The 107079-nt window shown below is 53.9% G+C and overlaps 4 protein-coding genes across 11 annotated transcripts; 3 read left to right on the top strand and 1 right to left on the bottom strand.

Annotated features, from left to right (window-relative positions):
- Window positions 1-2376: 2376 nt before the first annotated feature.
- Window positions 2377-33714, top strand: MYO15B (myosin XVB). Its single transcript, XM_064270304.1, is given in 67 exon segments — window positions 2377-3660; window positions 3662-3797; window positions 3800-4541; window positions 5038-5101; window positions 5340-5449; window positions 5627-5701; window positions 5962-6088; window positions 6343-6446; window positions 6614-6677; window positions 6855-6968; window positions 7055-7216; window positions 7796-7909; window positions 8022-8080; window positions 8168-8300; window positions 9785-9880; window positions 10124-10255; window positions 12524-12649; window positions 13809-13886; window positions 14076-14191; window positions 14278-14323; window positions 14521-14645; window positions 15434-15551; window positions 15714-15877; window positions 18206-18299; window positions 18939-18995; window positions 19327-19384; window positions 19604-19734; window positions 20890-20985; window positions 21100-21335; window positions 21420-21598; window positions 21828-21900; window positions 22359-22541; window positions 22774-22877; window positions 22979-23055; window positions 23165-23249; window positions 23432-23530; window positions 23666-23772; window positions 23855-24043; window positions 24255-24333; window positions 24513-24614; window positions 24696-24878; window positions 24972-25053; window positions 25129-25216; window positions 25363-25582; window positions 26033-26145; window positions 26353-26412; window positions 27106-27181; window positions 27326-27444; window positions 27634-27752; window positions 27827-27968; window positions 28199-28310; window positions 28410-28573; window positions 28972-29117; window positions 29285-29348; window positions 29438-29510; window positions 29895-29971; window positions 31018-31091; window positions 31184-31299; window positions 31389-31483; window positions 31580-31657; window positions 31736-31832; window positions 32145-32290; window positions 32397-32512; window positions 32805-32938; window positions 33101-33234; window positions 33326-33466; window positions 33579-33714. Coding segments are annotated over 67 exon segments (9270 nt in total). The 3' UTR covers window positions 33642-33714.
- A 211-nt stretch (window positions 33715-33925) lies between these two features.
- On the bottom strand, window positions 33926-65953 carry RECQL5 (RecQ like helicase 5). Of its 6 annotated transcripts, XM_010596955.3 has the most exons (20): window positions 65771-65951; window positions 64964-65107; window positions 63965-64086; window positions 62209-62727; window positions 61417-61519; window positions 60218-60329; window positions 58690-58852; window positions 57038-57117; window positions 38155-38373; window positions 37788-37887; window positions 37569-37605; window positions 37395-37453; window positions 37238-37311; window positions 36757-36850; window positions 36361-36498; window positions 35621-36099; window positions 35380-35470; window positions 34942-35166; window positions 34703-34772; window positions 33926-34605 (listed from the first exon to the last, which is right to left on the bottom strand). In XM_010596955.3, the coding sequence occupies exons 2-20, from the start codon at window positions 65091-65093 to the stop codon at window positions 34505-34507; spliced, it is 2916 nt and encodes a 971-aa protein (XP_010595257.1). In that variant the 5' UTR covers window positions 65094-65107; window positions 65771-65951; the 3' UTR covers window positions 33926-34504. The 6 variants fall into 6 exon arrangements, with proteins under 6 accessions (XP_010595257.1, XP_023412653.1, XP_023412655.1 ...); XM_023556885.2 differs by having other exon boundaries at window positions 64964-65951; XM_023556887.2 differs by lacking the exon at window positions 62209-62727 and having other exon boundaries at window positions 64964-65953.
- Window positions 40363-47051, top strand: SMIM5 (small integral membrane protein 5). Its single transcript, XM_003417259.3, has 3 exons — window positions 40363-40706; window positions 45856-46009; window positions 46394-47051. The coding sequence occupies exons 2-3, from the start codon at window positions 45883-45885 to the stop codon at window positions 46501-46503; spliced, it is 237 nt and encodes a 78-aa protein (XP_003417307.1). The 5' UTR covers window positions 40363-40706; window positions 45856-45882; the 3' UTR covers window positions 46504-47051.
- Window positions 65954-66050: 97 nt separating the features above from the next.
- SAP30BP (SAP30 binding protein) lies at window positions 66051-101545 on the top strand. Of its 3 annotated transcripts, XR_010318298.1 has the most exons (12): window positions 66051-66228; window positions 67574-67683; window positions 70234-70281; window positions 88235-88277; window positions 93139-93227; window positions 95536-95627; window positions 96497-96557; window positions 97211-97262; window positions 98189-98247; window positions 99060-99142; window positions 99456-99540; window positions 99800-99935. XR_010318298.1 is itself a non-coding variant. In XM_003417257.4 (11 exons), exons 1-11 carry the CDS (start codon window positions 66123-66125, stop codon window positions 99979-99981), a joined length of 927 nt encoding a protein of 308 aa, XP_003417305.1. In that variant the 5' UTR covers window positions 66052-66122; the 3' UTR covers window positions 99982-101545. The 3 variants fall into 3 exon arrangements, 2 of the variants coding, with proteins under 2 accessions (XP_003417305.1, XP_064126811.1); XM_003417257.4 differs by lacking the exon at window positions 99060-99142 and having other exon boundaries at window positions 66052-66228; window positions 99800-101545; XM_064270741.1 differs by lacking the exons at window positions 66051-66228; window positions 99060-99142 and adding an exon at window positions 66268-66987 and having other exon boundaries at window positions 99800-101545.
- The last annotated feature ends 5534 nt before the right edge of the window (window positions 101546-107079 follow it).

The raw sequence follows: 107079 nt of genomic DNA, 5'->3' as shown, positions 1-107079 counted from the left end.
GGCTTCCTATAAAGGCTACAACCTTGTAAACCCTATGGGGCAGTTCTACTCTGTCCTATACGGTTGCTATAAGTCGGAATCGACAACAGGTTTGGTCTTTTTTTTTTTTCTATTATTTTACAGGTTGATGTTACCCAGGAGCTTATGGTCTTTTGAGACAGCTGCCTCCTCTAGAAGGCTGCCTCCTTGAGAATGCAGATGGAAAGGCTAACTCACTTTCAACTCATTGCTTGAAACTGGCCTCTGGGCTGCAAGTGGACTGCCCAGGACACTTGAGCGCTTGCAGCAGCTCCACCGGGGTCTGAGGCTGAATCCGGAGATATTTAGATGGGTGGTGGTACGGCAAGTGCGTGTGGGCTGGCTGGCATTCTGAAGAAGTGCCGCAGTCTGGAGTGTTCCTTCCCTGCTCAGGTTACTGGGTGGTGCTGCCCGTGAGGACAGGCAGTCAGCGGGGACACAGGGGCCCCTGGTGGGGTCGGGCCCTGGCTTGAAGTCTCATCTGGCTGCCATCTTTTGGTGCCCCCGAGGCTGCCCTGCAACAGCTGCCCCAGGGCTGTTTTACTGGGCTCACCAATCCTGCCTGGGTTCAACAATAACCATCATGACACAAGCCCACATCCAATAGAAAGGTGGGTAAACCTGTTGCTGATAAACTGATTCCGACTCATAGCAACCCTATAGGACAGAGTAGAACTGCCTCATAGGGTTTCGAAGGCTGCAACCTTTATAGAAGCAGACTGTTACGTCTTTCTCTCACAGATCGGCTGATGGGTTGGAACTGCTAACCTTTCAGTTAGCAGCCAAGTGCTTAACCACTGCGCCACCAGGGCTCCTTAAAATGGTTTAGATGGTCGATTTTATGTCTATTTTACCACAATAAAAAAAATTAAGGATTTAAAATGTTAATATTTGCATCTTCTCCTTTTTTGCAGTATCTGTTTTCTACAAGGCTTTTAAAACCAGAAAAGTGAGGACAGCGGCGTTAAATCAGTATGTATCATACAGCATTGTAAACATGCCTGACATTTTCCCAAGGTAATAAAAATAAAGGCATATTCATCTCTAAGGGAAAAAAAACCCTTCCGATAAGCAATTGGTTAAATGATGGTGCAGCCATTTTCTGGAACACTGCATAGCTGTTAAAAAAAAAAAAAAAAAAAAGGAGGGGGACTGTGCATTAAAGAGGAAGGTGAAGAGCAGAGAGCTAGATAAGCTTCCACTTGTGCTAAAAAGGGAAAAATAAAATACTGATCTTTTTCTGCATGGGTATTTCTCCAAGGAAATAAAGGAAATTGATAACTTCACTGGGAAAATTGAGTAGCTAAGAGAGTTGGGAGACTTTTACCTTGTGAATTTTGAACTATATGAACGTATTAAGCCAAACTCATTGCCACTGACTTGATTATGACTCATAGCAACCCTATAGGACAGAGTTAGAACTGCCCGTAGTGTTTCCAAGGCTGTAATCTTCACAGATGCAAACTGCCACATTTCTCCCACGGAACACAGCCCAGGGCTTTAACCACTGTACCACCAAGGCTCAAAAATAAATAAATAAATAAATAAATCACACGTTAGGGCGATTTGGGATTTTAGGGGTACTGGTTTAGGAGCTTGGATGCTAACCAAAAGGTTGGCAGTTCAAATCCACCAGCCACTCTTTGGAAACCCACTTCTACTCTGTCCTACAGGGTTGCTATGAATTGGAATCCACTCCTGGCAAGGGGTTCGCGTTTTTTTTGTTTGTTTTTTTTTTTGGTTAGGCTTCATTAACATGAAGGGGGTGGGGGTACACAGGTATCTGATTTACATCAGTTTAAAGGGTACATTTATGTTTGATGCACTTTTCTGTAAATTATATATCACAATTGAAAAGAAAAAATAACAATACTCATGGAGTGCCTGAAGATCCACATGGTACAGCCTCATGGAGCAACCCAGAAGGTCGAGGAAGGAGGGTGGGTACCCCGGGACCTGGAGGTTGCTCCAGGTTCACTGCCCTCGGCGCTGGGCAAGCCAAGCTGAGGCAGGAGCAGAGCACGGCCCCTCTTAGCCTCCCGTGGTGCTGGTCTGGCTGACAGCGGCTCCAGACGGCATGACTGCCCTGCCCTGTCCCCGGCCTTTGCCCGAAGCATCTCTTCTTTCCTGGGTGGCCTGTACTCCATTGTTGGCTCAGGGGGTCAGAACCAGCCGCCACCTGCATTATTGATGCCCTTGCGTAAGGCAGGAGCCCCGGGGTGGGGGGGTGGAGATTAAGCCTGTGGCCCCGCCAGGGTAGAGCTGTGTGGTGCACTCCCAGAAGGCCAGGTACCCGCGGCAGCCAGATTCCCGGAAAGGAGACAGGACGCTGGGCAGCCCCTCTTCCCTGGGCACGCCATGGGCGGGAGCAAGGGCAAAGTGACCCGGCGCGCAGCGGGATCCCGGAGGCCGGCGGCGGGGGAGCAGGAGTCCGAGTCGGCCAGCACGGACGGCGCGCCGGTCCTTGACCGCCAACTGGGCCGCGAGGCCCGCAGGGCGAGACCCGCTTTGGAGCCCGTAGCAGCCGCTGGAGGTCGGGAAACCCCTGGTAGCTACAGGAAGCCCTCGGCAGATGGGAACAGCGGCTACGGAGGGCAAGGGGCCGGGCAGCGGCCGGAGTCCCGGGGGAGGCGAGGTAGCGGGCGGCGTCGGGGACGCGGCCCCAAGAAGAACCACGAGCCCGGGGACGGCCGAGGGGGGCGCGTGGAGGAAAGCCTCCCGAGACAAGGGCGGCCGGGCGAGCACGCTCTTCGCAGGAGGAAAGGAAGAGGGCAGGGATCCTTGACCCGTCGGGGCCGCTCCAAGTCCCGGAGCCTCGATGGGGACACTTCGGGCGGGGACAGGGGCAGCTCCTGCCTGGACAGCGAAGCCCGCAAGGCCTCGGAGAGCGGCAGCCAGAGCGGCGGGGCCCCGCTGCTGCGGCCCAAGTCGGAGACACCGGACACGGGCTCGGAGGAGACAGGAACTGGGCTGGAGTCAGTGCCGGAGTCGGGGGAGCGCCGGAGCACCGCCGAGCCGCCAGCCGAACCCCCGAGCCGGGAAGGGTCTTCGGAGGTGGGGCCCCGGGGAGCGAGGGAGGATTTGGGGACAGCGACAGACCCAAGTCTGGAGCGGCCCAGGCCCGGACGCGGCCGCCGGGCAGCCCCGGGGACAGCGAGCCGGGGCCCTGAGGACGAAGCGGCCGCGCCCGGCGGCAGGACCCCGAACTCCAACAACCTCGTCAGCAGCCGTGCTCGCGCCCCCCGGAGCTCGGGGGCTCCTCGGGACAGCAGGCCGGCCCGGGGCGCGAGTGACCATGGGGTGCAGCCCGAGGGCGAGTCACCAGGCGCCGAGCCCGGAGAAACCCCCCGAGAGAGGCGCCAGGTGGGGAAGGTGCAGCTGGCGGCTGGCGAGAGCGCGGCGGAGGCTGGACGGGGAGACACGCCCGGGGACCTGACGCCGCTGGCCACCCTCATGGCGCTCCGCAGGCTCGGCGCGAGGCCCCCGCCAGGCCCTGCTCCCCAGGCCGCCGGCCCTCGCCGCGCAGGACTCAAGGAGCGGCTCCTGAGCGTGGTGCACGCCCTGGGCCTGCTGCGGTGGCTGCGGTGGCGGACCCGGCCGCCAGAGAGCGAGGGACGGGGAAGGGGGCCGCGGACAGGAAAGGGGGTGGAGGCGGGCGAGGGGCCGGGGGCGAGCGAGGGGCCCTGGGCGGGGCCGGGGGCGGGCGAGGGGCCCTGGGCGGGGCCGGGGGCGGGCGAGGGGCAGGCGGGGGGCGAGGGGCCGGGCGTGGGGCCGAGGGCGGGCAAGGGGTGGAGCCGCGAGCCTGGCCTGCGGCGCCGTCTAGCACTGCGTCTGGCTGGCTTCTCGGGTCTGGGGGGGCGGCTGAGGGCTCCCCCTGGCGGCAACCAGAGCTTCCCGCAAGCCTCGAAGAGCCCCGCCCCCGACGACCCCTCGGACGAGGAGATCCCGGGTGGTGACCCCAAGTTCGCGGTCGTGTTCCCCAGAATCCACAGGGCAAGGAGGGCGTCGAGCACCCGGAGCTCAAGGGAAGCGGCCGCGGGCGCCCTCAACGCGGAGGGACGCCTTTGGCCTCGTGCAGAGGCTGCGCCGAACAGTGAGGGGCCCAGGGTGAGTGGGCAAGGGGCTGCCGGGCCCCACCGCGGCTCCCTCCTCGCCCCGACTCCCCCCGATGAATCCCCGCTCGACGAGAGCGGCTCCAGCAGCGAGGCGGAGCCCGGGGCCTTGGAAGCCGAGGCCCCGATGCACTGGGCGCAGGGCTCCGACCCCCGCGAGGACCCTGGGCCTGGCCCCGACCCACTGCTGCCTCGGCTCATCCTGGAAACCCGCTTGGGGCGGGAGAGGCGCCTGGGCCCCTGCGGGTCCCCAACGGAGCGGTGGGAGCCAGAGGATGAGGCAGAGGAGGCGCTGGAGCAGGACCTGGAGCTGAGCCTGGGGCCCGGCCTGGATTTGCCTCCTGTCCCGGATGCTGAGCGCGGGAGCCTGGGGGCAGGCCTGGAGGACACCGAGGACCTGGCCCGGCTGCGGTGAGCGTGCGGCTCCAAATCTGCCATCCCAGCAGTCGAGGCCCCGGGCCGCATAGCCTCATATTCCCCGTGTTGCTTTTATGTGTGTTAGAGCCGGTTCCCACTCAAAACGACCCTATGTGCAACAAGGAAACACTGCTCCATATACCCTACCCCCCCACACCCAATATTCATAAACTGCGCACACCCATATTGAGCCCTGAAGAGGGGTTGTGTCCCACAAGGGGTTTTCTGGTGGAAGGGGCAGGTGAAGGATGAAATCCAGGGACCATTGTCTGAGACTTCCCTCTCTAATTGGCGTGAAGTTTTCCTCAGGCTTAGCGGGGTCCTGGTCCTGCTTGTTGCACCCCACGGTAGGTAACTTACTTAACAGACCAGCCCTTATTTTATGGAGGTTGAATGAGTTGCCCCTGAAGTCCTGCAGCTAGCCCCGGAGCTAACCCAGCACCTCCTCCACCCCCCAACTCCCTGCTCCTCCTCCCTGCTATCCCCCCAGGTTGGTGTGTGACAGCTCCGTGCTGCTGTGCCTCAAGAAGAGGTTTCACCTGGATCGAATCTATGTATGGGGGCCTTGGGGAGGGGACGGCCCCAGAGGCAGGCTTTCCCATGGGGACAGAGGGCTCTTTACCACCCCTGGAGCCCCTCCTCTTCCAATGGATGGGTGGTGGACCCTCTCTGGGGACTACGGTGTGGGACGAGGGTAGCCAGGCTGGTGTGTATCAGAGCCCTGCCTCATTTTTGAATTTGCATTCTCCTGATCTGTCCATGCTGTGATGAGGCCTCTGCCTTCTTCCTCAGACCTTTGGAGGGCCCCTCCTACTTGCTCTGAACCCCTGCCGGCCCCTGCCTCTCTTCACGCCTGAGGTCCTGGCCAGCTACCGCTCTGGGAAGGCCTCTAGCAGCACCCCGTATGTGACCTTGCCCCACAGACCCTTGCTCACTGCCAGGGTGTGCTGGGCCCCAGCATGTCCCATTGCCCAATGTCCTGGGGCTCATGGGGCATGTCCTGCCTACACCTAGAGCTGGCAGGAGGGCCCCAGATGCCCAGCTCTGGTACTTTCTTATCTCTCCATCCTCGCGCCCAGACACATCTTTGGTATCGCAGAAGCAGCCCATAGCCTGTCTCACAGGACTGGGCAGGAAGCCTGCATCCTTCTCAGGTAAGTAGAGGCTGCCCCCTTGACTGTACCTACAATGGGCTTGAACATCTGGTGTGGGTGCCCACAGGCCACACTGCAGGCTGGTCAAGAAGTGGGCCTGAGGTCTGCATTTGCAACTACTGGTCTGGTTCCCTGTGGGGTGGCAGCTCTGGGCTGCGTAGGGGCTGAAGTCACCACATGTGCCCCTAGAATGTGGCATCTTGAGCATTTTTTCTGTTGGGCATCCAGGCTCTAAGCCTATCTTTCTGTGTTGCTGGGAGCCTGGATTCCTTAGCCCCTCCCTCCTGCAGTGGGCACAGTGGCTCAGGAAAGACGGAAGCTGCCAGAAAGATCATGCAGTTCCTCAGCAGCCCGGAGCAGGCGCAGATGAGGGATGGAGGCTGCCAGGTGAGGGCAGGCTGGAGGTGCATTGCAGGCGGCGCGGGGCAGAGCCATTTCCCTGGGATCCAGGAGGAGTTGTTCTTTGAGCCAAGACAAGGATGCTTTTTAGGCCTCTTGCTTCTGGGGGGCAGGGTAGGGTGGGGCTGTCCTGATGGGACTGACCTCCTCTGTGGACCCAGCACAGCCCCCTAGCCATAGAGTACTCTTAGCTGGAATGGCCAATTTGGGGTACCACATGAATGACCCCCCCACACACACAGCTGGAGGACGTGCTGCTTATGGTCAGCAGCTTTGGCCATGCCAAGACCATCCTCAATCCCAACGCCAGCCGCTTTGGCCAGGTTTCATGCCTCTACCTGCAGCAGTGAGTGGCAGGGGTCCAGGTGGGCACAGGGCACCTACGGTCAGTTGGCCCAGCTGGGAACCTAATACTGCTGCCCCTGGGGCCAGGCCATGGGGGATCCCCTTCTGAGTGGGGCACCTGGGTGGCATGCAGCCCAGGCACCCCCACCCAGTCTCTTGTGCCCACAGTGGAGTCATCATAGGTGCTTCCGTGTCACATTATCTGCTTGAGACCTCGAGGGTGGTATTTCAGGTAAGACCCTGCTCCCCATCTCCCTCCAGCTCCCAAAGTGAGAAAGAGAGAGAGGACCCACTGTAGGGGGTCCTGGCCCCTTAAGCCCCCAGGCCTGCCGTCGCCAAGACTTGTCCTGGCTCCGCTGGGGTGCAAGGCCAGGCCACTGCTCTCTCTAAGCCAGTCCTTCTCCCCAAGGCCCAGGCTGAGCGAAGCTTCCATGTCTTTTACGAGCTGCTGGCAGGGCTGGACCCACAGGAGCGGGAGCAGCTCTCCCTGCAGGGACCCGAGACCTACTACTACCTCAACCAGGTGGGTTGACAGAGAGGGGCTGGGCTCCCGGCCCAGGAGGAGCCTGAGGAGGGTGGCCCTGGCCTTCACCCTGCCGTGCTCCGCAGGGCCGGGCCTGCAGGCTCCCGGGCAAGGAGGACGCCCAGGACTTCCATGGGCTGGTGAAGGCCCTGCAGGCTCTGGGCTTGTGGCCCGAGGAGCTGGCCACAGTCTGGGCTGTGCTGGCCACCATCCTGCAGCTGGGTAACATCTGCTTCTCCTATTCAGAGGTGGGTGCCCCTGTGGGCAGGGCCAGTGGGATGCTGGCTTGGCGGTGGCTTATTTACGTAGTCAGGGCAGTACAATGATGCCAAACCCTTGTGTATCAGGAGCAGACGAGGGACCGACCCCTGGGCTACTTGGGGCTTCGGGGCTGCCCTGGACAACAGGCAGGTCCCCGTTGTAGAGATGGGAAAACAGAGACCTGGATCTTCTGACTCTATCCCCACACCTGTCCTACTAAGTACCTGGCGCTGTGTAAATAATTTTACGTATATTTTCTACCTTGCTTCTCAATACAGCGCTGTAACATGACTATCGTAGCTTTGCCTGTAACAGTAAAGACATGGGCTCAGGGAGGGAAAAAGACATTCAAAGCCGAACAGCTAGTAAAGAGGTGAAGTCAGGACTCAAACTCAGTGCGTCAGACTCCAGGCCTCACCAGAGAGAAGCTTCCAGGGTTCCCGGGCCCCATCTGGCCAGCCTGGGTACCAGAGAAGGATGTATGAGCTCTGCTTGGAGATAAAGCCCAGGCTCTTACCTGCCTGGATCTCACCTCTTGCTGTTGCCCTTGCCCCTTCTCTAACCAGCGAGAGTCCCAGGAGGTGGCTGCCGTGTCCAGCTGGGCAGAGATCCACACTGCAGCCCGGCTGCTGCGGGTGCCACCCGAGCGCCTAGAGGGTGCTGTCACCCAGAGGGTCCTGGTGAGCCCGCGGGTATGGGTAGGTGGGCCAACCTGGACCATCCACAAGCTTGATGAGCGCCCATGTGTACTATGAGCTGGATGTACCCACATGCACCTGCTCTGCCCTCCAGGAGACACCTTATGGCCGGGTCTCACGATCCCTGCCCGTGGAGAGCGCCATCAATGCCAGGTTGCAGTGGGCCTGGGGACGGGAGGAGTGAGCAGACCCCTGGCGCTGTGCTTCGTGTGACTGTGCACTTACTCACGGTGTCCACAGGGACGGCCTGGCCAAGGCCCTGTACTCGCGGCTCTTTGACTGGCTCCTGAGAAGAGCCAACACGAAGCTGGCATCGCCTAGGGAAGGAGGCAGCGTGGGCACCATCACTGTTGTGGACGTCTACGGCTTTGAGGTCACCCCTGGGCTGGGCCCAGAGACCTGGTTAGGTGGCACAGGACAGGGGTCTTCCTAATCCTAGTGTATTTGGGAGACCTCAAAAGCTGCAGCTCTCCTTGTAGGGACATTTGTGACCACTTGCCTGCCTCACATGTGTCTTCATTGACTTCTACGTCTGTGGGGTGATGGCTGTGCTGAGCTGGCACCAGGGCCTGGGACTAGGGGAGGGTAGTGCAGAGATGGAGAGGAAAGAAGCAGGCCTTCCCGGGGACTGTGCAGTCTAGGTGAGGAGCCAGCCTGGCAGAGAACTTGGGGTTCCATCTCTCACCTTCAGCTGCAGATTGCCGAGGAAGGATGTCCGCGTCCTATGCCTGTGTTTATTTCCAAGCAGGACACCTGCTTCCTTCTCTGGCACCCAGGCTGACCAACCTGGGGCGTGGGAGCCCTCAAGGCTTCCCTGGTGAGGGCGGGAGCCCACCCTTAGCCCCTGTCTCAGCCCGTGCCATCCTCCCTGACACAGCAAGTGAGAGAGCACAGGGGCTGTGGACGCCCTGAAGCCCCGGGCTGCAGTCCTGCCCCTCACCAGCTGTGTGGCCTAGGGCAAGTTAATTAACCTTTCTGCAATCCAGTACTCTCATCTATAAAGTGGGATTGTACGAGGATCTACCTCCCAGGTGGTGGAAGGCTTAAAGGAGATGGGCCAGGAGAGAGCTGAGCACCTCGTAGGTGCAGCCCCTCTGCCTTGCCCTGTCCACCCTGATGTAGCCTCCAGGCAGTTCTGTCCTGCAGCAATTGCAGAAGCCTCAAAGGCAGCGGATGCTAGGATGAGTCCACCTGCCGCCCCACCTCTCATGCACTGCCAGGAGAGGGAGGAGGGAGAATGCCCCAAATCTCTTGAGTGTTCATAAGCTCTTCCCCGCTTTCAAGAAGGTGGTGCCTCCTTGGCAGGGAGGAGGGGCCAGAAGGAGAGGAGGTGGTCCCTAGGTGGGTACTGTCCGCCATCTCCTCCCCATCCTGCTCTCCACAGCTTGTCCTCAGTGACCATCAGCCCTCCCTGAAGAGGGAGGTGACTGTGACAAGTGTGTTGTGTGTGTGTCTTAGAGATGTCAAAACTCTGTACAAAACTGCCTGGAGTGTCGGCTCATGGGGCTTACCCAAAGAGTGCTGGAGGAACCAGAGGACAGATCTGTATGCATAGCGGAGGAATGCCAGAAGGTTTCCTGGACGAGGAGGCCCGGAGTCCTGCTTATGAGGATGAGGATTCTGATAGCCAGCTAGGTGGTAGGAAAAGAGGCCTTCCAGACCACAGGATGCCTGTGACCAGAGGCCCAAAGGCTCACAATGGTGCTGAAGCAGAGACAGGGTTTAAGAGGGAGGCCTGAAGTATGGCAGCCCTGCGGGAGGGGAGTGAAGGGCACCAGGCCTGTGTGCCTGTTCTCCACCCCTGCCCTGGGTCCCTGCCTCACTTGCATGCTCACCTCACTGCCTACGTGCCCCCAGGCGCTGCAGGTGAACAGCCTGGAGCAGCTGTGCAGCAACCTGGCGAGTGAGCGCCTGCAGCACTTCTCCAGCCAGATACTGCTGGCCCAGGAGGAGGTATGGGGGGCTGCATGGCACGGATGGGGGCGGGAGGCACCCTGGCGCTGCCAGGAGCAGAGGCCGTCCTTGGTAAAGACAGCACTGAACTGAGAGCTCTTTCCCAAAGCCCCCTTGCTGTGGGGGCTGAACTGAACTTCCCTTTGCTCATCTGTAAAATGGGAGTGTTCTCCCTGCTCTGGCTCAGACGAGGGCCCCACGAATGTGGATGGCTCCGTAAAGGCCAAGTGCTGGCTGTCCCAGGAGGAGTGTCGGCAGGAGTTGCTGTCCTGGGTGCCCATCCCCCAGACTCCGCAGGAGTCCTGCCTGGACCTCCTCGCAGACCAGCCCCACAGCCTCCTGAGTATCCTGGATGCCCAGACGTGGCTGCCCCAGGTGAGGGCCAGGGGCAAAGATCACTCAAGTGGTGGGGACGGGATGGCCAGCAGGGCCTCCCAGGTTGGCTACAAGGTTATAGGACCCAGAGACCCTGTCCACACCACCTCAGCCCAGCCCAGCCCAGGAAGGCAGCGGCCAAAGGGAGAGAGCCCTGGGCTCCTGCAGACCTGGCTCAAAGCCTGTTTCTCGATGATCATGGGCAAGATACCTGGCATCTCTGGCTGCAGAAGGGGGACAGTGGTACCTGATGGGCCCGGTGGTCCTGGAGCAAATGCCTTGATTGTGGCCAGGAGCCATTCAGGCCTCTGGCCAGTAGGGGGCAGACTCAAGGCCTTGGTGCATCCATTCCACCTGCCCCTTTGTCTAAATAGCTCACTCAGTTACACTGCAGCCTCTCCTTTATGTTTTTAGAGCGCTTATGTCCATATGCAATTACTTTGTACATTTATTCATTTACTCTTCCCCTGAGCTACACTGAGCTCCGTTAGAGCTGCATCCTTGTCGGAGTAGGTCACACTCTATCTGGGGTGCCTGCCTGTGTTAAGGATTCACCAAGTATTTATTGGACGAAGAACGAGTGAATGAATGAATATGTGTGCCAGGGCTGTGCTAGGGATAAAAAGGTGAGCAAAAGTAGACCCAGCCCCTCCCCTCTCAGAGCTCAGGGTATAGCAGGAGAGAGAGGTTAATAAAACAGAACAAAACCCAGAAACAAATATAAAATTACATGTGGTGTGGGTTCCGTGGGCGAGCTTGTGAGCTTGAGCCTCCCCTGGGAGCTGAAACCGAGTTTCTGCTCTGTTGAGACCAAGAAGAGCAGGAGTTTCTGTATAAGCTAAAATATACCATGACTCCAAATATAAGGGGCCCCCTCCCCAATTTTTTCAATTAGGGGTTGAAAACGAAAGGATTTTGACCAGAGGCTGTCAAACATATGATTACAATATTTCATTTATTAATATAGCTTAAAAAAAAAAAAACAGTGGCCGTCAAGTTGATTCCCACTCATGGTGACCCCATGTGTGCCAAAGTAGAACTGCACTCCATAGGGTTTTCAATGACTGATTTTTGTAAGTAGATTGCCAGGCCTTTCTTCCAAGGCACCTCTGGTGGACTTGAGCCTCCAACTGTTCAGTTAGCAGCTGAGCTTGTAACCCTGGGTTTGTACCACCTGGGGACTCCGTTAATTTAGTTACTCATACACATATGAAATGTGTTTTGGATAACATAGTGTGTTAATTTGTAAATCACTGATTTTCCCAGCCTCATATTTCATAAAAGTTTACTAAAATTTTTTCACAGACATTCTTGGTGTCCCAGAGACACTTTTGGGGTCACCCAACATGGTTTTCCAGGGATCGGCAACATCACTAAAGTCTAAGTCATTTGAAATGTAGCACTTTTTGAGGCCATGTTGGGTGCTGACCCAAGCCACAAGTTCCCATTTAGTTAACACTGGGGCAGGTGTTTCCCCCCCATGCATTTTTTTTATTATAGGTTCATTATATCCATAAAATAATCTTTTAGTGGATTGCTCTTAAAAAGTGACCTTTGAAAGACTTGCTAATAAAGACGTGTTTATGAACGCTAGAAATAATTGTTAAATCTAAAAGTCCCCCGCCCTCTTTTTTTTTTTTTTTACTGTGGTAAATATATACGTAATATAACACTTGTCATTTCAACAATCTTTACGTGTACAATTCAGCCACATTAATGACGTTCATCATGTTGTACAACCATCACCCTTACCTGTTGCCAAATTTTCCCATCGCCTTAACATTCCCCCTTCCTGGTGGCGCAACACAACTGAAAGGTCGGTGGTTCAAACCCATCAGCTAGCTGCTCTGCAGGAGAAAGGTATGGCAGCCTCTTCTGTACAACCTTGGAAACCCTATGGGGCAGTTCTGCTTCGTCCTGTAGGGTCGCTCTGAGTCGGATTTGACTCTCTGGCAACAGTTTTCCCTTTTATATGATTTTTATCAGGGGTCCTCTATAAGCCACCAAGTCTGGTGTTGACTGAGGTGGTTTCTGTGTCCGAGGCTACTGTGTCTTTCTCAAATAGTACTTGCTTGATCAAAATAAAGCCAATGAAGAAGAGTGCGCACACTTTTTAAGGACTCAAATATAGAGTGACTCTTTCTAAGGAATAACTTTTTTGAGGAAAAAAAAAAAACCTCATCTTATGTTAAAGTATACACGGTACCTGGGGCCCCTGGGAGGGAACACGGAGTACAAAGGCCTGAGAGAAACCTTGGGTCCCATCAGGCCACGGACCACACCTTCCTCCAGAAGTGCCACTATCACCATGGCAACCACCAGTGCTACACCAAGCCCCAGCTGCCCCTGCCCATCTTCACTGTGCGGCACTATGCTGGGACCGTCACGTACCAGGTACCTGTCACCTCAGGGGGAATCAGTGAGGGGGGTAATGTGACCCTGCTGTCCCGTCCCCAAGCAGAGTCACCTGGACAGGTGAGAGGAGTGGATGAGGGGAGGCCCCTTCCAGGACTTGGCAGATGTCCCCACCTGGTGGCCCCCTCAGTTCTGACCACAATTGACTGCATTCTGGGTGGGGGGAGGGGGAGGGGGAGTTAAGGTCTTGGGACCCTCCAGCCAAGAGGGGCAGAGTACAAGCATGGCTTCTGATAACCTTGAGCAGTTTACTTCATGTCCTGAGCCTCCATCTTCCCATCTGTAAAATGGAAATGAAAACTCTCCTGCAACACTGTTGTGAAGGATAAATGCAATAACATGTAAATGGCCTGGCAGGTGCCTGGCACATAGTAGGTGCTTACCGAATAGACTTTCCATCCCCTGTCTCGGGCTCTATGTCTACTGGGGACTGGGTACCTCCTACCCTCAGAGGAGAACTGCTGAGGGGATGATCCCAGTATAAAGGGGTACGGATCTGTGACTTGTTTGAGGTGGGTCCAGTCAGGTCAGGTTCCCTGGAAGAGGTGGTATGCTGTAGCTATAGAACAAAAAATACAACTACCCAGGAGTTCCCTGAACAAGAAAGGAGTTTGAATAAAGACAACTATGAAACTGTATTGAAAGTCACAAAAGATTTAAAAATGGAGACAAACTGCCTTCCAGTTGGGAGCCTTAATATTGTCAATTCTTTCCCAGTTAATCTAGAAAAGTAATACAATTCCAATCAATATACCCCAGTGGTAATTTTATGGGAGGAGGGGGAATGGGTTTTGACAAAATAATTCTGAAGTTTTATGTGGAGAAGAAATGCATCAGAATACCCAGTAAAATATTGAAAAATCAGAAGATTAAGGAGGAATTTGTGCTACCAAATATTAAACCATAGTTTCAAGCTCCAGTAATTAGAAGAGTATGGCATTGACAAGGAATGGACTGAGCAGTAGAATGGAATCAAAGATCCAAAAAGAGACCCAAGGGAATATAGAGGAATTGAATATATGACAAAGGTGGCCTTTTGAACCAGTGGGAAAGGATGGACCATTGGACAAAGGAGCGGCCTCCAAACCCAGCCTTCTTTTCTTGGCTCTCCCTCTCCTCCCCACATGGTCCCTTGCAGGTTCACAAGTTCTTAAACAGAAACCAGGATCATCTTGACCCTGCCGTGGTGGAAATGCTTGACCAGAGCCAGCTCCAGGTGGCATGCCAGCCCTCCTGGGCCCTCAACCACTCCACACACTGTACCCTGACTATCCTCCTCCCCTGGACACTCTTGCCCTTGCCCAAGGGGCTCACCCTCAAGTGCCTGGCACTTTGGACCAGCTTCCCTGGGCAGTGGGGGTGAGGGGCACCCTGGACTATGGGCCCAGCCCCCTTTTGCCCACAGCTGGTGGGCAGCCAGTTCCAGGAAGCAGAGCCCCAGCCCTGGGGAGGGCAAAGCAAATCCACACTGGCTTCTCGCTTCCAGCAGTCCCTGGGGGACCTCATAGCCCGGCTACGCAGGTGAGAACCGTGCCCCTCACCCAACCCCGGGCAGTTGGATGGGGGCTGGCCTGTGCCCTGGTGACCCCCCTACTTCCACCCACCAGGAGCCACATCTATTTCATCCAGTGCCTCAACCCTAACCCTGGAAAGGTGAGCTTCTCAGCACCTGGTCCCAGGCTGGGGAGGGCACTGCTCCTTTCCCAGAGCCTGACCCCTGCCCTGCCCTTGTGCCCCTCTTTTCCCTCCTTTGTGTCCTGCCCCAAATTACCACAGCCTTAGCCCTGTTTTTTTAGCCCTTGGACCCAACCCTGACTCCTGCTCTCCTTGGCCTTGTCCCCACTGCCCAGCTTCCAGGCCTCTTTGATGTAGGACACATGGCTGAGCAGCTGCGCCAGACGGGCACCCTGGAGGCTATACGCATCCGAAGCGCCACCTTCCCCGTGCGTGTGCCTTTCCAGGCCTTCCTGGCCAGGTAGAGACCCAGGACAGGGCGGCCAGGGGCCCAGGACAGGGCGGCCAGGGGCCCAGGCACCTCAGGGTCAGGACTGACAAGGAGGCCCCTCAGTGACCAGAGAGCCTGAGAGTTCCTTCTGTTGGACATGGACCCACGTTGCCAGGGACCCCGGCTCTGGCATCCAGTATTCCTATCGCCCGGCCCTCCCCCGTCTCCCTCCTTTCAGTCCTCTTTCTGTCTCTCCCTCCACCTCTCTCTCCTTTCGCTATTCATCACCGTCTTACTCCCACAAGCATTTATTGAGTGCCCACTGCGTTTTGGGGTGTGCTAGGCACTGAGGAGATGGCAGCGAACAAGCCTGAACAAACACACATCTTCCTGTTTCTCTGCCCCCTCTCCTGGCACCGTGTTCTCACAATCCATCCCCCACCATGAGCCACAGGAGGGCAGGAGTCTCACCTGCTGAAGGCCCTGCACATGTAGGCACTTAAAACCCACTGTTGAGTGACTTTAAAAAAAAAAAAAAAAAGTTGTTGTTGAGTTGATTCTGACTCATAGCAACCCTGTAGGACAGAGTAGAACTGCCCCGTAGGATTTCCAAGGCTGTGATCTTTAAGGAAGCAGATTGCCCAGTCTTTCTCCAGAGGAGCAGGTGGTGGGTTTGAACTGCTCACCTTAAGGTTAGTGGCCAAGTGCTTAACCATTGTGCCACCAGGGCTCCTTGTTGAGTGACTTAGACTGCATGACCACCGGAAGTGCCGGGTGTCAAGTTGCCAACATGACCTCCGCCCTCCCTCTCTGGGCAGGTTCCGGTCCCTGGGCTCAGAGAGGCAGGGAGAGCCCTCTGAGCAAGAAAGGTGTGGCGCCATCCTGAGCCAGGTGCTGGGAGCTGAGTCACCCCTCTATCACCTGGGAGGCACTAAGGTGGGTGCATGTGTCCATGTGTGACAGGGACACATGAGTGAACAGGAGACAAGCGTTCTGGAACAAACTGTGACCAACTCTGGCTTTGGGGGGGTGCCTCCTGGGTGGTGGGGCGGTGGGAGAGGGTGGGGGGAAGGCACCCCCATTCCACTCTGCCTGCAGGTTCTGCTGCGGGAGCAGGGCTGGCAGCAGCTGGAACAGCACCAGGCCCAGCAGCGTGCCCAGGCCCTGCTCACCCTGCATCGCAGCCTTAGAACCTGCATCTCCCGTCAACGCCTCCGCCTCCTGCCTCGGATACAGGCTCGTGTGTGCAGGCTTCAGGCCAGGTCTGCAGGCGAAGGAATGAGCCATGGGCTTAAGGGGGTAGAGTGAGGCCGGGGCTCCTCCTGACAGTAGTGGGTCAAGGTCAGGGAGATGTGGGGTGTCAGGGCAAGTCTACCTGCCCCCGTGCCCACCTCATGAGCACTCAAGCTATCTTTGACAGCATCCGTGCCCATACCATGTAGCCTCTGCTTGCATACCCCTAGTCACAAGAAGCTCATCACCTGTCCAGGCCTGCCCAAACCTGCAGTCTTGATTCCTTGAATTCTGTCTTTTCGAGTCTGTTCTCCAATCTGCAGCAAGAATGATTTTTTAAAAAGCATGAATCAGGTTATGTAACTTGCCTGGCCTGTAAGGCTCTGTCTACCTCTCCAGCTTCTATTTAAGCAGACTTTTTCCATCCTAGGTCCTTTGGACTTCTCTCGCTTCCTCAGACTCACCATGCTCCCCCGTTTTCTGGTCTTTGCACACGTGGTTCCTGCTGCCTATGAGGCATCTCTGCCCCTTTCCGCCCAATCAACCCCTACTCACCCTTCATGGCTTGTCTTCATGCCTTCATCCAGCAACTGTTAGTTGATCATCTGCCCCATCTACCCTAGCCCAGACACTGGGGACAGGGATGAAGAAGGCAGAGATGGTACCTCCCAGGCTAGCTGGGGAGTCAGATTCAGACACTACAAATTAGTGAAACTTATACTTTTTACTCAGATAACGTGCTCATTCTACATTTTTTTTTTTTGCCAACCGTGCTTTCCTCCCAGAGGTATTTTCATAAGTGTGCTTAGATAATTTTTTTTAAAGTTTAATTCATTTTCAAAATTAATTTTTAAATGTATTAAATTAACTTTTGAATTAGCATAGTGTGCTTACAAGAATAACTTCATGGTGGGAGGGCGCAGTCAGTAAAAAGAACGCATGTGTGACTTATGTAAAAATACGATATTACAAATATGTGTGTCTGTTTTTACAGTTACTTATTTAGAGATACTGATTTTTTTCTTCATGTGTTCTTCTTCTAGCTCAAACCACCCTTCTAAGGTCTGTGTCCTTACTGAAGTACATTCTTATTTATTTATTTAGAGCTTTTAAGTGAAAGTTTACAAATCAAGTCAGTCTCTCATACAAAAACTTACACACACCTTGTTATGTAAAAGTACATTCTGTTCTTGTTCTTCCAACAAGCATTAGAGAGTGGTAAATTCTCTGTCTTTGAGAATGTCTTTTCACTTCCATTCTTGAATCACAGTTTAGCTGGGTATAGAATGGTAAGTTAATAATTATTTTCTCTCATTACTTTGAAGATATTACTTCACTGTCTTCTGTTTTCTCCTTTCGGTGATGAGAAGCCTACTGTCAGTCTAATTTTTATTCTTTTGTAGGTAATCTGTCTTTTTTTGTGGTTGCTTATATGATTTTTCTTTGTATCAGGAGTACTGCATTTTTATTATGACATGTCTGGGTACTTGTTTATTTTTAAATGTTTATCCTGCTCATGACTTCTTCATTAAGAAGTCAGGTCTTATATCTGGAAAATCCTCAAAGATATTTTATTTGAACATTGCCTCTTCCAAAATCATCTACTAGATTGTCAATGACACTCTTTTTTATTTTTAGATGTTCTGCCTGGCTCTTTATCAAATAATAATGTGCCAGCCTCTGTTCTAAACATAACCCCAAAAACCCACTGCCGTCGAGTCAATTCTGACTCATAGCGACCCTACAGGACAGAGTAGAACTGCCCTATAGAGTTCCCAAGGAGTGCCTGCATCTATTAATTCACTTAATCTTATCATGGGATGAGCATTATGATAATTCCCATTTTACAGATGATGAAAATGAACCACAGAGAGGTAAAGTAATTTTTCTAAGATCACAATGACTAAATAGTAGGAGAATGATCTGAACCCAGGTAATCTGGCTCTGTGGTCCCTGGGTGGGGCAAAGAGTCTGTGCTTGCCTGCTAACCTCTGCACCCAGTGGTGCCACAGATTTAAGGCCTGGTGAAACCTAAAAAAACCTATGGAGCAGATCTACTCAGTAACACATAGGGTTGTCATGAGTCATAATCAACTTGACAGCAATAGATTATTGATTTGTTTGTTTATTTTTGGTCTGGCTCCAGCGCTTAAACTCTTAATGCCTATACTAAACAGTTTCTCAATTTACCTGTTCCTTTTTCATAATATCCTATTCTTTACATATTGCTTCCGCTAAACACCCAGGAGTTTCGGTAGTCTAGGCTAGTTTTCACGTCAATTTCTTGACCCTGTGGAGGAGGAGTCAAGCACCAGGCAGGAGGTGTAAGTTTGGACTCCTGTCTCCCTGGCCTCCAGGAAGCAATACCTCCGGCGGCAGGCAGCTCTGATACAGCTGAACACCATTCTGCTGGTGGCCCGGCCCCTCCTCTGGAGACGCCAGAGGCTACAGGTGAAAAGGGTTTGGGTGGGGCTGCTGAACTGGGGAAGCTCAGGGTAGAAGGCAGGCAGCTTTGGCTGTGGACTTTGGCAGAACCCCTGCAGTGTCCACCCTCCTAGCCCAACTATACCATGGCTGAGGCCTCAAGAGGCCATTGTTTACTGAGCTGTTTCGGTTTCCCTCTATCTGGCCATTGTAGGCGGGGACTCTGGGTGCTCATTGTCTTTCTTCACCCTTCCCACTTACACCTTCCCTTGCCCCCCCCTTGCCTGATGACTGTAATCTGAGAGCCATAAAGCATCTCAAAGGTCAGTGCCCACATACTACCCCCCCAACCCCTCTCTGGCCCCTCCCTGGCTGGACTTTGTCCCCTGGGACCATCCTTCCCCTCTTCCTGCCCTCTTCCTGGTACCCTGGCAGACAGGCAATAACACCCACAGTGCTGAGGCCAGTGAGGACTCTGAGGGCCAGGGCAGGCAGGGACGGATTCACTGTCAGGCAGCTGGCACCTCTGGGTCTGTGTTCTTTCTTCTGCTGGTGCCAGACACCCCCAGGAGCAGGAGGGGGCAGCTGGGCTGGGGAGGTGCCACTAGGAGATTCAAGGCAACCCCCCCAATGGGGGCATCAGCTCTTCCTGCATCTCCCTAACAGCTTGGGCACTGGTGTGGCTGGCACAGTGGTGGAGCCTCGGAGAAAGTACCAAACATGGTAGGTAGCCAGGGAGCCGAAGGGGGTTCTACACTGAGGTATGAACCTCCTGAACCTGGCACTGCTTGAGGAGGAGGGTGGGGTGCCAGGGGTGCCGATGTGGGTCCTGTCCCTTGGGCACCTCCATCCTGTCCCCTGAGACATGGGTGGGTCTGCCTTGCCCCTTCAGTGCTTTCAGATTCCGAGGGCTTGCGGGGCCCCATTTGTTTGAATGTCCAGGTCCGAATCCTTGATCTTGGAAAGGGAGGTTTATAATCCTGGGGGTGAGGAGAGGCACTGGGTCCCTCTGACCCTTCCCTGAGTACCTGGGTCAACTGGTCCTCCCTGCCAGGAGCTGGGGCGCTTGGAGATTCCGGCTGAGCTGGCTGTCATGCTGAAGACTGCGGAAGGTGAGTCTTGGTTGGGGGTGTCCCTTCTGCCCTGACCTCTCCCCCAGGTGTGGGTCTGTCACTTGTGGTCCCTCTGATGCTCTGGGCTCCCCTGAGCTCACCATCTACTCTCCCAGCTCTCCCTAAGGGGGCTGGTTGCCCACGGGAAGGAACAGATGTAGGACCCAAGCTGGGTCCCACATCTAGGCACTTGGCATGTCTCCCGGTGCTCATCCCCAGGCCGTCAGCCCGCCCTGGCAAAGAGCATCACTGAGTCAATGCCCCCAGAAGTCACTGCCCGGCCCAGACTGGCCCTCCCACCTGACATCGACCAGTTCCCCTTCTCCAGCTTCATCTCCAACAGCTTCCAGGTAGGCCTCCCCCAACCTGAGCGCATCCTGGCCATCTCCTCAGCTCCCCAAGTGGTAGCCGTTGCTAGGCAGAAACTGTCCTTTCCCTTGTCCTCACCTTCCATGGACTTCTCTGGTGATTGGAGCCGTGGATGGAGCTGAATTGTACTGAAATATCCATAGGGCCTGAATGTCTAACAACATCATATTATTTATTATACCAGTGGTGTTGCCCTGCTATTGAAGGCATGTCCTTAAAGGACATTTAATGACAAAGGAAACTGTCCATACTGCCATGTTAAATAAAGGAGCAGGATTCATGACACCTCCTGTGACAGGGATGAACCTTGAAGACACTATGCTGGGTGAGATAAGTCAGCCACAAACGGACAAATAACGTATCATCCCACTTATACGAAATACCTAGGATAGGCAATGGCAGAGAGACCAAAGTTTATTAGTGGTTCTCAGGGGTGGGAGGAAGAAAAAATGAAGTCATCCCTTATGGCCAAACCCATTGCCATTGAGTCGGTTCTGACTCATATAGGACAGAGTAGAACTGCTGCATAGGGTTCCCAAGGACTGGCTGGTGGATTCGAGCTGCAGACCTTTCGGTTAGCAGCCAAATGCTTAACCACTGCGCCGTCAGGGCTCTAAGAGAGCTTCTGTTAAGGGTGATGAAAAATGTTGGAAATGAATAGTGGTGACGGTTGTACAATATGGGGAAGGTCACTAATGTCGCTGAATTGTACACGTGAAAATGGTTGAAATGACGAATGTTTTGTTGTATATACTTTGCTACAATAAAAAAAATCAGGATCCAAAGCCTAATGCTCTTTCAAAGCCAGTAGGGGTGGGGAATGTATGTGTCTGTGCATAGAAAGCAAGGGTGGAAAGAAAGACACTACAACGCCAACAGTGGTTAACTCTGGGGCCAGGGGATGTTAGCGGTGGGTTTGATTTTCTTCTTCATACTTTTCCAAATTTTCGGTATTGTCTGCATGCCTGGGTCTCCATTTCTAATCAGAACAAGCAGTTAAGGTGCATTTCTAAGGTGGTTTTCCCCATCAGTCCCCCCCGCCCCCGTGCATGCTCCTATGGTCCCCCGAGCGCTGTCCCCTGGCAGTCAGCACAGACGGCCCTGCCCATGCACTGTGCCACCCTTCTGCTCAGCAGGAGCCCTCCCTGCCCCGCCCTGGGCAGCCCCTGGCCAAGCCCCTGACACGGCTGGATGGCGAGAGCCCTCAGTTTGCCCTGGACATCAACAAAGTGGTGCGTGACACGTGACAGCAGGGACAGGGCAGTGGCTCCGGGGCTGGGCCTAGCTACGGGGTGCTGGCTCATCTCATGGAGACACACCCTACCCCCCTCATTTTGTACTGGCAGATGCTGCGGCTCCTCGGGGACGCGTCCCTGCCATCCTGGCAGGAACAGGCCATGGGGGCGTACCTGGTGCGGCAGGGGCAGCAGCGGCCAGGGCTGAGGGATGAGCTTTTCAGCCAGCTGGTGGCCCAGCTCTGGCATAACCCGGACGAGCAGCAGAGCCAGCGTGGCTGGGCCCTCATGGCCGTCCTGCTCAGCGCCTTCCCCCCCATGCCCACCCTGCAGAAGCCACTGCTCAAGTAAGGGCCCCAGCAGGTAGGGGCGCGCGGGGTAGGTTCAGCAGGCTGCCTCGCCCCCACAGCATCCCTGGACTGTCTCAGCAGATTCGTGTCCGACCAGGCACCCAGTGGCATGGCGGCCCTGTGCCAGCACAAGCTTCTAGGTGCCCTGGAGCAGACGCAGCTGGCCCCCGGGGCCACACGGGCCCACCCACCCACCCAGCTTGAGTGGACTGCCGGATGGCGGCGGGGCCGCATGGCACTGGATGTCTTCACCTTCAATGGTGATGCCCCCTACTGCACTTGCCCCCAGGGGGTCACTTCGCCTTCCCGGGCCCTGCCCTCGCCTCACCCTCCCTGCTCTTGCCTGCTAAGCCTCTGGTGGCACAGCAGCCGCTTCCTGGGACCTTGCTCTCCCTCTTTCCCTGCTTTTGGAGCCCCGTGAACAGCAGCCCTTTTCCATGGGGGTGGCCTCCTGTGGTCCCTCATCTGCCCTCCCTCCTGGCCCTGCAGAGGAGTGCTACTCCGCGGAGGTGGAGTCCTGGACCACAGGGGAGCAGTTTGCAGGGTGGATCCTGCAGAGCAGGTATGGGGGGCCTGGCATGGGGGGACAGTGTGGTCAGCGCTGACCACTGTCCCTGCCCTCCTCCTGCAGCCCACTTTCCTCCTCCGGGGCCCAGAGACTGCCTCCCCCAAGGGGCCGGGAGGTAGGGGCATAAGTCGGGGGGCAGGGTGTGGATTCCAGCAGGGAGCAAGGGGTAGAGACGGTAGGGAAAGGTGTGAGAGCACCTGCAGCTCAGGTTCTGGAGAAACAGGCCCATCAAAGAGCCCCTGCACATAAGGAAGGGCTGTGAGCCGCAAGTAACTGGGAGCTGTCTCAGCTGCTGAGCAAAACTGGGCTCCTTGGGGCTGGGAGGGCCTCAGGGCATCGTCTGCTGCACCTCTGTCCCAGCCCTTCCATCTCGGCTAGCTCTGTGGTCCCTTCCCCTGTGGGGGGTCATCTGCTTCACTGACCACCCCTATGTCACCCCCTGCCCTCTCCAGAGGTCTGGAGGTGCCCCCCCGCGGCTGGTCTGTATCACTGCACTCCAGGGAGGCCTGGCAGGACCTGGCTGGCTGTGACTTCGTGCTGGACCTGATCGGCCAGACTGAGGACCTGGGGGATCCGGGTGGCCCTCGCAGCTTCCCCATTGCCTCCCACAGCTACCCCATCACCTCCCGCACCTCGTAGGTGCCGCCTAGCACCCCTACCCCTGCCCCTGCCCCTGGGGGTGGTGGCCTCCACAGCCACCCTATTGTGTCCTGTGGTTGGTTCATGGTGCTGCAGGCTCATTCCTCCCACCTAACCCTCCTCCCACCCCGTGGGGGCAGTCCCACAGCAGCTTCTAGATCTCATCCCAGCCTGGGCACCCCTCCCCCCCACCAGCCAAGGCAGTGAGCTGGACCCACTCTCCTTCAGAGCCTCTGAAGACATCCCCCCTGCCCCTGGCATCCAGGCCCCCCAGCTGCCCCCGGGACCACCCCCAGATCCAGCCCCAACACTGCCCAGCAGGAGCCACACAGGTAAGGCTGGAATGGGCGTATGGAGGCCTGGCAAAGGGCTGGGAATTGGGTGCAGGATGTCCCACGGCCCGGGTGGATGGCACCAACCTTCTGCTCCGCAGGGCAGGCCCGGACATCGGGGAGCCTGGATGGCTTCCTGGACTACCTCTTTGAGCCAGTCCTCTCCCCTGGCCTCAGTGTGAGTTCCCTGCCCGCTCCTGGGGCCTGACTGCCCCTCCCATCTCTCCCTGGCTCTGGCTCTGGCTCTCGCCCTGGGACCCCGTGACCTGTGACTTTTGTCCCTCCAGGATCTGGAGCAGAGCCGGGCACTTCGAGGCCGCATAAAGGGAGGGGGCGCCATTGGGCCCATGCAGCAGGGTGGCTACCCCATGGGTGAGTGCAGGCTGAACCCAGAGGGGCTCCAGGTCCCTGCCCTGGCAGGGTCTCACTGATGCAGCCTGGGGTCAGAGCTCTGGTCAGCACCCTGGTGGACCAATCTCTTCTCTGTGTCTGGGACTGGAGGGAGGTGGTACGTGGGCCCAGGAGGCACCAACCTGCGGGGCCTGTTCCCTCAGTGTACCCAGGGATAATCCAGATGCCCGGATACCAGCCTGCCATGGTGCCTGCACCTGTACCCGTGATGCCAGCGATGGGTGCAGTCCCCGCCATGCCAGGTAAGGCTGGGGGTCCTGGGGAACGGTGGAGGGAGGGTCCTGCCGGGGGCGCTGAGGGCACAGTGGGCGAGGGCCACCTGCTAAACCACGGCACTCAGCGCCCAGGCCCCGCCTTCCTCCCTCCCTCCCTCCCAGCCATGATGGTGCCTCCACAGCCCCCACAGCCCGTGCTTCCCAGCTTGGATGCCAGTCAGCTGGCAGTTCAGCAGCAGAACTTCATCAATCAGCAGGCGCTGATCATGGTGAGGGTGGGCAGGTCCCGGGCGGGGTCAGGCGGTGGCAGGCCTTTGGGCCAGGCCAGGGCTCTCACCTCTTCCCCTTCAGGCCCAGCAGATGACCACCCAGGCCATGACCTTGACCCTGGAGCAGATGCAGCAGCGGCAGCGCCAGACCCAGGCCTCCGGGGCTGCCTCCCCGGCTCCACCCCCAGCTACTACCCCCAAGCCCAGGAAGCCTCCTACCCCCCGGGAGGAGCCAGCACGTGACCTGGAGTCAGCAAGTGCCAGCTTGAGGGTAAGGAGTGGAAGCCAGGCAGATGGTGGGCCTGGGGTGGGGGCTGCTGATTCCTGGGCTTCAGGGATGGGAGACACGGGGTGAGGATGAGCAGAAAGGAGGGGAGAAGAGGCTTCTGGCCCCCAGGCCACCCAGGGGTTGAGGGGTACGCTGTGAGTGTGGCCACGTGGCCAGCTAGAACCACGCATCCACTTATCCTTCTTGCCAGGAGGAACCCACCGAGGAGGCTCAGGACAGGCCCTGGCACCCCAAGAGCTTCCAGCAGAAACGGGACTACTTCCAGAAGATGGGTGAGGGCACGCGGGGAGGTGGGCTTGTGCAGAAGCCTGCCACTGCCTCCAGCCTGTGCACTGTGCTCCAAGCGTCAGTGCAGCCTGCCCAGCTGTCTGTCCAGCTGCCTGGGTGGGCACGCCAGGTGGGGGCTCTGGGCAAACACAGGTATGGAGAGGGCCATCTGGGGCACTTACAGGGCAGCAGCAGATCAAGGTGAAGGTGGTGAAGCCTCCGGCCAAGGTCCAGATCGCAAAGGCGGAGGAGCAGGAGGAGGAAGAAGAGGAGGAAGCCAGAGCAGGTGGTGGGAGGAGATGGGTAGGGGCTGTGGGCTCCAGCACTTTGTCTCATCATCTCATCCTCATCTTTCCTTTCTGTGCAGCGTCTCCTCCATCCCCTCCTCCTCCCCCAGTAGTGAGGAAGCCACTGAAACAAGGTGGGGCCAAAGCTGCGAATGAGGCTGAGGCTGAGCCAGCTGAAGAAGCCGGGCCTGGCGGTGGCCAAGGACCAGCCGGGGGTAGGGGGCCTGTAGTGTGCAGTGCAAATGAGGTTGAGGCTGAGCCAGGCAAGGAGGAGGCCAGGCCTGTCAGTGGCCGAGGGCCAGCCAGGGGCAGAGAGCCTATGGCGCAAAGCACGGAGCCCACGGTCCAACGGCTAGAGCCCAGCCGGGAGATCCGCAACATCATCCGCATGTACCAGAGCCGCCCAGGGCCTGTGCCTGTACCCGTGCAGCCATCCAGGTGGGCTCCCTGGAGGAGGTGGTGGGGTTGCTCCAGCCTCAAGGACCCCAGGTGACCTCTTCCTGCTTCCAGGAGGCTTCCTAAAAGTTTTGTGAAGAAAAACGACCCCAAAGACGAGGCTCTGGCTAAGCTGGGGATCAACGGTGCCTACTCGCCACCTTTGGTGAGAACTCTGCGCTGCCCCCTTCAGGCCACAAGCTGCTAGGAGTCTGAGGTCTCTGGAAGAAACAGGCCTGAAGCCTCCTCCACTCTTGGTTATGTGGCCTTGCCCTCTAGACACAGCCTATGCGCTTTCTCTGTACCTCCCAGACGCAGCCCCCTAGCCTGGGGAAGGGCCCCCCGCCAGCTGTGGCCCCTCGACCCAAGGCCCCCATCCAGCCAGGAACCTCCAGCTCCATCAAGGAGAAGCAGGGCCCCCTTCGGGACCTGTTTGGCCAGACCCCACCCTCTCCCGGCGCACCCCCACCTCCGCCAGCACCCCCACTGCCTCTGCTCGGGGACCCAGAGACCCATTCAGCTGAGCCCCGTGGTAAGGACCTCTCATCCCCATGGGGCGGGCTCAGTGGGGTGGGGGCAGGATTCCCAACAGACTCTGGGTACTCAGGGCGGAGGTCAGCTACCGGCTTCTGGACTTCGGAGCCATCAGGGAGGAGCCCCAGCTTCCGCGTTCCCACCCAGGGCAGGGCTGTCACCCCTGGGGCCTGCCTGATGCCAAGGGCTGTGCCTCACAGGGTGTTGTCCTGCAGGCAGATCCGATACCTCCGTGGGGAATGTAGTGGCCCTGGCTGACATGGTTGGGAGCACAGGACCTGGGAAGCTTAAGAGCAGGACATGGAGGCAGGAGAGGGTGCCTGGGGCAGTAGCAAGGTGGCGGTAGGCTGAGAGGGCCCTCAGGGGCTCCTGGGAGACAAGGGTCTTCACTCCCTGGGGCCCAGTCATTGATCTCTGGCAGGCCCTTCACCTGATACCCTTCCCCCAGTCTTGATAGAGCCCATGAGTGACCAGGGGGTCTCCACCCAGCTGCTTGTGCCCTCGGGCAGTGTATGCTTTTCCTACACTGGTGCGCCCTGGAAGCTGTTCCTACGAAAGGAGGTGGGCATGGGGTGGCTCTGGAGGACATACCTGGGACCCCAGGCACCCCCTCCCCATGCTCAAACACTGGGATCTGCTTCCCTGAGCCAACTTCTCAGGCCTGGTTTTCTGGTCTGGGCCTGGGAGGGCAGAGGTGGTAGGGGAGTCTGGGGAGAGGGGCAAGGGCACTGAACCCTTCTCACCTTGGCTCATCTACCACACCTCCAGGTGTTCTACCCCCGGGAGAACTTCAGCCATCCCTACTGCCTCCGGCTTCTCTGTGAGCAGGTGAGAGCAGGCCCACCTGTGAAACACTTGCAGACAGATGGTGTCCCCAGGCCCTTGGCTGAACACCTGGGCCAGGTCAACACCAGCGTGAGGGGCATAACTAGAGCCAGCACGCACAGGGCACCCTAAACACATTTGCCACTTAATCTTCACATCATCTCTGAGGAGCAACCATGCCACCACCTTATTTATAGACGAGGATTAAAATGGATGGAGGTGGTGGGTGCACCCCATGGAGAATACACTAAATGCTCCCCAAGTGTTTTAAACTGGTCCATTTTATGTCACGTGAAATTCACCTAAAAAAAAAAAAAAGTTGAGATAACAAAGTATATACAGTGCACAACCCAGGGCCGGGCATGCAATAGGTGCTTAATAAATGGTGGTTGTTACTTTGCCCCCCGCCCTGGAGGCTCCAGGGGCTCGGCCTGTTTGCCCCCAGACTCTGCACTTAGCCTCCCTTCTTCCCTCCATGGGGAGGGGGCAGGTGGGAAGTTCTGAGTGGAGGAGCTCTGGGCTCAGAAGTCCCAAAACCCTCTCTGCCCTACCCATGCGCCAGGGGTCCTAGGGGCAGGTTAGCACCAGAGGTACCCAGGCATGGGGGCGCCGTCCAGGGCCTCTCCAGCCTTTCCTCTGCCCCACACGCCTGGGGCTGCTCCCAGGACCTGTGCTGACTGCCTGGCTCTGCCCCAGATTCTGCGGGACACCTTCACCGAGTCCTGCATTCGGATCTCCCAGAAGGAGAGGAGCAGAATGAAGGACCTGCTGGGTAGGGGGTCCTGGGGTTGGGACTGAGTGCTTGGACTGGGCCAGCCCTGAGGGTGGTGGGAGCCACCCCTGGGGTCTCCCTGTGTGAGTATGGGGCAGGGGGAGGGGGCAGCCAGAGGGCAATGGGGCTGTTTCCTGCCCACAGGGGACTTGGAGGTGGGCCTAGACTCCATCGCCTCCACTGAAGACAGCGTCAAGAAGCGCATCGTGGTGGCAGCCCGGGACAACTGGGCCAATTACTTCTCCCGAATCTTCCCAGTCTCGGTCAGGGACGCCAGGGTCAATGGGGTGGGGGTAGGGTCTGCCAGCACAGCCCCCTGCAGCAAGGACAAGAGCTGGGGGGCAGGCAGGGACCCCATGGAAGGGCAGCTCCAGGACACCTTCTTTGGTGTGGGGGACCCAGGACTCTGTGGGGACCCAGGAGCCTGCCGTGACCCACCTGCTTCCCCGCAGGGTGAGAGTGGCAGTGATGTCCAACTGCTGGGTGTGTCTCACCGGGGGTTGAGACTGCTCAAAGTGACTCAAGGCTCCAGCTTCCACCCTGACCAGCTCAAGACCCTCTGCTCGTACAGGTGAGCTGGGCCAGGGCTGGGAGGGGAGAGATGAGTGTGAGGTGACCCTGAACTCACAATCACCTTGTGCACAGCTTTGCTGAGGTGCTGGGTGTGGAGTGCCGGGGCACCTCCACCCTGGAGCTGTCACTGAAGAGCGAGCAGCTGGTGCTGTACACGGTCCGGGCGGGCACCATCAAGTCCATGGTTGACCTGTACCTGAATGAGCTAAAGAAGGCACGTGTGGGCCGGGGTCGGGGCCTCCACCCAGGTGTCACGGCTGGGCTGGGAGTGTCATCCAGGCTTCTTCATGCTGCAGGGGTGGGCTGGCTCCCTAGAACTCTGGGTGCTAGGCAGAGGGTGAAGCCAACCAAGGGGTCCGCAGGACAGGGAGTCACAGCTGCCCCGCCCCCTCCCCACTCACCCACCTGCCCACCAGAAAAAAAAAACCCAGTGCTGCCCACCAGGACTCTGACTATGTCATCGCCCTGCGAAGCTACATCACCGATGACAGCAGCCTTCTCAGCTTCCACCGCGGGGACCTCATTAAGCTGTTGCCTGTGGCCACTCTGGAGCCAGGTATCCCCGGGGACAGGCAGTTGGCTGGCCCAGGGAGGGCCCCTGCCTGGTGTGCAGAGGGGCCAGGTGGCTGAGGTGCCCTCCGTGGCTGTCTTCTAGGCTGGCAGTTCGGCTCCTGCGGGGGCCGCTCTGGACTCTTCCCTGCAGACATGGTGCAGCCGGCAGCTGCCCCTGACTTCTCGATGAAGCAGCAGAGCAGCAGGCGCAGGAGTGCGGTGCAGCGTGGGGAGCCAGGGCTGGCTCCGGGGGCCGAGGCCTCAGAGGTGAGGGTGACGGTGGTGGCCTAGCTGGTAGTCGAGGAAGGACAGACAGGGTGCGACCATCCACCATGAGGCCTGCCGGGCTCCAAGGAGCTCCTGGTGGATGGCACTTGGTCTGAGGCTGCCCCGGTACCCTCTCACTGTCTCTTGCCCCTCTCCCCAGCAAGACTGTAAGCCTTCTGTGGGCAGGGGCTGCTGTCCCCATCTTGTCCCATGGGGCACTTACCTACTGCCGCCACGGAAGACCCTGCTCAATGAACAGCTCTGACTGTCCTGGCTCCCTGAGTTGGCTGACTTGGCTGCCCCTCCTGTTTCTCTAGGGTCTGGCTGGGTGGGGCAGGCAGGGCCTCTGGGACAGGCCAGGGGGCACGAGGGTGGCAGCAGGTCTCCTGTGTTCCTAGTGCCCTGCCCAGCCCTGGAACCAGGCTCACAGCGAGGACTTGGAGGCCCCCAGCCTGCACCCCTCAGCAGGCTCTCTGTCCACCTACTCCCACAACTACAGTATGCAGGAATTCGCCCTGCGCTTCTTCCGGGAGCCCCGGACCTTGTGAGTGCCCCACCCCTACCCCCATGCCTGGCTTTCCACGGTCCCTCGGAGGTGAGCCTCCCTGCTCAGAGCCACCAGGCTATTGCTCCTACCCCAGTCTCTTACATACCCCAGACCAAGGGCGGGAGGGCCAGGCAAGCAAGGCTGTCGTCCTGTTGTCCCCACAGGCTGCACTCAACAGATGGAGATGCCAAGGTAAAGGCCACGGACAGCCTGGTGCAGTACACCAAGGTGAGGGGGAGCAGTGGGGAGGAGCTGGCCTGTGGCTCCCCTCTGCCCTGCATGGACCCCAGCCCCATGGCTCACCTCTGTGGCTGCAGGTGCCCATTCAGGAATCACTCATCAGCTTCAGTGACGAGGACAAGAACAAGCAGGCTGTGGAAAGCTTCCGGGGTGAGTGGCATGCTGGGCCTTGACGTCTGGGGCTGGGTGGTCTGCATGGGGCCCTGGGACCCATGGCCTCTTCTCTCCTTGAGCCCTGCCTGGCTCTGCCTGCTCAGGGAAGCTCTCGGGGTGGGTCCTGTGCCCCTGCCCTCAACCACTTCTCCTGCCCAAGGGCTGTGGTGGAGTCTGGGACTGGAAGGCAGCGGGTGGCTCCAGGCAGCACTACGCATTGTGTGTGGTCTTGGGTGCCCCTGTCTCCCTGAGCCCTAGTTCCCTGGGGTATAAAGCTGGCACCAGGCGGCCTGCCTAGCTCATGTGTGTTTTGAGAGTATGGGCAGTATGAGCGGGTGGTGGGCAGTGGCCAACGCCTGGTACTTCCTCTTCTGCCCACAGCTCTGATGCAGTTCATGGGTGACCAGTCCAAGCCCCGGGGCAAGGACGAGGTGGAGCTGCTTTATGAGCTGTTGAAGGTGAGCGGGCTGTGTGCGTGGGAGCCGGGGGCCACCAGCCCAGAGAGCTGCTTCCGTCCTCCTGCCTGGGCTGAGGGCTGCCTCCCCTCACTCACTGTTCACGCACCTGCTCTGTGCTGGGGCTGAGACCCTGCTCTCAGAGAGCTGTTACTCCAGTGGGAGGAGACAGTCAGCAACAGGGGCTGCCATGTGCTCAGTAGGGAGGTCCTAGCTGACATTATTTATTGTGTTACTTCACTGTAATAATAAAGCAGGGGAAGGAACTGTGGTTTTACATAGCATTCTAATCTTAGCTCCTGTGTGACCCTGGGCAAATCAGCTAACCTCTCTGGGCTTCGTGGTCAGATGACATTGGAGCAGAGAGCCATCAGGCAGAGCATCTGGGCAGAGAGAAGGGCTGGTGCACCCATCCTGATATGAGAGGGTGTGATGGGGATGGGGAGGGGATTGTGGGGCAGCACTGAAGGGCTTTGCAGAGAGGGTTGGCTTAGGCTTGTAGAACTGCTCTGGCTATTGTAGACATTATGGGGGTGTGGTCCCAGGTGAGAGATGGAGCTGGCCTGGGCCAAGAGGCAGCCACGGAGGGGAGAAGTGGCAGGCATGGGGGGGATCAAGGCTACCTCCAAGATGTTGGCCCAAGCCACCACCACCACTCATATCGACCCTATAGGACAGAGTAGAGCTGCCCTATAGGGTTTCTAAGTCTGTAAATTTTACCGAAGGAGATTGCCACATCTTTCTCCTTGGCGGGTTCGAACTGCAGACCTTTTGGTTAGCAGCTGAGTGCTTTAACCACTGCACCACCAGGGGTCCTTGTGGGAAGGCCAAGGGGAAGCAAATCCCAGGATCCAAGTGAAGAGAGAGATTTAGGGTAAAATTGACCTGCTGTGCAGGTGTTGTTGATAGCGGCCCCCTGGTGTGTCACTTTAGCTGTCACCCCCCAAGCCTGTCTCTCCACCTTCGGATCCCTTCCCTCCCTCCCCGATCCACATGGCCACTCTGCCCTGAGGCCTTCCCCTGCCCCCCTGCCCCTCCTGTCCCCACAGCTGTGCCGGGAGGAGAGCCTCAGGGATGAGATTTACTGCCAAGTCATCAAGCAGGTCACGGAACATCCCCAGCCGTGAGTGGGGGTACCTGCTGGGGTGGCTCAGGGCCTCTAGGGGAGCAGAACTCTGGCTCTGGAGGCCTGACGTCCTGGCCTTCTGCCTGCAGGGAACACTGCACTCGAGGCTGGAAGTTCCTCAGCCTGCTCACGGGCTTCTTCCCGCCATCCACTACCCTGATGCCCTACGTGACTAAGTTCCTGCAGGGTGCAGGCCTGAGCCAAGGTGCCTGTTGGCGGGCTGGCAGGAAGGTGGGTGCTTGGCTGGTGGGGGGCTTTGGGGTGCTCTGACCCCCGCCTGGCTCCTCTCTGCAGAGCTGGCCTGCAGCAGCCAAGAGCACCTCCAACGCACAGTCAAGTATGGGGGGCGCCAACGACTACCCATGCCTGGTGAAATAAAGGCCTTCCTGGTACTGGGGGTACAGGCGGAGGGGCTCCTGGGATCCCGTGGGAGAGCGCTGAGCCCCTGCCACTGGTAGACTCTGACCCACTCCCTGCCTCTGCAGAAAGGCCAGGAGGTCCACATGCTTCTGATTCACCTGCCGGGGGGCGTGGACTACAGGACCAACATCCAGATGTTCACAGTGAGCACGGGGCACCCAGGAGGGTGGAGGGAAAGGCAGGGAGAACCCCGCCCCCATCATGGCCTGTCCACATGCCAGGTGGCCGCAGAAGTGCTGGAGGAGCTGTGCAGCCACATGGGCGTCGCGGACCCCCAGGAGGTGCAGGAATTCGCCCTCTTCCTCATCAGAGGGGAAGGTGAGGCCCCACACCTGGAGGAAGGGTGGCTGGGTAGTTAGGGAGGTGTCCTGACCTGCTGGGCCCCACACCCACTTCTGCCCATGAGTGAGGCTGTGTCTACACTGGGGGTGGCAGGACAGGCCCCACGCAGTGGCGGCGGGTGGCTTGTGGTGGAGCAGGCTCGGGTGGGACGGGGCTGGAGAGCAGTGCAGGCAGCAACTGGGGTGGTGGGCAGTGCTGGCCCGGGCAGCAGGGCAGGCAGCAGGGCAGAGGCCCAGCACTGGCTCTGAGGTGGCAGGGCAGCCTGTGGACTGTGGGCTCTGGTGGCAGGTGACCTGGTGCGGCCCCTTCGGCCCTTCGAGTACCTCAACAGTGTGATGGTGGACCAGGACCTGAGCCTGCACAGCTGGCGGCTGGGCTGGGAGACACCACTACACTTTGACCATCCCACCTACATCTGCATCCATTACAGCCAGGTCAGCCACCTGCTTCTGGTGCCGGGCAGTTGGTGGGCTGCATCCCCACCAAGGGGCTCTGATTCTCGCTTTCACAGAACATGGTCCCTTCACTGCTTCCCCTCAGGTGCTGTGGGACTACCTCCAGGGGAAGCTGCTGGTCAGTGCCCAGGCAGATGCCCAGCTCGCCCACCTGGCAGCCCTGCAGCACCTCAGCAGAAATACCAAGGACCCACCTACAGAGTGAGTGTGTGCCTGCCCCCAGAGCCAGCACCCCTCTTTGTGCCCCCCGGTGCCGACGCCCACCTCAGCACCCCCACCCCCTCCTCTGAGGCCTCAGACCCCAACCAGTCTGGCCATGTGCCTGTCCTCCCACCCACCCCACGCTCCTGGAGGGCAGGTAAGGATGCGTTCCTGGGGGTGGAACCCTTACCCACAGGAGCCACTTGCTCATTTATTTAGCACCTGCTGTATGCCCAGCCCTGCACTAGATGGTCAGGGGTCACGGGCCAAACTGACCCGTCCTATGTCCTAGGCGAGACCTGCTGCTTTACGTGCCGAAGCAGCTGCAACGGCAGCTGAACATGGCCACCATAAAGCGCCTGATGGACCAAGAGCTGAGGCAGCTGCAGCGACACAGCCTGCAGGACGCACAGATCAGCTTCATTGGTGGGTCTGGGATGGAGGTAGGGAGCTGCGGCCACAGGCCCAGGAGGGACAGGTGAGGGTGAGGACTGCAGAGGTGCCCTCACACACCTGGGGGGACAAACAGGGCAGGGTCTCGCCAACCCTCAGGGCCCCGAGGCCAGAACCCTGCCCTCTCATCTCCAGAGGCCGTGAGCCAGCTGCCCCTCTTTGGCTACACTGTGTACGTGGTGCTGCGTGTGAGCCAGCTGGCCCTGCCTGGGCCTGGCCTTCTGGGGCTCAATCGCCAGCACCTTATCCTCATGGACTCCAGTTCCCAGGTAACAAGGCTTTCCCCCAGCACTGGCCTGGGCCCTGGGGGGCCAACCCCCCTCCCAGGCCTCTTGGTGACCTCTCCCGGCCCGCCCACAGAAACTGTACTGCTCTGTCGCCCTGCATGAAATCCAGCGGCTCCGCCTGCTGAGCCCCCGGGAGGAGGGTGGGGCCCCGGGCCTGGAGCTCAACTATGGCTCGGTCCACAGCCCCCAAACCATCTGGTTCGAGCTGCCGCAGGTGAGGCGCACTGCTTGCTCTGGGTGGGAACCCAGGGCCACCAGGCTCAGAAGTGTGCATTGGGCAGAGGTGCGCGGCTGGTGGGAACCCGTGGTGGCCCCTCTGCCCACAGGCCCAGGAGCTACAGCAGACGATTGCCTTCCTGCTGGACAGCAGCACCAGCACACCTTACTAGAGTTGTGGCGGCTGCGGCCAGGGTCTCATCCCAACGCTCTCCCCTGCTGCTACTGCTACTGGGCCATGCTGGTTTGGACTTCACGTGGTGGCTGGGAAGCTGAGAGGCGGGGGCTGCCGCTGGGGAGAGCTGGCCTGGGGTGGGCTGCAGGAGCTCGGATGCCTAGTCTGGGGGACATGCTCACCCGACCCCGGCCCCCCACCGCTGCCCCAGTTCAACATCAGCAAGAACCCAGGCCTGGGAGCAGCGGCTGCTGAGGAAATAAACTCCTAAGAGAAAAGGGATGTGTGTGCGTGTCAGGACAAACATGACTTTATTCATAAACTCTCAGTCCGGCGGCCTTGCTTGGCTGCCTGCTCCCCGCGGGCTCTGCACCTGGGTGGAGGCTGCAGGCAGGCATCTCGAGGGGGTAGTGCGTGGCGGGGGGTGGGTGCTGAGGCCAGCAGGGGCTTCTCTGGAACAGGCCCCAATACTTAGGGCAGGGGGGCCTCACCTCTAGCTTAAAACTTAAGTGCAGAAGCAGCAGCGAGGCTCAGCCTTCTTCCTCTTGCCCTGGCAGCAGTTACCTGGCCACCTTCTCACCTGGGGCCGACCCAGAAAACCAGCCATGTGGGGCAGGTGAGGCAGGAGGCTCTGGGAGAGAGGACCCCAGGCTTCACAAGCAGCGAGCAAGGCGGGCTGGTTCCTGACCTAGACATTGGTTTGGGAGGTGCCTGGAGCCATCCCCAAGGCAAGGTGTGGTTGGAAGGACCCTGAGAAAAGGTGACACCCCAGGCCTGTCCACCTCCCCCTCCCTGAGCAAGGCCGAGGCCGGCCCCAAGGTAGAGTATGAGGAGGGCGCGCTAGTCCCAGGCAGTGGTCAGTCATTGCTGAGGGCCGGACAGGCCCTGCCAGTCAGCGTCACTCTCACACCGGGTTCGGCCGTGGAAGAACTGCCTGATGAGGTTCTGGGCCTCTTCTGTCACTGAATTGTGGGGGTGGGGGTATATGAGGGCCAGTCCCCTCCAGAGCCTCCCACCCAGTGCCTCCTGCCCTGGTGATGCAGGCCCTCAGGTACTTACCGCTCCCTCCAGGGGAGATCTCCTGAGTTAGTAGGTGTGACAGGTGGCGGGCGAAGCCTTTGAACAGCTCCTGGGCAGCAGAGGGTGAGGAGACCTGGAGGGCACTAGGCCCTACCCTGCCCCCAGAGCAGCCACAACAGCACCCAAGGGTGAGGCAGACTCCCACTCCTGCCCTGCCTCCCACCCGGCCCTCAGGTGTCCCAGGCCAGAGGGTAGAGCAGAGCCCCCAAACCTCCTACCTTGGATGCAAACTTGCCCTGCTTGTAGAAGGGGGTGAGGCACTTGACCACAACACTCGCAGCCTCCTTCAGGGAGATGCTGGCAGCTGGGAGCTGGCAGGGGCCATGGGTCGTTGGGTACAAGGCGCCCTGGTCCCTGGCTGAAACGCTGCCCCTGGCCTCAGCAGAGACGCAGGGCTTGGCTAAGGGGCGAGGCCTCTTCTGAGCCAGGCTCTCTGGGTTCTCCTGGGTAGGGCCACAGTGGAGTCACTCCCAGGCTCCCTTTCACTGGCCCCTCCCCTCCTTCTGGAAGACTGGTCCTCTGCACCCACAGGCTCCCTCCAGCCTGTTCCTTAGCCATCTGCTGCTGAGATAAGGACGTGATTTTCCCCACCCTGCAGCCTAGAGCAGAGCACAGCCATGCTACTTTCCATCCCGCAGGGCCTGGCCCTGACGAACCTGCTGGGGTCTGGGCCGCTTGCCCCTCTGGGTCTCCTGTGGGGGCGTGGGCTGGGCTCCAGGGGGCCCCTGGTCACCGAGTGGGCAGGCACTGACCGGGGGAAGAGCAGGCATCAGGGCTCCAGGTGCTCCTGCATCCCAGGCAGCCCATAGGCCACCTTGGGAATAAGCCCTGAGCTCCGGAGGACCCGGGTAGCCAAGGTGATACTCCCAAAGGTCCTAGTACACCCACCACCCTCACCTCAGCCCTTCCCTGGTGGGCTCCTCAGTGTGCAGAGGGGTGGCAAAACACCCCGGGGCTCCATTGTCATCCCCTGCGCACTTCTCTGGGGCTGCTAGGGGGCCTGATAGGCTCTCCACCCTCTGGCAGAAGCGGGCAATGTTCTGAGAGTCCTTGTGGGCTGCTTCAGCAAGGAGCTGCTGCTTCTTCTTGGCCCGGGCCTTGGCCAGGGGGCTGCCCTTAGAGTCTTTGGCTTTCTTCTTGGGGGAGGGCTCCCCACTCTCAGCAACCCCTCCAGGGCCTGCTCCTCTGGGCCCAGGGAGGGGCTCAGCCCTGTCCTCGTCCAGGAAGCCATGCAGCTGCCTGGGGGGCTCCTGCTGGCTTCCCTGAACAGACTGGGGAACTGGCGCCTCGGACGGCATCCTCTCCATCAGTTCAGTGGCTGTCTGGAACAGGCAGGAGCCTTTGGGGAAGCCGGCTCCCACCCGCTTGGCTTTGAGCTACAAGGAAGAGAGAGGGATCGACCAACAGGCCCCTCGGGACCCACTCACTGGCTGGTCCAGCCACGGCCCCACTGGGTCAGGATCTTGGGGTGTGGGAGGGGTGGGGAAGACAGGTTGCCACTCAGGCGTCAGGAAGAGAGGATGACAGGCTGTGGGGGGCGGCCAGCAGAGCAGGAACACTAGAGGGTCTCCCCTGGGCACCCCAGGGCCTGGGCTATGCCTGCCCTGAACACAGAGGGGACCCAGGTCACCACAAACCGAGTACACTTGGGAGGCCGGCAGGATGTCATGCTCACTGGGCTCTGGGGGCCCAGCTTGGGTGCTGCAGCTCCTGGCCCTGCCAACCACATCGGAGTAGAGCTGCTTGTCCTTGGAGGCTTTGTGGATCTCAGCCACCTGGGGCAGAAACAGATGGGATGCAGCGGGCCACTAGTTCCTCCCCAAAGGCCCCACCCAAACCTCCCCCAAGTAGGTTTCTGTGGCCAATGGCTCCAGGCAACTGGACACTGGACAAACTCTGGTCCTCAGGGGGCTGGGTGGAACCTCCTCCAGCCGGCAAAGGAGGGAAGTCAGGCTCTGCCCCAATAAGTGGCCTCCTGGGAGCCCTGGGGAGAGCCCCTGGTGAGTGTGCCTGCCCCGCCTGTCCAGGCCCACCTTCCTCAGCACGCTGGCCTTGTACAGGTTGGCTGCCTTGGCACTGCGGAACAACTCATGTTCTAGCTCCACAGCCTTGGCCTGGAGGTCGGCTCTGTGGGAAGTGAGCCAGACATCAGCCAGGCCTGAGCCCTCACCCCGCAGAGCTTCTGCTGGATTCTCCCTCAAGCGGAGTCAGGGCCTGGTGGGAGTGGCCTTGGGCACATGGGTTCCCACCTGACTCTGTGACACTCTCTGGGTAGTCTTCAGCAGCCACTGGTCACTGCTAGGTCGTGGCCAAGCCTGCCCCCAAGTGGGGCTGTGATGACTTACACCCCCAGGAGTAGAATTGGTTACCATCTGGGGATGTGGGTAGCTGAACATCCCAGGAACACTTCTGAGATGGGGGTCCTGAGGTCTCCAAAAGACTAAGAGCTCTTAGGGAGACCTCAACCCGGGGTGCCTGGCCACATCCCCAGCTCCCATAGTCTGGGACACTCACCCCTCAATGGCACCCGCAGCCTGCTGGTTACTGCTTAGTGCCTCCTGCAGCAGCCGCAGGCAGTGCTCACGGGCCTGTACGGGAGACAGAGAGGATCACATGAGCCTTGCAGCTGGGGGAGCGTCCTGGGGGCGGTGAGGAGCTGCCCACCCTGTACCTTCACAGTGAGCTTGGGGATCTTCCTGCTGGAAGCTTCTTTCAGGGGACAGTCATCATCTGGGGAGGGAACAGGTGGGCGCTTCCACACTATTTTCTGTGAGGTGTGTTCCATCCACACACCCCTCACCCTCACCCCTACCCCTCACCAGCCCCAAGGCATCCCTGAACTCACCTGGGGGTACGAATTCTTCTGTCTTGGGATCTTTACCCTGGAAAAGTCATGAAGGACCCCTGAGGCCCTCGTAGGGCAGCTCCCAGGCCTGGCCAGGAATGGGGCTGAGGATGTGGGCAGCAGGGGCCACCAGGGACCCCACTATCTGCAGGTACCCCACCTGCGGCCAGCTCAGGGCTTGCATAGACCAACCACCCGCCCGAGCCCTGCCCTCTTCACCTTGCGCAGCTGCATCTGCTTCTGATAGAAGAGACTCCATTCCCGCTTGTGGGCCTCGTCTCGGCCCTCGTCCCCACTGCCTCCGGAGCCTTCGTCGTACCTGGGGGCAGGCTGGGCGTGAGCAGCCCAGAGCCTCATCTCTGGCCCCCTCAACCAGCCTCTGGCAGGTGGTGGGGTCCCTGCCATCCCCGACAGCTCTCTCACAGCCTACCCTCAGGTGCTCAGGGCCACGCCAGGGTCCAGAACCCAATGTGGCCCACAGGGCCAGGGGCGGATGACAGTATTAGGTCACCTCTGGTCTGCCCTTGGCATCGGGGGAGAACAGGCTCTTCCCATCGGCTGGGGCCGTGGACTCATGACCCCTCACCTGCTAAAGCCCCCGTAGCCCCTGCGGCCTCCCTCGTACAGCTCAGGGTCAAAGCCATTCCCCTGGGGAGGCCTGATGCAGGTCCTGCTCCAGCTGCTACTGCGCTCCACAGCGTCCAGCTGCCTCCGCACAGCCTCAGGGTTCTGGCAGTGGTCGCAGCCTCTGGTGCAGGTCGGGGGTGCATCCCCAAAGTACTTGGCGATAGCAGCGTGGCGACACCTGGGGCAGTGGCATAGCAGAGGTAAGGGGTAAGGAGCCCAGGCCAGTGATGCTCACTCACCCCATACCTCCACCCCGGCGAGTGTCCCTTGCATCAGGCTCCACGCCAGCACTTCACCTGCCTCACCACCCATGGCAGCCTTGATTCCCATGTGCCACATGGGAACATCCAGAGGAGCCTGGCTGAGCCTCCACTTTGAAGTGCTTCTCCAGGGGTTACTCCTCTGGCCCATGAGGCTTCCCCCATTCTCAAACAGTGGCACCCAGGAGAGCTGGGGCTCTGGGCTGACTAAGGGTGTATCCTTAGGGAAAACATGGTCTCATCTTTTAACAAGGGCCAGAGAAGCGCCGCCGACCTCATGGGGCCAAGTAGGAAGCAAACAAGATAATGCTCTGTGGCGCTCTGCACAGGGCCTTGCACACAGCAGGTGGCTGGGCTGGGACAACCAAGCCCCACTCTTAAGCCCTGGTCTGGGGGCAGAAGATGGAGGGGCAGCAGGAAGGGGTCCCACTCCCCTCAGCACTCTGCTTTGCTTCTGGCTCTTGGTCTCTTCCTTGTTGTCCCCACCAAGCCTCTGCACGCAGGGACACAGGTGATCCTGACAGCCGGCCACTGGTGAGGGCCCAGCCAGTCTCCTCATCTCACCTTCCACTGCCCCACCCTGTCACAGCCCTGGTGAGGTGACAGCTGGGAGCAGGCAGCAGCCCCCTGAAGCTCTGGCTCTCCTATGATTCCCCAGGCTGGGGACAGAGGTCAATCCTGGGACAGGTGAGAGGCCCGGAAGGGGACACTGGCTTTATCAGGGCTTTGACAGTAGTCACTTCTGCCGTCTGGAATCCAGCACAGGGTAGGAGGCCCGAGAAGAGATGCCAGAGCAGAGACAGGGCCGCCAGGCACCGCAGCCCAGAGACAAGAACAGTTGGTGTCCAAGGCTCTGACTGAACTCCTCTCAAAGTGAGCCTGCCAGGGACCACAGGCAGTACTTGGGACCAAGACCCCAGAGGCAGGCTCCAGGGACAACAGCTGACTGTTAACACCCCTGTGGGGGAGGGTCTGGTACATTTTATTTGGCCAAGTGGAGAAGGCAGCTCTAAGGCCAGACTAGGGCTTCAGAGAGCAGTGGATGCCATGGCCACCAGAGGGTGCTGTTCCTGATGCCTCGGCTCCACTCAGGGACTCTTCTGTTGGTTCTGTCGGTGCAGGGGCCGAATCTGTACCCTTCAAGCCCCCCCTCCACCCAAGTGGGTCTTCTACACAGTGCCTGCCTGTCCTGCTCCGAGAGGCTTTGGCATCTGAGTGCGGGGTGGGGGGCGCAGGCTGGTTGCCTCCCCTCAACCCCCTCTATCTGGCCCTGATTCAGTAGGGTTTTGACTCAGACTCAAAGGGCTCCATTGACAGCAGGCTGGGGTCAGTCCTCTTCCTGTTCCGGGCGTGCCCTGGCCTGCTGGGTGGCCCCCGCCCTGGACCCCTCCCTGAGAACCAGCTGAGGACGGGAGCCAGCCCACACAGCCCTGCAGACACTGTGCTTTGGCACACAGAGCCCAGCGGGTTTCCTTCCTCTCCTCCCAGGGCCCTGAGGAATGGGAAGCTCCTCCCTGGCCTGCAGGCCTCCTTGGACACCTAAGTTCTTCCCCAAGATGCCTCTGGATGCCAGAGGCAGCTCCTCCACTATTTACTTTCCTTTCAAGAGAGGCCAGAGGAAGGTCCCGGCAGGGAGTGGCCTGAGGAACAGGGCAGGGTGGTCAGGGGACAGAGGGCAAGGGCCTGGCAGGGAGATGTCCACTGGGGTTGCGGGGCAAGAACTGGGGCTGCTCGGTTTCCCTCCCTCCCTCCCTCCCTCCACACCCTTAGGTAGAGCGTCCCTGGGGTCATCTCTGCCTAGAAACACGACCTCTCCTTCCATCAGTGCACAGCCAGCCCAGCCCAGGACCGGCCCCTGGCGCTCACCACACACAGGCCGCAGAGGGCGGGGGAGTGGGAGGGGAGAAGGGACGGAGACAAGCCGTCGGAAGAGGCCTGCAGAGGCCTTTTACACAGTGGAGTCACCGGTGCTGGGGAGCAGCCTGCGCTGGGCACAGCCTATGCAATTTGACACTTGGATCTCCAGGACGACCAACAACAAAAAAGCCAAGACAGCTGGCTGTCAGCGGCCAGGCTCTGCATGAGGGGAAGCGCTGAGGGGCGCAACAGTGGGTCAGAAAAGAGGTGTTCGAGGAGGAAGTAAAGGTGGAAGTACGAGAAGAGGGACGGCCAAGAGCTGAGAAGGCAAGTGGGGGCTTGGTACACGGGGTGCTCCTGTGCAAGGCCCCCTGCCCCAACACCTGAGCTCCTGGTGAGTGGTGCTGGGTGGGGTGACAGGCCACCAACTGCATGACAACAGGGAGAAGGCACCTGGGGGTGCATCTAGTTGGGGTCTCTGGGCAGGGAGCCAGGAAGCCTCCCGTTCAAAGCAAGCCACCCTCTGTCAGGAGGGACACCCCACTCAGAGGGGCTCCTCCTCTGCTTGTGCCATGCCGGGCACAAAGGGCCTGCTTACTCTGCAGATTTGGCTAAGCCTTTTCCATTCAGGGGGCTTAAGAGTGGGGATTGGTTGCCCCAGCCCAGCCACCACGTGTGCACTGAGCTGCCCTTCCCCAGGATCGAGGCAGATGAGATGGGCTCTCCCTGTGCCCTGCTGGCTTCCCCATAGAGGTGCTTAGGAGGGTCTGCCCAGCCAGCTTGCAAACCCCCAGGATACGCAGGGCCCGAAGCGGCTCTGGTCTACTGTCTCCGGGGCTGGAACAGCCGAGGCACCTCAGTGGGGCTCGGCTACTTCTGCCAGGCTGCCCTCAGCTCAGGCTCTGCCCACTTAGGTCCCGTGAGTACTAACACCTCCCTGCTGACAGTGAGCCCCAAACTCTGCCCCAGGAATGCGAGAGGTCTCTAAACCACAGGGTCAGGTGGGGGAAGGTGACAGTGGAAATGAGGCTGGGGGAGGCACCACCCTGGTGCCTGGGCTCTGCTGCCGCCACTGTGGGGCTGGCTCTAGCCGCCCTCCCACAGCACCACGAGCAGCCCCTGTGGGCCAGGCCCTGGAGCCCCGCTACTGGTGCCACCCCTTACCCGTCCTCACGCCAGGGTCAGCCCCCCTCCACCACATCCCCCAGCTGTTTTCCTCAGAGCAAACAAGCTGGTATCTAATAAGTAAGGAAAACAACCTCCTAAAGAAAACCAAGGATCAGTCCAAGTATTCTTGGCTCGGCAGAGGCTGTGGGGTTTGGCCTGGGCTGGTGGCTGGGCGAAGAAACTCCTGCAGCAATGGGACCCACATGGCTGACCGGGGACAGAAGCCGGGCTGACGTGAGGCGGTGGCGGGAGGGTCAGGCGAGGGAGGGTATGGCGGGAGCCGCTACGACATCTGCTGGCATGTGTCTGTGAGCCACGCTGGCAGGCCAGGGTCTGCCATCCCTGCACGCTACAGGGCAGACGGAGGTCTGCTCCGGGGTCCCTTGAACATGTTCCCTGAGCTGGGAGGGCAGAGGGGGATGCCCAGCAGTGCAGGGAAGGGCCCCCTGCCCTGGAAAGCTACAGGCTGGGTGAGTGGGGACCGAGAAGAGCCAGCAGCAACTCTTCATCTCAAGTCAGGGCTGAGGCAGGAAGCAGTCGTCAAACACTCAGCATGGCTCATGGTGGGCACCGGTGCCTGTGGTCAGGCCTCTGGGCCCACGAGTCATCCACAACTGTCAGTTCCGCCTCATTCTAGCGATTGCTCCAGCAAGATAACACGTGTGGCATGTGTGGCCAAAGCCCACAATAAAAAACTGGGCAGAAACGAGCAGCCCTCTGTGGCCCTGAGCCATTGCAGCGCGCAGTGGCACTTATCAGCCACAGCACGCCTGCCCTCTCCTCACCGGGAGCTGGGAAGGGAAGCACTGACTCTGCAAGGAGACCGGGAAGCCCAGCACCCAGGCAGCTGTCTGGCCTGAAGGATGCCCGTCTGCACCACCACTAGGCTCTCTGTGCCAGGAGATGCCACACCAAGGAATGTCTCCAGCCCCTTGGTTCTACCAGCTCCCTCTCTGTCCTGGTCCCCCGTCTCCTCTGCTCCCATTGCAGCCGGTGGCGGCACCCTCAGAGGCTGCGGAAGGACTGCACAGGCAGCCCGGGCTGCAGGAGGGCCTGATGGCTGCTCTCCATGGGGCCTGTGGCTGCCTCTTGGGGAAGCTCTGAGCCTGAGAAGCTCTAAGCCAGGCACTACCGAGGCTTCCCTGGCTTACAGGCAGAATGACGGTTCTGGAGGAAGGAGTGTGCTGATCCTGAGCTAGAGAGACTGGAAAGACACAGAGCTGTCAGTAGCCTGACTGGGCTTCCCTGCCTTCCTCCCTCCAAACCTGGAGGCCAAGGGGACGAGGGCCGGCGGCCAGACCAAGGTCTGCATTTCCCCCGGGGTTCCTTCAGGGCACATACCACTCGGTCACCTGACTCGGGTTATATTGGGCAGCCAGGCTTCTAGCACTCCCTTGGACTTGCTGTAAATAATCTGCTGGGCAGAGTGCTGGGGGCCTAGTGGAATGTGCATCTCTCCAGAGCGGGAGCAGGACAGGGCCTGGATCCCTTCAGCAGCCCACGCCCCCAGGGGCCCAAGCCTGCCGCCACAAGAAACCAGCAGAAAGCAGATGGGGCAGAGACACCGTCTCCTCTCACACGTGTGACAGAACTGGCGCACAGCCCTGGTCAGACCCCAGAGCTGGCCTTCCAGCTGGCTAATTCAGGACAGGGTGGTCAGCCCTCGAGAGGCCCTGGATGCAAGGCCATGACGCCTCCCACGGGTGTGGACCAGTTCTCCCAGAGCCCCAGCGTCCCTGGTTTCAGAACTCCCAGAGGATGGCTAGCTTTCTATCCAAAGCTTCTGACCCACACACCTGCCTTTGCTGCCAGCAAACTCCGCCTCAGCCCAGCCTTCCTGCTCCCTTCTGGGAGACCTCAGTCCCCATCCTGACCCACTCTCCATGGCCGCGTCTCCTCAATTGCGGTATGAGGGTGCCCTCTGTCTCTCCTGGGGTCTCTGGGTGTGAGAGCTCACGGTGAGAACAAGCCTGCCCTCCAACCCTCCTCTGAGGAGCATCTCTGTGGGGCCACATTAGGCCTCTCAGGCCCAGGGCCAGCAAGCTGAAGAGGCTGGAGCAAGGACGGCGAATCAGGAGGAGAAGAGCGCCCAGCTCTGCAATGTGCACATGAACCCCCAGGCTTCAGGCAGCACCCTTAGTCCCTCCTCCAACAGTGAGGTGACAGGGCCCCATGCACCTGGAAACCTGGGGGACTAGATGGCACAGAGGCCCCAGAACAAGGGAGGGCCGGCCTCCTACCATGTGCACCAGCTGGAGGAGGGGTCCCTTTGTCTGCCTCGTGGACCAGGTCTATGCTTAGGCTAACACGGCACACAAGACCTGCCTCTTTGGTGACAAGTATCACATGCAGTCCTCAGAGACTGGGGGGTGGGGGGCTCCAACCTGGCGAGATAAAAAAATCATTGCCACCAAAGTTACCTCTGACTCACAGTGACCCTACAGGACAAAGTAGAACTGCCCCTATAGGGTTTCCAAGGCTGTAATCTTTACCAAAGCAGATTTTCACATCTTCCTCCCACAGAGCATATGGTAGGTTTGAACTGCTGACCTTTTGGTTAGCAGCTGAGCCCTTAACCACTGTGCCACCAGGATAAGAGACGTGCCCATTCAAAGCTATGCTCTGGACTCTCGTGCTGGGGTAACGTATCTTGCTGGTCAATGAGCAGCCTGCCCATGATGCCACTAGCATGGTGCAGGGGGAGGGGCGGTGGCTGGGACCCCTTTCCTGCTATGCGACTTGGCTAAGTCGCTCGACCCCTCCAGGCCTCAGTTTCCCACATGTAAAAGAAACATGGCTGTAACAGAGGATCTGAGGTGCTCTGCCTCTTAGCATATTTGACAACTGGGACCCTAATCTCCTCCTCACCCCTAGCCCAGGGGTAAGGTGTGAGAGAAGCTAGGGGAATCTGACTCAAGGAGCCTCCCACCTGGGACAGGAAACCCCACCTACCTTTCTACAGCGCCCCCCTGCCTGCAATCTCCATCATTACTTTAAAAAACAGTCCCTCAGCTCCAGCTTGCCCCGGACATCTTCCTTCAATACATACACCGTAAATATCCAGGGAACAAAGGCGGCAGATGAAACTCCCTAAAGGTGCTGTGGGAGGGCTGGTTGACTGTACGGGGGCAGTGACACCTCTGATGCCAGTGAGACCCAAAGGTGGCATGAACATGTGAAGGGTCGGTGAGGTGACCTTCCAGCTGGTTGGTTCTAAGCAGCTGCAACAGGGGCAGCAGCACCAGAGTGACTGGCTTCTCAAACTGCAGTCACCTTGGAAGAATCAGAGCAGAGGGCCCACCTGCCCAGCTAGGACGAGGGACAAGGTGGGCAATGATGCAAGCGGTGGCCTGGCACCAGCCCCTGCCTGTCTGTTCTGCCCCCTGGATGAGTCTCTGTGTGGTGGGATGGTTCAGGCTGGTAGACACAAGCTGCCCCTGGTCCCTCTCCTCAGAGGCACTGGCTCCCTCAGCCCACAGGAGGAGGTGGGGGAAAGTGTGCTCTGATGCACCACATGGCCCACCTCAGACTCGGGCCTGGACCTTCCCCTTCTGCCTCCCGAGACAGGAGGCAGCTCTGATCACAGGCTTGGAAAGCTGAGCTGCCACATACCTGCGCCAGAGTGGGTGCGGGGCAGGCTAGAGCCGGCAGGGGATGAACTGGCCTGACCAGTCCTGGAACTCACGGCCAATCCCAGCCTGAGTGAGGGCCTCTTGGCAAAAATTGGAGGGATGCTGTGGCATCTCTCTATCCTCCCAGGAGAAAGGAGTATGAGTAAAGAAATTGGGCTGGTAGGGAAGGTCTTTAGGCCAATGGGAGAGGTGGGGAGCCCCGGGGGGGGGGGCTCAAGTGTGCATCCTCGAAGGCAGGACACTTCCCCAAATCCATTCTCACCCATGGCTGACCCTGGACCAATGCTCCCACGACCCTGCACATGACGAGGAGCACAAGCTCCCGGCGGGATCTGGGGGGAGGCACCCAAAGCACTGAACGACCCATGGGCCAACAGGGAAACGTGCCAGTCAGGGGCGCGTGACGGAATCTCAGAGTAGTCTCGGGACAAGGGAATGCAGCCATGAAGTCATCCATCTTGCAGCCAGAAAATTCTCTGACCTTGGCCAGTGGGCAGAGCCTCCAGTGCCCCACTCCGCTGAGCAGCAGCCCTCCAGCTTCACTCCCCCTGGGCAGTGCCAGCTAGGTGGGGGCCGAGGGCCACGGCTTAGCAGAGGGCCCCCACTCCCTCCCTCCCTTGTGAGCCACCAGGGAGCAATGGGTGAGACCAGACCAACTCGTTCCACAGGTGGAGGGCGGTGAGAGGGTGGCTCTCGGAGTGTGCTGCCAGCCCCAGGAAACGTCAGGTGCTCTCTCTGCCTTAGCATAGCCTGGCGGGCGCCTGGCGTACCATGGTGGCCCCCAGCTTCGCGCAAGAGATGCATGCCATGGGTGAGAAGCTGCTGCTCAAGCTGCAGAGGCTGCCTCAGGCGGAGCCCGTGGAGGTGGTGGCCTTCTCTGTCATCCTCCTTTTTGTAGGTAAGTTGGGGAAGCCCCGCCAGGGCTGGGGGTTCCCAGACGGAGGGGGACAGAGTGGTCGAGGAGAAGCAGACAAAGGACTTCCCCGCATTGTCTGGCAGGCAGGTTAAGCTCACGAGGAAAGGGGACCCCATCCCTGCTGCTTAAGTGACACGCAGGGTGGGGACCACCGCCCAGCAGCACCCAACACTCCTATCCCAGGACAAAATAAAGCTCTGGGCAGTGGAGGAGAAAGAGATGACTCCCATCAGACTTGGGGTTTCTGGCCACTGAACAGGCCTTGAGAACGGCCTGCCACACTTCCAGAGGCTTCCTCCCGAGGGTTCCTCCTCCCCGCTTTCTGAGTTCCCTGTGCTCTCTACCTCCTCCCTCCCTAACCTCCAGCTGCAGTCCTGCTGCTTCTACTCATTGCCTGCAGCTACTGCTGCGCCCACTGCTGCTGCCCCCGGCAGCGTGGCAGGAAGATCCAAGTGCGGCCCATGACCCCACCGTAAGAGATGGTGGGATGAGCGAGGAGAAACTGGAGAGGAGCCTGCCGCGGCCTGGGCTCCAGCCACGACACAGGCGATCTGCCACCCTGCAGCCCTCAGCCCAGGACAGACAGCCACTGACCCGGCTCGGGCCCTGCCCAGGCATCTGGACACCAGAGCCTTCTGAGAACACAGGACTGTTCCAGGCACAAACTTCTCAGCTCCCAGTGAACACCAGGTGCCGAAGAGGCGGCAGCTGTCTCAAAACTGAGTACACCACCCTGCATTCTTTGCCTACTTGTGCTTTCTGACAAAACAGGGAAGCAGGGCCCCATCTCTTGAGGGAGAAGAGCCCACTGCACCTGTGGGGAGCTGGCCCTGAGGGTTCTGCCAAAGAACTGGCGCAAGCCAATCAGAGGGACATCGTGCAGTAACTACTGGACGCCAAGATCCCTGCCCAAGTGGGAACATGTCAGTCAGTATTCTACTTCAGTGCTTGCCTGCTTCTTTCCAAGTAAAAGCTTTTAGTTACGTGTTTCTGCGGCACCAGACTCCCTGCAGGTTGGGCTGGGCTCCAGGCATGAGAGGGCGGTGTGCCAGAACTCCAGGGTGTGACCAGAGACCGGCCTTCCCAGGCCCCTGTGCTCCCTGTGCCCGTGAGAGTTGGAAAACATGCAGGCAGGGGTGACATGGAGGGATGGGAGAGAATGCCCCGCGAGGGAGGGGTAACCTGTCATGTGAGGGCTGCCACTTCTCTCTGGCACCCAGACACCTGCCCTGAGCGCCAGGGCTGTTGAGCCCAGGCAGGTGCCAGGCTCAGGAGCCACGGAACACTTTTGCCTGCCATTCACTTCCCCGCAAGCCCCACCAGCAGGTTCAGGTGACTGGGCCTCCCCAAACTTCTGAAGTAAGAGGAGTACAGTCCCTAGTGTTGTCTGGAGCCTGCATGCTGACCCCCTTGCCCTTATGACACCTGTTTATGTATCAAACTGTCAGGGTTCAAATCCTCACTCCGCCACTGATTGGCTGAGTGCCTGCAGGCACGCAACATCACCCCTGTGCCACCGTGTCTTCCCTGTGATGCGTGCACCTCCTGCCAAAGACACAATTGTGTGGATAAACTGAGATGACCTATGTCAGGCGTTTGGCACATGCTGGACATACTGGGAGGGCTCCATAAACATGAGCCATCATTATGTTTGCCCCTCTAAAGACAGCAGCATCAACCCAAAGCCACAGGGTCCTCATGCTGATGACTGGTCCTGTGAAATGCAATACCCTTCCTGTCCCCTCCCCCGAGTTTACTTTGTCTTTCAGAGACCTTTACAGGTGGAATGACAAGCCCAGGAATGTGGCAAGGGGAGGCACAAGGCTCCATCAATGCCAATGGGGCAGGGCAGAGCATCCACAGCACTCCCCCCTGTCCCCACGGGTCCCCCAGAGCCACAAATAGTCAGTTTTCTACATGTTTCTGTCATCTTGGGCCATGCAGCCCAAGCCTGGGCTACGGGGGAGAGGAGCTCTGTTCACCAGAAAACAGTCAGTGGGCAGGGGATGCCAGCCCTGCTCTCTCCAGCTGGTGATCCAGGCTGCACCAGCAGGGACAGGCTGGGCAGGTGATGCACTGGTTTCACATCCTGGCTGGTTTCACTTCCTGGTTTCCACAGACTTGCCCAACAGGTTTAGGGTGAAGACCCAGAGAGGAAGTGTTTCCACACAAAATATAAAAATTCAAGAATGTGCCTTACCCTCACCACCACCAAAGAATGGAATCCATGATGATGATGATGGCAATAATGATAATGGTGATGATGATGGTTATGGTGGTGATGGTGATGAGGGTGTTGGTGATGATGGTGATGGTGAGGATGGCGATAATGATGGCGGTGATGGTGACAGTGGTGGTAACAGGGAGCCAGTGCTCACTGAGGGCTGACACCTGCTCAGGCATTGCTTTAATGAGCACTTTGATGTAGATAAATTCATTGAATCATCACCACACCTCAACGGGGTAGATACCATCATCACCCCTGTATTTCAGAGGTGAGGATGTGGAGCCTTGGCAATGCAGGGTGACTTGTCTCAGTGCAGCTAGCTAAAAGTGGTACAGCCGGCCTGAGCCCAGCCCACCTGGCTCCAGAGCCCTGCTCTGAACTCTACACTCAGGGCACCTGGCCTCCCAGGTGAAGTACAGATAAAGCTCTTGTTCCATACCCTCCATCAACCAGCCCTACACCCCAAATACACACACCCCAAACTCTGTCTCAAAATCGCCTTCCTATCTATCAGTGGGTGGAACCCAGCAGGTAGGGGCTGGGTGGGGTCCACCCAGGTCTCCTCCCAGAAGAAAAACAGGCTCAGGGCTGGGCAGGGATGCGGAAGCCCCGCCTTCTTCAGTCCCAGCACTGCCACCAAGGCTGGAGGGTGTCCAGGAACCCTCGGCTCAGTGCTGCTGCCCAATTCCCAGCTGACTTTTCCTTTGACGAGTGTTGCTCAGCACTGAAAATGTCCCCCTTGAGGCTCTTTGCTAGAAAAGCTTCTGGTTGTCTGGCCCAGCAGTGGGGAGTAGGGCATGGACAAGCGGATGTCGACCAACGGAGTAGTGGTTCATTCACATCCTCCTTCTCCATGCCAGGCAGGATGTGATACTGAGTCCAATAAGGTGCTGCCCTTGCCCTCAGAGGGCTTACCCCTCCCCACACAGTGGGCCCGGGCACCGATGGCTTCCCCCAGTGTTGGGCACAGTCCCGGGCAGGCTCAAATCACATTCAGTAACAAGCCATGTTTGACCCAGCTGACAGCAGCCTAGGGCACACATCCCCGGATGGGCAGTCCTTGGCATGGGAGTCTCCGGGGAGGATGGGCATGGAGAGGAGGTACCAATTCCCAACTGGGGTCCTGACCTAGAAAAAAATCAACAGAGAGGCCCAGCAAGGGGCTGCAGACCTGGGCTGCCCAAAACAGATGGTGGCCACGGAAGATGGTGGCCACAGGCTTCGTTATGGGTCTGAAGAACGTGTGACCCATTCTGGCCGCCACACCTGTCAAGCCACCCTTGGAGTTTGTGTGGGATCACCGCTAGCAGCGTCCTAGCCGGCCTCCATCTGATCTCCCGAGCCTCTCCAGGCCTCCCCACCTGGGGCCTTTCTGCTCCATCACACAGAGGCCTTCTTCTTTCGGTTCTTCAAAACGACTTCATCCCACACTTAGGGTCTGCACATTTTACTGTCTGTACATTACCAAAAAACCCAAACCAGGTGCCACTGAGTCACCTCTGACTCATGGCGACCCCATGTGTGTCAAAGTAGAACTGTGCTCCAAAGGGCTTTCGATGGTCGGTTTTTCAGAAGCAGATCTCCAGGTCTTTACCGCAAGGCAACTCTGGGTAGATTCAAACCACCAGCATTGCAGTTGGTAGCCAAGTGCATTAACAATTTCTGCTACCTGGGGACTCCGTCTGTAAATATTAGAAACTAAAACAAAGCCACCAGTGCAAGAATCTCATCAGCAAAACTTGGCAGAGCTTGTGCAAAACTGTTTTCTTAAAGTTAAACCCTAACATTTGAAAGCAACCTACAATAAAAACCTTCCCAACACCTTACTTGCTTATGGGTGATACAAGTTTCAGATCATAAAACATGGAGGACAAAATTAATTTGCCCTTAAAAAAAGTTCTCCCACTCTCCTTGGGACCTGGTCCCTCCCACAGAACACTATCCCCCTAATTCTGACGTGCTTAAGTATTCTTCACGTCTCAACACAAACATCACTTCTTTACGGGTGAGCCCCCCACACCCTCAGGCTGTACGTGCCCGTAGCATTGGCCACCTCTCCCCATCACGGCTTTCTCTTCATAGTTTCCATTACAGTAGAATTCATCTGCAAAGTCGGCTGACGCAACTTTTGTGTACACGACACATCCTTCTCTGTACGTCTCACTTTACATTAAAACGTTAATACAAATACAATAAATACACTCATCTGTTCCTTAACCAGTCTTCTGATATAGGGCCAGAGGCTTTTCTCTGAGCCCAGGTCTGCTGGCCAGAAACCTGAGTTGTCTGTTTTCTAGGTTGGTTTCTTTAAAGCAGAACAAGAACGTAAAAGACACTTATCTGCAAAGTAATCTGACTGTGAGATCTTGGTGGACTTTTACAAAATGGCCCCAATGTTTTACAACTGTTTTGTCCACACCATTTTGACAGGGATACCATGTGAGTAATTCCAAAGTCATGCCAAAGTGTTCAAATAGAACAACCTTCTTTCTTTACTCGCTCGGCAGTACAGTGTGGTTCTTACAAGCGCAGACTCTGGACAGTTGGGTTCAAGCCTCGACTCAGTCGCTCATTAGCTGCATAACTTTGGGTGAGTTCCTTAATCTCTTTGTGCCTGTTTCCCATCTGAAAACTGGGATTTGGGTTATTCCGGTTGTTTCATTTGTTTATGTAGTGTTAAATTCCATCGGCTGATTACAGTAACAAGGGCGGCTATCACGAACAGGTTCCCCGACAAACAAGTGACTCTTGAGCATCTTAACTGATAAGCTGAGTACATGGTGCTGGAGACTAGCCCACAGGCAGCGGACACTCAGCACGCCAACGGATGTCCGTCCGTATGTTTTACAAGGGACACGGACGGCATCAGGCAAGCCAGAGGTTAGTTAAGCCCGTGCTAGTTAGGGATGATTTCATTGAGCTTATTTATCGTCTGTCTCATTCAACCCTAGATGCACACTAAAATCACTGAGGAGCATTTAAAAAATACAGGTGCCCTGGCACCCTGAGACTAAGTGGTACGAGGCAGGGCCTGGACATCAGCGTTTCGGAACACTCCCAGATGATTCTAGCACGCAGGCTAGAGCACCAGCACGTGAGAACATGAGCTCCAGGGGGCAGGGCCTGTGGCTCTTGATTCACAACTGGACTTAGTGCCCAGCACAGTTCCTAGTCATCGCAGGTGCTCAAATCACAGCCTTCAAAGGAATGGTGGCCAGTGGGTTTCACACACCAGGGCCTGTGCTCCATTCCCTCTTGCTAGCTTCTCTCTCTCACCAGTGGGTAGAAACCAACCATAAGCAGCAGCACCAAGGCAGACAAAGGCACCAAGGGAGAAGCTGGGCCACTCCAGGAGCCAGGGGCCTCCGTGGAGATAAACACTTCCACCCAGCGCTAGTTCCAGGAGGTGCCAGCCAGCACTTCGTTAATCATTCACCCCACACCGCAGGAAACAAGTGGACTATGAGGCGGTGCCAGCCCCAGGGTGCCCCGAGCTCTGTCAAGTCCTCTCAGTCAGCAGGCCATCTGGACGGAGAAGAGAACAAGACCCAGCCCCAAGTGAGGGGGTGGCCTGGGCGAAACCCTGATCCAGCCTCTTCCCACCCACCGCAGGACTTCCTCCTCTCAGGGAGAACTCTTTAACACAGGTACCCTGAACAGCCACCCAAAATGACATCACAAAAAGACGGGGCACAACTGAGGGGGCAAGTGTGAAAGACAGAAAGAGAACTGGGTTGCTGGGCAACAGGCCCTAGCCCAGCTTTGTCTGGCTTTGGGGATGGCAATGAGGGTCTTTCAGGACAGTGGCAACGTTAACACCTGTCCCCCTACCAGCTGCTTCTTTGAGTCAGGGCGAGGCTCTGGTCATCTGTTGGCCTCTTTTGCTTGGGCCTCCCCGAAGTGTGGGGCCTGTGGGGCCACCCTAGTCTGCCTTCCTGCAGATCACAGGAAAGGTAACTGGAGAATCAGGTCACCACTCCTTTCTTCTCTACCTTGCCTCACTTCTACAGGCTGCAGGCTCCAGCTGGGCAACGTTAGAGCCACTTGGAGAAGACTGGTTAGTCCCTCTGCTTTCCGCTGCCTCCTGGGATGTTCATGGGGCCTCAGCTTGAGGCAGGCCGCTCCTTCACTCCTATGCTGATCTCTCAAGAAGCCTCCAAAATGTCTGGCAAATGGGGCAGGAAACGCAGGGTGGCTCTAGGGTAGATCTCTTTAGATTCTAGCTGAGTAGGTCGCAGGGGCAACAGAGAACATCCTTGATTCTCTTGAGGCCAGAGGCAGCCTCTCCTGGGGCCATCCCTGCTCCTGTTCCTACAGAGCAGGAAATGCCACCTATTGCTGCCCAGAGGCATTAGCCCACAGACTTGCTGCCCCTCCTTGTCCAGGAGTTGCAGAAGCCAGCGACTGTCCTTGAGACTGTTCAGAACAGGTCAGGGGACTGGACAGTCAGAGCTGGGATGGGGCCTGGAAGTGCTCTGTGCTCAGGGCCAATCTCTCCTCTCTTCTAGGTTCCCATGGGTGACTTGATAGCAAGTCTGGATCGAAGCTGGAAAGCTGAGTTCTGGCAAAACCCCTGGGACCTGGGAGGCCTGATTGTGATTTGCTTATTCCTCACCACGGTCCTCTTTCTCATCTTGTTTGCTATTGTGTTTGGTTTACTCCCTCCATTTGCTACGTCCAATCCCTGTGAAGAGAAGAAATCTGGGTCCCTGAGGGTTACGGAGGCATCAGAGGAGGTAGGCTGACCTGCTCAGCCTTACCAGCAGCCGTCCCCTCTGGCTCGGGCACTAAGTCCTTGTTTCTTCTTCTCCTTTAGGAATGAAGCCAGTCGAATGTGGGCTCTGGCTTAGGGGTTTGCCAGAGTAGCCAGGTAGAAAGGCTGGTCTGAGACTGACTGAGGGCCTCTGCACCCTGCTGCCAGCAGACACCTGAGAGCACATGAAGGGCTCCCGCGCTGCCTCAGGTGAAAGCAGTGATGGCCAGCCAGGCCCTCTCATGCACTCACAGGCTCAGCCAGAACTCTGCAAGGTGCGGCAGAAGAGAAACACAAAACAACCAGATCAAGTAAAAATTCCTTTTTAAATCTGTTAACTCGTGAGAACTCATTTTCTGTCCAGATGGAGCATGAGGGTGACCTTCCCTGCTAGGCCTGCGTGGTCTGGCCACTGCCTGCTCTCCAGCCAGACCTCCCCCTCCCCCGCTCTTGGCATTTCTTTCAGTTCTTGAATATGCCGTGTTCTCTGGGACCTCTGCACGCACTCTTTCCGTTAACGGGGGTCCTCCCCTCATGTCACACCTCACTCCTTGACCCAGCTTCAGTTCTCAGTCCACCCCTCATGTCCTCGGGTAGGTCTTCCCCGACACCCAAGGCTGGGGAAGGGCCACCTGTCATACGCTCTCAAAACACCATGTACCTTTTCTTCGAAGCCTTGAACAACCTAGAATTATACATTTTTAGGCGTTTATCTGATGTCTTCCCACTTGGACGAGCGCCATAAAAGCATGGGCTGGGTCTCCTTCTGCTTACCAGTGTACCCCCAATGCCAAAAGCACGGTGCCTGGCAGAAAATCGGTATCAATCCCTATTTGTTGCTTGAACAAATGAGTGAATGAACAAACGAGAGAACAAATGGATAAATGGGAGGATGCTGGACTGCTGGATTCCCTGAACCCGGAGCTCCCAGGAGACGACGGAGTTGATTCAATCCCGGCCTAAAATCCCAGCCATTCTCCAACTCAGAAAAAGCCCCCAGGCCTCCAGGCCCGATGCTGTGCTAGACCTGGTTACTATTCCCTGTGACACTACAGGATAAAAACTCTGTCATGAATAATCAATGCTTCTCAGCCATGGCTGTACCTCTGAGGAGGCAGCTATCTGCAGAGAAGGGGGAAAACCACAGGCCACCCCACCCGGCTCATTCACGTGGACCTCAGCCTCTTCACATTGGTCCCAAAGACCTGGGTATCCCTCCCAGGGCCCACCTCCCCATGCATCAGACCCCACAACAGCTGCCTTTGAAGCAATGTACTCGCCTCTTCTGAGTCCTGAGGGCCAGCTCTGTACCTCCATGCCAGGTGCTCTCCCCACTGATCGCCTGTGGGAGCAGCTGCGTCATCCTCAACCTCAAACCAGGGCTATTCTTAGAAAGGAGGCAAACATCTGGTAGGGGAGGGTCTTTTTCCTCACACACTACACACATTTATGCAACAAACATTCCCTTTCATCCAAGGAGCAATTTCGAATCCAGCCAAGCCAGCAGTGTTTAATCCACGCAGGGCCTGGAGGTCCTGGAATCTGGAAGCCTCATATGTAGAAATGAGGCTGCACCTGGGGCAGCGGCGACTGGGGTAGTGGGGACCATCACATGGACTCCCCAGGCCATTGGTGCTCTAAGAAGCCCCAGCTCCCCACAAGAGAGAGGAGGAGTAAGGGGAGTGGCTCCTAAGGGACTCTCTCTCCATGCCTGGTGGGCTGCTTAGAGAGCAGGCTTTGGGCTGTAGCAGAGATAAGCCCAATGAGGGTCACGAAAATGAGGGAAACCCTCCGTGAGACAGGCTGACACAAAAGTTGCAACAATGGGCTTAGACATACCAACAGTCATGAGGATGGCGCAGGATGGGACAATGACTCATTGTTATACATAAGGTCGCCATGAGCCAGGGCCTGCTCGATGGCATCCAAGAACAACAACCCCCAGAGAGTGCCAAAGAGCCTCAGATTCATCCCAAGACAAGAACCCAGCCAGGTTATTTCCAGCCGAGGGGACTCTGACAACTGGCAAGAATACTGGCCCTTTCATTCCTCACCAGAGAGCTTTGCTCAGGAGCCCAAAAAGGCCCAATACGGTGACTCCCTGTACTAATACCTGAAAAGGGCTGCTGGTCACAATGGCTGTGAGCAAGGGTGGGCCTGGTTCTACAGCCAACCCCCTCTGCAAGGTATGGTCTCACCACAGAGGCCAAAATAGAGATGGCTGTATGGAGAAGGAAGGAGTCCTGGTGGCACAATGGTTATGTACCCAGCTGCTAACCTAAACGTCGGTAGTTTGAACCCACCAGCCACTCCAAGGGAGAAAGATGTTGCAGTCTGCTTCTGTAAAGATTACAGTCTTGGAAACCCTATGGGGCAGTTCTACTCTGTCCTATAGGGTCACTATGAGTCGGAATCAACTCAACATCAACAGGGTTGGTTTCATTTTGATTTAGAGAAGGAAAAAGCTTCAGTCCAGGAGCCACCAACTCATGAGAGCCAGTGGGAACAATAGCTGACCCCAGGAGGAGGCGGGAATCAAAACTTACAGCCCAAACAAATCTATCTGGGAAAAGTACAGCCAGAATGCTCCTTAGAAGCAAGAATGGCGAGCTTTGTCACATATACTTTGGACATGTTATCAGGAGGGACCAGTCCCTGGAGAAGGACATCATGTTTGGTAAAGTGGAGGGTCAGAGAAAAAGAGGAACCGCCTCAATGAGATGGATCGGCCCAGTGGCTGCAACAGTGGCCTCAATCACAGCAATGACCGTGAGGATGGCGCAGGACCAGGTAGTGTTTTTTCTGTTGTACACAGGAGCGCTCTGAGTCGGAACCGACTCGATGGCACCTAACAACAACAGTTTCCAGAGGAGAGTCCTAGACATTGGCCAGATGCCAGCACCATGTACTTAATTAGCACCAAGCTTCCAGAACCTCGTCTCACAAACCTAAGATGGCCCAGGTGTGTGAAAATCAGAGCCCCAGGTTTAGTAACATTTCTCTCTACCATGAGCTTTGCAACCTTGAACGCTCTCGACCTTGGTCTAGTCATCTATAAATCTGAAGCAATAATTTCTGCCTCATCTACCTCACAGGGTTATTTAGAACCCGTGAGATCAGATGAGTCAAAGTACCACACAAAGTACCACACAACTGCAAGGCGTTCCCAGCTTACGAAGAATCTCCCTGGGATATGATGTCCCTCGCACCATGCACACACAAAGCTGTACCTGCCCGATGGCAGAACCGCCCCAAGAATGTCAATCAATGACCTTGTTCCTTCCTGTCAGGACCTTTCCCCTAATAAATACGGTTTTGGCCATTGTTCAGGGAGCCATCTTGGCAATGCCAAGTCCTGGTGTGCTCCTTCACTTGGCCAACCAAATAAAACTTCTTTTACTTTTAACAACAGCAACAACAAAGAAAGCCGTGCCTGCCCACCCGCAGCCCACCCTCCCGCAGCCCACCCTGCCGCAGCCTATCCTTCCATGCCGCCACTATCATCGGGGCAGATAAAATAGATCAGTGGGTTCCAAGTGGGTGGGCTGTGTTCTGTTAGAAAAGAGAGTTATTTCTCTCAAAACATATTACTGCCCCTCTCCCCACAAGACAAAAAAAGTAAGCTGCTCATGTGCTCTATGCGGGCCTTAGATAAAAGGGTGACCTATTTTTCAAGTCAAGCCAGAGCCCCGCTCACTGGAATGTGATGACCACAATGCCACTAGCTCAGAACTGGCCCCACTGCTCTGGACTGAGTCACTCACAGCATCAGCCATTCCACAAGAGGGTGGTGTAGGGGGGACTGGATGACCACCCAAAATACTGAAAAAATCCTCACACGGTCAGAGTTTCTGGGGTCTCCCAAAGAAAAGAGCTGCCTGACAGGAACGCCCTACCCAACGGCCTTCTGCAGCGGGGGGCCCCTGGGTAGCCCAGAACTGCCCTGCGGTAGCTGGCTAATCAGTTGCTGGTGCTGGTAGGGGAAATGGTCTCACCAACGCTTTCTCTGCTCCATGTATAAGTCACCTACCCCAGTTCTTCACAGAAGGTCACCAGGGCATCAAAGGCCGAGATGGCAGCTTTATCAGATGCTTTGTTCCCCCTTTTTTCCTGAAGACAAGAAATGGTCACTCAGCAAAAGTCTTACATATTTGGACTACAACAAAAATTATGTGGGAGAAAAATATTACAATGGCCCACGGACTGGCATTTGGGAACCGCTGTATGATACAATCTAATTCTATATAGTAAACATATGCACGGTTACGTGTCCTTATTTATATATGAACATATACATCTAAGCATAAGGAGCCCTGGTGGCACAATGGTTAAGTGTTCAGCTGCTAACCAAAAGGCTGGCAGTTCGAACTTGGAACCAGCAGCTCCATGGGAGAAAAGACCTGGTGATCTGCTCCCATAAAGATTAAAAACCAGAAACCTAAACCCACTGCCACTGAGTCAATTTCCACTCATAGCGACCCTATAGGACAGAGTAGAACTGCCCCATAGAGTTTCCAACTGTGTAAATTTTTATGGAAGCAGGTTGCCACATCTTTCTCCCCTGTAACGATTACAGCCTAGAATTCTATTGAGCAGCTCTGCTCTGTCACATGGGGTTGCTTTGAGTCAGGTGTTCCAGTTTCTCTGTCTGAGAAATGCCCATCCATACTTTCTGCTCTGCAGTTGGGTACCTTCTTCTTACTTACCTGTAGAAGTTCTCTAAATAGTCAGTAAATTATCTGTACTGCACGTATCTCCCCCAATAATGGCTCCTTTTTTCCATTTGTTTATGGTGTCTCTTACGCAGAAGTTTTTAGTTTTAATCTAGTCAAACGGATCATGTCTTCCTTTAGGGTTTCTGCTTTTTAAATCCTGACATACTCTTCCCTTCCTCAGGGTCATAAAATATTTCCTCCTAAATTTTTCATTTTTCATGTTTACGTCTTTAATCCATTTGTTATTTACTTGTGTATGATAAGAGATAGGGATCTAATCTTATCTTCTTCCAACACCAATTATTCAGCCATTCGTATTTTTCCTGTTGATTTGTAATGCTACCTGCCATTTACCAAACGACCTGATATACTTGGGTCTGTTTTAGGCTCTCCACAAAGAACATATAACCAGTGAAAAATAGTTAAAAACAAAAACAAAGAAGTTATAACGATATGGGAAAATGCTTACATAACAACGCCAGTTAAAACAAGGTTAAGATTGATCTTGACTACTTAAGATGACAAGCAATCAAAACACTTCATTAATATACATATTTATGGGAAAAAAAAGTCTTACCTAGGTTGTTGCAAGGTGTCTACCCACCCAACACACCATTTCTCTCTCCCATTTAACACACAGTAAGGAGCCCTGGTGGTGCAGTGATTAAAAGCCTAGCGGCTAACCAAAAGGTCAGCGGTTCAAACCCACCAGCTGCTCTGCAGGAGGAAGATACGGCAATCTGCTTCCATAAAGATTACAGCCTTGGAAACCCTATGGGGTGCTATGAGGTGGAATCAACTCAACGGCAACAGGTTTTTTCTTTAAAACACAGCGACACCCTCACCATACCTTCTAGGCCCAGGAACACCCCCTGTACTTACAGCCCCATCTGGGTTCAGAAACATGCTGTGTGAAACAAGAAGAGTGGGGTTCAGACAGGAAGGGCCCCTACTGGCCAGGACGTACCTGGAGTTTTGCTACTTCCTTCCTGATTAGGAAGCTGACTTGGTCCCGGTCACTCCTGGAGTAATAGAGACGGCACCAGGAAGGCTTCCCGTCCCTGCCGGCTCGGCCAGACTCCTGGTAGTACCCTGCCATAGACTTGGCAATATTCCAGTGGGCAACAAACCTGCAGGGCCCAAAGGGACAAGCAGCCTGAGATGTGGCACAAGAGCTAGCGAAGCAGTGATGCTGACTCGGCCTGGCGGGGCTTTCTCACAGCACCCAGGAGCAAGGAGGCTAGTAGGTGGGAGGCAGAGAGAGGACCCTGAGAAAGCATGGCTAGGGAGACTGCGGCCCATCAGCAGGCCTCCTTACCAAGCAGCTGCCCAGCTTAGAGGCCATAGGAGGAGTTAAGGCGGCAATTTCAGCATCCATGGGGAACCCCAGAAAACTGACAGCCAGACGTCAAATGGAAAAAATACTGAACTTAAAAAAAACAGGATTAGGCTGTGTCACTTACGAGCTGCACAACCTTGAATAAGTTCTTTAACGTCTTTGAAAACGAAAAGACAGAAAACCAGCTGCTGTTGAATTGATGCCAACTCATGGTGACCCCAAGTATGTCAACTATTCAATTTATTCATTTGTCTCCTTTAATTGTTACAACCACCATGCGAGGTAGTCCCATTTTACCGGTGCTAAACTTGAGATTCAGAGAGGTAAATCTGCACAAGGTCACACAGCGAGGAGTGCGTGGCCGGTAGAGCCAGGATCTGAGCCTAGCAGTGTCTGACTTCAAAGGTGGCTTCTAATAAGACACAGCGGACCCAGGGTTCAAACTCCAATTCCAAAGTCCGTGTTCTTTCCATTATAATCCACTGAATAATTCCTCTTCTGGTTAACTCAGAGCCACTGTGGGGCTCAACCCTCTGGTTAACTCAGAGCCACTGTGGGGCTCAAGAAGATCTTGTGTGCAAAAGCACTCCCTAAACCATATGAGGCATTATTATTGGTGTTAATCAGAGCAACGGGCACCAGGCTGTAGCCCAAAACGTCTCCCAAAGCTCAGGGCCATGGCTGGGCTGGAGGTAAAACACTCCCTAACAGTTGCCAGGGTGGGGCTAGGAGACAGGGGTGCCCCTATTTCTTCTTGACTGTCAGTAAGTGGCAACAAGGAATGGCGGTAATTAGATCTTTGCCTTTGACTTCTTGCAGGGAGCAGTTAAAAATAGTTACTTCCTTCCAGCCACCTAGCCCAGCCCCGTTGGCTAAGACATGCAAAGATGGGCTGTGATGATGGATGAGCCTCGTGGTCTGAGTGTTGCCTGCTTTCCTGGAGGAGTAGTGGAACCAGGCTGTGCAGAGTCACCTGGGAGCAGGTACAGAGGGACTTTCAGCATTCACGCTACGTCGTAGGGACCCAAGTCCTGGACCCTCCTTCCCCTCTGACCCTAGAAGGTACACACAGACCTGGTCCTCTGAGCAGTACACCAAGCAGCCTACCCTGAGCCAGGCCCTGACTGGGATGCTAAGGCAAGGCACCATAGCTCACCTGACGTTGGCTTTGTCCACTCCCATCCCAAAACTAATGGTGGCAACAATTACAGGGACCTTCTCCTCCATCCACTCGCTCTGCACCAGCATCCTGTCAGGAGCCTTCAGCCCTGCAAAGGAGAAGGGCAGGGAGGAAATCACATTCTCGTGGGCGGACTCGGGGTCTACACTGTGCTGGGCATTTCACAGCCCCTGAGTCCTCCCCTTACCGGCTATGTGACCTCAGGCCGGGCACTGGCTCTCACTGAGCCTCAGCTTAAAAACACCGGAGCCTAGCCTATGCGTGGCAGAGTGCTCAGCAAATATGAGCCAAGCAGCAACATCGTCCCCATTCTCACAATAATCTAAGGTAAGTATTACCCCCATTTTATACAAAGGGCAGTTAAGGTTTGGGAGGGTTACACAATTTGCTCAAGGTCACACCACTAGTAAGGAGCAAAACCAAGATGCAAAGCCTGCACTCTTCCTACAACACTGAGACCTAGGGTTATAAAAACTCACCACTAGGTGTTCTCCTCAACATATTGCAGAAAGCTAGACACTACCACAACCACTGGAAGAGCCTCCAGAGACGGAGGAAAGTCACTGCCAATGCCAGTCTTAGGCCTAATGAGGGCCAAAGATCACTGCTGGATGGTGAGTGGATTTCGGGCCTGCTCCACATGAAATTAGCTTAAATGCTACCGTAGGTCAGGAAATCTCCCCCAAACATAGGCTGCACGTGGCTGTTTTAAAAGTGTGTCTATCCCTTAGAGCACACTGAGCTTCTGTGAAGGGTGACGGAAAAACTCAGGCATGGTTTATGGTGATGAGTGAATGACATGATGACTATAACAAATGTCACTGAACTGACATGTGGAGACCATTGACATGGCAAACGTTTTGCTACCTGTATATTTACCACAATAATTTCTAAAAAAGTATTAAAAAAAAAAAAAAACTCATCACCAGCTGCTGGGATGAGGAGGATGGGAAAAAATTCGGGAATACAATTCTCGTGGTAGACCCCATTCTTGTCTAGCTCCTTTCAGGAGCTTTAAATAAATCACTTTAGGTCCGTCTGAGAATCTGTAAAGAGGTAACAGTTCACCTGATTATCCAGGATCCCTAATCAGCCGACTACCCACTATCCACTCTGACCATCCACTAAGAGACCACTGAGAATGACGAGGGCTACGCAGCCTAGGTGGCCCTTACCTGCATGGTAAGCCTTGGCGTTCACGCCCCGGTAGCTGAGCTCTATCGCCAACTGTTCACAAGCCTCTCTGGTTCTGCAGTACACGATGCCGCAGCCTGAAGGCTGAATGGGCAGACATGGGAAGAAAATTAGCATTGGGAAGAATAGAAAGAGCAGCCTGTCAGAGCATGACCACAACCAAAAACCAAACCCATGGCCATCAAGTCAATTCCAACTCATAGCAACCCTGCAGGACAGAGACCTGCCCCATTGGGTTTGCAAGGGTGTAATCTTTACAGGAGCAGACTGTCACATTTTTCTCCTGTGGAGCTGCTGGTGAATTCTAAGTGCCAACCTTTCAGTTAGCAGCCGAGTGCTTAACCACTGTGTTACCTGGGCTTCTAGCTATAGTGTGACTTGCCTAAAAAGAAGCCGCACACTCTTCCTCTGGGGAGCCTCAGCAGCATCCTCTGAGGCAGGACACCAGCAGGCTCTGCCACTTTCTGACAACACACGGCCCATGAACACCTCTACCTCCTCCCCTCTAACCCTGGTATCACCCTGCAAAGGCTTCACAGAGGGGCCGGCTTGCCATCCACAGAAGATCCAGACAAGGGAACCCCAAAAAGGGGGACAATGCCAGGAAGTTAAGGGGACAACCCTCTTTGTGCCAGAGTTTTAAGCAGCTATGGCCAGTCCTGACTAAGGAAGCTGGAAAAAGAAAAGGTCTTAGGAAACCGATATCCACCCATGCTGCAGAGAGCACCCCACTGCTCTCGATGTACCTTGGCCCCCCAAGCTTAGTGCCTCACCCCTTTATCAGCCTTCTCCCCGAGAGCCTTAAGGCAGAAGTCCCTCAGGTTCCCATAGGGATCAGAAAGCAGCTCCTTGAACTGGACGTCATAGAAGAGGTTGGCCCGGAAGCAGGGGGTCTTAAAGGTGGCCACTGGTGGCTTCAGATGCAAGGCAGCAAACACATCCTCCTGGACCTGCAGGGTGGCTGTGGCCGTCAGAGCCACACATGGGGCGTGTGACAGGCGGGAGCGCAGGGCGCCCAGACGCAAGTAGTCAGGGCGGAAGTCGTGCCCCCACTGGGAAACACAGTGAGCCTCATCCACAACCAAGTAGGAGAGCAGATGGCGGGACACCAGGGAGTTGAGGGTGGGCTGGAAGGACGCAGAAGCGGCCATCTCTGGGGTAATGTACAGAAGCTTGGTCTGGGGCTTTTCTCGCTCCAGGTCAGAGAGCACCTCCTTCTTCTCCTGTGCTGAGAGCTTTGAGTTCAAGGAAGCCACGTGGACCTTCAGGGCCAGCAAGTGGTCCACTTGGTCCTGAGGGCAGAAGGGTGACAGGTCACAGAGGGAAGGGTGACTGACCCTCAGGACTCAACGGCACACGTCGCTGGGACTCCCTGGGGCATTTCTTGGTCCAAATGTCTGCCTCCCACCCTCCAGCACATCTTCTCTCTGAATAAAAAGATTGCACAACATGTCGTGGCTATGGAACATGACGTGGCTGCGGACAGCTCTGGAGTCTGACATACCTGGATTTAATCCTGGCTCACATAATCACCACATGTGCTTGGGCTGGTTCTAAACCTCTAAAAGTGCCCGGGTGGTGCAATGGTTAAGTAAGTGCTCAGCTGCTAACCTAAAGGTTGCAGTGCAAACCCACCAGCTGCTCTGCAGGACAAAAGACCTGGCAACCTGCTCCCATAAAGATTACAGCCTAGGAAACCCTATGGGGCAGTTCTGCTCTATCATATAGGGTCACTACGAGTCAGAATTGACTTGACAGCACACAATGACAATAGCAACAAACTTCTGAGACTCCGTTTTCTCTTTCTCTCTTTCTTTTTCCACTGAGGATAAAAACAGCAATCACCTAATAAGACTATTAAAGGATTAAATGAAATAGTGTATGCAAAACACTGAGCACAAAAACTAAGACCTGGTAAGCACAAAGTATTGTTCTTGTTATCCTTGGTCCCTATCTCCTCCTCTTCATGGTGGGTGGCCCTTAACTACAGTGCCACACTTCCTCAATTCTGACCCTACCAGCCCATCTGCAAGCCCTAAATATAGCCGAAGGTACAAAGCAGATGTTGCCAAGGTCCCAGTAAGGTTCTGTTCTTTGTTTCTGTCTCACGTACCTGTGCCCTTGCCAGAAGAAAGCAGGACACGAGGGATTCTCCTTATCAATTCAGCTCTCTATCCATCTATCTGCATCTTCTATCCCCAGCATCATGACAGCACGTGTATGTACGTGTGACAGTGTGTATGTGTGTACAGATACTGTCCCAGCCTCCTCTAGACAAAAAGTAACAAAGTAGGGTGACGGACCTCAGGCCATCAAAACACAGAAGACGAATCCAGGACACACCCTAGTGACAGGCACTGGTGGAGAACCCCACATTTGGCAATTCAGAAAGCCAATAAAGACAGTGAGGTAAGCAAACCAGAGAAAATAAAAGACAACAGTTCAAATAAAGGAGAAGTGAAACTGCCGGCTATAAAAAACCTTCCCTCAGTCTTTTCTGGCTACCATCTCCATCCCCCGAAGCCTCACCTGAATCAGAGCAATGAGAGGAGAAATAACGATGGTGATGCCTTTGGCCAGCAAGGCAGGAAGCTGATAGCAGAGGGATTTTCCTGCCCCTGTGGGCATGCACACAAAGACATCCTTGTCACCTACAAAAACACAAGACAGCAATATCTCAATCCTTCTTGCCTTTTCCTGCATTCAGGTTGTCTAAAATTAAAAAGAATGTAGGAAAGACACCTAGTAGAGTATCTGACACGTGGGAGGGCCTCAGTATAATATTTATTCTCTTGCTATCCTTTCTGTCAAAGAGGTATGTGAAAAGGGCAGTAATCCTGAGATATTTAGAATATACACAAATTAAACACATAACCATCTCCAGTAATGGCAATAACAACTACGAGGAAACTACTGCTGGGAAATGGATGATTGAACTAAACAGCTATGAAAGCAGAATACTGCTTGATGAATGAACATATCTGCGTAGACATGGAAGCAACATTGCTTAGATGTCTTTCATTTATAAATATATCACTAATACTAAACTAGGAGCCCTGGTGGCACGATAGTTAAGCGTTTGGCTATTAACCAAAAGGTCAGCAGCTTGAACCCACGCAGCCACTCCATGGGAGAAAAGACATAGCAATCTGCTCCCGTAAAGATCACAGCCTAGCAAACTCTCTGGGGCAGTTCTCCTCTGTCCTATCAGGAACCCAGGCCAGGTGAGTGACTTAACTGGGCTATTCTGGCCACCTCTACTATTGCCTACACAGAAATGCACAAGAATGGGAATCTGGGAACTGTTTCCAAAGGCAATCTGTAGCTCTGGCTATGAAATGTAAGAAGCAGAACGCTTAGGTGGTTCTGCCATTAAAACTGCATGCCTTGGGTGACAAGTTGACACTATTTCCAAACCCAGTTATGAACCAAGGATGGGGAGGCAGGGAGGGTCAGAAGGAGGGTGTTCTTTACAGTGGTAAAGTATAGCCAGCATAAATTGAAACACATGGAGTTTGGTAATGTTACCTTTCACTACAGCCATGATCGCACTCTCCTGTAACGGCGTCTTAAAAGAATCAAACCCAAAGATCTTCTTCAACGTGCTCTGGACTCGACGTTCAGGGCCAAAGGGAAAGGAGGCAGGGTGGGTGCTCATCTTACCAACAGACAGTGGCCAAAGGTTAAGGCAAAGGTGATAGATCATATGATTGCCACAAGAACCCTCTGTTATGCTTTAAAAATACAGCCTATTTTCCTCTGAGTATAAATTTGCCCTATTGAACTCAAGTAAGGGGCCCTAGTCACAGGGGTTAAAGCTCTCCGCTGCTAATCGACAGATCGGAGGCCTGAACCCACACCAGCCGCTCGGTGGGAGAAAGATGTAGCAGTCGGCTTCCTCAAGATTTTAGTCTTGGAAACCCTGCGGGGCAGTTCTACTCTGTCCTATAGGGTCGCTGAGTTGGAATCCACTCAAGTAGTATACTCAAGTGATATAGCTGCGGGTGATTAACACCCCTGAGTAATTCACATCTCTGCTTTTACGCTCAGTGAAAATAAAAACAATTGAACCATCCCAGACCACGGCGTAGCACAGAGCTGAAAGAAACACAAATGTCTTCAGAATAGTTTGGGGAATGTGGAATTGTTTTTCTAAGATCCACCTTCTGCTCCTTCTTTGATAAGCACAACCATGACGACAGCTCCTCTCCTCAAGACCCCAACCCTTTCCTCCCACCCCTCAAAGGAGAGCTCTTTCCTCTTCCTCCTCTGAACCCCAGATCCGCTCTTTTCCCCTTCTCCAACCGAGGCCTCCTTCCCCTCACCCCAAGATATCAGAGCCGGCCGTGGGCCGCCCGGGACCGAAGGGTTCTTGCCAGGTCGCAGCTGCCCGCTGGCTCGGGAACTACTCGAAGGCCCCCATACGCGAACCCTAACCCTGAGAAGCCAAACCGCAGGGAATTCAAGGTGCTGTAAACCCACACAACCTTATATCCGGCGCACCGTGATGACGTACCGAACACGTTGGCACCAGGGGCAGGTCCATGCGCAGAAACGGCCGTTTTGATTGGTTCCTCGTCTGCAAGGGGCGCGAGATCTCCTGAGATCCGGAAGAACTCGCCTTTCCGCAAGGAACTCAGCTTCTTTGAGTCAGAAAAGTGAGCCGGGCAGGGGCTGAGGCAGTAAGATGGCGGGGAAGAAGAATGTTCTGTCGTCTCTGGCAGTTTACGCGGAGGATTCAGAGCCTGAGTCTGACGGCGAAGGTGGAGTGGAAACGGCGGGCAGCGCGGCTGGTGAGGCCCAAGTCGGGAGTGGGAAGGAGAGAATCAGATGTCTGCCCGGAATGGTGCTAACATAGAGGGTGGGAGGGGAAAAGACGGTCTTTGTGCCCCGGGTATCGGGCCCCGGATCCCCAAACCGCGGCTGGGGTCCTGAGCAGGACAAAGCGTTAGAGGCTCTATAGTAAAAGTCTCTTTCTCGTTGTTAAGGATATTCTGCCGAAACTTATTGAAACTCTTCTCTGTGCCGGGCATCGTGTTGGGCGGAGGGGTGGACGAAGAGTGGGGGAGGAATCCAGGGCTACTGAACCACTCCTTATTCCCTCCGGGCTTGTTGTTTGATGGGAGAAAGCCATGAAGCGAGATAAAAGTTGTGTCTTGTTAAATTTGTAACTTTTAAGTGTGCCCCAGCCGCATTTTGGAGTTTTTTTTTAATGCACGCTTTTGGTTTTCCCTGCAGAGTCTTAATTCTGTAGCTCTGGGACAGAGCCTGGGCATTTGTGATCCTTTGCTTTGTGAGTTCTTTAAAGCCCACCGGTGATTTTGTTGCCCTGCCCAAACTGAGAATCAGTGTTAGAGAATGGAAGCAGACTTCTTTGGGAGCTAGAGAGCAAGTTGCCTAACATGTCTGGGCCTTGGTTTCCTCAACTGAAAAGTGAAGACGGTTGAAATAAGTTGTTGCCAGTTGCGGTGAACTCATCCCTCGACTCATGGCGACCTTATGTATAACAGAACTAAACTCTGCCCAGCCCTGACCCCTCTTCATGATCTTTGGTATGTTTGAGCCCATTATGAAATAGATTAGCGCCTTTCACATTTTGTTGTTTTGTGTGATCTCTTCCACTCAGGAGACTTTCCAGTAACATGTAGGGGTGTTTGTTTTGTTTTAAACGTAGAAAAAGATTTCGCTTCTCAAGTAGGTACGATTGGGAACCCTTGGAATGCCCCATGGCCAGGTTCCGTTCCTGGGGAGAACACACAGAAATGAGGAAAACAGAGTCCCTGTCTTCTAGGAGAAGACAAGTTCACAGTGATGGATACGAAGTAGAGACATGCATGTCCAGAGGTGTTCAAGGAATGTGCAACAGTAGTTCAGAGAAGGGCAGGCATCAACTGGCATAATAGATGGACTGAAACCATCAGAAACGTTTATGTTTAGTACTTGGGTTTTCTTTTCTGTTCTTTTGTTGACCTCATTCACTAAATTGTGGCCTCCCAAGGGCAGACTCTGGGCCTACAGTTACTTACATGAGATTTAGGCTCCCCTTTTATCTTCAGAGATGGTCCTAGCCACTCAAGTCACTGGAGGATTTTCTTGCACTCTTTTCCCCCTTCATTTTTCTTTTTTCTTCTCTTTCAGAGGAGAAAGGTGGATTGGTATCTGAAGCCTATGGAGAAGATGACTTTTCTCGCCTCGGGGGTGATGAAGATGGTTATGAAGAAGAAGATGATGAAAACAGCAAACAGTCGGTAGGTAAATCTCTTCCCAATTCCAGAGCTGCTCAAAGCACCATTCCATTTGTCGGAAACTTTATGAACTGTACCCACAGTGTTCGATTTCATGGCTAACTTCATCCTCCCACCCCCAGCCCCCACCTGCATATGTAATTTTTGGTATCAGTTGAAGAAACTGGGTTAAATGTCAGTAGTTCTATTTAACAATAATAAAAAAAGAAAAACGTGTTTACCTGCGCCATTTTGTATTCATCTTTGAATTGAATTTGGGGGAAAAGGTAGTGGACTATTCTATTAAAACCAACACAAAACACCCATTGATAGAGGTATTTTATGTTGGTTTTCCCTGTTCAGATAATTTATTCCCTTCGCAACAATGTATTCATCCCAATTAGTGTATCATTTATATCTGCAGTCAACTCTATTATTTTTAATGTTGATTGGGGCTCATTCAAATCATTCAATTTATCAAAAAGGTTATAAAGGAAAATTATTTTCTTTTCACTCACTTTCATCTTTCTTCACTTCTTTCTTGACATTTTACTGGGCAGTTTTTATCAGGGTGCCCTTGATTCTTGATCACAAGTCTCACCTGAGGTTTAGTAGTGTTGGCTAACAAAGGAAAGGGAATTTGTGTCTTTATTGCAAGAAAGACTTGAGATACACAATCACCTGAGGAACATGAGCCAGAATTTAAAGGTTTAGAGAAAGACCAAGATAATCTCAGGCTGGTGCTCAGCAAAATAAAGCTGTTGAATCTAGGCATAGAGTTGGCTACTTAGCAACAGCTTCAATTGAAACACAGTGTTATTTAGTACTTGTTTGAACGTATTGTTACACGTTGATATTTAAATGTTAATGTTAAAATGCTTTTCAAATAAAGCAAACAGGCATTTTATATTATGTTCTGTTGGGAGATAGTTTTATGCTCTTAACCCCATCCATTAATGCCGATAATTTAGACTCTTTGCAAGTTGTTTTCTCTTTTTTTTTGACTTTTCTCAAGTACGTACGTGCTGCTTTAATATCTCTAACGTTTTTCTAATAAATTTGCATGTTTTTGAAATGTTGCTCCATATTTGCTTTGCTTAGACTTTCCATCATATTTAAACTACTTCATGTTTTAGTAAATCCTCTCATCAAAATCATCAAATGCAAGTATAGACATCCTAAAATGTGATTGAATTTGCCGAGCTCTGTCTGTGATTTCATTTTGGCATGACTGATTTTATTTTAAGGAAATTATGAAGATGGTATTTAAAACTTTGGCTCACTGGCACCTTAAGTGACAGCTACATCTCAAAGCTATCAGTATAGTTTATTGAAGTCACTTATGTGGTGTTTGTATTAGCATATGGAGTGCTATTTAATGTTTGGGTTAAAGTGTAGCTCAACTGAAAATAGCAATTTCAAATGAAACTTCATTTTTTTTCTGGGTGTTTAGCTGAAGGCTCGTAGGCACTGGGAGTGTTCTGGGGAGCAGAAGTGAACATGAATGTAGCTAGCTAGTAGGGTGGCTGATCCAGCTTCTGCTCCTGGTCTTTGGTGTTCATAGCATCGGCATTAGCGATCAGTGGATTGGTGGGCCCTGGTGGTTCAGTGGTTACAGCACTCAGCTGCTAACCGAAAAACAGGCAATTAGAACCCACCAGCCACCCTGCAGGAGAAAGATGTGACAGTCAGCTCCCGTAAAGATTACAGCCTTGGAAACCCTGTGGGGCTCTTCTACTCTGTCCTATACGGAGTCAGAATCAACTCGAAGGCGGTCGGTTTGGTTTGGATATTTTGGAGCGGTGGGCCAGCTCGGCTGTGGCCAGCGCGTGCTTGAGGAAGGCCTTGCCCACACTGTGCTTTGTGTCCAGCAGGCCTCATATGGATAAGGAACAAGTCTGAATAGAATGAGTCAGTGGCAATTGTGTCAGAGCTTGGGTGGAGGGCAGAGCCCACTGAACCAGATACAGGAAAAGCTGGGGACTGCCCTTCAGCCCTTCCTTTCTGGGGTCACGTGCCCTGGTCATTTGATGCCTCCTTTCCTGCTGTTCATATCGCTGCTGGGTTGAGGTCCTGGAGTATAATTAATAATTGTGTGGAGTCCTGGCACCGATGAGTCATGTCATGGGGGGGGCCAAGTCCGATGTATTTGTGTGTGTGAAAAGCGGAGGAGGGTAAAGAAGGTTCACGATCCTGGTTTTAAATAATTGATATTTCATTGGAAACTCCGTGCCTGTCTTATCCTGTGAAGCTGATCTTACTCTTTTTGGAAGCATGTTGCGACCTTTCTCCATTTTTTATGTGTGACTTTTAATCTCTTGGGCATCTTCTTTAGCGTGGACTGTGGCACCCCTGGCACAGCTGTCAACTTAGAGATGCTGATGTTCGTTCTTTCTTCAGAGCATCTGCTTCCCCCCTTCTCTTTCTCTAGCTGCAGGTCCTATGCTGGGGGGCGGTTCTTGGTGGGGTGACTCAGGCTGGGGAACTGGGCTACTGGCTCCCACCCTAATTATGTATGTGAGAGCCCTCAGGCCACTCCTTTAAGCTTAATCCTGTAAATTCTTTGTCTTGTAGGAAGATGACGATTCAGAGACTGAAAAACCTGAGGCTGATGACCCAAAGGTATTTGGTGTTGGCTGCGGTGGGTGGTTGGATGTGAACAAGGCGTTTTAACATGATGGCTCAGTGCTTATGTCTGGTCGAGGTTTGTCCCACTAACACACTGTGCAACCCTGTATACATATTCTGGCATGAAACAAGCTTTATAAAGAGAGGGATGAGTAAGTCCCGAGGCTGATTGGAGTTCCAGCCCTGCAGCTAGTCCCACAGCTCAGGGTAGAAAGGAGAGGCCTGGTTGAATCCAGCAGCCCACCCGTGCTGTACATCCCAGGTGGGGCACTGTGGAGCCCCTTCCCCTGCAGTAGATTAGATGCAGGAATGTTTCTGGAATCTGCTGGGGAGCCATAGGAGTGGCCTTGCATGCTCTGGGTTCCACTTAGTCTTCTAGAAGTGAAGAAGGGCTAGTGGGATAGAAATAGAAGAAATGGCTATGTTGTTTCAAAAGAGACCATTCCGCAGGGCTTACCCCAGAGTGGAAGGGCACAGCCTTGGGGGAACAAGGCTTTTGCTCAGCATCCTCAGTGCTGGGGGAGAGGCTTCTGCCCTTGTCCTGTCCCTTCCTGGCTTCCTCTCCTGCCTAAGTGTGGGTCAGACTGTGTGCAGGTAGTGTCTGCCCCTACCCCCTCCGCACTCCCCCGCCTCAGAACTTTTCTGGCACATTTAAGTTTTATTCTAATTGGTATTTAACAATATTTTGGATACTTCAGAGCATGTCTCTGGTATTTCTAATCCAGTGTATGACGTTTCTAAGACTAGGACAGATCACTAGAATGGATCTTTGTTAGCGAACCTATTGATGTTCTAACTGGCTTTTCCACTAGGTGGCAGTCTCCCGCTTACTCTCACTTTCTAAGATCTATTTTTAATTTTCTTGTGCAGCAGTTCTCAAACATTTTGGTTTCTTTCCACAATTTAAAATTGAGAATCCCAAAGACCATTTATTCATTTTGGTGTTACCATACTGATATTTACAATCTTACAAGTTACAATTGAGAAAGCTTTTAAATATTTAATAATTTAAGTAACACTAATAAACTTACTAGGTGCACATAAAATGCATTTACTAATGAAAAACAGCTATTTCCAAGACAGAGAGAAAACGAGTGCAAAGAGTGGCATTGTTAAAAAAAAAAAAAAAAAAGAGTGGCATCGTTTTATCATTTTGCTGGTCTCCTTGATGTCTGACTTGATAGAAGACAGCTGGACTCTCACATCTGTCTCTGCAATCAGCCTGTGGTTGCAGTAGGCTGTTTTGGTCGAAGTACATGAAGAAAATCAGGGTTCACACAGATAGGTAGTTGGGAAAGGGAGAGGCATTTGAATAGCCTTTCAGAAAGTTGTGAATATTCTTTGATGCCTCACCAAAACTCAACAAGTGGTAGTTTCCTAAAGCTTAGTAGCAGTGTGGAATCTGAAACTTCTCCAGTGAGCTTCCTGTACTCAGCTTCAGTAAAATCCAACAGTCTATCTTGAAGGGATCTTTTTCTCATATGTGATTTTATAACATCAGGTGTTGGTGATTTGGAAAATATTGGTTCACTGTGTTATGCGTTTATTAAAAACATCACCCGCCTCATCAGACAAGCCAGTAAGTATTGGAAAGCCGTTGTGCTCACAGTGGGGAACTCCACATTTTCTGAAATTCAGATTTTTGCTTGGAAGCTTGAATTTGTCATTGCCAATCAGTGCTTTCAGAGTTTTCTTTGAAGTGACAGGCTTGCTTCATTTCTGAGAAGACGTCTGCCGAATCCTCACATGCTTTTCCTTGAGGCAGGGATGGTACTTGGGTGTACAGAAGAGCTGCTTATGTGTGCCTCCTGTTTCATCATACAAAATGTTAAAAAGGCTTGTACTCAGGGGTCAAGATTTAACAAAGTTGATCATTTTTACTGCTTTTCAAGGACATTCTTAAGGGAAATTGGCTTTTTTTAAGACCTGAGAATACAATGACAGTTTGGCACCACTGCCTTGATTTGTGCCAGAGTGTGTACCTACCATTGCTTGTGCAGATGTCAACACTGCAAAAAAGACCAACAGTGTCTTAGGATTGTTCTGAAAATAGTTTTGACCTTGCAGACCCCCAGGGGTGACAGATCGCCTTGGAGGACCATTGTTCTTCTAAACAGAAACCTTAGGTCAGAGGTATTAAATAGTTGTTGGATAACTGTTTGCTTCATTCCTGAAGTATCCATGAAGCCCTTAGCCTTATGGGATCCTGCGCTGGATCTTGAGATTAAAGCCCTGGAGTCAAGAGACCTGGATTGAATCCCAGCTTTGCTTGGGGCGGTCCCTCTACCTACCTCACACTTCAGTTTTTCTCATCTATAAAACAGAGGCCATCATAGTAAAACCTGCCTCGTTTGCTTACGAGGGTTAACTAGGTAAATGTAAATAACGTACTTGGCATAGTGCCTATGTTCCTATGTTCAGTAACATTAGTTTCAATGTCCACCTCCACCAGCACTTCCTCTGCTCACTTCCCATGCTACTCAGACCATGTCTTGGGCCTGTTTGGGACATTGAATTCTGTGTTATAAACTGGAGTGTGCTTAGGGAAGAACGGTCGATCATAAAGGTGAGGAGTGGAAACCACATCAGGTGAGGAAAAGTCAAAGGAGCTGGAAGAGAAGACTTGGGAAGATCGGTTGTTATGTTCAGATGTTTGAAGGTCCAGCAAGGGAAAGGGAGTGGCAGCCAGATGTAGAACGTGAAGCAATTATGTAGAAATTACCTGGAAGAAATTTGCCGTCACATACTGAAAAACCTTTTGTCATTTCTGGCCAAAAGTAGGTTGAACTGCCTCATGAGGTAGTGAGCTCCCTGTTTCTGGATGTTTTTCAGACAAGTTTTCAAAAACCATTTGTCAAAAATGTCATGAAAGAAATGCGTGGGTTGGGGTTGGAGTAAACCACCAAGGGATCCCCTGGGAACCTCCTGGGAAAGAGCTTGAGTACCAGGCATTGTGGGTAAGCAATACTGAACGTTCTCTAACCTTGTGTATCTGCTGACTTTAAGTACAAGTGTTGAAAGCTAACACTGTAGAAATTGCTGTGATTTTCATCCCTCTGATGTTTTGGGTTCTCTCTAAGTACAAAGTCCCGTGTTTGGGAATTTGAGTAAGAAATGAAAAGTCCAGATGGAACTCTTCAGGCAGCCTTTGGTCAGCCAACCTGGGCTGGCAGGGGCCAGGGGTCAGGCCCTGCAGTTGCAGGCTTTGCCTAAATGAGAGAGAAGGAGGTTGGTGGAGGCAGCTGATCATTCCACAGGAAAAAGAGCGCTTTGGCCCTTCTGTTCAGGGATGGTATTACCCAGTAAGCAAGGTACGCACAGGCTTACTTGTGCTTACTTACTAACCTATAGTGCGTTATTTCACCTGTTTTTCTTTGATGTGGTGAAACCCATGTGAAGTTGTACGCCTGTGAATTATTAAGTAAACATAGATAAGCCTGTGCGTACTTTGCGTCCTGGTTCATCCTCTCCTTCTGTTTCATCAATTTTTTTCTCACTTCTGTTTCCTGGTCTTCTCTCTTCTGGGTATACAGCCTAACCCTCATATGTTTGGATTACTCAGCAGCAGGTGGCACTGCTGTCCCAGAAAAGGTCAGAGACTGGAAGTAGGCAAGTGGTAACGCTCGCCAGCTCCTCACTTGGGGAAAGGGCTAGTCTTTACCCCAGGCGCTGGAGCCTCCGGCATAGCTCTCCTTTGTCTGTGTTTTACCTCGGTTGCCCTGGAACATTTTCCCTTGTTTATTTTTCTCTCCACTCCTACTGTTCCTGTGGAGGAAGGTATTTCCACTCACTTAGTCCCCGACACACCCTTCCTTTGAAAACAAATGCGGACTGATGACCTGGAGCAGGAATTGGAGCGGGAGCTGCCAGCTAAGCAGGAGGGTCTGCCTCCCTGGTGGGCTGGCGGCGGCCTCTCTGAGGGCTTGAAGTCGAGGCTCCCACCTAGGAAAGCAGTCCTCCTGGCCTGAGAGCAAACGTCTGTGAAAACAAAACGATGTCTCTGGGTCAAGGAGGTGACACTGAGTGGGGAAAAATTGGTCAGGCATTTAAAAAAGACCCTAGTTAAAGTAAAATAAAAAGAAAACAGTTTTAAAATTCCTAGTCCTGAATGTGGAGTTCCTGACTGAGAGCCAGCGGAGGAGACAGTGCTCTGGGCTTGGAGGCCCGGGGCCTGGGCTGAGCGCTAGTATATGACCTAAACCTCATTCCCCTTCTGGGGAGTGGGGTGATGGTACCCACCTTACGAGGCTGTTGTGACAATGGTGTGAGAGGATGCACGTGAGGGTGGTTTTCACACAAACGCAGTTCTTAGTCATGCTCAGCTTTTTCAGTAAAACAAGTCTTGAGTGTCCGCCCTCTTCCTGTGGGTCAGAAGCTCCCACTCTCTCTCAGGTCACAGTGCCCCTGGTGTCTTAGATGCCTGAGGCCAAAAGAAATACCTGACAGTTGTGTTTATTAAGGAATTAGCCCCCAACAACTGAGTGTTACTGTTTTCGCAACTCAGTAAAACCAGTGACCATTGAGTCACTTCCAACTTATGGCGACCCCATGTGTGTCAGAGTAGAACTGTGCTCCAGTTTTTCGGGAGTAGATTACCAGGCCTTCTATCCGAGGTGCCTCTGGGTGGACTTGAACCTCCAACCTTTCGGTTAGCAGCTGAGCATGTTAACTGTTTGCAGCACCCAGGGACTCCCACAGTGCAGTAGCTGCTTGAAAAAAAAAATACACACTTGTGTCAGTGTCCAACACATGTCAAGTCATGCCATGTTTCCCTTGGACATTTTTAAATATCCTGTGGCACCTTTGTGAGTTTGCCGTGGTGCCTGGGGTGCCTTCATGCCGTTGTTAAATGCCGTCAAGCTGGTTCTGGCTCCTAAGATCCTATGTACAACAGAACAAAATGCTGCCCGGTCCTGCGCCATCCTCACAATCATTGCTGTTTGAGTCCATTGTTGGACCTACTGTGTCAGTCTGTCTCGTTGATGGTCGTCTTCTTTTTCACTGACCTGTACTTTACCAAGCATGATGTCCTTCTCCGGGGACTGGTCCCTCCTGATAACACCTCCAAAGTACGTGAGACTAAGTTTCGCCATGCTTGTTTCTGAGGAACATTCTGGCTGTGCTTCTTCCATGACAGATTTGTTCGTTCTTCTGGCAGTCCATGGTATACTCAGCATTCTTCGCCAACACCTTAATTCACAGGCATCAATTCTTCTTTGGTCTCCCGTATTCATTGTCCAGCTTTTGCATGCATACGAGGCAGTTGAAAATGCCATGACTTGGATTGGGCACACCTTAGTCCTCAGAGTGACGTCTTTGCTTTTTAACACTTTAAAGAGGTGTTTCGGAGCAGATTTGCCCAGTCCAATACATCATTTGATTTCTTGACTGCTGCTTCCGTGGTCATTGACTCTGGGTCCAAGTAAAACGAAATCTTTGACAACTTCAATATTTTCTCGTACGGGTTCTGCATGAGCACAATTAAGTGTTGTGGGATTCCCATTCTTGGAAAGGTTATCCATAATTTGTTAGGATCCATGCAGTCAACTGCCTTTGCATAGTCAATGAGACATTGGTAAACATCTTTCTGGTATTCTCTGCTTTCAGCCAAGATCCATCTGACATCAGCAACGGTATCCCTCGTTCCACATCCTCCTCTGAATCTGGCTTCAAATTCTGGCAGTTCCCTGTCAATGTACTGCTGCAACTTTTTTAATTATCTACAACAAAACTTTACTTTTATGTGATATTAATGATATTGTCCAATGATTTTCGCATTCTGTTGGATCGCCTTTCTTTGGAATGGGCATAGATAATATGGTTCTATTCCAATTGGTAGCTGTCTTCCAAATTTCTTGACATAGACAAGTGAACACTTCCAGCGTTGCGTCCATTTGTTGAAACGTCTAGTTGGTATTCCGTCAGTTCCGGGAGCCTTGTTTTCACCAGTGCCTTTGGCGCAGCTTGGACTTCTTTTCAGTACCGTCACTTGATCATGTGCTACCTCCTGAAATGGCTGAACGTCGACCAGTTCTTTCCGATGCAGTAACTCTGTGTATTCCTTCCATCTCCTTTTGGTGTTTCCTGCATCATTCGATATTTTCCCCATAGAGTCCTTCCTGTTGCAACTCGAGGCTTGAATTTTTTCTTCAGTTCTTTCAGCTTGAGAAACGCTGAGCGTATTCTTCCCTTTTGGTGTTCTATCTCCAGGTCTTTGCACATTTCATTAATTAATACCTTATTTTGTCTTCTTGAGTCATCCTTTAGCTACTCTATGTTCAAAAGCAAGTTTCAGAGTCTCTTCTGACATCCTCTTTGGTTTTTTCTTTGTTTCCTGTCTTTTTAATGACCTTTTGCTGTTTTCACGTATGTTGTCCTTGCAGAGCCAGATTAAGGCTTGTGTGGACCCTAAGCATTGATCATCTGTGATGCCCCCTCTGCTTACTCACACATTCTAGCAGGATATGTGAGGTTCAGATATATGTGTGTGTATGCGTGTATGTTTTAGCTATCCGTGATGCAAGTTATTTTTAAATGTGACTAATATTCGCGATTGAACACAGAAGTGGCATATGCCATTTTAGAAAGATGAAATGTACTGGTTTATAAAATTTTTAGTAGAAGTGAAGTACTAAGATTTTTACTGTATATCACATTTTCGGCAAAAAGCCCTGCCAGTTCCCTTCCATTGAGGTGGTAGCTTTTCCTTGTGTCCTATCTGCTTGGCATTTATGGGTCTTTGCTTTGGACAGCTGGTGCCCCTGTTTTGTTGATGCCCATGGTTGTCTTGCTTATTGGGTAATCCGTCCCTGTATTCTTGATGCCATTCCACAACTTGTCTGGTTTTTAGTCTTTAGCGTTCAGTGCATCAAATCTATTCTTGAGTTAGTCTCTAAATTCAGGTGGGCTATACGCAAGGTTGTACTTTGGCTCTCATGGACTTGTTTTAATTTTCTTCAGCTTCAAGCAATTAATGGTCTGTTCTGGAGTATCTGTACATACACGCCCTGAATTCTCTTAAGAAGGTCAAGTGGCTCAGTCATCATGGGTTATTCATTGACCATGCATCTAGACGAAGGATTTGTGTTGGGCGGAACTGACTCCGTAATTTCCTTATGTCTCTCTCCTCCCCCCACCCTGACCTAGCATTATTGACCTTTTTCAAGTGTCAGAATCAAAGCTCTGGAAACCAAAAACTACCCAAGCAGCCTATTTCCCAGGAATTTGCTGTTGACTACTGGTTGTAGGAAGAACTTTCAGGAGCCGGCCAGCCATTGCACGTGGGCAGTAGTACAGGTCAAAAATCTGTGTTGATCCTGTCAGTACAAGGGCTCCAGACCAGGTGCCAGCTTTTGCAGGACCTCTGCCAGGTAGCATATTCTCCTCTGTGAGTTGTGCATGTGTGAGCCTTATGTACCTCCAGGACTCAGACCAGAAAGGAAGAGGCTCATGGTTCTCATACCTAAGGGGCATAGGTTTTCTTCATCCTACAGAACATGGAAGAGGACACATTGGGAGGGGTGGGATGGGAACCGGAAGTCTCTTTATGGCCTTTGGAAATGGGTAGCTTGTGGGCCTTTGGCGAGCTGGAGAAGCATCCCATGGGCCTTTGCCTGGTATCTGGAGAGGCTTTCTGTGAGCCTTGCCTGGTAGCTGGGGAAGCCATATGTGGGCCTCGCCTGGTAGCTTGAGAAGCCATCTGTGGGCCTTGCCTGGTAGCTGGAGAAGCCGTCTGTGGGCCTTGCCTGGTAGCTGGAGAAGCCTCCCATGGGCCTTTGCCTGGTAGCTGGAAAAACCTTCTGTGAGCCTTGCTTGGTGAACTGAGAAGTCTTGCCGTGGGCCTTACTGGGTACTGGAGAAGCTGTCTGTGAGCCTTGCCTGGTAGCTGGAGAAGCCGTCTATGGGCCTTGCCTGGTAGCTGGAGAAGCCTCCCGTGGGCCTTGTCTGGTAGCTGGAGAAGCCTCCCGTGGGCCTTGTCTGGTAGCTGGAGAAGCCTCCCATGGGCCTTTGCCTGGTAGCTGGAGAAGCCTTCTGTGAGCCTTGCTTGGTGAGCTGAGAAGTCTTGCTGTGGGCCTTACCTGGTACTGGAGAAGCTATCTGTGGGCCTTGCCTGGTAGCTGGGGAAGACGTCTGTGGGCCTTGCCCTGGTAGCTGGAGAAGACGTCTGTGGGCCTTGCCTGGTAGCTGGGGAAGCCTGGCTGTGGGAAGTTCTGCTGAGAAGTTACTTTTCTGCATGGGACAGGCTAGGTTCTCTCTCAGAGCTTAATCATAGACTTTTCCGTGCAGGTGTTTGACCTGGAAAGGGTGACATAGCAGTGTGGCTGTCCTCTTAGGCTTTGTTTTGTTTTTAGATTGTGCATATTTTTATTATTGTCAAATTATTATTATTATAGCAAGATAGAATATTTTGTAAAAGAAGTCAGCTTCCAGTAGTCCTGCAACCCTAACAGCACAACCATTTTCAGTCTCCCATCTTTCTTGATTGTTTACCTATAATAATAGCTGCTTACAGTGAAACCTGTGAAAGCTGGATCCTTTGTAAGGTAGAAAAATGGTCGGAGAAGAAAACCCAAACATTTCCCTCTAAAACGAGCTATAAAAAAGTGGTAAGACTGCACCATGTTGAAGGCGGAAAACTTGGAAGACCTGGAAAAACGAGTCAGCTCTCACAGGTTTCGCTGTATTTTGCATCCAGTTTTGTTTCCGTCTGTATTATAAATGTCTTCAGTGTTGCTACGTAGTCTATATAGTTAAAGCAACAAGGCACAGAGAAAAATTCAACACTTGAAAACGATATGGTATGTGAATTATATCTCAGCAAAACCGTTACTAAGAAAACAAATGCTTATAAAATTAAAGTTTTTCCAAATGAAGGAATGATCCAAAAAACTGGTGAGGCCCACCAACCTATGTTCCCAGTAGTAATACCAGTCATTAGCAACACATTGTTTCACATCAGTTCTCTCGTTCCTACTTGCGTTTTATTTACTTACCTAGAATAAAATCCATTTGGTACATTATAGTACCAAAATTTGACTATATTTTTGTAATTGGTAATGGAATAAATGCTGTGTATATGGTTTGTCCCCAGTTGAATTCTCTCTAGACAGGAAATGTGCTGTGCTCTTTACTTCGGTCAGAAGAAATAACTCATCTTTTAAAATCCAAGCCCTCATTGGAAGTCCACATGTTGTACACCCAGGAAGGGAAAAGGGCTCTTAGGGTTTAAGATTTGGTAGCATTTCTTCTGTGAACCCAGGAAGTCGCTAGGCCAAGGACCGGGGTGGCAGCACCACCAATTGTGTGATTAAGTCTTCAGGACTAGCTCCTCCATTTAAGACAACTCAGATATTACTCACTAGGGAGCCATGAGCTCTTGAGCTGCTCCCCCAGTACTAGTTAAAGAGCAATGAATCTGGCTGTCTTCACTCTAAGTTGAGGATTTCTCACCTGCTTTGCTCTCTGACCTGCAGGAGTCATTCCTGGAGAGGTATTTAGGTTCCCGGATAGTTTGCCACGGGCTTCATGCAGACTGTTACTGTTTGCAGCCTGCTAGTCTAGAGGGCAGAAGTGAGAAGTTGGGAGGTGGGATAACTGGGCTTTGCAGTTTGACTTGAGCTTGAATTCCAGCATGGCCGTTAGCTGGGCAAGCTGCTTGCTTGTACTTAGCCTCAGGTTACTCATCTGCAAAATGGAATAACATTTGCCTCATGTAGTTGTGGTGAGTCTCGCATAACGTATGTCTGTACTCAAAGGGAAGCTTTTGGAGTGAATTCTGTGTTGAGAGTGTGCTCTGTGAGTGGGGGAATACGTATATGCTTTGTCCCTCCATCTGTCCCACCTGCCCCATATGTTCTGCCTCCGTACCCCATGAACTTAGATTTGAGTGCTGATTGGAAAAAAAAAAAAAAAAAAAATCACAGCATGACTCATCTAGAAGCAAGGAAAAGGAAATGACACTTGACCGTTGCTGGTTTGTGAGCCATTCACTCTTAACTAGTGGAACTTAGGGCTGTAAATGGTAATGTAGCTGTTGAACTGTTGAGAATGTCCAGCCCTGCCTAGCATTTGGCATTTTCCTGCTCAACACAATAGCCGGCCTTCTTTAGGAGTTGGCCTCAGCAAGGCTAGAATTGCCCTTGCGGACGTGGGAGACAGGGACTTTCTGGGAGCTCCTAGAGTGGCTGTGCTGGGGAGAGCCTACCCCAAGCTGCATCAAGGGTGGTGACCAGAACTGAGTAGCAGACCGAGGGCAGGCTGGGGGAGTTCCTCTTCTGTTGTTTGGGTTAAAAGAAAGCCAGGACAGACCCATTGTTATACCACCTTCTGACGGGGAACTCACTACCTATTACGCCATTGGGTTTTCTGTCTGTTCCCAGCAGCCACTTCAGTGGTAGAAATCTTGGTAAATGCCGGAAGTCGTGATCTCATGCAAAGGGGAAGAGCAGCCATTATTCTTCCTCCGACCCCTCCTCGCTCCACCACACTGCCAGGGGACTTTCTTGACTGCTCTTGCTCCCAGTAAACTTGAAACTGAAATTCCCAGAAGCCCCACCTGCTATGCGATGGCTCTGCAGCCGCAAAGGAGCCACTGTGTGCCCCATCCACCCTCCTTTCAAAAGTGCAAGCCCCAACATCCTGCCTTCCCTTCGGGGCCACATGCCACAGATTGCTCACCAAGGTGTGGCTAGGTGCCTCCTCCTGTGGTTGGGATACATCTTTTTGAAATTACACAAAACAAAAAGCTGCCTGTCCTGAGGGACTTGGCGCGTCCCACCTTTCTTCCTTCTGTACTTTTGTCCACTGTAAAATGGGGGCATGGGGGCATTGGCCCTCTTCATCTAACTTCACAGGGGGGAGGAGAATTATTATCAGCATCAGCAGCCCGAGGCTGATTGCTGTGAGGTGGAGGTCAGACATATGTTCACTCTCCGACCGCTTTACCAATTCTGACACCAGTCGTTCCTTGGGCAAGTGTTACAAAGCTTTTTAGCTCCACCAACAAGATCCCAGGGGCACCTCACTCCTTCAGGAAACCCCCTGCCCAAAGATGCGTAGCTCTCTCACTCCCTAGGTTGACTCCCCCATTGTGGCCACTTCACTCCATGGGCTGGGAAGCCTACCATGCCATCGCATGCTGATCTCCTGGTTTTACTGCTGTTTCTCTGCTGCTGCTTCTCACTGTCTTGCGCCATTTCTGGTGTTGCAGTTCTCTCTCTGTTTGTCTCCTGAGACTGGGAAGCTCTCAGCGCAAGGATGCTGTGTCCAAAGGACACACTCTGCTCCCATTTTATCTTGATGTTTGTGAGGGCCCCCCCCCATCTGCTTCTGGCATGGCTCACTTTAAGCTTAGCAGGATGGCAAAACTGACCAATCCCCTTGTTAGGGTTCCATACACCTTATTTGCATGGCCTCACTCCCACAAGGATGTCATGTGCCTTATTTGCATGATTAGCAAGCTGTCCAATCCCCTTGGTGGGCCAAGGCACCTTATTTGCATAGTCCTGCCCATTCATTTAATGGGAGTTAATAAGACCACGGCAAGAAAGGCCATATAAAAACGATCCATTGCACCACCATCCGTATTCCTGGAAATGCTGCTGGGTGATTTCTGGGTTCCATAGGACTTTGCTCATTTATGTTTCTGACTTTGAAGTCAGGTATATTTTTTCTGAGCAGTGCCTTAACCTTGCTGTCCTGACTTCTGGCCCAGTGGGTACATAACTCTCCTTCCTGGCAGCGTGTAGATCACTGCACGGCCCTGGCTTCCTGACATCTCCATGCACCAGGGGAGTAATGCTTTTGTAATTTGGTGGCCGTGTATCCAGGGCCCCGTGAAAGCAGAATGTGTGTCTCAAAGACTTTGTTTTGCTATCTCCAGCCTCATAAAGCTGTCTCCTTTGTCCTTGTCTGGCTCCAAGCTTTCTCCTAAAACGTCAACTTGAAGTGTAGAGACGCTGTTCCCATGAGAAGCCTTTCAGAGAAGAACGCAGCCTGGGCCACTACCTAGGGATTGATTCCCTCCTTGGGGTGAGGCAGCCTCTCCCCAGACGCAGCCCACCCCGGACGCCCTGGGGAGGGAAAGAGGAAGAGATGCCCTCGGTGACCGTCTTTCTCTACAGCTTTCAAAAAACTCAATCTTTTCACGTGCCTTTAATTAAATCTAAGCTTGCACTTGGAAGAGTTGGGTAACAGAAGTTTCCCTTTTGAAAATGGTTCCGGGCCAGAGTGTTGCGTTGGCATAGAAGGCGGGTTGGTCTGAACAAGTTCTATATGGCAGGGAACATGAACAGCCACACAGGATGATGGTGGCTTTGTTTCAGCTGGATTTTTCAGGTAGAGAAAGGGACTGTTTCCCATCTCCCTCCCTGCCTTTTTTTCTGTCTACAAGACTAATTCTAGAGCTGGCTTAATTTGTCTTGGCAAGACTCCTGGTTAACCCTTTCCTGTAAAAACCTTCTCTGGCTGGGGAACTGAGCCTTCTTCTCAGCAGGCTGTCCGGGAACGAAGGCATTTCCATTGCATCCGAAGTGCCCCGCCAGCTTCCGCCCATTTTTCAGGTAAAATGAGTGTTTCCATCCTGGGCAGGCAGGGTGCCCATGGCAGTGGCCCAGTCCGGACCAGCAGGATGTAACTGAAGGAAACATACTGGTGATGGGCTTTCTCCAGGGCTCTCCTGTGCGCGTGTCTCAGGTGAGGTCCAGGCCAGGCTAGGAGGGAGCCCTGGTCCCCAGAGTGTGGTTTCTTTGACCAGTTCAGCATTTGAACAGCTCTTCCACTTTCCTCTTTTCCACTCTCACTTGGCTTCTGTTGGGAGTCTCTGGGTTTTGCTTTGTGTTTACTTGGTTTTGTTTTTTTGTTTTCCTTTTTTTATAGTGGTAAGTATATCTAAAATAGAGGAGCCCTGGTGGCGCAGTGGTTAAGTGCTCAGCTGCTAACCAAGAGGTCGGTGGTTTGAATCCACCTGCCACTTCTCAGGAGAAAGATACCGCAGCCTGCTTCCATAAAGATTTACAGCCTTGGAAACCCTATGGGGCAGTTCTACTCAGCCCTGTAGGGTTGCTGTGAGTCAGAAGCAACTCGCCAGCAGTGGGCTTTATATCTGAAACATTTGCCACTTCAACATCTTTAACACATACAGTTCAGTTCAGTTACATTCACCATGTTGTGTAGCCATCACCACTATCCGTTTCCAGATTGTTCCATCATCCTTAACAGAAGCAATGACTCCCTTTTTAATTGGACTTGAACTAGGAGCTGATCTTTTTTTCCCCAGGAGTGTTTTTCCTTCTCTGGGGAAGGAGATGCTCTGTTTTCATCTTGCTGATGAGTGGGGAACCCCCTTGGCCTGTGCTGGGGGGAGGAGCCAGGTGGTGTTACGTTGCGGGGAGGGGAGGGCCACTGTTTCATGTCCCCGGGCTGTGGGCTCCAGGCCTCCGCTGATGCAGACAACTGTCTGGTAAATAGAGAGCCCTTGATCTCCAGGCTGAGTTCATCACTCTGACAAACTGAGAATACCCACCCGGAGGCCAGAGGGTGGATTTAACAAGTCAGGGCAGGTATCCCGGGCATTCCAAAACACTGCTTTGGGCGAAGAAAAGTGGAACAGTGGTTTCTTTTTTTTTTCCTTGCGTCTTCCTAACCCCCCTCTTTTCTGCCTCATTAATGGCATAGTGAGACTCTCTCCTTGCAGCAGGTTTTGTAAAACCGGTTCTGGAGCGACTGGCTATCTGATAATATGAATCTTTCTTCCATTTCCTTAGCTCTGTCATTTTAAATATTTCATCAAATGTTTGTATCTCACACCGTGACTGCCTTCCAAGATAACAATCATGGGTGCCTCGCCCATTTCACACTGAATTCCTGGTACCTGAGGCATGATGGGTGGGAGGGTGTCTGTGGGTCTGTTTTGGGGATGATCTTTTCCCCTATTCTCCCCTTCCCTGCGAGGGCACTGGGTTTCGTTTTACCCTTCCCTGCCAGGCCGAATGGTCCAGGGGGTCATGATGGAATAATACCGTCAGGGTATGAATAAAGGGTTTCATTGAGTGGAACTTGACTTGCCTCAGTGGACACTTGAGGATCAATAGTTCTGAAAAACATCATTGGGGTACTAGTCATAGCCCTCACTGGTCATGACCAGATACCCCATCTGCCTTTTGCTAAGCTCTCCTCCTCATTGCTTGAAAGCCCTGGCTCCACCTCCATCTGAGGAGCAGGTGATTCCATGGCTCCTGGCCCTGCTCAGGACAGGGTGTGGTGGCAAGCTACTTTGGCTGAGTGAGCACTTTAAAATCCAAAAGCATTTGAGTTGTTGTCTTCCTGAGTGAGAAGTTTCTTCCAGGGCAGCTATCTATCCAGACCCCTGCTCAGTGCAGCAACACGGGTGCCCAGGGTGCAGCAGGCTTACAGCCCAGCTCATTCAACTCGGAAGTCAGGAGGAGGAAATTCTAAGACATGACAAGGCGTGACCACCAGGAGGCACAGATTTCTATTGTTTGATTCTCCAGAACCTTCGAAGTCCCACAGGAGCCTGTGACATAAATGGGAGATTCCAGAGTCTTCCAGGGGACCTTTGTGCAGTGGTTCTGGTACTTCTGAGGCTTCTCGACTGTTGGCTGCCAGTCGGTGAAGGCTCATTTATAAGGCTGGTGTATAAGATTCTCTCAAAGTGTGAGAATCTTATAGGAGTTGAGTCTTTGTTCCATTGATTGACACTTGGCTCAGAGGCACTGAAGGTCAGGGGCCTCAGAGCTGGACTCCATGTGGGACGTTGGGTGGACTTGTATCTGTGGTACTAGGTCCAGGGTCCGTAGCTCCATAGTGCTCAGGGTGTACTCTGGGCATACCCCACCTTTTTTTTTTTGGACTAGGAGTAGGCAAGCAAAGACTAAACTAGGTAGCACACTGAAACCAGCTACTCCATTTATTTCTTTTTTTAAGAGTAGAGAGATTAATTTTGGAATGAGGAGCCGAACCAGAAATAGGAAGAGACTAAAAGAAGGGAAAAAGATACTTTGGACTCGACAGCTACTGGTTTGGGGTTTTTGGTCTGTGATTTTGCCCAGTCATCTCTTCCAGAGATGTGACTGGACAGCCTCAGCTCAGCCAGGCAGGGGCCTTGTGGAACATAGGAATCCACCCCACCCCCATCCTTACACGCCCCCTCCTCACAAGGAACCGCTGAAGTAAACAAATGCTGTCCCCTTTGAAGAGAAGTTGCATGTTTGGTGACTAAATCCCTGTGCTTTCTGGGTAGACACATTAGAATTCCAGTGTGGACAACTTGCCCCTTCGTCCTTGGCTCAGCTGTGGTCCAGGACAGGGGCTGGCACAGTGCAGCGCTTGGGGAATGGCAGGGCGCGGGGGCCTTTAGGTAGAGTTAACAGTAGGATGTACCCAGAAAGCTGTCCCCTAGAGGGAACATTTGAGGAAATGTTCAAAATCAAACCTCTTGATGAGTCGATTCCAACTCATCGTCACCCTATAGGAGAGAGTAGAACTGCCCTACAGGGTTTCTAAGGAGCGGCTGGTGAATTCAAACTGCCAGTGTTTTGGTTAGCAGCCGAGCTCTTAACCACTGTTACAGTCCCACATTTTGTGACTGACATGCTCTTTAACATTGATTTCCTCAGTCACTGCCACAAAGGGATTGCTGTTGGTCCACAGAGACTTGCCAGCTCTAGAAAGCGGCTGATTTATGATCCACCCTGAATTGGGCATGGCAGTCCTCCAGGCTGCCCCACCCTCTGACCAGCCTGGCCCCAGCTCCTTTGCCCACCTCACTGGCAGTGGTGGGGAGTGGTGGCTGGAAGCAACAGTAGCTGAGCAGCCTGGCATGGGCTTTATTCCACTCAGCTGAATGAATAGCCGCAGTGTGAGAAGAATGAGGGGTGTTTGGCCTGTCCTAAATCAGGGGGAACTTTTTGTGTGTGTGTGTGCTTAAGTGAAAGTTTACAAACCAAGTCAGTCGCTCATACAAAAACTTATATCCACCTTGCTGTATACTCCTAGTTGCTCTCCCTCTAATGAGACCGCACCCTCCTTCCCTTCACACTCTATTTTTGTGTCCAATGGACCACCTTCTGCCTCCCTCTGCCCTCTCATCTTCTCCAGACAGGAGCTGCCCACATAGTCGCATGTGTCTACTTGATCCAAGGAGCTTACTCTTCACCAGTATCATTTCTTATCCCATAGTCCAGTCCAATCCCTGGCTGAAGAGTTGGCTTTGGGAATGGTTCCTGTCCTGGGCCAAGATGACCACCGGGGTCCTTCTGGTCTCAGTCAGACCATTAAATCTGGTCTTTTTACAAGAATTTGGTGTCTGTATCCCACTGCTCTCCTGCTCCCTAAGGAGTTTTCTGTTGTGTTCCTTGTCAGGGCAGTCATCAGTTGTAGCTGGGCACCATCTAGTTCTTCTGGTCTCAGGCTGATGTAGTCTCTGGTTTATGTGGCCTTTTCTGTCTCTTAGGCTTATATTTCTCTTGTGTCTTTGGTGTCATTCATTCTCCTTTGCCCCAGGTGGGTTGAGACCAATTGATGCATCGTAGATGGCCACTTGCTAGCGTTTTAAGACCCCAGACGCCACTCTCCAAAGTGGGATGCAGAACATTTTCGTAATAGCTTTGATTATGCCATTTGACTTAAGATGTCCCCTGAAACCATGGTGCCCAAACCCGCGAGGGAGAACGTTTTGAGGAAGGGGGCTAGGCACTATATTCTAGTCTCTGTGTGGAGCCATGGCTGTGGAGGGGATTAGGTAGCCTTACTTGCACCTTCCTTTTTGTGACGTACTTGGTGTGACGTTTCTTCATGTAAGGGGTCCATGGAGCTCTGTGCTGTTGTCATTTGAAGGCCTTGTTGCAGCGTAGGTACCCAACTTCGCCAGTCCTTTCTCCTCCCTCACTACCATCCGCTTTCTGCGAAGTCACCGTTTGCATTTTGTTCGTTAGCCTGTGGGCACTCGAGAGCCCACTCTAGTTGTGAGGGATGGGGCATCCGGGGCCCAGAAGTGGGGGAAGCGCATGTGTTCTCCCCATTTGACATTTGGGAAAGTGGAGGCAAGGGAAGGACACCGTCCCTGGCCTTCCAGGAGTTTGGAATGTGGGACTTGGACTGCAGCCTGCTCCTTGTTGACTTGGTCTGGGTGAAGAGTTTACTCTGCAGCAGTAACAGAGCATGTCTCAGAAGCGTCGATAAGAGCCTGTGCTATGAGGCTCCTGCTTGTGGCTGAGCTAAAGGACGTGGGGAGGTGGGGGCGTGGGCAGCCAGGCGCATGAAGGAACGGGGCAGAATATAAAGCCCGATGCGATGCAAGCTGAGAGGTGAGAGCCAGAGGGACAGGCTGCCCGGCTGTCATGCTTTCCCAGGCCTCGTTGGCCACTCATTCAAGGCCTGCTCCAGGCTTCCACGTGCTGCTCTTTATCCTCACAAGAACTTCTCTCCTTTTTCCTTAAACCAAAGGGGGAAAAAAAAAACCTTGGGAGCAGCTGATCTTTTGTATCGTGGTCATGGGATTCTGACATTATAAAGTGGTCGCCTCGTGCTTCCTTGGGACCTGTGGCCAGGGCAGTGATACTCCTGGTAGCTGGGCCTTGGCCACGCACTGTCCCGGCATGCTCCTAGGGGCCAGGGAAAGACAGGGCAGGGTGCAGGGGCTCGAGGGGCTTGCTGGCCTTGGCTCTCCTTGGCGAGTGGGTATCAGCCACTGCTGCAGGCCATGGAGCAGCGAGCTGGAAGTGAATCTGGAGCCTCCAGCTGCTCTGATATGGGAGAAGGGGGCAGAGCCCCCGGCCCCGAGGCCCCAGGACATTGGCACGTCACTGCTCCTGCAGTGCTTTTACCTATCTTTCTCCTCCTTGGACCGCACTGACGGTCCCAGTGAAGGGAGTAACCGTGGTTCGGGAGCCCAGGCTCACCTCCTTGTGTTTCTGTTTCTCTTTTGCAGGATAACGCAGAGGTAGAAAAGCGAGATCCCCAGGAATTAGTTGGTAAGTCCCCTGGGGAAGCCTCAGTGCCTGTGCCCCCCAGGCTTCTTTCTGCTTTTGTCAAAGCAGCTGCTCTCTTGAGCAGCCGTCTCTAAGCACTCCCTCTGGGGCCCTTGGCATCCCCTAAGATGTCTGGGTAAGACACCAGGGAACAATTCTTCCTTTAACATAAGATTCATGGTGCATTTCACTGGGCTCTGGTCAGTTGCCAGTGTTGTCAAAAGAGAATTCAGGGCCCACTTCAGCTGAGAGCTGACTCTTGTGCCCCGGGCCCAGCCCTCTGTTCTGGCACCCCTCTTTCCCCTCTGCTGGCATATTTGTGTTGTCCGGGGAGTGACCACGTGGCCTCTGCTGGCACTGCATTCTGTCCTCAGGCAGGAACATGCCTCACAACCCTGGAGACTGGGACCCTTTGTGACGTGGAAGGAGCAGGGAGGTTGTGTTTCTGGAAAACAGCCATAGGCCATCCAAGCCCTGTGTTGACCCCAGCCTCTTGATCCTCTTAGAAAACCCCTCAGGTTCTTGACTTTGGCCATGGACTCTGTAATGCTCCCCAGGGCCTGACCCAGAAGAAGTTTCTGGCAGTCTGAATCCAAACCTTAAGGAGGAATGAACCCTCCTCTCTCTGGTGGCCATTACCATCTCTCCTGGCCTGTCCCTTGAATCTTCACAAAACAAGACTCCTGCTCGCTCGGCTCTGCTTTGGATGGCAGCCCACAGAGCCATTCCTGTGCTTCCTTTTCAGAGCCGTGACTCACACACACCAGCCCCAGGGACTCAAAGTCCAGGACTTAGCCTGGGAGTGCTGCTTCCTGTCTCTTGCTAACCTATCCTTTCTCTGAATAGGCTCCTTTTGCTGGGGTGGAAGAAGGGAGCCCGTTCTGTTTTTCCCTAACTCAAGGAGCTGGAAACTGTTCGTTAGATTTGCTTGTTGAGGAGGGACTGGTAGGAACTGACACTGTAGGCAGCCGAAAACCCTGGCAGGATTCTACCTTCATCCCTGGGTTTCCTGGTGAATGCGGTGTGTGTCTTCCAAATCCTACAAAAATCAGCATTTCCTGGAGACCTAGTTTTTGCTCTCTAGAAAATGGTGCTTTAGGGGTATGGCAGTTGGCTTTGTGGGTGGAGGATGCAGAGCCGGTGCCTGCCAGGGACCAGCGGCTTCTCCCGGGGCCTGAGCCACAGTCCAGGGGACTGGGGCCAACCTCCCCTGCTGTTTACTACCGAGAACCTATGTAAAGGGGGCCAGAGAGCAGCCTGCCTGCATGCCAGGATTGCCAGGACACAGTAACAGTAGTGCCCAGGCAGGTGAGTGGGCAGCCAGGGGAATGTGTGTGGGCACCAGCTGCCCTGCCGCCAGCTTCTCCCACAGCACTGGCACTTTTCTCCTCTTGCCCCTTTTCTTTACTAGCTTCATTGAGGTATAATTTACATACAGTGGGGTTACCCCGAGCTCTACAGGTACTGAGTGACATTAGCCCCCACCACCATTATGGTAGAGAGCGCCTCCATTGTCCTAAAATGTCCCCTCGCCACCCCCCCCCGCCGCGAACCATCTCCTCCCCCAGCCTCAGGCAGGTACTGATCTTCTTTCTTCACTGCGGTTTTCTCTTTTTTATAATTTCATAGAAATCAGGCTCCCTCACCCAGGCCTCGTTGGCCAAGGATCTTTAGCAGCATCCTTGGTCTCTATCCTCTAGGTGCCAGTAGCACCCCCGTCCCCAGCTGTGACAATGAAAAATGTCTCCAGACGTTGCCCAGTGTCCCTGGGGAGCCAAATCCCCCCTGGTTGAGAACCACTGACACAAATGAAATCATACAGTCTTTTGTGTCGCTGCTTCGCTTGACATAATGCTTTTGAGATTCACTCATGTCGTTGAGCATCTCCATGGTTTCTTTCTTTGTACTGCTAAGTAATGCCCTGTGGTAGGAATGCACCACGGTTCGTTTATCCCTTCACCCACCAAAGACACAGATGCATCTTGAAGCCCAGTAGTCTTGAATACTTGTCCTGTTTCTCGTTGAGGAGGTGAGGGGTTTAGCTGACAGAGTGGCTTCCACTCATGATGCCATCCCTGGGTGTTGGTCCCTCAGCCTGAACTCAGCTCCTTTTGTGACTCTTTCTGGATGTCAGGCCTCACAGGCTGCCCAGCTTGGATTGAAAAGCATTTCGTATGTGTGGACAGCCCCAGCTTTAGTGAGCAAACGAGAGCACGGAGAAGCCAGCCCACGAGCTGTCAGCATCGCAGCTGCTTGGCAGAGCAGAGTGGTACCCCGTCCCCCCTCTCCTGGTGCCGCACCAGCACCCCACCGGGGTCCTATAAGGTTACACTTTTGGCATGCTGATCCAGTGGCTTCTGCATGTTGCTGGTGAGCGAGGGACACTGCTGCCTCTTGCCCTACAGCCACCTCCAGCCCTCCAGGCACCCCTGGCATCTCCAGTCTTGCTCATTCCTAGCCATTACCTAAGCCCACTTGACCGGCGGCTCCTGCTCAGATTCCTACCTGGCAGCTGTGGATGCCGTGACTGTTTTCTGGCTTGGGCGTGCACAGGGTGAATCACGCCGGCAACAAGCCTCTCAGATTCTAAGTGCACTGCCCTTCTAGAACACCCCTAGCAGACCCAGGCAGCAGCCCAACACCGCCACTGCCTCTAAGGGTCTGGGGATGCATTTCCCGGGAGAATGCTTGAGGCTTCGTGGTGGCTCAAATAACAGCATTTGTGGGTCTTACATCTTCTCCGTGAGACATATTCTGGGACTTAGGAAAGGAATCACTGGAAGATTGCCCCTGACTTATCCTGTGCAGTAAACTTTCCTCTGCTTTTACGGAATGTGTCTTTATTTTTGCCAGTAACTTCCTGGCAATTCTCTTGTTTCCAGACTGGGAGCTCGGGGGCATTCCCCATCCTGTCACACTGGACCATATGAGCCCCAGAGTGTGGTTGGGTTGCAGTGGCAGCATGGCCACACCATGTTTATCCCAAAGGCCTTCCTGGCAAATCCCGAAGGACACTCTTTGTCTCTCACACAGAGGCACGCTCTCAGCCCAGCGCTTCACCCCGCTTGTGTGTGTGCCCAGGGCTGTCTTTGCTGATACCCACAAAATCAGAGGGCCACCCCACCCCAGCTAACTCTACTTCACAGGCCTCTGCAGCCCACCTGAGCCTTGGGCTGAGAGCTCCTGACTATCCCAGGGCTGAGAGAAAGGAGGAATTCAAGACTAGAGTTGAACTCCAGTCAGGCCTGGGTGTCACCTTTGCTCCCTGAGTCAGGAGGCAGAAGGAAGGTGCTGGGCAAGAGAAGCACATAGCCCCCATGGAAGCTGTCCTTGGTCTGCACTGGTGGGTCAGGTCCAGGCGGGACCTTTGGTCTCCATGTTGCCCAGTCTCTGTTCTCTTGCCCTCACCCGAAATGGCTGTTCAGTGCTGTGCTCTTGGGGCACATCCAGCAAGGGTCCATGATAACAGGGATAATCGCACATGTACAGTGTAATGAGACTGCCCTGGGTTCGAGCTCTCTGCCAGTCTTGACATACCTCCAGTGTGCTCGGGCCTGGATGGCAGCACATGGAATGGCAAAGTCTGCTGGGGCCTTACCCCAGCCCTGCCCAGCACGGTGTGCTTTACAGTAACACTGAAACCCGAGGCAGAGATCAAAGCTCCTTATCTGCTGAGAAAATATTAACCCAGCTTTTGGAGAGGAGATGGGGCCAGCCATGCTAGGCCAGCCCTGGGCAGCCTCTCAGCCCCAGAGGGCTATTCTGAGAAATGGATAGGCCCGGGGCCTGGCACACAGTAGGTGCCTAGTTCTTGCTGAATGTTAACTGGTGGTGGTTTGCTCATTCTTTCCCTTCATCCTTTCCCACCCAACTCTGCCTGCTTTTTGCACATTGTATGGTTCTTTTCATGAGAGAATGCTCTTAAGAGCACAGACAGAATCTTAAAACAAACAGCACATTGTCTGAGCGCTCCAGAGCACAACTCTGCAGCTGCCAGGGTGGCCAGAGGCTAAGGGAAGGGAGTGGAGAGAGAGCCTTGGGTGGGTAGTGGCAAATCTCTGTGGGAATTGTCCATTGGAGGTTGGGGTTTTTCACGTTAGAAATAGGCCTTTTGTTCCCAAGAATGAGGTGGACCAACAGAGAGTTGATTGGTGTTTTATTTTCTTCTGAAGTCCCTAAGTTAATTCTTAACTTAGGCAATTTTTTAAATGTCGTTTATGCTCAAGGCGCAGTTCTGGATGCTTTGGGACCCAGAGCCTCAGGAGCCCTAGATTCTTTCACTTAGAGCCTGGGCAGGTCAGCCTGGGATAAGAAGGATGGCTCCAAGCAACTCTGAGTTTCACAAGTCTTGGAGGGGTTTTAGGGATATGCCTAGTGGTGGGCTGGAGCGGGCGGGACCCGCTTACATTGTACACACCCGTTCCCCGCTCTAGGGTCAGTGACTTCATGTTGGTAACTTGAAATTGACCACTGAAGGAGAAATTACACCATGGGAATTGGCAAATGCTACAGATCCCGGCTCCCCCTCTCTCCTAAGCTGGTTGCTAAGTGTTTACCAGCACACGACTGACACACCTTTCTTTGAAAGTTAACTGCTGAGGCTTGGGAGTATGTATTCTTTGCACCTGTGACTTATGCCCAAACTACTACTTCCCCTCACTGCACTGGCTGGCTCCTTCTGGTCATTTGGTCTGATTTAGATGACCCCCTCTCAGAAAAGCCACAGCTGAACAGCCCATCTTAACTCTTTTCATAGCATTTACTCCTCCCCAAGAACATTTTACATGCTTCCTTTTTTATTGTCCATGTCTTTTCCCATTCCAGCCCCTCACCTGCTGAATTTTTGTCTCTGTTCTTTCAACAGCCTCATTTTCTGAAAGAGTCCGGAACATGTCACCTGATGAAATCAAGATCCCGCCAGAACCCCCTGGCAGATGTTCAAATCACTTACAAGTAAGCACAAGCCTGGGCTGCCGAGGCCACTGTGGATTAGGTGGCCCATTGGGGTATTTGGTTTGGTCGTATATCCAAAGGCCTGGCTGGGAAAGGGACCGAGGCTTCTGCAGGGGAAGCAGCCCAGAGAAGAAGGACCGGCAGTCCAGCTGCCTCCCATTGTCCTGACCTCAGGAGTCCATGCTCTGCCTATCCCCTGGTGCCGCTCTCGCTGGGACCCCCTGGCCCACCCTTGGCCTAGACAGAAAAAATAATTACATACCTTTCCATACAGCCCAGCCAAGCCAATGGGAACCTCCGAAGCAACTTTGCTAAGAAACTGGGGGCCAATCAGAATTTAAAGTAGCCAGATTATAGAAATGCAAAAACACAAGCATGTGTTTGCATAAAATTCTTACCCTCGTACCCATTCTAACTGCCAACTCACTAGCTTCCTGCCTGACAAAGCCTCATACAAACCTGACCTGAGATTTGGAAATCCCAGAGTTAGAAAGTTTAGTGCTGTTAATCCCTTGCGAGCAGAACCTCAGGGGACAGCTGGGATTTCCACCTCCTTTTCAGACTCTGTGCTTGTGTCTCCTTGCCCCTCTGCGGGTCGCCTGTGGTGGGACCTTGTGACAAACAACAGAACAGGCAACAGTGGCTCTCTCTACCTCTCGCCCCGCAGCATCTCCTGGGCGCCTCTGGCCACACGCGAGCCCGTGGCACCGCCCTCCGGATGGGTGACTAAAGGGCCCTGGGGCTGAGGAATACAGCAGGCTGGCCAGGGTCAGGGCTGGGGGCACAGCGCAGGTTCCCTTCCTCCCCCGGGAGACTCCTCCCTATGCTGAGTCGTCAGCCCCTACCACCACCCCGCCCAGGGTGGCGTCACCCCACCGTGCCAGGCAGCAAGCTACAGCATGTGAGGAGCAGCCCCAGCCGTCTGCCAGGCAGAACCACCAGGCGGCTCAGCTCTTGAATGTAGAACGTTCCTTCTTTTTAGATCCTCCTGATGGTAGAAGCAAGACACTGAGCAAATAGTTCAGTCCCCTGAGGTGATAGAGCAAGCTGGTGGCCTGCGAGACGCAGACAGGTCATCTGTACAATCGAGGCTCGCCTCCAGCTGCTGAGCCTTCTGTCTGCATAAGGCCAGGGAGGAGGTGATGGTTGAGGAAACAGGGTTGTCACTCTTGGCTTCTCTCATACCTGGGAAACATGTTACAGACCTCTCTGCAATTCATGCTTCCTCAGCCCAGTCTCGGCAGAAAGAACCAGCCTCTGACGGGGGGGGGAGCTCGTCTCCTGACGTGAGCCCTGCCCACCTCCTCTTGCAGGTGAATCAAGCCCCAGTGTATTCCTTGGGGAGAATCTGTATGCATAGCTGCCACTGTGGGGAGGTTGCAGCTTGGCCTTGAGCTGGGCCAGCACCAACCTTCCTGGCTAAGCCTGCTCTTCCTAGGTGGCTCTGCCCTGGGCCCATCATGGGTACTCGAGTTTCTTGGGCCTCTTTGCTGACACTGGGCAACACTGATCCCATCTCTCAAGGACATTGTCTCCTTGAGCCTCAGAACACCTGTGGCACTGGTCCCACACATGAGCCTGGCTCTCTACCAGGTGGCTGTCCTGTTTCCCATCCAGCGCCAGGCCAGGGGGCGGGAGGGGGCGGCTGATGAAGGTGAGAGGGGAGCTCTAGGCCCTTGATAGGCTGGCGGGGACTGGCTCTCTCTGAGCTTTGCCCACATTCTGGAAAGCCTGTGAGACCAAATCCAAAAAGCTCTGTATGCTTGCCTTCCTCCAAAAGAACAAAGCCCTTCCCAAGTCTCTGTGACTCACGGATCCACTGAAGACTTAACCATGTGTGAAAATGTAAAACCACTGCTCAGTCCTTGCATGCTGACTATGCCCTAAGCTCACCTTCGGATGAATCAGGAGCTGGTTGACCAATTTGGGATGTTTGTTATCCTGTTTTATGTGTGTAGTAAAAACGTGTAACAAACACTGGCCATTTCAACATTCTTCACGGGCAGAGTTGAGTGACACTGACTTACATTCATCATGTCATTCATCCATCACTCGCCTTAATCTCTCACTGCTCACTGTCCTGGCCCCCAGAAGGGTTCCAGGGGAAGTCAGTGAAGACAGGCTGTTCTCGGTCTCGCTGACCGGCAGCTCTGGTCAGAGGCAGTGGTGGAGAATATGATGGCTGGTGCAGGGCTCCGTGCGGCCCTATGGGTCCCACTGTCCTTGCTTCGCCAGCACGTCAGGACCACATGCAGGGATGGAGTGGGTGGGCTTCCATTGTAAGCGTTCTTCTGCTCTTTGTCTGCAGGATAAGATCCAGAAACTGTATGAGCGGAAGATAAAGGAGGGAATGGACATGAACTACATTATCCAAAGGAAGAAGGAGTTTCGGAACCCCAGGTGAGTTTCCCGAGAGCCTGCAGGGCCAGTTGAGTCGTTGATGTTGGACCGGGGAACAGGGTGCCCACATGGAGGTGGTGGGAAGAGAGGAGAGGCCCAGCTAAGATCCCACCTGGGCCAAAGGGGCCGTCACCCAGACTGTGGGTATGTTGAGTGCATGTGAGACACACTAGACTATGAGACATGGCTGACAGCATTCACACCATCCAGACTAAACACAGTGAGCCAGACCGTAGAGTGAAAGCAAGAACCCTGCACTGTACTGGGGTGGGGAGGGGGCCTGGCTGGCCTCCTGTCTCCACTCTGCTCCGAAAGCCTATGCCCTCTCCAGGCCTCAGTTTCCTCATATGTGATAGGAAGGAGTTGGGCTAGGCCATCACTGGCTTCTTCCAACTCTTAAGAAGTCGTTGATCCTGTGCGCTGGTGCCAGGTTAAAGGATAGGGCTATTCTGGGTCTTACTCTGTCCAGTGCTCATGTGAGTAAAACCCCCAGGAATGAGCCTGATGGGGTGATCGCAGGGCTCTGCCCTGGCCCAGATTGAACCTGAGTACGTGACTCAGACCCAGCCACAGATGGAAGGTCGGAGACGTCCAGGTAAAACACCAAACCCAGGCATCAACATGGCGCTGTCCTCGTTCCGGCCCCTAGCTCACAGCCCCATCTCACTGCAAGGGTGGAAGGGTCCACGTCATCTTATGTCAGGCCAATGGACTTCTCCCCTCCCAGCAGGAAGCTTGCTTAGAACAGTTTGGGTTTAAGGTTCATGTCAGCCCGGGAGCTGGATGGTTCTGGTAACGTGTTGGAATTTGGTGCCATGCAGGCCATGGGACTAGTGCCCACTCATTGCTTTTTTGCATTCTTCTTTCAGCATCTATGAGAAGCTGATCCAGTTCTGTGCGATTGACGAGCTTGGCACCAACTACCCAAAGGTGCGTCTTGCGTTTGAGACTGGTGGGGTGGTGCCCAGGGCCCCTCACTCTGCTGGGTTTAGCTTAGAGCCGCAGAAGGTTCGGGCAGTAGCACTGCTGGCTGAAGAGCACACACCTTATCTCTTGTTTGAATTCCTGTTGTTCTGGAATAGTCCAATAAAGAGATCCCAGCAATAGACCACGTTCCTGGGCCCTGATTAATTAGGGTCTGAGTGTGGCCTGGAAACGCTGGTGGTGTAGTGGTTAAGTGCTACGGCTGCTAACCAAAGGGTCGGCAGTTCGAATCCGCCAGGTGCTCCTAGGAAACTCTATGGGGCAGTTCTACTCTGTCCTGTAGGGTCGCTATGAGTTGGAATCGACTCGACGGTACTGGGTTTGGTTTTGGTTTTGGAGTGTGGCCTCGGCCCTATAGAATAGCCTGAGGTATTGCCGGACAGGCATACGACCACTCTCATGTTCCTAAAAGCTTTTGGCACCCCTTGGGTGGAGGCTGGGGATGACAGCTGAGTCCTTGTCCCCATCCCTCGAGGGGAAGGGACTCCAGGCTGGGAAAGCCCAAGGAGGGACTTAGGGTAAGGGAATTTGGGTTTCTAAGTCGTCTTGTCTTCTGATGGTCCCTTCTGACTGCGGCTTTAACCTTTTTTTTTTTTCAGGATATGTTTGACCCCCATGGCTGGTCCGAGGACTCCTACTATGAGGCATTAGGTAGTCGCCTTCTTTCCGTCCATCCATCCATCTGCCCATCCAGCCATCCCCCCATCCAGCTGTCCATCCATCCAGCCATCCATCCATCCAACACATACTCAAGGGTCCCCTTTATGTCAGGCTGTGCCCAAGGGGCTGGGTCTCCAGCCTTGAACGAGACACACCCCACCCTTGACTTAGAATGCAATAGAGAGGGCAAGTGGTTGAACAGGCAACTCCAGCAGTGACAAGTTTGGTGGTGTTGGGGTTGCCGAGTGCAGAGGGGGAGCCTTTGGCAGGCGGGATCACCCAGCCTGGCTCATGGGGTAGGAAGGCCTCACCAAGGAAACCCTGTTGGAGCTGGGGTTTGAAGCTGTGAGGGGCCAGCCAAGCAGATGTAGGCAGAGGCCTGTGTGTGCTGAGGCAGCAAGAGCACGTGTTTTCTTAGGGGCACCTTTGGGAGGCTGTGGAGGAATTTCAAATGGTCCAAGCCCTTCAGCCATAGGCAGGTCTCAAGCCAGCAGCCCGTGGACCAGATCTGGCCTGTAGATGTGTTTTGTCTTGTTTTAATTTGAACCAGTTGCCAGCATTTTACATAACCCATAATTCCTGTTTCTCTTGGTCAGTGGGAAAACCTGGCCACACTGGGCCACAGTTCCATATGTTAGTGCTCAGCTGGAGCCTGGGAGCAGCTGGCCCCTTCCAACAGGGCTGCACAGTCTGCAGCCCTGGGCCCTTGGGTTTGAAGCCCCTGCTCTCCACTGGCCCAGAGCCAACCCCAAATTCTGCCTCCCACAAAAGGACCTCACGCCCATGAGGCCTGGAGGCTGCTTTAGTCCATATCGCAAGAACATGGAGGGAGGCGGGCTGCTGGACTCAGTTCCAGTGGCCTAGACTGTCTCCTGTAACGGGGTCTGCTCTTGTAACAGCTTGTCTTGTCTTTGTAGCCAAAGCCCAGAAGATTGAAATGGACAAATTGGAAAAGGCCAAGAAGGAGCGAACCAAAGTGAGTGGTAGGCAGATACCCGGATGGAAAGGGCAGGCGTCTGGAGTGCATGGTTCCGCTGGCCAAGCCTAGAGGGTTCCAGACGGCTCTCCCAGCCCTGGCCCCACAGTGGCGCCTGGTGATGTTCTGAGCGGCCGTGGAGGTGCCTCCTGGACTCATAGGCCTTGTCGACGCCCAGCCTCGTTCTACCTCAGCCTGAAGATGCTTCCTTGTGGCTTCCGTTTGGTTTCTTGGTGTCTTAGTTTGGTGCATTGGACCTCCTTCACCTCCCTCCCCGCTTACGACCCACAGAGCCCTGGTGCTTTGTTCCTTGCGTGTCGTTGGAGCCACTCTGGCCATCTCCTAGTTTGCTGGGCCCAGCTTGCTCTAGCCTGTGTGTTCTCAGCCCCCAGAGCTGGCTCCAGTGCCCCTGTACTCCATGTCAGATGTCAGGTGACCCCTCATCGTAGGACCCTGAACACCACTTCTTCCTGAGCAATGAGGTCTGGGTCCTTCAGGGAAAGTGTGACTTTGAGATCAAGGGTTGCCCTCTGGGCACCGAGAGAACGCCGGGCCCTCAGGCCACCAGCTCCTCCCTCCCTCTGGTTTGGCCTGACCCTCCTCAAAGCAGCCGTGTGGCCTCTGGGATACAGCCCCAGGTTAGGGGTGCTGCGTGGCCGGGTGAGCTGGGTGAGCTGGGGGCCTTCGGAGGCAAGGCGCTGGCTGTCGGCCAGGAGTGTGGGAACTGGTGCTAGGGTGTGATCTGGTTTCTCATTCTTAACCCTTGATTGAATCTCCCTTCTCTCTCTTTCCCTCCCCCTTCCACACCCCAGGCTTATTGCAGGGACGTGTCTGCAGCGCCTGGGGACCGGAGCTGTCCTTCCCCTGTGCGGGCGGGCACCACCTCCTCCTGGGTGTGAGGAGGAGGGGCCTGGCCAAACGGTGCTGGGCATGTGAGGTGGGGCGGCGGGTGGGGCGGAAGCCGGGCCTGTGCTGAACAAGGTGAGGCTGGGAGGGACCCGATATCTGTTTGGGAAGCTCTTTTAAGAGACGTACGATCCCCTTCAGGCTCTTCTTAGACACCTTTCCCTCCCCCAGATGGTTACAGCAGAGTTGATTTCAGTGCCTCCTTTGTTTAGTGCCAAGCTCCTGTCCCTGGGAGCAGACGCTGGCAGAAGGTGTGGAGCTGCGGCTTTGCACAGGTCTCACTCTCTTCCCTCCCCTTCCAGATTGAGTTTGTGACAGGCACCAAGAAAGGCACCACGACCAACGCCACAGCCACCACCACCACCACCGCCAGCACAGCCGTCGCAGGTAAAGGCTGTTGTCACAGCATGGTGCTCCGCGGCTTCCCACCCCCATATATAGAGGCCGGGCTCTGCCTCATGGGTCCAGGCCTTGCCTTGGCCTGGCTGTACTTTTGTCTGTGCCTGGGAGTTGGGGAACCAGCCTTGGAGCCCTGCGTGCTCTCCACGGCTAGGTCCCGTCATGGTCTCTTCCCTAAGCTTGGACCGAAGGGTTTGTGGCTGTCGGGTTCATCTCAGTCCTGACCTCTCTCTCGTTTTATCTCCAGATGCCCAGAAGAGGAAGAGCAAGTGGGACTCAGCCATCCCGGTGACGACAATCGCCCAGCCCACCATCCTCACCACCACTGCCACCCTGCCTGCCGTCGTCACAGTGACCACCAGCGCCAGTGGCTCCAAGACCACGGTGATCTCTGCTGTGGGCACCATTGTGAAGAAGGCCAAGCAGTGACCAGTGGGGCCACAGGGTCAGAGTGGACCTTCCCCTTCCCATCGAGAGAAGGAGCTGTTCCAGGACTCAACAGGCTGTGTCGCCCGTAACTGGGGGGCGCCACTCTCTATTCCAGACATGGGGCCTGCTAACAACCGCCCTCCCCGAGAAGAGCCCCTAGCTGGCATTCTAGCCAGAAGAAGGACATTGTGCGGCCGAAGAGTGGGGCCTGTGGACATGTGTATACTGTTTGGGGTTTGCACCCTATTAAACGTACTGTTTTTTTAGCACTTGGCCTCTCAGGTGCGCTGCCCCCCCCCGCCCCCACCACTGTCTGTTTCGAGACAGATGTGCGAGCTGGGGTGCTCTGTGGTTTTGGTTGGGATTGTTACCCCAGGGTTGAAATGGGGTAACCAACACTTGTGACACTGCTCAGAGGAGCAGCCTGCAAAGTCACCCCAGTCATTCACTGGCACTCAGTGTGACACCCTTTGGGGCACAGGTGAGATTCCAGGGAGTGGGGTGAGAACACGTGTTCCTGCTCTCTGCTGCCTCAATCCTGAAACCCAGCCTGTTCTCAGGCAAGAGCGGGGGCTTCTGCCTCCTGGGGCAATGGAGCACCCCCAGACCACTTCTTGGACACACCCAGCCTTTTGAAGTCAAGCTAGTTACCAGAAGAGATGGGGGAGATGCTGACCTGTGCATTGGTGCCCGGAATGGGGTTGCCCAGCTCCTTGGCTCCAAGTGGTGGGGGACATGAATCACCTCCGCCCTGGCGGGGCTACAGCTTATTGTTTACATGAAGGCCGGCTCCTGGGAGATCCTGCCACCCCACCCTTCCTCTACTTGTTATCTCTGCCCCACAGCTGCCTGGCAGCTCCCACGGCTGCTGGGTTCCTCCGGGGGCCTAAGCTGCTTTTCCAGCTGTGGCCAGCCTGCCGCGTCCACAGGGGGCTCATTTATCTTCCGTGTTCTTTGGCAACTCTCCTTCCCACCAGCGGAAGGGCCGACTGTCAGAGGAGGAAGCCAAGCTGTGAAGAGCCGTGTTGTTTCCACGGGCGGGCAGGGGTATGGAAAGGTGGGCCTGAAATTGTGGCCGACCAGTCATGCTGTTATGTGGCCTGATGAACTCTGCCCGCAGGTCCCAAGAATAAAACTGGAGTCACTCTTGCCTCCCCCACTTCACACGTGCACGTAGTCGACACCAGAGGAGCTTAATTCTCACCCTCCCTTCCAGTGGCAGGACTGTGCAGCCCTGGGAGACTAGCTGTTCGCTCAGCGCCAAGAGTCTCTGGGAAGGTTTCCTGCCCTCGGCCTCCAGCTGGGGCCTCTTGTTAGCCCAGAGGGCCTGTGGAGGTTTGCGGGGGATGGTGTGGGGCAGGGGAAATGGCAGTAAATGGGGAGTCAGAGCCTCCGTCTGGAGTCCCAGTTTAAAGCAGGTGCTGTGGGCTTGGGCCCTTCACCTATGTAAGCCCATGGCCTTCTCTGTCAAATCAAGGTAATAAAGCTCTGGAAGGTGGTTATGAGGAATCGGTGAACTGATTTATGCAAAAACTTTATAAAGCATATAAAACTTTACAAGCAATTGTCGTTGGCCGATCCAATTCTTTTTGTTTTCAACCAAGGAGGAGAGTCAAACTAGAGATGATGGAACTGGCCAGGGTCTTACCTTTGAGGTACCCGGGCCAAGGCCCTGTGCTGGCCTCTGTTAAGCCCTGTAGTTGGGCTGTCCTGGCTGGAGTAGCCATGACAGGCCTGGGGCTGTATGCCCGAGAGCCCAGCTGAGGGGAGGCCTGGGGTGAGCAGACAAGAGCGTTGTGTTTGGTCAAGGCCTTTAACGCCTCTGAACTTTGTTTACTCTTCCCTACAATGGGATTGAAGGTCCCTGGGTGGTGCGAGTGATTTGCAGTCAGCTGCTAACCTAAAGGTTGGTGGTTCAAATGTGCCCGGTGACTGCACAGAAGAAAAGCCTGGCAATCTGCTTCCATAAAGATTACAACCAAGAAAACTCTATGGAGCAGTTTTACCCTCAATGGCGGCAGGTTGGCATGTTAAAACGGGGTTACCTACCTAATCTCACTGAGGAGTCTGTGGGTGTTGCTGGGCTGCTAACCAAAAGGTTTGCTGTTTGAATCCACGCGGAGGCACCTTGGAAGAAAAATCCTGGCGTTCTACTTCTGAAGGGTTACAGCCATTGAAAACCCTATGGAGAGAGGTACTACTCTGAAACATGTAGGGTCACCATGAGTTGTAATCAACGCGAGGGCAGTGAGTAAGCCTCACTGATGGGTTTTTAACAGTTTCTGTGGAGATGGAGTCCCTGGTGTTAAGGACACAAAGTTATGTATAGCTAATCTCTGCTCACAAGGAGAACTCACTCTGTCCAAATTGAACTTTAACCAGGTCTTCTGGTTTCACACACACTCCGTACCCTTTGTCCTGTTCTTGGGTGATGACTTAATGATCTGTCCAGTTCTACAGCTGCACACCTAGGAACCCTCTGCTCTCGCCCCCATATCAGATGGGTCACTTTGACCTCGGACGTCGCTCCTCCATCCCTGTTATTCCTGCCCTGGTTCAGGCCTCACTCCTCGTGTAGCAGATTGTACTGGCCTAACCAGCCAGCAGGTCCCTGCATGGAGCAAACAGCGTGCTCTTGACTACTATCCTGAAGTTTGGCAGTTCAAACCCACCCAATGGCGCCAAAGAAGAAAGCCTGGAGATCTGCTTCTGGAAAGCTTACAACCCGGAAAGCCCTATGGAGCAGCTGTGCTCTGTAACACATGGGGTTGCCCTGAGTCAGCATCGACAGCCACAGGTTAACCAGCCTGCAGTCTCAGTTTCTCCCACTCCCATCCAGGCTCCAATCCTGTCAACAGTCATGTTTAAACCCCAGCTCTTGCCGCGTCAGATGATCTCCCATGTCCCCTGAAGAGACTTCCAGATCCAGCTTCCTAACACCCCTGGGCAGTGGCCCCTCGTTTCTCGGGGCTTTCAGCACTTTCTTACCTGCTGCCTGGAATCCTGTCCATATATCAGTGGGCTCAGCCCACCAGTGTCTCATATTTTTCCTTGTGAGCACAAACCAGTCGTAAGCACACTGTGTCCCTAGTTCCTGGCATGAGGTAAACACCCAGGTGAGTGGCGGGGGGAGGGATGGGAGGCTGGTCCTCACCCCACAGACACCAGACTGAAAGTGGACACTGGACTGAAAGCGTCTGTCCCACCACGTCACCCGCCCACCGCCTCCTGCAATCCTGTATGGCTAGATTCCAGAAGGCCCGTTCTAGACTGGCCGCGCGTTAGCACTGAAGCTTCGTAAGGGTGCATTTGTCTCTCTTAGTTTTGTATATGTTTGAAAATTTCTGTAATAAAATTTTTTTTAAGGGCCATTGAGCCACAGAAAAGAATGAAGATCTCCATGGGTGGATTGGGAGTGATCTCCAGGAGAGATGAGATGAAAGCGAAGTGTGCAAGGAGAGAAGTGTGGACGAACCCATTTGCTTCTTCGCAAAACAAAACAAAATTATAAAGAGGAGGAAAGAGAGAAAAAAGAAATTAAGAAAAAACTCATGTTAAATTTGAGTTGAAAATATTAATAGGAACTCATGTCTGAAGAAAACATTTCCTACCTCTGTCCACTGAAAGGACCTAGAACTTGGACGCCCCAGTAACAATAAGCATATGTAACGCCCAGATCTCTCCACCATTTCCTGCTACAAGGGACCAGGGCTTTATGGAGAAATGGTTGCTTTCAGGGCTGGGGCAAAGGAAGTCTAAGCAGGACTGGGCCAGTTTGTTCTAGAAAGCAGGGAAGACTAATAGGAGTGTTTCAAAAGGGATCCCCCACTGGCCAGATTTGGTTTAATGTGAACATTAAGAATATAATTGATTTTAAGCTGGTGAATAAAAAATCCATTCATCCATAGTGATACTTGCAAAAAGAGAAAAAGGAAGAAATATACTTGCAACCATTGGAGTGGAATATTATATCAGCTTCTTTCTCTGGTAACTAAAGTGTCCACTAACCAAAAGGTCAGCCGTTCAAATCCACCAGCTGCTTCTCAGAAACCCTATGGGGCAGTTCTACTCTGTCCTATAGGGTCACTTTGAGTAGCAATCAACTCGACGGCAACGGGTTTGGTTTGGTTTGTTTTTTTGCATTTTTGGAGGAACATAGTTCACCCTCGGTTGATGTAGGAAAGCTTTTTTTTTTTTTTTTAATCAGAAGAACACCTATTAAACGTAGAAGGAAAGATAGAAACAGAAAATCATCATTCATCAACCAACCCCAAAAGAATAATGGGTTCAGACAAGGATCAACAGTAGATGCTAAAACCACTCCTGCAAGGCTGTCGGGAAGCAGGACATTTTCAGGGTGACATAGCATCTTCACCCCCTCCAGATTACTACCTTTTTATAGAATTGATTTTATTTTTTGCTGTTGTTGAGAGTGTACACACCAGAACATACAGCTTCTACGTGTATAGTTCAGTGACATTGATTACATTCTAGATTACTTCTTCATCACAAGGAGAAAAGTGTTTTTACAATGGAGACACTGGGCGATTGCTCCCTTGTCCAGATGGTTGAGCTGAGCATCACTTAGAGTGAGCATGTCCTGCAGCCCCGCTATAATGACCCACAGCACCTGTGACCCTCCTCACCAAAATGCATAGCCAGAATCTAATCAGGCCTTTAGACCTAACTTCCAGTTCAAAAACAAACCCATTGCCATGGAGTCAATTCAGACTCATGGTGACCTCATGTGTTATAGAGTAGGACTGAGCTCCATGGGGTTTTCTTGGCTGTAATCTTTAAAGAAGCAGATCACCACGCCCTCCTTCCTCAGAACTGCTAGGTGGGTTCGAACTTCCAACCTTCAGTAGTCAAGTGCAAACCATTTCTGCCACCCAGGGACCCTAGCTACCAGTTTAAAGGGGGATGAAAGAACCAGTCCAATGACATCAGAAGGAGGCAGCCAGACAAATCCAGAAAGTGGGGCATCCTACAGGACAACTGGCCTATGTCTTTAAAAAGGCAATGTCAGGGAAAGTGGGAGAGTATTTTAGAGTAAAAAAAGAGATAGAACAATCAAGGTTGAGAAGGGGAGAGTGGTGACATGTCATGTGATTGGCAACCAATGTCATAAAATCATATGTATATTAACTATTTAATGAGAAGCTAGTTTGCTCTGTAAATCTTCACCTAAAGTAAAATAAAAGAAATAAATAAGAAAGAAATTTGGATATCAACTGAACCATAAAGGATACTGTTGGTGTTGGGTGGGTACCATTGAGTCAATTTCAACTCAAAGCCATCCCAAGTGGCGGAGTAGAACTACCCCATAGGGTTTCCTAGGCTGTGTAATCTTTACATGAGCAGATCGCCAGGCTTTTCTCCCATGGGCCACTGGATCGGTTCAAACTGCCAACCTTTCCGTTAGCTCTTAAACATTATCACCACCAGGGCTCCCTTATACATGATATTGTTGCTGTTGTTAGGTGCCGGTGAGTCAGTTCTGACTCATAGCGGCCCTATGCACAACAGAACAAAACACTGCCCTGTCCTGTGCCATCCCCACAATCGTTGCTATGCTTGAGCTCCTTCCAACCTGGGGGGCTCATCTTCCAGCACTGTATCAGACAATGTTCCACTGCTATTCATAAGGTTTTCACTGGCTAATGCTTTCAGAAGTAGACTGCCGGGTCCTTCTTCCTAGTCTGTCTTAGTCTGGAAGCTCAGCTGAAACTGTCCTCCATGGGGGACCCTGCTGGTATCTGAATGCCAGTGGCATAGCTTCCAGCATCGCAGCAACACACAAGCCCCCACAGTATGACAAACTGACAGACACGCGGGGGATACGTGATATTAGTCATTGTCAATTATTTTAGGTGTGATAATGAAATTTCATAAAGTTCAGATAGAAAATAAGTATAAACACATAACAAAAATATAAATAAAGCAAATACGGCAAAATGTTAACTCTGCCCTCAGAACCTGTGGTTGATGCTGGTTCAGCTTTTTGGACCACATGTCCTTTCTGGGGGGAAAAAGAATTGAACGTGGACACCCAAAAAGGTGGTCTAACTTATTTGTTTCTTAAAACCATTCACCACTCTACCAGTAAGTGCCATATGCTATGAAGCACCAGATCACCTGGTACACCCCCAGAGAACACACAGCCCACTTGGGCGGCTTGTGGTGTAAACTCGCCACAGCACTTCCATATCCAGTCCCAGCTGCTCCCACAATCACTGTGCGAGTCAGCAGGGCACTAGTCTATTTTACAGATGAGAAAACTGAGGCTCAGGGAGGCCATGTGGCAATCCCATTGAGCAACCATTGTTCAACCATTGAGCAGCTGCTAGGTGCCAGGCACTGTCCTAGGCGCTGGGGATGAAAGGATTGACTAGGGAGCGTCTGCCCACGGGATTCACAGTCCAATGAGGTGGAGAGACCCCCTAAACAAATTATTTCAAACCAATGTGGCAAGTGCCATGAAAAAGCCATGCCCCGGGGGGCTATGGGGACACATAGTCCAACCTGGATGCTGGGAAAGGTCAAGGAAGGCGTCCTGGAGCGCATGGCATCGGCAGGTAACCTTCGGCAATAAAAAAGGTTATGCCAGGCTGAGGTTGGGGAAGGGAGCTGCAGGCAGAGGGGCCCGCTTGAAGCAGACACTCAGAGCTGCTTGGTCCAGGCAGGGGCCAGCTGGTAATCCATGTCGTCCGGCATTGCTGGCAAGTGGGGCTCGAGAAATAAGGTCAGGGACACGGAGCTCCAAATCCAGGTGCCGGGAGGCTCAGACTAGAATGCCACTCGTCCCATCGCGGTAATCATCAGCACACCTGAGACTGGAGCAGAAGAGGACCGAAGGGTCAGATTCGTGCATCCGTTAGGAGAACCACCGAGGGCCCACTTCATGCCAGCCTGGCTGGTCCTTCATGGGTATTAAGATCCATTTTAAGGACGTTTGAGTAACTTGTCCAAAGACACAGAAAACCCAGCCCTTCTCAGACCTCCCTCGGGACACCACGCAGGGAGTGTGAGCTGAGAGGACCCGGTAAATGGCAGAGCTGGGACCTGGGCCGAGGCCTCCCCACCCGGTTTGGGGCA

The sequence above is a fragment of the Loxodonta africana genome, chromosome 18 (assembly GCF_030014295.1).
Source record: "Loxodonta africana isolate mLoxAfr1 chromosome 18, mLoxAfr1.hap2, whole genome shotgun sequence".
In the NCBI taxonomy this organism is placed as follows: domain Eukaryota; kingdom Metazoa; phylum Chordata; class Mammalia; order Proboscidea; family Elephantidae; genus Loxodonta; species Loxodonta africana.
This window is presented reverse-complemented; position numbering and strand designations above follow the sequence as displayed.

Bases quoted from the DNA above. Each gene is read 5' to 3' on its own strand.
- SMIM5 (XM_003417259.3), top strand. From the start codon at position 45,883: ATGGTGGCCCCCAGCTTCGCGCAAGAGATGCATGCCATGGGTGAGAAG. The intron at 46,010-46,393 runs GTAAGTTGGGGA...CCTAACCTCCAG, and splicing joins TGTCATCCTCCTTTTTGTAG to CTGCAGTCCTGCTGCTTCTA.
- RECQL5 (XM_023556885.2), bottom strand. From the start codon at position 65,141: ATGATCTATCACCTTTGCCTTAACCTTTGGCCACTGTCTGTTGGTAAG. The intron at 64,087-64,963 runs GTAACATTACCA...GTGTTTTTGTAG, and splicing joins GATCATGGCTGTAGTGAAAG to GTGACAAGGATGTCTTTGTG. The intron at 60,330-61,416 runs GTAAGGGCCACC...TCTCCTTTGCAG, and splicing joins CGCCAAGGCTTACCATGCAG to GGCTGAAGGCTCCTGACAGG.
- SAP30BP (XM_003417257.4), top strand. From the start codon at position 66,123: ATGGCGGGGAAGAAGAATGTTCTGTCGTCTCTGGCAGTTTACGCGGAG. The intron at 96,558-97,210 runs GTGCGTCTTGCG...TTTTTTTTTCAG, and splicing joins TTGGCACCAACTACCCAAAG to GATATGTTTGACCCCCATGG. The intron at 97,263-98,188 runs GTAGTCGCCTTC...TTGTCTTTGTAG, and splicing joins CTCCTACTATGAGGCATTAG to CCAAAGCCCAGAAGATTGAA.